General features: G+C 40.2%; 2 protein-coding genes across 3 annotated transcripts; one reads left to right on the top strand and one right to left on the bottom strand.

The window, feature by feature from the left end:
* Positions 1-41807: 41807 nt before the first annotated feature.
* Positions 41808-85511, top strand: LOC117460200 (VPS10 domain-containing receptor SorCS1-like). The gene is made up of 27 exons (XM_034101476.1): positions 41808-42683; positions 55712-55779; positions 56890-56989; positions 57219-57377; positions 58772-58845; positions 62586-62650; positions 63164-63282; positions 63624-63713; positions 64523-64702; positions 66480-66626; positions 67693-67795; positions 68086-68162; positions 68705-68796; positions 68941-69048; positions 69331-69448; positions 69590-69723; positions 70698-70811; positions 71474-71645; positions 71915-72101; positions 72917-73050; positions 73166-73289; positions 74370-74482; positions 75326-75460; positions 78233-78332; positions 79119-79227; positions 80293-80447; positions 83477-85511. Exons 1-27 carry the CDS (start codon positions 41967-41969, stop codon positions 83533-83535), a joined length of 3753 nt encoding a protein of 1250 aa, XP_033957367.1. The 5' UTR covers positions 41808-41966; the 3' UTR covers positions 83536-85511.
* A 1183-nt stretch (positions 85512-86694) lies between these two features.
* On the bottom strand, positions 86695-136112 carry sorcs3b (sortilin related VPS10 domain containing receptor 3b). 2 transcript variants are annotated; one of them, XM_034101346.1, is made up of 28 exons: positions 135280-136112; positions 122688-122755; positions 107202-107301; positions 106888-107046; positions 106635-106708; positions 105791-105855; positions 105006-105124; positions 103237-103326; positions 102836-103015; positions 101801-101947; positions 100814-100916; positions 100372-100448; positions 100192-100283; positions 99281-99388; positions 98941-99058; positions 98629-98762; positions 97043-97156; positions 96293-96464; positions 95304-95490; positions 94877-95010; positions 94422-94545; positions 94005-94117; positions 93200-93334; positions 92670-92769; positions 91696-91801; positions 91426-91586; positions 88246-88324; positions 86695-87485 (listed from the first exon to the last, which is right to left on the bottom strand). In XM_034101346.1, exons 1-27 carry the CDS (start codon positions 135967-135969, stop codon positions 88260-88262), a joined length of 3735 nt encoding a protein of 1244 aa, XP_033957237.1. In that variant the 5' UTR covers positions 135970-136112; the 3' UTR covers positions 86695-87485; positions 88246-88259. The 2 variants fall into 2 exon arrangements, with proteins under 2 accessions (XP_033957237.1, XP_033957236.1); XM_034101345.1 differs by having other exon boundaries at positions 86695-88324.
* Positions 136113-144179: the final 8067 nt, after the last annotated feature.

The following is a 144179-nucleotide window of genomic DNA, read 5'->3' as shown; positions in this document are numbered from 1 at the left end:
TCTCATCATTATTAAAAGCAGCCACAAGGAGAGGATAGGCCTTTTTTCATCACTGGCAGTACAGAATAAAGCAGCATACACTGAAATTGTCTCCCCAATGCTTAATGTGTCTCTAATGAGTAAGGGAATGGTAGGCTTTTAACCAAGGGTAAATATTTTTACCTGCTAGTGGTTTAAAACCTCAGGGGAGATAATAAAACAACTCTACGTGTTTTGACTGCTTGTTACATTAGCACTTCTCTAAGATTAGTAGGCTAATGATGAATTTTTTTGCACAACAGGCAGTTTGGAATGCAAATCTACTCTTATGCTACCAATCATAGCCTGGTAGCAATATCATAAAATATTCATTTTCACAGGAACTCTATTCTGTGGTAGCGCAAAAATCCTCTGCCTCTGATGGAGAAGTACAAAGATAGACTCCCATACCCTACAGTGTTCCTGTGCCATATTCGTGTCTGTCAGGGAAAATACAAAGACTTGTGAGTTTGCGTCAGATTTCAAACGCCTAACCTTTCTGTCTTTAAGTTTGTGTTTCTCTGGCAGCGCTAAATATATGAGATGCCCTCTAGTATCGTACAAGCTTCGTGTTTTGATCTACGAGGTTGTGATATAAGCTACGGTTAATAATTTATGTCGGAAAGGATGTCTCTCTCCAGCTCCTTCATAGGACTCAGAAAATGACATTCCTGAAAAATAAGAGGGGTCTTCTGCAAGATGAAATATTTCACTTTGAGAATTACTGATGCACCGTGTGGGAGTTCCCACTCCACCCTCGCTCCCTCGTTATTGTGCACATTTATTTTATTTGCCATGGCCTTTAAGACTAGTAGAGAAAGGCTATACTGACCTCATTAGTGGTAACATGGCTAGCCTGTGAAGTTAGTTATCTGTGTCTTAAAGTTTCTTTCTTTATGTAAAAAACTAAAATGACCTATGTGTCGATGACTAATTAAGTTAGATAATATGAGAACAGCATGTTGCGGCTAAAGCTTAGCTGCTACCAAAGGTTGTGTAAACCAAGTTTAGAGGCATAATGGGTGTCCACATAGACAATAAACTGGACTGGAGTAAAAACACTGACGCCCTATATAAGAAGGGCCAGAGTCGCCTGTATTTCCTCAGGAGACTCAGGTCCTTCAACGTCTGCAGCACTATGTTGCAGATGTTTTATGACTCGGTGGTCTCCAGTGTGATCTTCTTTGCTGTGGTGTGTTGGGGCAGCGGGGTGAAGACAGCTGATGCCAACAGACTCAACAAGCTCATCAGGAGAGCAGGCTCTGTCCTGGGAGTGGACCAGGAGTCGTTGGCAGTGGTGTCGGAGGGGAGAATGCTGAGGAAACTCCTCGGCATTCTGGACAATGGGTCTCACCCCCTGCATGCCACACTGGTTTCCTACCGGAGCACTTTCAGCCACAGACTGAGATCACCGATAACCACCACACAGCGCCACAGGAGGTCTTTCCTCCCAGTGGCCATCAAACTTTTTAACTCTTCACCCCTAAGTAAAGGGCACTGAGAACTTCCACACCAACACTATGTGCAATATATCAATATAATTACCATCATTGCAATTACACTCGCTGCTATACATAACTATGTGCAATATTATATTATATTATATTATTATTATTATTAGTATTAGTATTATTATTAATAATGCTATGATAATGTGCAATTACGTAACTGCCACTACGTTTTAATTTTTGCACTACTAACTACTTGAAAACTACTGAATACTGCTAATAATGATTGCATTGATTGTGTGACCATCTATGTTTCTATGTTTCATGTTGTCGGTGGACGTTTGATTGCTCTTTTTCTGCTGTGTTTATTGTGTTTGTTGTATTTTGTTACTGTTACTGTTACTCTGGCACAACAATTTCCTTCGGGATGAATAAAGTCTTATCTTATCTTATCTTATCTTATCTTATAAGACGTCATTACGACAGTCAATGTTGTTTGTTATTAAATCAACTCATAACCTTAACAATGAGGTTATTATGATTACCATGCAGGCCCGGTTCTACGGGGGTGCATTGCACCCTCAGTTGAGTCGTTATGCACCCTCATTTGAAAAACGAAAAGTGAAAAAAATAAAAATTAAAAGTAAAAAAATAAATATATATAAAGTGAAAAATATTACATATATAATAACAATAAGAATAATTGTAGTAATAATAACAATAAGAATAAGAATATAGTCAATGATGGACATCAGAAAATGGTTAAAACAACCAGCTATTATCTACTGCAGGTAATAACAGTTCAGATCATGGGGACATTACGTTACCCGTGGCCACTGTCGTGGACACTAACGTCCTCCCGCCCGACTCGCCGGCTTTGCCCGCCTCGCCCACGGAGGCGGAGCAGCCGCAGCCGTACTCGTTGCCCCAAACACCACCACCCGTTGGCGGCCCGCAAGTGCCAGAGGACCTCGGCGAAACAGACCCTGCACAGGTATATAAAAAAAGTACCCAACTCGCCTGTACAGTGGGGCAAGGCGCTCATTTTGCAGCTCATGGTTTAAAACACAGATTGGCTGGAATATTCATGTGAAAAGATGCCATCTTCTGCTATGCATGTAGACATTTCGGTTCAAGTAAGTCAGATACCACAACTGTACCAGAGTACCAACCGCTGTCTCCTGGTACTCATCTGAGTAACTCACTCACTAACAATTAAATACTATATGACAGTAAAACAAGAATACAGTTTAAAAGGGGAGTGATTTGTAAAATATCCATAAAGAAAAAGTAAATCTGTTTACAGTTCTGTTTCATATGGGTGTTGAGATGTATCCATAGATCTCTTCATTTTGCTCTCAAAGTGCACCAGATTGATGCTTTTAACTTCAATATTTGAAAGAAAATCTTCCCAGGGGAGCATGCCCCCGGACCCCCCTAGAGGAGGTGAGGACCCCCCTAGAGGGTGTTAGGTCCACTCCCCACTTATAAAAATAGCACTTTACCCCTGCACCCTCTCTAATCTCAGATGCACCCTGAGTCATTTTGTTCTGGAACCGGGCCTGTTACCATGACAACAAAAGCCACTTAACATTAAAGGTAGGTTAGGTAAGAATGGAGAAACCAGCTCGAGTGCGCTAGAATTTGAAAGTACGCTGCCGAATAAAAAATCGGCCCCGTCCTTCAGACTTCCTTACAGAGTCCCTCCTCCAACACACACGAACGTGCACATGACCAATGAGGGCACAAGATAAATTTGTGCACGAGATTGAAGGCTGACAGGCAGGTAGGTATGGAAGCCTGTTTGCGCCACAGGAAAAAAAATAAAAAATCCTGTAAGTCATTATAATGACTTAGCTCTCTCATTATAATGACTTAGCTATCTCATTATAATGACTTAGCTATCTCATTATATTGACTTAGCTATCTCATTATATTGACTTAGTTATCTCATTATATTGACTTAATATCTCATTATATTGACTTAATATCTCATTATATTGACTTAATATCTCATTATATGACTTAGTTATCTCATTATATTGACTTAGTTATCATTATATTGACTTAATATCTCATTATATTGACTTAGTTATCATTATATTGACTTAATATCTCAAATCAGGCCTCCCTCAGTAGACACACATTTAGGTGGCGCAGCGTATGTTTCGGAGAGATGTGGGATAGGCTTGACGTGTTATTGAGCTCAACATTGTCTTCTAAGAAGGTAACAGTAAAAACGGTGCTTATTCCAGTGGAGCCACGAGGGGTAGAGCGCTGGTTTGTCCTTGCTTCCTTTTTTGTTTTGTTTTGTTTCATTTGAGCCACCGTGCCACATTAGCAAGCCCGCCTTAACCTGCCATCAGGCCCTGGGGCTGATAGGTTTTGTAGGCCCCCTATTTAAACAACAAATCAAAGTCATTTATAGCCTCGGCAGGCTCTGTGATCGCACTTCTCCACTCTGCTCTACGCGCCTGGTCCTCTCCTCCAGACGAGTGACGTATCGGGCCTCCCTCATGTATTTGTCCGGTTGCTGTTGGCTCCCCTCCACGTAGCAAGTCCTCGTCGTCCTCTCCATCTCCTCCAACAGATAATGTCCCTCCTGTCTGTTTACTCCATCGCTATCAGAACCAGACGGCCTACTTGTCTCCGAGGCCCCGCGGCCGGCACCGCTGCCGCTCGGTACAGAACTCATCTGTCCTTCCTCCTCATCCTGGCCTACAGGTTTAAAATAACCTGTAGGCTTCGGCATTTTTTGTAATAGCTGCTGGTCTCGAAACTCCTTTTCCCTCAACAATTTTCTTTTCCGAGCGCCACTCTCAAACTATTTCTCCTAAACATCCTTCATCTGTCACTCAATCAATCACAATTTGTATAAGTCACATGTGAAACATATTCTCATTCTGATTGGCTGTTAAGTGGTGCACACTGACTGTTTCGGAGTCATCATTTTTGAGAAAAATGGAATCCATCGATCTGATTGATTAGCGGAGCAAATGATCAAAATAGTATGGAGGGAAGATATTTTCGTTTGAATTACTGGTCTGGGGGAAGCTCACGAGTGTGTGTGTGTGTGTGTGTGTGTATACGTGTTTGTGTATTTTTGCGTTTGGTGTATTGTGTTTGTTTCCGGGGGAAATACTCACGAGAAACACCGGCTGTTGTTATGCTGCTGTGTGACGTCAAATTACTCCGTTCTCCGCTTGTAATTATGCCGTTACAAGCTTCAAAATTGTATTTATCTTCTGAATTTGCTGAAACAAGTTTAATATTCTGAAAGCCAAGACTTTGTTTATTTGAAATCAGATGAAAACTGTAACGGACCCTGCTGTGTTATCTATGGTTAATATACGCTTACATTAATAATTTCAGCGGAGGGAGGGGAACAGCAGAGTGGCGAGGGAGAGCTGTCTTCTTCCCTTTACTAGCTTCAAAAATGTATTTATCGTGTGATTTTGGAAATAAAAGTTTCATATTCTGAAAGCCAAGACTTTGTTTATTTAAATTTTTTTAAAAAACATCAGAAATAAAAAACTTTTTTTTTTATTGGCTCATGATAGGCCCCCGATCTCCGTAGGCCCCTGGGCTTCAGCCCAGGTCAGCCCGTGCATTAAGGGGGCCCTGCACATTAGACTTCCTCCATTCATGTAACGCAGTAAACAGAGTCGATGTGACCCTCTAAAACATGCAGGCCTAAAGGATATATACATAAAGATACACTATGGTCCACTCGGATAGTTTGCCATCTCCGTTCTCCACGAAATACCTTCAAAAAATGAGCTGATGTAGTTTAGCCAATTGTTGCAAGTGTTTTGATCGAACAGGAACATTTGTACTGTTGTAGATATTTGATAGTGTGTGTGACGTACTATGCAAGAGGAAACAGGCCATCATCAATAGCCATAATGTCCATTATCGCCCACCTCATTAAAATTCGTGGAGTCCTCCCTCTAAAAAGAAATTGCACCATATATTTGATTTCACATTTAGTTTTATGACATTTTAAACTGAGGCGCAGTACAGTGTATGTAAATCAGGAAGTTTGTATATAGAGAATAATGATTGTAACTGTATGATGGTCCGTAGGGCATTATACTGAAACACATTGCTTACCTCAAGACTTGAGACAAATCTCTCTTTTCTCTCTCCTGATGTTTGTTTGGCCTCTCAGTCAGACTCTTTCTTTTTTTACGTTTGCTTGTACCTAGGCCTCTCTCATATTTGGACATGTTTGGACATGACATCTATTGCAAATCACCTGAAGCACTATGGTATAGCAAACACAAAAGCTGGTCAATGTTATGTGTAATCTATTTAAAGAGGCATTTATAGACACTATAGAGGCCCACACGCGCTAGTCTACAGATGATAACATCCTTTTTTAAATGATCTATAATTGGCTGATGTTGAAATAAAGCTGAGTTTCTTGTGGCTTCAGTGACAGTACAGTATACATGTTGCTGTGTTTAAGTGTTTTATGTCCGGATAGATAGATAGATAGATAGATAGATAGATAGATAGATAGATAGATAGACAGACAGACAGACAGACAGACAGACAGATAGATAGATAGATAGATAGATAGATAGATAGATAGATAGACAGATAGACATATACATGTATAGATGGATAGGAAATGGAATTGATGGATTTTCATCCGATAAATATGCATGTTACATCACAATTTCTTTTTAGTATTTTTCAGTTATCCATTGTACCAAAGAGCACAGGGTTTTAAGACTCTTGTCATTTGTAAATTGAAGAAACAGTTTGAATGGGTACATCTATAATTGATAATTACAAGGCTGTGCGTCATGGTTGTGCTGCTGTGGGCTAATGATGAGTTGATATAAAACCGTATCCCCGACAGCGCTGAAAATAGTTTGACACGTCCAGCTGAATATTTTTTAACATGACCAAAGAACATTTTCCAACTGTTTATCCGGGTCCTTTAAACAATTCTAATATTACATAAGATTTCAAGGTTTTCCCTCTCCAGTTGCAAACTGCTATAATAACCTCTGAAGTAAGTCGCTCAAAAGGAAAAATCGACAACACTTTAATGAGGAAACCTTCAGCAGGGTGCTCAGACTTCTGTCACTACCACACAGCCTTTAAGTGGACACGATGGATTTCTGAAAGTTTGAATTACAAGCTACTTGCGCAGAACTTTGGCCCGCTGTGCCAATATCTCTCTCAGATATTAAATAGCATTTCTCTAACAGGTTGACATTTATTTTCATTTTTGCACTCTCTGGGTTTCCTCTGACCTCTAAAGGCATCTGTCAGGAATCACATTTCCTAATCAAATGAAAGGATAAATCACCTTGCCATCATTTCCCAAGGTGTCCATTTTTATAAATAACAATAGAAATAGGGCAATTTTCTGCAAAACTTTAGGTTATATTATGTTCAGACTCAAAATATCTGAAACAAAAGCTATTCACTTCCGTCATTGGATTTATTAGCTGTCTGCTCCTGGTCATTTGCTTGACAACAGACAGCACCAAAGTATTAATGTTTGATGGGTGGAGGACTCACTCCTAAAAAGGCTGTTGCAAATATAGTGTTATTACCATCTGCAGCACCATAATACCGACCAAAATAGCCCCTTTCTTTAAACAATTATGCCTCTGTCATCCTAAACAATACCAATGAACTCAGACAGGTTCACTCAGGAGGACATGAGGCACTTTTTCCCTATACTCTGGCTTACTGTGTCGTTGAGTTACGCTTTACACTGCGACACGGATTACAAAAGCAAGCTAGTTTGAGGAGCCACAGTATCTCCGGAGATGACTCCGAGCCTTAATTACCCCAGGAACAGAGGCATTGACGGATATCCAAGACAGCATCTCAGTGAGTACTGCGCTGCCTTAGAATCCCTGTGAGGCAATTACTACTTCTGCAAAGAGTCACGAGGCAGCGCAAAAGAATGGAAAGCAAACTTCTTAAAAATAAAAAACGAAGCCTAACCCCTCCTTTGATCATCATTTTCTTGTCCCGAAGTTCTTTAAACCTGGATGAAGGATGGAGGCATCACACTTCAAACTGGGAGAGACTCAGACCTCAAAGCTCCGCCAAAACCTGCCCTCAACTATCATTCTTTTTTGTCATTTATACTTAAACTGGTAAAATAAAAGGCATGCAAACAAACCCTCAGCATTTGGAATCAAGCCTCTATCTGCCTTAAATCCATATGGGTTAAAAACAATAACTATCTAATGGTAAAACTCCCAGATCTGGAGCTCTACCAAAATGTAATCAACTGTCTCTGGCGCTATGCCTGCCTGTAGAAATAATACAACCAAAATATTCGGCAGTACATATAACTAAGAGGAAAATACCTAACCTTGTTAGTACACTGTAGATATAAGAGAGCTTCATTGAGATACATATTTAACACACGCTGAGAAACTTTCTATGTTTTCTAGGTCAGTGAATTGTTTCTGACATTGGGTTTTAAAACATAATTATTTTTCTTGCTATTTCTAGAATAACAAGGGAACATGTCATTAAAAAGCACTTTCACTGACTTTTAATGACTGAGATCATGATGTGGACGATCACTCCTCTGAGGGCTGTTATACTTTGATATGCCATAAGTTAGCTGTAAGAGTGATACAAGAACTTTATTATGTAAAAACAATGTTGAGAGAGAATTTAATGCCAGAATGTGTCAAGCAGGTTTTTCTCACAGACAGCACATTTTTAAAAACCTTTTATTGTCCCCAGAGTGCTTACTTATTTGTTTGATCTTCCTGGGCGCTATCAAAGGAACAAAAGTATTCATGATCTGAAATACCACGCTGAGTTTTTCACATTACCCACCTGGTTATTTGGATTCATCTCTGGGAGAAGATCAAAAACTATTTCTGACGCTTCAGCTGAAAGAAAAAGGAATATTTTAGAGTTGTTTGCAGCACAGTATCCTCTAAACATCAGCATTTTAAATAAAATGTCTCTTCTTTAGATCAGATGTTCCTGTGGAGGCAATTACAAGAAAAACTTAAGTGCATTTGTATTGAGGTTATTTTCTCTCCAAGAGCCTTGAGGAGAGGATTCAGACTATTCAGCTACAATGCTCAGCAGCAGCACATGTCCAACACTGAACTTGATCCCCGGGTGGCACTTGAAGTGATTATCTTTGAATACTTGAGGGTTTTCATTGTGCAAGAAAACATTACAGTAGCAAAACCATTTATCTCTAGGTTGCATTAAGTAAGGGAGGACGGGCGGACATAAAAGTAACCTTAATTCAATGCTGTGTGTTTTGTCCCGCTTCATCAGGCTGGTACTTGTTCAAAGAGACATGGTTATAGCAACATGTATTATTGTTAAGTGAGGATAACTGTTGTGAAATAATATTAAGTCTAAAGAAGTCGACTTTCATTTATAATAGTGTCCCTCTTAAATGTTTTGGATGTAACAAGCCTACAAATCTACAATCATGGTAGAAGCTTGAGGCTACCTATACTAAGGCTAACATCAACATGTTAGCATGTTGATGTTTGACAGGTTCATTTGTAATGAGGTTTACATCTAAGTTTAGTGTGTTAGCATCTGCTTATTAGCACTGAGGCCATAAAGCAGCTGATGCTAAGAAATGTATTGTAATAATTGTGCCGCACACTGTTTACCAATCTATCCCGAAGGGGACAATTAATAGCTGTTTTTTTTACATTTATTCATTTACAGATGAATCCATCTGTTCCATCTGAGATATTTTTAATAAAAACAAAGTGATTCACTTCACTTTTTAATGGCCAAGGTACAGGCGAACATAATTAATTACTGAGGAACACCAATGAAGGTCACATGTTGTCCCAATCCCTCTTGTAGATGTTGAGATATTGTACAGGAAAAGTGAACATTTTGACCGTACCGATATATGAAAGGTCAGGGGATTAAGGGTTTATCCTCTGGAGCACATGAATGTCCGTACAACACCGACATGGCAATTGATCTGAACCCTCTTATATATATATATATATATATATATTAAGTCGGGACTGAAGTAGTGGACTGACTAACATTCCATTTTCCTTTCTTATTATTACATGTGTTTGTTGCAACACAAAAATAAAAATCATTTTGATAAAGGTTTCTGTATTCCCCTTCAGGTGCTTAATTCTGACATAAGAGACCCACTGGAAGCAGGCTCTGTTATCAAATTGAGTCTTACTTGTGTACTGCTGTAGCGATGCAACATTAACGATGAAAGCAGAGAAGGAGTCTGTTACGGTTGCTGTTTGTCCTGCTCATTAATCTGCCTGTGAGTGCTTTCAGCTGTGTGTGTGTTTATGTAAATGAGCTGTGTTGTTGCTCCAACATCATTGGCTGCCCATCTCCTGGTCCGCCTCGGAAGATGGTGATTGGATTGACGTCGTCCAATCGCAGCGCACAGCCCGCGCACAGCCGGCGCACACCTGCTGGGGGAGGAGTACAAAGGCCGCGGACTATCACCACTCTGGAGGTTCTGTTGAGGAACAGACGCCTCTCGCTACTTGCTCTTAGAGAATTCTGTTAACTGTGGTAAACTCGTGTGTAGTGTGTAGAGTAGCTTAGTTAGCATTTAGAGTATAGTTTCTGATGTTGTTACTGTTGCCCTTAGTTTAGCTGTGTTGTGTATAGAAAAATGTGGTTAGTTGTACCACTGTTACAGTGAGGTTTTGTTTCGTTCTTTATTTAGTATATTAGTATTTATTTTCCCTGTATGCCTTTAGACTCCTTTTGAGTCCTCCCTTTGTTTACTTATAAACTTGTGTGCCCTTTTGGCTCGTTTGTTTGTTTCAGGCTGCCTGCCTGCCATTTTGTTTACCGCTGCTACTTAAAATAAATCACTTATAATTATACCAATACCAATCTGGTTGTGTTTCTTCCCTTTAGTTCCCCTAGCCTAATAGGGAACGTAACAGAGTCACATAGTTTTCTAAGGATGGGAAATAGGACCATCAATGCAGAATGTGGTAAACAAAGTCTCCTGAGTTGAAACTTCACTTAACTTCGGCCACAGCTGACAGTTTAGATTCCCAGATATAATTCACCTTAACAACAGAGTGTTGCACACATTCAAGGAGAACTGAAAGAATAGGCTCAATGATTTTTTCTAATGTTGAAAGGGTGGTTAAACCAAGCGTGAAACCATTAAATATCAATTGTCTTGAGGTTTTCTTTTTCACAGTAATTATTGATGCAGTTAAATTGTTCACAAAGTTGAAGAACTGCTTTTTGTTGGAGGAAAAAGAGCTGGACATGAGGTAATTATTACAGTGACAAAAGTGAATACTGGGGTATTTTTTCAATAAACACAAAACGTGATTTGTAAGATGTGTTACCAGATGATGCTCAATCTTCTTTCAGAAAACCTTAATGCCGCCTGGGAAAGCAAAATAAGATTTATCATTTTTCAGCATTTCAACATACAGTACAACAAAATCCTGTCACAGCTGTATGCACTGCTGGTAAAGTCGGGCCATGGGTGCATGACTATGATGGATATTTATCTGTATTTTGACAGGTCCAACCTATATTTTACAAATAGGTATTGCTGTTCATTCTACCTGTATTTATCAATGTACAGTATTCAGGTAGTGGATAAAAACTACAAACTATACATCGGATAGTTTTTCAGAATCAAAAGCACACACTGTAGCCTTGCACAAGGGCCATATCTATATTTAAAAGGCTGCACTCCAAACAATACAGCAGATCTCTCGCGTTCTCAGACCTTTGCACTCGCTTCCTTTTGTAATTTATTTCTATATATCTTTTTTTCTTCCTTTCATAATCTCTTTATTGTATATGATCACCAATCAGCAATGGATGAACACACTGAGTATCATACCCGCATACTCCCAAGTGAACTAAAAAAAAGAAGTATTGATTTTGTAAAGCATTGGATGGTTTGGCCACTACATGTCTGATGTGCAGCCTTGTTATGAATGTCCAAACCTCTCAGGTTGTCAGGGGCAGGTTTTCTTTCATCCACAAGCACTCAAAACACTAGACAAAAAGCCATACCGGTATCATCATTGTCACATTGTTAAAAAGTATAATCTGTTCAGCTGGGAAAATCTCATAGTTTACAAAAACATCTGCTTAGTTTATAAGATCACTCGTGGGTTGGCTCCACCTCAACCAGGGTTACTAGAGGTGCGGCTAGGGGAGACTGCACCATCCCATTTAGGAAAAGCGCATTCAGCCAGGCTGTCTTTTCATTCCACGCATCCCATCAATGGAATTCAATACCACAACCAATAAGAGAATCCTCATACTACTACACATTCAAGCACAGTATTACAAAGTGGCTCATTGAAACCAACAGTGTCAGCACTGATGTGTGGGTGTAGGTGTGTGTATGAGTGTGTATTGTAAACATTTTATTTATTTATTTATTATCATGACTTGCTCTTATCTGTATCAGTGTATGTTATCTATTGTAAATATCTACAATGGTATAACAATGTTGTGGTATTTTTATTATTTCTTTTAGGATGTCTATCACCATCTGGCAAAGGGACTATCGATGAAAACTATCCTTTTGGCTAATTCGAGTACTTTTACATGTTTTTAATATGTTGATTAATGTACACTGTCCCTTGTTTTAAATAAATCAATTCAATTCAATACATATCTGTAAATGTAAGGTCTGCTCCAACATGTAGTTATTTTCATTCAAAGCTTAAACCATTTCTGTTTGCAGCTGCCTTTCCAGGGCAAACCATCTAGGGATGGCAGTGTCCTTCAGTTAGTTTAGTGGGAATGCTGACACAGCATTCCAACTATCTGTTATGCTACGCACAAAATTCTTTATTATTCCGCCGGGTTATTTTGCGCTGCTTCTTCTCCCACATTGAACATCGCAGAAACTCCGTTCAAACATCAAAACGTTCAGCTCGGTCGGGAATCAATGGCTATTACTTTTATCATTCATAACTTTCATAATTCCAGAGATACATCCCATAATACATCCCATTTTTAACATGGACGTCAATGGAGAACTCTTCAGACTTCAACAATCTTCATGCAACTTCAACTGCTAATTGCTCCTTCTTCAACTGCTAACTGCTTCATACTTTCACTCAGAAATGTCATTCCAACTTTAAAATGTCATCTAACATCTAACATCTTTCTGACATTATTCGTGTAACACAACTTTTAAATTTGATTCTTGGTTTTACAGATATTAAACATTGTTCAGACCTTGGTAAAGAGGCCTTCTTCAGATTTTAGAGTGTGTGATGTCACAGCTAGAGTGGAGGACAGATTTAATTTTGCTTTCATATTTTCTTTTAAAACCTGCCATAATTCCCAAACCCTACATTCCTGAGACATAATTTTTCATGACAAACGTAGGAAAACATCTCGTTACTTGAAGGATAAACCTTCACGTGTGCTAACAGTACAGCCGTGAAGACATCTACTTGACACTTTTGACATTTCTTCAAATGCTGTTGCCATGGCAACACAATGCTCCCTATGAAACATGGTTTTCTCATATCTTCAGTGAAAATGCTCCAAACAGCCCAAAACTTCACAGGTTTGGTAACGATGCAGCCATCAAAACATCTAAGCGTATTATGGGGTGTCATCAAATACCATTGCCATGGCGACAGATCATTAGTCATCAAGTTAGTTCAATAATTTGCAGTTCAAATATTCTGCTGCTTTTCCAAGCTTTTTTACTTTATTTTCTTCTCTTATCACACATTCAAGCCCCTAGTGTTCATGTATCATTTTAATCTAAATTCTTGACTTTCTTCTTACACATTACATTTCTGAATAGCAATTCAGTGTCAGCATAAAGCATTCCCACTAGCAATTTCTTCAGGAATTGCATTCTCTAGTTAACACTTGGTCCACACTGACAAATTGCAATGACATTTTGTACAAACATAAATGGTCCCCAAAGAAGGACTTTTGGTGAATAAGGTGATGCTGTGACTTTTACCTCAAAATATCTCAGCAACTACTGAATACATTGTCTCAACATTTGGGAAAGGTACCCATGGTGCCCAGCTGAAGGTTTCCATAATGATTGTTTTTCCCACCTCTTATTTTAAAGCCCTCGGAATAGAGAGGCGAAGTCCCTCCCCTTCCGGGGGAGCTCCGACCTTATTTAGGAAAAAGTATGTATTGAAGTGAAATTACACATATGATGTTTGTCAATTTGAAAAATAATTTTGCAAGTCAAAAAAATAAAAATGTGTTGTAAAACTGTGAAGTAACACACTTTTTTGTGTGAAACCGCTCAATGAACTACATCTCCCGTCTCACACCACACACCAAGACGGCCGTCACGTTGGCACATTTCACTTCTTTCTTTCAGAATGAAGTGAAAAGTATTAAAAGAGGTGAAAATCACTCCAAGTCTGGGCATGTTGAGAGCTGTACATACACACAAGGGGAGTTAGTCGGTTCCGTAAGAGCCAGCATGCGGGACCGGGATTCTGGGGTTTGTAGTCTTTCTAGTTGCGTATTTTCCATAGTCTTATATTTCAACAGTTTTACGACAAACTGTGACTTTTTTGACATGGAAATGATTTGTTAAGATTGGCAAACATCATATGTGTAATTCATGGCACAATTCAAACGGGATCGAGAGATAATCTTTCTCTCTCCATTGACTTCAAAACATACTTTTTCCGAAATAAGGTCCCATGGGTCGGAAGTAGATGGGCGGGACTTCGCCTCTCTATTGGCTTTTTTAAAAATGTGATACAAAGGAACTGAACTTGCCTTTCCTCGATGCTTGCAAAAACTATAACCAATACAAAAAATGTCAGGTATTTAATTTCAAAGCTGTGTCAAAGAGCGGGAATCTTATTCATGCGGCTGTGGTCCACTTAACAACAACAACAACGAAAAAAAACATTCAGGTGATTAATTAAAAGCTGTGTATCTAAAAAAAATTACCGTCATTTTTGCAAGCTTATTTATATTCACTTATATAAATGCCTATTTGGAAGACTGCCTTATATTTTGTCATTATGTGTTTGACATTATTAGTTAGTCTCTTGGGTCATGGTCAGGGTTAACTATTCCTCAGTCCAATTCTGTTTTTACATATTTTTTGTATTGTTAATATTTTTAAGTGTTGGAATATTTCTATCATCAAATGTATTTGAACGCTGGGCTGCAGACCAACTCTCCTTAGGAAATTATGATAAAGCTGAAAAATCAATAGCTGTGGTGTGGTTGTCTTTCCTATTGATTTTGTGTTGGTCTGAATGTGATTTATTTGTATCGACATCTGAAAGGCTATTTCAATTTCTATTGTTGTTGTGCGCTGCTCTGTAGAATGTCTGCCTTTCTTTTCATTGACGTATAATGCCCATTCTATAAAGATGATGTGGAATTGAATTGATCCTTAAATCAACCTAACAACACACAACACACACAAAGTCTCTATTATGAATTCCTTTTTTGTAGAAATAGGGACATTTTCCCAAAACCCTAAAGGATCTTTAGCTATAATTGACAACAATCATTTTGATAGATGTTAATAGAAGCTATTTTGGTTTGTGAACTATAGCCGATGGTTGGGTGCTTTACCTGGTGCCCTTTGTGTCATTGTCATTATCAAAGAGCAACACAGTTAAATGACGGAATTAAGGTCATGACTTCAGTATCTTGGCTGTGATTTATGTTAGCCAGCTGTCCTCGGATTTGAACTGCAGCCTTTTGAAGACCAACTTCAATCATTTTAATTAATTTGTCATAGCGCTGCTGACTGAGATGGCCCTGATGCCACTGCAGTGTCCACACTTAACGTATTCCATTGTTGTATCTATTGATTTCCTTCCCTCTGATACATTCATTTTTAATGAGCCATGTATTTTTGTTGCTCCTCAGAGGCAATCAAAAACATACAGTAGGGTCCCAGCGGTGCTCAAACACTGCACAGCTCTATAGGTTAGATGGAGAAGATCCCTGAAAATATGCCAAAATAAGAACGGCACTGCACACAATGAACCCTAGTATCACTCCCACAGTGCTCTGTCATCCTAGGTGGAGTTTTACCAAAGCTACACCCACACACAGTGTCATTTATTTTAAAATGTCAACACCTTTCTCCGAATGTAGTCTTCTTTTTTGTTTTGCTAAATACAAATCAGTTTTCCTGTCGCCTGATTCAAGTCACTGCCAATTTTTCAAATATTTAATCAAGACTATGGCTTTCCATGAGCTTAACTGAGTGCTTTGCATTCCTAAACTCGTCTCCAGCTATACTCACGGCTCTGTGAGATATTAGAGAGTAGTGCTTTGGACTACAAGCTAACGCATGATATTTTGCTCACAATGAAAATGCAAAAATACAACACGTAATATCACCATGTTCCCATGTTAATTTGGACTATAATAACATTTGCTAATAAGCACCAAACACAAGGTTTATATAAAGAGGCTGAGGTGATTTTGCAAGTACATAGTCGTCAATCAAAGACATCTAAATGTTGACCTAATGAGGCACTAGAGGAAAGGTCATAAAGGCTATTTATAATTCATTCTAAATCTGGAAATGTATTGTCTATTGATTTGATGGCATACCCATTCCAAAAGTTGTGAAGACATTTCACACACAAAAATAACCTCAATCTTATGATTCAACAACAGTTGTTGAGACAATTAAATCATGGATCAAATTGTATGACCTAGGAGCATTACCATATTGAACCATGCTCTGCCATTAGTGTGACTAAAGTAAATATAAGGGAGGCACTAAGACAGTCACACCTTGCATGGTGAATTGGTGCAATAAGTGTGCGACCGTGCAAGTGTCATTGTTTGATTGCATTTACCACGGAGAGATCCGTCTGCTGCTGATTATATATTTTTATATATTCATATATTTTCAGGGCCCCACATATTACCCAAACAATACAATCATAAAAGGTATAATTTAGGTGAACAGACCAATCACTATCACATAATAAATAAAATGTAGAAAATATATAAACAAATCAGTGTTATCGATATTACCCATGCAGAAGTCACACACAGAGCAAACTCACTTTGATGTGACAGCATCAAACGGCATTCAGTACGGTGTAAGCCTCAGTATTGTCTGTCATGACTTACACTGTTTGACAGCTGCTGTGACTGATAGTCTATACCTTTATGAGCAGTATTAATGTGTTACCCATCTTTAAATGACTATCAAAGCCTCCCTGAGCCTGGAATCTAACAAACAAATGAATCAAATTTGACTGCATTACAATGCAATTAAACCATCGTTAGGGATCTCGTTAGCAAAAATAATGAGATCAGAACTTGAAGAAACCTCACTTCTGATTGATTTCTTAAATACAAGGCAATACACTCTCAGACACTTTAATTGTCGAAAAACTTACTTGAAAGTGACATTGATTTTGTTTGTCTTTTCCTTCACAAAAGATCACTTTGGCATCATTCTAGACAACCGAGACATTTCCTTTTGGTGCTTAAGCACACCCATGAACTTCTTATTTTATTTATAACGTCTGAAAAGTGTGCCGCAGAGAAGGCTCGGCTTCTTACATCAGGCTAAAAAAACTGGAGGACGGGAAGGATGGTGCTCATAAAAGTTTCAGCTCCTTTTAGAATGGAGAGTTTAGAAATCTTTTCTATAATTATTTCATTACAGATTAAAAGTTTGAAAAGATCTCTCAATATACAAAAATTGAAATATTTCTAGTTGCACCATGAGGGATCGACCTTCCATCTCGATTCATAAATCATATGAGAAAAGTCTGCATGTCTCTAGTAACAATATCTAACAAGCCTGTCTCTGAGATTGTATTCTTGTTTTGCTTTACTAGATGTAAGTTTACTTATAACTTTTAAAACTTCTTTCACAGTGCACATTTTCTAACTGTAGGGGCAGATGGCTAGTTCAAAGTCACACGAAGGCAACCCTCTTCGCCAACAAACTAATGGATGCCTGGATTTCAGAAGAGATCAGAATTCTTTGATTTAAGAACCAATTTGAAATTAGATCTTTATATAATTTTCATTTAGAGAAACATGTCACATGAGCATCTGTATACAGTAGCTCTATTGTCCGCAAATCAGTGGACCTTGACATTTGTAAAAACACTAAAGTTCGTCATTAGCAAGATTTCCCCCAAAATGTGAGCTTTGATGCCAGCAATATTTCCAATGCTGTCACACCAAAAATGTTCTGAGAAGCCACTGAACTCTGATAGTCTCCCAAGTGAGATGCTTGTACCTCATTTGTGACATGTTTTTTTATTTCAGTCTTGCACAACAAAGTATAAGGAGTGAAGTTGGATAATGATGAGGTCATGCAGTTGAATGAAGTGTCAGTGTTATCACCCTGACACCGAATACTGATCCTTCCATAAATAGATGCTATTAACGTCACTACAAGACTCATCACAGAGATTAATTCGAACCTACATAAGGTTTGTGAATACATTTCTGATGGCCTTGACAACTCTCTTTTCTCTCACACCTCCGATAAAATTCAACAGAGGAGTCGGCAAGCCTTTGTGTTTGCTTTTCACAGAGGCAAATCTCAGCGGAGCAGCACTACGTCGTGCTATGACAGTCGAGCCTGGGACATCGGAGTCTCGCACTTTTCTTCTTTTCTTTATCTTTCTTTTCTTCCCTTTCTTGGCTACTAGGCTGAGTCTTCCAATTAGCCGTTTTCTGAAGAGGTGTTGTGACAGTCAGGGAATACAATTTACAGTTGTTAAAGCCTATCTAAAGTTGTTGTCGGCGTCTAAGAAAGATAATATTAAGCTTGATAATAATCGAAAAAGCTATGAAGTAGAGTACTGTGATGATTGATTGTACATGGTTGGATCAAAGGTGGTCTAAGCCTTACAGCGCATCTGTCCAAGCCGCTTAAACACCGTTCCTGAAACTGCAGTCTGCTGCCAGATAATGTAGACCAGAAGCAAATCACACCTGCCTGCTGTAATCTGGTGGGAGACCTGCAGAGCTTAGCTGAAAGGAGGAAGAACGTTTACAATGTGAGAGTAAGATAAGAAATGTAAGATTCATGCTGTTGTCTCCTAGTGACGTGGCTCCATTTATTATTATGTGACAGAGACAATGAGAAATATGTGGATGAAAAAATGGAATCGAGCTTCACTAGAACAATGTTGATTATGCTTGTTTTTACTTTACTAACAAACAAGCCAAAGTTTTGTCATTTTGGACGTTCTGACACTCGCAATCCTCTCCGATTTAAAAGTAAGTCATAAGCAGGATGCTAGCGATAGTTTAATATCTAGCTAACGTATACTCATGAGAGTGCCTCTGTCATCTCTTCTAATTCTCTGCCAGACCATTTCCCAAAACGTTGAACTTCGTCTTTTAATATATATTACACACCTCTGCCTTATCTACCACTCACACCACGTCTGAATCATGAAGGTGATCTCATCCTACCTCCTGGGCCACACTGTAAGGGAGGCACTATGCTATCTTCTCAGTGGCATTAAAATCGGAAAAGCATTGATTTGAAATGGCAGTTTTAGTCTTAAATGATGGCCCTCTGTGAGCGCATTGTGTGAAATGAATTCCATTGATTAATTTTTTTCTTTTGAAATGGCAGCCATGGGTTCGGAAAGTATGTTCTTTTATACTGAAACAGGGAGTCAATAAGTGGCTTCATTGTTCTCTGTTTTCTCAGTCAATTTTTTCCAACACAGCTCAGCATGTCTCGAAAATGACGTAGCCAAGATAAAACAGGTCCGTCAATAGAATCAACACTGACATGCTCTCAATAGAGGCATGCCCTCTCCCTTGCTGTGGAATAGATTTATTTCAATTTCTCTTTATTCTATGCGGTTTTTCAGAGATTTATAATGCCAAAGCATTGTAGGTATGAGCACACACAGTTCTAGCCACAGTTTGGTAAAGCATGCTGCAGTGCGGATCGCTCGCTGTATAATTGAGAACCGGGAATAGCAGTAAAGGGACTGACTGACCTATATGAAAGTAGATATATTCCTATATGCATTTTAGACCTTCAAGCCACTAAATTAAAACCTTCATAAGCGGAGATTGACAGAGGCACTGTTACTTTTTGTGCTTGGGGATTCTTGGGAAAGTGCTTCCAATTGCTGCACCTGCGTCCCTGAGCAGAGCTGTAGTGCAGGGTCAGCGCTGGAGGTGGCCACCTCAGCTGGGTGTAAAATGGCCAGTAAATCACAAGCGATACAGACCAGTGCTTGTGTGGAGGTGTGTGTGTGTGCACGGGGGCAGAATTGTGCGTTCAATCTTTTATATTACAATGCTGTTCATCCTCAGAGCTCTGTCTACACAATGCATGCATGTTTAGCCAGGAGATTATGCATTCAGGTATCCCGGTGCTCTTTGTATGCTGGTGAATATTTATGTTCCCTTCTCTGCCATAATTTGCATGTGCATGTGTGCGTCTGTGTGGCGTGAGGTCACCCTGAGCTGCCGACCAGATGTGCAGGGGTCGCGATTGTGCGGGAGTGATGAGTGGCTCCCTAGCTGACTCTGCAGACTTGGAACAATGCACACAGGTCTCTCCAACTAATGAGCTCTCTATATAGAGAGCATCCCACCAGCCTACAGTTTCATTCAGGACCTCCATATCAGGGGAGCCAAGCTTTTTATGCTTGTGCTGGCGTAGGACCAAAGAACTTGATACAAAATGCAATCAGCATCGAGTACCTGTGATGTTCCAGTTTTGTTGTGTCACAAGTGTGAGAGTGACAGGTTTTCTGGATCAGGATGGAGTAGGGCTTGGGAATGCAAAGGCAGCGAGGCTATTTTTGCTTTAGAACTTTCTAACAAATACGAATGCATAGGCGTTGTTTCTCCCGGTTTCTGTTACAAAGCACTTTCTATATTTGCAACGGCACCCAAACTCATATAAAAATATATTTAAGAAAAACTTCAGAAGTATGTTTCCATGGTAAAACATACGTATATCACATTTACGCATACAAGCACAGGGACAGAGATGAATCATCTGTTTTTAATGTTGCAAACTCGCTGTATTGGAAAGCTCATCTCCCCGCTGGGCTGTTAAAACTAACTCAAACAAATATAGGTTACAGGGCTGAGGGGTGACGCAGCCCCCCCTTGAGGCAAGTGTCCAGACTTTTTACTGTGAACGACTCTACTTATTCATTTACCTCTAATGTCTTTTGTTTTCCAAAGCGCCTAAAACCGAGCAGATCTGCTGGTAAACTCTGAGATGCCTAATTACCCAATAGGAAGCTGCCAAGAGATGAGATAAAAAATTCTAAAATTACATTTTTTTTTCAGCTGAAAATATACTATAAGGGGCGCCTTATGGCAACTATATCTCATCATTATTAAAAGCAGCCACAAGGAGAGGATAGGCCTTTTTTCATCACTGGCAGTACAGAATAAGCAGCATACACTGAAATTGGTCTCCCCAATGCTTAATGTTGTCCTCTAATGAGTAAGGGAATGGTAGGCTTTTAACCAAGGGTAAAATATTTTTACCTGCTAGTGGTTTAAAAACCTCAGGGGAGATAATAAAACAACTCTACGTGTTTTGACTGCTTGTTACATTAGCCACTTCTCTAAGATTAGTAGGCTAATGATGAATTTTTTTGCACAACAGGCAGTTTGGAATGCAATCTACTCTTATGCTACCAATCATAGCCTGGTAGCAATATCATAAAATATTCATTTTCACAGGAACTCTATTCTGTGGTAGCGCAAAAATCCTCTGCCTCTGATGGAGAAGTACAAAGATAGACTCCCATAACCCTACAGTGTTCCTGTGCCATATTCGTGTCTGTCAGGGAAAATACAAAGACTTGTGAGTTTGCGTCAGATTTCAAACGCCTAACCTTTCTGTCTTTAAGTTTGTGTTTCTCTGGCAGCGCTAAATATATGAGATGCCCTCTAGTATCGTACAAGCTTCGTGTTTTGAATCTACGAGGTTGTGATATAAGCTACGGTTAATAATTTATGTCGGAAAGGATGTCTCTCTCCAGCTCCTTCATAGGACCTCAGAAAATGACATTCCTGAAAAATAAGAGGGGTCTTCTGCAAGATGAAATATTTCACTTTGAGAATTACTGATGCACCGTGTGGGAGTTCCCACTCCACCCTCGCTCCCTCGTTATTGTGCACATTTATTTTATTTGCCATGGCCTTTAAGACTAGTAGAGAAAGGCTATACTGACCTCATTAGTGGTAACATGGCTAGCCTGTGAAGTTAGTTATCTGTGTCTTAAAGTTTCTTTCTTTATGTAAAAAACTAAATGACCTATGTGTCGATGACTAATTAAGTTAGATAATATGAGAACAGCATGTTGCGGCTAAAGCTTAGCTGCTACCAAAGGTTGTGTAAACCAAGTTTAGAGGCATAATGGGTGTACACATAGACAATAAACTGGACTGGAGTAAAAACCTGACGCCCTATATACGAAGGCCAGAGTCGCCTGTATTTCCTCAGGAGACTCAGGTCCTTCAACGTCTGCAGCACTATGTTGCAGATGTTTTATGACTCGTGTGGGTTCACAGTGTGATCTTCTTTGCTGTGGTGTGTTGGGGCAGCGGGGTGAAGACAAGCTGATGCCAACAGACTCAACAAGCTCATCAGGAGAGCAGGGCTCTGTCCTGGGAGTGGACCAGGAGTCGTTGGCAGTGGGTTCGAGGGGAGAATGCTGAGGAAACTCCTCGGCATTCTGGACAATGGGTCTCACCCCCTGCATGCCACACGGGTTTCCTACGGAGCACTTTCAGCCACAGCCGACTGAGATCACCGATAACCACCCACAGCCGCCACAGGAGGTCTTTCCTCCAGTGGCAATCAAACTTTTTAACTCTTCACCCCTAGTAAAGGGGCACTGAGAACTTCCACACCAACACTATGTGCAATATATCAATATAATTACCATCATTGGCAATTACACTCGCTGCTTACATAACTATGTGCAATATTATATTATATTAATTATTATTATTATTAGTATTAGTATATTATTAATAATGCTATGATAATGTGCAATTACGTAACTGCCCACTACGTTTTTAATTTTTGCACTACTAACTACTTGAAAACTACTGAATACTGCTAAATAATGATTGCATTGATTGTGTGACCATCTATGTTTCTATGTTTCATGTTGTCGGTGGACGTTTGATTGCTCTTTTTCTGCTGTGTTTATTGTGTTTGTTGTATTTTGTTAATGTTACTGTTACTGCTGGCACAACAATTTCTTCGGGATGAATAAAGTCTTATCTATCTTATCTTATCTATCTTATAAGACGTCATTACGACAGTCAATGTTGGTTTGTTATTAAATCAACTCATAACCTTAACAATGAGGTATTATGATTACATGCAGGCCGTTCTACGGGGGTGCATTGCACCCTCAGTTGAGTCGTTATGCACCCTCATTTGAAAAACGAAAAGTGAAAAAATAAAAATTAAAAGTAAAAAATAACTATATATAAGTGAAAAATATTACATATATAATAACAATAAGAATAATTGTAGTAATAATAACAATAAGAATAAGAATATAGTCAATGATGGACATCCGAAAATGGTTAAAACAACCAGCTATTATCTACTGCAGGTAATAACAGTTCAGATCATGGGGACATTACGTACCCGTGGCCACTGTCGTGGACACTAACGTCCTCCAGCCCCCGACTCGCCGGCTTTGCCCGCCTCGCCCACCGGAGGCGAGCAGCCGGCCGCAGCCGTTACTTCGTTGCCCCAAACACCACCACCCCTCGTTGCGGCCCGCAAGTGCCAGAGGACCTCGGCAAAACAGAGTCTGCCAAGGTATATTAAAAAAAGTACACCACTCGCCTGTACAGTGGGGTAAGGCGCTCATTTTGCAGCTCATAGTTTAAAAACAGAGATTGGCTGGAATATTCATGTAAAAAAGATGCCATCTTCTGCTATGCATGTAGACATTTCGGTTCAAGTAGCTACATCAGATGCCTTCACCACAACTGTACCAGAGTACCAACCGCTGTCTCCTGGTACTCATCTGAGTAACACAACTCACTAAAATGAAATACTATATGACAGTAAAACAAGAATACAGTTTAAAAGGGGAGTGATTTGTAAAATATCCATAAAGAAAAAGTAAATCTGATTACAGTTCCTGTTTCATCTGGGTGTTGAGGATGTATCCATAGATCTCTTCATTTTGCTCTCAAAGTGCACCAGATTGATGCTTTTAACTTCAATATTAAAAAAAATCTTCCCGGGGGAGCATGTCCCCGGACTCCTAGAGGAGGTGAGGACCCCCCTAGAGGAGGTGAGGACCCCCTAGAGGGTGTTAGGTCCACTCCCCACTTATAAAAATAGCACTTTACCCCTGCACCCTCTCTAATCTCAGATGCACCCTGAGTCATTTTGTTCTGGAACCGGGCCTGTTACCATGACAACAAAAGCCACTTAACATTAAAGGTAGGTTAGGTAAGAATGGAGAAACCAGCTCGAGTGCGCTAGAATTTGAAAGTACGCTGCCGAATAAAAAATCGGCCCCGTCCTTCAGACTTCCTTACAGAGTCCCTCCTCCAACACACACGAACGTGCACATGACCAATGAGGGCACAAGATAAATTTGTGCACGAGATTGAAGGCTGACAGGCAGGTAGGTATGGAAGCCTGTTTGCGCCACAGGAAAAAAAATAAAAAATCCTGTAAGTCATTATAATGACTTAGCTCTCTCATTATAATGACTTAGCTATCTCATTATAATGACTTAGCTATCTCATTATATTGACTTAGCTATCTCATTATATTGACTTAGTTATCTCATTATATTGACTTAATATCTCATTATATTGACTTAATATCTCATTATATTGACTTAATATCTCATTATATTGACTTAGTTATCTCATTATATTGACTTAGTTATCATTATATTGACTTAATATCTCATTATATTGACTTAGTTATCATTATATTGACTTAATATCTCAAATCAGGCCTCCCTCAGTAGACACACATTTAGGTGGCGCAGCGTATGTTTCGGAGAGATGTGGGATAGGCTTGACGTGTTATTGAGCTCAACATTGTCTTCTAAGAAGGTAACAGTAAAAACGGTGCTTATTCCAGTGGAGCCACGAGGGGTAGAGCGCTGGTTTGTCCTTGCTTCCTTTTTGTTTTGTTTTGTTTCATTTGAGCCACCGTGCCACATTAGCAAGCCCGCCTTAACCTGCCATCAGGCCCTGGGGCTGATAGGTTTTGTAGGCCCCCTATTTAAACAACAAATCAAAGTCATTTATAGCCTCGGCAGGCTCTGTGATCGCACTTCTCCACTCTGCTCTACGCGCCTGGTCCTCTCCTCCAGACGAGTGACGTATCGGGCCTCCCTCATGTATTTGTCCGGTTGCTGTTGGCTCCCCTCCACGTAGCAAGTCCTCGTCGTCCTCTCCATCTCCTCCAACAGATAATGTCCCTCCTGTCTGTTTTACTCCATCGCTATCAGAACCAGACGGCCTACTTGTCTCCGAGGCCCCGCGGCCGGCACCGCTGCCGCTCGGTACAGAACTCATCTGTCCTTCCTCCTCATCCTGGCCTACAGGTTTAAAATAACCTGTAGGCTTCGGCATTTTTTGTAATAGCTGCTGGTCTCGAAACTCCTTTTCCCTCAACAATTTTCTTTTCCGAGCGCCACTCTCAAACTATTTCTCCTAAACATCCTTCATCTGTCACTCAATCAATCACAATTTGTATAAGTCACATGTGAAACATATTCTCATTCTGATTGGCTGTTAAGTGGTGCACACTGACTGTTTCGGAGTCATCATTTTTGAGAAAAATGGAATCCATCGATCTGATTGATTAGCGGAGCAAATGATCAAAATAGTATGGAGGGAAGATATTTTCGTTTGAATTACTGGTCTGGGGGAAGCTCACGAGTGTGTGTGTGTGTGTGTGTGTGTGTATACGTGTTTGTGTATTTTTGCGTTTGTGTGTATTGTGTTTGTTTCCCGGGGGAAATACTCACGAGAAACACCGGCTGTTGTTATGCCTGCTGTGACGTCAAATTACTCCGTTCTCCGCTTGTAATTATGCCGTTACAAGCTTCAAAATTGTATTTATCTTCTGAATTTGCTGAAACAAGTTTAATATTCTGAAAGCCAAGACTTTGTTTATTTGAAATCAGATGAAAACTGTAACGGACCCTGCTGTGTTATCTATGGTTAATATACGCTTACATTAATAATTTCAGCGGAGGGAGGGGAACAGCAGAGTGCGAGAGAGGAGAGCTGTCTTCCCTTTACTAGCTTCAAAAATGTATTTATCGTGTGATTTTGGAAATAAAAGTTTCATATTCTGAAAGCCAAGACTTTGTTTATTTAAATTTTTTTAAAAACATCAGAAATAAAAAACTTTTTTTTTTATTGGCTCATGATAGGCCCCCGATCTCCGTAGGCCCCTGGGCTTCAGCCCAGGTCAGCCCGTGCATTAAGGGGGCCCTGCACATTAGACTTCCTCCATTCATGTAACGCAGTAAACAGAGTCGATGTGACCCTCTAAAACATGCAGGCCTAAAGGATATATACATAAAGATACACTATGGTCCACTCGGATAGTTTGCCATCTCCGTTCTCCACGAAATACCTTCAAAAAATGAGCTGATGTAGTTTAGCCAATTGTTTGCAAGTGTTTTGATCGAACAGGAACATTTGTACTGTTGTAGATATTTGATAGTGTGTGTGACGTACTATGCAAGAGGAAACAGGCCATCATCAATAGCCATAATGTCCATTATCGCCCACCTCATTAAAATTCGTGGAGTCCTCCCTCTAAAAAGAAATTGCACCATATATTTGATTTCACATTTAGTTTTATGACATTTTTAAACTGAGGCGCAGTACAGTGTATGTAAATCAGGAAGTTTGTATATAGAGAATTAATGATTGTAACTGTATGATGGTCCGTAGGGCATTATACTGAAACACATTGCTTACCTCAAGACTTGAGACAAATCTCTCTTTTCTCTCTCCTGATGTTTGTTTGGCCTCTCAGTCAGACTCTTTCTTTTTTTTACGTTTGCTTGTACCTAGGCCTTCTCTCATATTTGGACATGTTTGGACATGACATATATTGCATAATCACCTGAAGCACTATGGTATAGCAAACACAAAAGCTGGTCAATGTTATGTGTAATCTATTTAAAGAGGCATTTATAGACACTATAGAGGCCCACACGCGCTAGTCTACAGATGATAACATCCTTTTTTAAATGATCTATAATTGGCTGATGTTTGAAATAAAGCTGAGTTTCTTGTGGCTTCAGTGACAGTACAGTATACATGTTGCTGTGTTTAAGTGTTTTATGTCCGGATAGATAGATAGATAGATAGATAGATAGATAGATAGATAGATAGATAGACAGACAGACAGACAGACAGACAGACAGATAGATAGATAGATAGATAGATAGATAGATAGATAGATAGACAGATAGACATATACATGTATAGATGGATAGGAAATGGAATTGATGGATTTTCATCCGATAAATATGCATGTTACATCACAATTTCTTTTTAGTATTTTTCAGTTATCCATTGTACCAAAGAGCACAGGGTTTTAAGACTCTTGTCATTTGTAAATTGAAGAAACAGTTTGAATGGGTACATCTATAATTGATAATTACAAGGCTGTGCGTCATGGTTGTGCTGCTGTGGGCTAATGATGAGTTGATATAAAACCGTATCCCCGACAGCGCTGAAAATAGTTTGACACGTCCAGCTGAATATTTTTAACATGACCAAAGAACATTTTCCAACTGTTTATCCGGGTCCTTTAAACAATTCTAATATTACATAAGATTTCAAGGTTTTCCCTCTCCAGTTGCAAACTGCTATAATAACCTCTGAAGTAAGTCGCTCAAAAGGAAAATCGACAACACTTTAATGAGGAAACCTTCAGCAGGGTGCTCAGACTTCTGTCACTACCACACAGCCTTTAAGTGGACACGATGGATTTCTGAAAGTTTGAATTACAAGCTACTTGCGCAGAACTTTGGCCCGCTGTGCCAATATCTCTCTCAGATATTAAATAGCATTTCTCTAACAGGTTGACATTTATTTTCATTTTTGCACTCTCTGGGTTTCCTCTGACCTCTAAAGGCATCTGTCAGGAATCACATTTCCTAATCAAATGAAAGGATAAATCACCTTGCCATCATTTCCCAAGGTGTCCATTTTTATAAATAACAATAGAAATAGGGCAATTTTCTGCAAAACTTTACCTCGAGTCTAGAAGCATCTCCTGACAAATTATTTTCTAGCTTTTATTTGGGGCACCAAATAATTCAGTTTGTAGAACAACAAAGTTCACTCACACAGAGAAAGCTATCAGTATAAGCACTCTATCCGACTCTGTTGTACAGGGCCACAAAAAAGAATCTCAAAAGCATTGACATATTGAAACAACATATTAGGATAAGACACATTGAAAGGAAAGATACATGTGTGCAGATGAGTGGGATATTAGTTATAGAGATGGGCTTTTGTATTTAAATGGAAGGAACAGATGGGCTCAAACACAAATTATGGTTGTATGTATTTCATTCAAGCCTAGTGGCTTTAAGAATATAATTTCCAAGAGAGCAGAATTAATGATATTTAGTGGAATAAGTTCACATTATGAATAAATATCAAAGAAGTCATTTTCTGGGGTGGGGACTAATGAATATGAAATCTACTCCAGAGCACTTTATTGTAGTTTATTTTACTTAACAAGCTTTTCATTTTATTCTCTGCATACATAATGTTGCACAACATACTTTTCATCCACATATGCACTACCAAACGATCCATTATACCATGTTTTATAATTGAGAATATTGACTCAGCACCCCACTGACCCGGTTATCTAACACTGCCTTGACAGTCTATCAGAAAACGTGTGCCTGCTGTATAGCTTGGGTTAATGGATTTGAGCTTGTTGGCAGTGCTATCAAAAGTGAATGTAAACGCATTTTCAATATCCAAGTACTGTTGCTGTGAATAATGAATACCTTTGTGCTTTTTAGTGTCCACATTTCAGAGCATTTATTTTGGTTATCAAACCAGAATAAATGTGTTATACTCTTTTGTTGGATTTGAAAACATTATCTAAAAACCAAGAATCTATTATCTCTAAAATGATCATCACAGTATGTTAATCAGTTGAGATTGCGTTTTATCGCTGTGTAGTTTTAATACTACACTGTTTTACTGTAAATATGTATACAGGAACCATTTAAGACCAATTTAACAACCATAAGCACTTTCAGCAAAATTCTAAATACATATTGGGCTAGATTTTAGCAAATATTCTGCTAATATTGAAACAAATTGATTCCTCGTGCCCTAAACTCTACTTTAATTTATTCTAATCTCACAAACAAGTCATGTTGATTATTCTCTCAGAACCATCACACCAATTTGTAATTCAGCTAAGGTTGGAGAGAAATAAGGAAACATGTAAACCCTGTAGCTGAACAAAATTATTTCTTATACATTCCTCAAATTGTTTGAGGAATTAGCTTTTTAAAATGTGAATTAATGTAAAGCTGTGTGATTTATATAAGACTGCTGTTGCTGTTCTCGTGTACTGCAAAGAGGCACATTCTGAAGGTTAAAGGTGGGGTATGTAATTTATTTCAGAAACACTTTTTGTTATATTCCATGGAATGCTCTTAACATCCTGATAGCAATGAATACATTAAATGCTTTGACAATAAATACATAAAAAAATGTCATCTGTGGAAGCCGTAGTACTGTAAAAAGCACGACCAATCATCTGAGCCGGCCCGGCTAAAATAACTGGATGGCCTACCTGCCTGTCAGCCTTCCATCTGTGCACAAACTTATCCCGTGACCTCATTGGTCATGTGCACGTTCGTGTGTGTTGGAGGAGGGGCTCTGTAAGGAAGTGGCAGTTCTCATTCATAACACTCCGTTCGATGTCTCACTATGGGATGCGCCTCAACGCGTATGTAAATCTCATTACGCCAATCCTGATTGGCTGGTGATCTTGACGTCAACGTCAGGGAATCCACCCACCCTTTAAGTAGCTTGCGCTACGACGCAGCGTCATTCAAACACCTCTTCCCGCTTCAGAGCACATCTCGATTTATCAGTAACCGGGCTAGCTTAACGGTCCACAGACTGAACCCAAGCTAACATTCGGTCGACGGGCGCTTGCCGGCTAATTTTTTTGCTTTGCAAGAAGACTGAACAATATTAACACACCAGTTAATATTGTAATCTGCCTCGACGTCTCTTTCTGTCGAGATAACGGTAAGGTTTGATTTTTTCTTCAAGCTAGTAACATACCTGTTGCTAGTTTGTTCTTCCCTCCACACCGACACCACGGTAAAGAGGACGTTCTCTTTTCTCTCTCACACCAGAGGAGACAGAGATAAAAAAAGAAGGTATTAAGACACCAGTTAATATTCTTTAAAGAATAAAATCTACACCGTCGCCTTTTTTCCTTTCGGACTAACGGCAAGGTTGGATTTTTTTCTCAGTAACGTACCTGTTACTAGCGTGTCCACTCCACGCCGACACCCCGGCGATCGAAGATGGACCCTTCTCTCCCTCACACCAGAGGAGTCAGGGACTCAGAGGCTCGGCTATGCGGCTTCGGGTTTAAGATTTCAGGCACAGACTCACACCAGGTCTGCTCGTCCTGCCTCGGGCTGGAACACGCCCGGGAGGCTATCGATAACCCCGGCCTGTGCGGGCATTGTACCCGCTTCACCATTAAGAGCCTCTGCCGACGGTTAGCACGCCAAGCTAGCTTGTCGGGACAGGACCCCCTCATGTCCGCTGATTCGCCGGCCGGCAATCAAGACATGGTGGCGTCCGCCGCAGAGATTGAGCCCCGCGCTGTGTCAGACTGGGGCTCAACAAAAGCGACAGCCGCTGAACTGGAGCCCCACGCCATTTCAGGCGGAGCACCGCGCTGTGTCAAGCCGGGGCTCCCAATTGGACCTCACCATGGTTCCACCTGCGGAGGATGTCCTGGAGTTGGACTACATGGAGGACGAAGAGGATACCTCTGAGTTCTTCCTGTCTGACTCGGATGAGGATGACATCTTCGTTTCATCGGCTCAGGCTGCAAAGCCGGGAGCGATGTCCGCTCCCCCGGGCGAGAGCACACCAGCTTCGCCCGTCCTAAGCATGGACTTGCAGGCCGTGTGTCAACGCGCTGCGTCCAGGCTGGACATCCCATGGCCTGAAGTGGCCAAGGAGAACTCCAGATCTCGTTACGAGGGGAAGAACTTGCCCCAAGCAGCGAGGACGAAGAGGCAGCTCCTTCCAGTCTTTCCGGAGATGCTGGACGAGGTGTCGGTCTCGTGGAGAGACCGTCCCTTTAGGTGGCAGCCCACCTCCAACCGAGGCTGGCTTCGACACCGAGCAGGAACCCCATGCTACCGGCAAAGGCAGACCGGTTCCAGTCAGCGATGACCGAACGGACCTATAAAGCCGCAGCTTTGTCCGCCAGGGCACTCAACGTCTCCTCGCTGCTGACCGCTTACCAGGCGGAGCTCTGCGAAGACATGTCGAGCAGACCTGAGCCTGCCGTGTGGGACGAGATCGCAGCAATCACGGACATTTGCCTCCGTGTGCAGCGCTGTGCAGTCCAAGCCACGGGCAAAGCACTGGGAATGATGGTGGTACAGGAGAGAGCCAGGTGGCTCAACCTGACCAACCTTCCAGACCGGGAAAAAGAGGATGTTCTGGACATGCCTATTGTTCACGAGGGCATATTTGGCTCCGCTCTAGCTTCAATGCAGCTGAGGTGCGAGTCAAAAAGGAAGGGAGACGAGGCTCTCCAGCTCTGTCTCCCCCGAAGGGTCCAGCCGCCACCTCCAATGGTCCCGCGGCAGGCCTTCACTCAAGCTGTCTCACGTCCTTCCCGGTTCAAAATACCGAAGCAGCAGAGACCGCAGCCCGTCCCGGGTCCCCAGCCCAGGCACGAGGCGAGGGGGAGCTGGCCAAGAAAATCTCCGGTTCCGGCAGCTGCCGCTCAGGCACAGCCGACCCAGGTTTTCAGCCACCAGGCGAGGAAGAAGAAGCGGGCGGCCTGACAGCCTCCTCTCCTCTCCTTGATGAAGGAGCTGGAAGTTCCCTGTTCCCCAGCTCCGGAGCACGTTCCAGTGTTGGATGCTCATGTATTTTCGGGGTGCCACCATCTTCCTGCCGCCTCGAGTGATGCCAGAACGTCATCCTCAAGTTCGTGCCATCAGGGAAATGGACTTAACATCAAAGACAGCAAGTTCCGCTGCCTGTTTAAGTCACACACACACATGTCATCATTGTTGTTTCAAAATAAATCATTTTCCACTGTCGTTTCCAGGCTTGAAGCCAAGGGCGCAGTCAATAAAAATGAAAAGAAAAACAATAAAAACAATAAACAGTCTGTCGTCTGCCCCTCTTTTGAGAGCGGCTACGGCCTCTCTCAAAAGGCGGACAATAGACGGGATTGTGAAGGCACCACCACCACGCGCATGCGCAGTGTCGGCCGGGGTTGTCAACCTGGGGTACCACCGTGTTCAGACACTAGAGGGCCCCATAACACAACAAATAGAGACACTGAGGGCAGACGACAGAGCTGTGACATCTCCGCTCGCTTTGAGAAGCGAAAAGTGGAGGATGCTCACAGATTCTGCTTGGGTTTTCAAGACAGTAACACGGGCTACAGGCTCCAATTCGCTGTCACCCCCCCTCACTTCTCGGGCATTCTGTATTCACAGGCCCGGGGAGAGTCGGCCCATATTCTAGAGCAAGAGATTTTCTCGCTACTAGAAAAGAAGGCTATATCGATAATACCCTCCGAACAGAGTCAGAGCGGCTTTTATTCCAAGTATTTCCTCGTTCCCAAACGGGGAGGGAACGGAATTCGGCCTATACTAGATTTGAGAGCTCTGAACAAATATCTCAAAAGATACAAATTCAGAATGCTCACTCACACATCTCTGTTGCGTCTCGTGCGCCAAAACGACTGGTTCACATCAGTCGACCTGAAAGATGCGTATTTCCACATCCCAGTATATTACCCACACAGGAAATATCTGAGGTTCGCCTTTCAGGGTGTCTATTACGAGTACAGAGTACTTCCCTTCGGTCTGTCTCTCAGCCCGTGAGTGTTTATACGGTGTACGGAAGCCGCGATAGCCCCGTTAAGACAACAGGGTATTCGCCTGGCAACTTATCTGGACGATTGGCTCCTTCTCGCACAGTCGGAGCAAGAGGCTATTACGCAGACGAATGTCCTCGTAAAACACCTGCTCGACCTGGGTTTTGTAATAAACACAGAAAAGAGCATGTTGTCTCCAGCCCAGACTGTACTCTTCCTGGGCCTACGCCTGAATTCGGTGCCATTTACAGCCCGCTTGTCAGCAGAGAGAGTGAAAGCCTTCAGGGCTTGCCTCGCATATTTCCAGCCACGCAAATATGTTCTCTTCAGGTCATGTCTGCGGTTGCTGGGGCTCATGGCGTCAGCCATTCTGGTGGTACGACTGGGACGCTTACACATGAGGGAGTTTCAGCGCTGGGTAGCTGCCCTCAGATTGGACCCATCTATATACAATATATAACATGTCCATTGGCAGAGTTGGGTGTAACGCGTTACTTTGTAACGCGTTACTGTAATAATATTACTTTGTCGGTAACGGAGTAGTGTAACGCGCTACTTTTATAATCCAGTAATCACACTACAGTTACTAACATTGCCCCGACACGCGTTACTTCGTTACTTTCTAAAATCAGTCATAATCAAACCTCAACAAACACCTGCAAAGAACACGTGCTAAGGTGAAGCTAACGCACATAGCTGTTGTTTATTTATATCACACACACGTAGTTCTTCTTCTCTGTTTTCCGGTTGTTGCTTGTTTTGAATGACGAATACACACTACCGCTGCCTGCTGGTAAGGAGAGTTATTGCCACTCACGCATGCGCAGTTCGTACGTGCTCGGCTGAAGTCTGGCTCCAGTGCAACACATGGCCAACACGCAGGAGAACACGCTGACGCAACAGCGTGAGCAGAGATAGACTGCGCAAAATATACAGATAGCAGGAGACAGAGGACAGCCACGGTCAGATAGCAGGAGACAGAGGACAGCCACGGTCAGATAGCAGGAGACAGAGGACAGCCATGGTCAGATAGGAAAACATTCAGGAGCTATCTGGATCAGTCTTATGCGACAATGGAAACTGAACTAAAGAGAACATTTGAAACTTTAGCAGTCTGCGTGATCTGCCTGTAGGGAGGGGCGGGCCGGCCCTGCGAGTAAAGTAACGAGTAAAGTAACGAGTAAAGTAACGAATTACTTTATGTAGATAGTAACGAAGTAGTGTAATATATTACTTTTTTTTAAAGTAATATGTAATATGTAATATATTACTTTTTTTTAGTAACGACCCCATCTCTGTCCATTGGACCATCACTCTCCGCGCGTCATGGCCCGCGGAGAGTGATGGTCACTATGAAATGCGTAATGGCTCTGCGCCACTGGCTACACCCGACTTTTCTAGTACGGGGCGTGCCTATGGGTGCTGTCCTATCGCGGAAGGTGGTCACCACAGACGCATGTCTGACGGGCTGGGGGGGTATATACGAAGGTCGACCTGTGAGGTCTCTGGAGCAGAGACCTCCAACGGTCACACATAAATTATCTGGAGCTTTTAGCGGTGTTCCTCACCCTGAAACGCTTTCTGCCTTTTCTCAGAGGACATCATGTCCTCGTGAGGACAGACAACACGACCAGAATATCGTATATAAACCGCCAAGGGGGTTTGCGTTCTCTCCAGTTACACATGCTGGCACACAAACTGATCTTATGGAGCTGCGGACGTCTCCTCTCTCTGAGAGCGACGCACGTACCAGGAGTCAGGCCCGGACTGGCCATCGTGAGCACCGGGAGGTTTCCCGATGGCCTGGCCTGCTAAGTGGCCTGCTGGCCTGAGGATTTTTGCTATGTATGTATTGTGAACGCAACGCTGGGCAAATGTGGGTCTGACTCTGCCTCACAGAGGGTGACTGGCTGTCTACATGATGTGGCCTGTCCACATGGCCACTTTCATACAGACCATACACTAATGCCCTCGATTGGTATCTGTGTGTCATTCAAGCTCGGGAGGGTGTGTGTGTATGTGTGGCACAAGTGAGCAAGAGAGAGACAGCGCGCGCATCGGTTACGTGTAGGCTATTGTTGTTTTTAGCATCTGGTGCTAGCTAGCTGCGCTAACGGATATAAGGAGCTGTTTCAACAACAAGGTGGAGGAGAGTCCTCTCCTGTCAGACTGAGAGGCTGATAACTACAGCTCAGGTGAGGTAAAGGGCTCTGCTGAGTGTTTAGATAGTTAACTTAGTTCTCAGTGGGTCTCACGGTTTGGTCACCATTCATGTAAACACATATTTCCATTTGAAGGGAGAGTGATTAGTAAAATATGCATGAATAATAATAAAAAAACGTTAACTAGGTGAAAAAATGTAAGATAAACTTTAAAAACTTGTTGAGAGCTAAAACTAGTCTTTGCTGCTGCCTCAAAGAGGAGAAGGGGGGAGACAGGTGAGGCTGGTTCAGGAGCCCAGACACACTCACAACTATAAATGAACCAAAAACAAATAAATAAACAAGTTTCAATGTTTTATCATATTGGATATGGTATGTTATTGGTTATGGCCATGTTATTATGATTTTATGATTATTTAAATGTATACAGTTCTGTTTCATGTGGGTGTAGTCTCTCTCTTTATTTCCCCCTCAAAGTGAACCAGATTGATGCATTTAAAGGTGGGGTAGGTACGTTTGAGAAACCGGCTCAAGATACACTTTTTGTTATATTCCATGGAATGCTCTTACGATCCCGATAGCAATGAATATCTTAAGTGCTTTGACAACAAATCCATTAAAAAACATCATCTGTGGAAGCCGTGGAGCTGTAAAAAGCACGACCAATCATCTGAGCCGGCCCGGCTAAAGTAACTGGATGGCCTACCTGCCTGTCAGCCTTCCATCTGTGCACACACTTATCTCGTGCCCTCATTGGTCATGTGAGCGTTCGTGTGTGTTGGAGGAGGGGCTCTGTGAGGAAGTGGCAGATTTGTTCCGGTTGTGTATTTTCAAATTCTAGTGCACTCCAGCTGGTTTCTCCAAAATGACCTACCCCAACTTTAAGTCCAACATTTAAAAAAAAAAAATCTTAACGGGGGAGAATGCCCCCGGACCCCCCTATAGGATTTGAGGTCCACTCCCACTTAAAATATGTTCACATGAATAGGTTCCTAAATAGATTTGCACATTTGTTTAAATAGGAACCCATCTCCATGTTTATTTTTTGGAAGTAGATTTAGAGGGCTATCACTACGGGCAGCAACACTGTAAATATTGACAAATAAATCCAGCAAAATGGCACAAAAAACTGGTAGTGGCCTGGCTGGGTGTATAATTCCCGGCCTGACTTATTGTCCCAGTCCGGCCCTGCCAGGAGTGATGAACCTCGGGGCGGATCTGCTGTCCAGAGGTGCACCACTATATGCAGACTGGCCGTGGCAGCTCCCACTACGCAGGGACATACTGTCTCATCTGAATACAGAGGGACTCCCTCAGAAGGTGATAAACACTATTCAGAGCGCGAGAGCTTCCTCCACCAGGTCTCTCTATGACTGTAAGTGGAGGGTGTTTGAGGAGTGGTGCCTTCAAGAAGGACACATCTCTTTTCGATGTCCTGTCGGGGTGATTTTATCATTTCTACAGGACTTAATTGATAAACACAGAGCTTTCTCTACGATCAAAGTATACCTGGCTGCTATTGCTGCATGCCATGTGGGCTTTGAGGGAAAGACGGCTAGCCAACATCCTTTGGTCTGCCGTTTTATGAAAGGGGCTCGCAGGCTCCTCCCTGTTTCCAGGTCACCGGTGCCCTTATGGGACCTGGCAGTGGTTTTAGATGGGCTCACTCAACCTCCATTTGAACCCCTGGAAGAAGCTGACATGAAACACATGTCACTGAAGACAGTGCTGTTACTGGCTCTAGCATCTGCCAAGCGAGTCAGTGACATTCATGCGCTCTCTGTACATCCTTCATGCACTCAGTTTGCCCCGGGGCAAACGAGAGTGTTGCTGAAGCCCAACCCTGCCTTTATACCTAAGGCGGTTGGCTCATGTACCCCCATTGACATTGTTGCATTTCCTCCGCCGCTGTGTTCCTCTGAGGAACAGCGGCCGAATTTGCTGTGTCCAGTTCGTGCTTTATGCATCTATATGGACAGGTCAAAAGAGTTTCCTTGTAATGACCAACTCTTTGTATCCTGGGCTAACCCTCAGAAGGGCAAGCCCGTTACCAGGCAACGGCTCTCCCAATGGATTGTGGAAGCGATTGCTCTGGCTTATACGAGTCAGGGTTTGCAGGCACCAACGGGCCTGCGTGCTCATTCTACTCGTGGACTGGCTACATCCTGGGCTTTGTTCAAAGGTGTTTCCATCCAAGAAATGTGTGCAGCAGCGAGCTGGTCCTCACTGCTCACTTTTGTCCGCTTTTACAGGCTAGATGTCTCTGCTCCAAGTGTGGCCCGCGCAGTGCTGGGTCCCGTGTTGAGACAGAGTTCTACCTGTTCTGGTTGTTTTTGGTGATTTTTGAGATAAGCATGTCTAGCAATACGGGAGTTTCAATATCCCATAGTGAGACATCGAACGGAGTGTTATGAATGAGAACTATTAGGTTACAGATTTTTTTTTTTTTTATATTTATCATTGCATTTATTTTAGATTTTGACATCAGGAGATGTTATACAGTTCTGTATTGCCTTTTATTGATTGTGATTCAAACACTTTCTTATTATTTATTTTAATATGTTCAAGACATTCTTTTTAGTTGTACAGCTTATTTAACCTTTTTGTTTGACATCAGCCATTATAAATAATATGGCCATCTGAGTGTGTGTGGTACTGTTTGTGGTTTGTTTTTAACTGTGTAATACAGTTAATGATTCCAAATGTTAGAGTTCCTTATTTTCATACCAAAACCTGCACTACTGTTAAAAATAAATAACAGCAAAACAAATTATGCATTTGGGACTTTTTTTTGCTTTTCCTTGTTGTACCGAAACCGTACCGAACCGTGACCCCCAAACCGAGGTATGAACCGAACCGTGACTTCTGTGAACCGTTACACCCCTAATAGTGAGACATCTCACTTCATGTTACTCTGAAGCCTGGGGTTACGTAAGTAACCTATAGATTTTTTCCGGCTGTGTATTTTCAAATTCTAGCGCAAAATTACCTACCCCACCTTTAAGCAAAAACTATTAAAGAAAGAAGATTAACATAATGGTAAGGAGGTACTTTAATTGGAAAGTCCACCTCACCAATTACTAAATCTGTGCTGAATAAATGATGGTTATGAATCAGACTTTATACGCAAGAGCTGTAGGTAAATGAATTAAAGCTGCATCTACTGTATAATAATAAACTATAAAGTTTGTATCACATAATCAAAAGAAAATCTGAAGGATCTGTGGTTTCAAAAAGATACATCCCGTAGCTTTTTACTGGGGTCAGAGCACTTAACCTGCTGCCTGTATTGCATTTCTCAATATTTCTCAATAATGTAATTGAAATCATTATTTGAAAAGGAGCTTTTCTCTCCTCGTGCCCCCAGAGGTGTGTTCAGCACTAATTGTCTCGGGTATCTAAAGATACCTCAACACCTTCTAGCTTAGCACGTGTTTCTGTAACACGTCTTAATGAAGGCAAAAACTTGTAGACACTTCACACTTATTTCCATTTCCTTGTTAGAGAGGAGGATTAGGTGAACATTATTATTGAATGTTTAAAAGAGAGACCAATTTTCCATGGCAACCGTGTGTGTCTTTTGTCACACATTGCTGCTTATACACTCTGTGCAACACTGCAGATGTTAGCTTTTTAGTTGGAGCGGAAGGGTGAGACAATGTTCTGTGCATGACTAATGTCCTGAGTGTCTTTACTCCATTTTGTTGCTGTTATGAACATCAGATTCATTAGAATAGTTCAAAAAAAGGAGACATCGGTGGAAAAGTTCTGATTTCAGAGATGGGCTTTACAGTGCTCTTTTCTTCTTCCACTAAATTCTATTTAATTAAAAAAGTATTAAGAATAATCCAACAACACAGAATGCTGCCGTCTTGTTCCTTTGTGTGCTTTTCACACTGTTTGCTGTTTCCATCGTATAAGTATGAGCTCAGGGAGCATGATGCAGTTTGTATTCAGTCCGTGTGACAGGCAGCAAAGCAGCAATCTTGTCTGTCGAAAGACAATGATTCCACTCAGCTGCCATGTTGTGCACACAAATGTGCTATAAGCCATCAGTCCTGAAGTCTGTCGCCCTGCACAGGGACATTTAAAGTCAGTAAACAAGTCAAAAAGATCCTCTGTGGAGGGTTAGTTTTAAAGAAGAACCTCCCAAACTCTACTTGACTTCATTTGCCTACACATTTGCTTTGAACGTGATATCTACATTTTAGTTATTGAAAATGCATGCTTTTTTGTACCCTAATCACTTTAGTTATTGAAAAATATTAGGGATGCACGATATTGGTTTTTTGAAACCGATACCGATAACTTCCTGCTTCTCAAGACCGATACCGATAACCGATAATAATATAATATATATATATATATTAAATGTACCTGTAGTTTTTGCACACCTGGTGCTAAAAAAAAGACTAGTAGTGAGCAAATGACATTCATTACTACTATGAACAAAACAAAGCCAGGAACAGTTTTGACTCTTCAAAGTGACCATATTTATTTTCCCAAATAAAGTTCTTGCCTTTTTCAAAAGCCTCGTCGATAGGTAAAAGCCCCGGTGCCTTTGCAGCTGGCTTTGGATTCGCCGCTAGTTTAGCAGCGCAGGCGTCTTCGTACGCTTTTAACACACCATCGTAGCGATGGCGATGTTTCAGGTGACTAATCAGTTTGGAAGTATTATAGCTCGTTGCCTTTTTCCCTCCTCGTGGAACTTCTGCATTGCATTTGGTAATACAAATAGCAAGCGAACTATCTAACTCTAAAACTTTGAAATAGTCCCATACGACCGACGACATGTTTGTTTACTGTCCTGGCTTCACGGCCGCACACCATTTACGTCACAGCCAGGCATGAGAAGGGAGCGCTGGATTTGTGAAGAACTCCCCTCTTCCTAAACCACTAATACCACAGTACTGGCAAAACGGGAGGAGCCGAGTGAAAAACAAGCGCTCCTCATCCCAATCCACCCACACCGCAGTATTTTTTCTTTTTTTTTACCCAAAAAATAAATGGTATATTATCGGGGCTATTAATACTTTTATCGGGTTTATCGGGATGACGTCATAATTCCTAATATCGGATCGATAATTATCGGGCCGATAATTATCGGGCCGATAATTATCCTGCGCCACTACAAAATATATTATTGATTTTTGCATAATATGACATTTACATAGCTGCACCCTCCCAGTGTGCCTTCAAATAAAGTATATTAGAAACAAAAAATAGGAGCATAATATGGTAACTGCATGGTTACAGCGAGGGTCGGCGTCATGGGGGGTCATTCGCGGGCCATGCCCCCCCAAATGAGTCACTGTGCCCCCCCAACGCAGGGTGGGAAAGCCTTGCCATTTTAATAGTCAAATCATTGTTTCAATATTTTTAAGGCGCACATATGTAAACATGCTTTAGTTCCAGTTAAAACAATTTTACAATGTTCTGCTGTTCACTCATTTAGATAATTGTAAATTCAACATCTTTGGGTTGTGGGCTGTTTTCCAATCGAGCAAATCATTTCAAAATGTCACAGTATTCTCTGGGAAATTGAGATGGGTCTTTTTCATTTATTTCTGACATTTAAACAATTAATTGGTTGATTGAGAACAAAAATCACTAGATTAATCAATATTCATCCAACCTGTAGTTGCGCCCATCTCTACTTTTCACACAGAAGTATTAGAAGCAAAACATGACCAAATGTCAAAAAACGAGGCATACACAAACCCAACATGTGCACAAAACCATCCGTTACTAAACTCAGCAGACAGGTTAGGCAAGAATCCATAATGATCACCTCACAATGTCGTTGCAGATGTATCCCAGACAAACAGCAAGCCACAAATACATAGAAACAGTCGCTCAAGTCCCCCACACTCACAGGCACTACTTTCTGAGACGTCGTCTGAATTGTAATAGTTTGACTGTGCATTAGGTTTGCATTACACTGAAGACTTGAGCTTTTTAGTCAATGTGTATACATGATTGAAATTCTCAGTCAGCCATCAATCTGCATTATAGACTGGTTTCCCCTTGTCTGGTGGGAGCTAACTGAAACAGATTGAGACAGCTCTTGCTCACTGCATCACTAATGGCTGCCAATGAAAGACGTCTCTGTGCAGTTGACCCGTGTGTGGAACAGGATCACGTCGCAGCTCAGAGCGATGTGGAGAACACAGCTCAATATAGGGAGTCTCTTCGGCATCAGTCACCAGTCAACAGCATCCTCATCCTATTGACTAAATGTTGCCTAGAAATAGAATCTAATCACGGGGGTTTGGACAGGCTCTAGTTCTCCTAATGGTTTACCATTAGCTGATGGAACAAAGCCCAAAGTATGAGGAAATATAACATGATATTCCAGGGTGTCTGCGTGGTTACAGTATAATGGGTTCTCGGTTATTGCCATGGATGCTGCATGGTCCTCTGTGCTTAGATACAGACGGGTTGATTAATAATCTCTTCTTTTGTTTGAATGCTTCTCAGTATTCTATGTCAAAACCCCCAATATCAACCTGAGGAAAGGACACAAAAAACAGTACATTTTGGTGGGTATGCATATTCTCAACTCAGCTGTGTTGATTGGATAATACAGGAGTGCAGCCTAAGTGAAACAATTTCGAAGCCATTTTGCAGAGGGGCCACAACAGAGTCATTACCTGCATGGAGTAATTGACAGTGAACACATGGCATCCTGTTAATTGATTACCAAGGCCTGTGCTAATGGAAAATGCAAAGCCTCATTGTATCTCCTGTAGAGCCCCTGTCAAGAGCATTTCTACACAAAGACAGGCAGAGGCACACCCAATAATGTTTCTAGACTTTTCCTCAGGGAGCATTAAAATACCTTTCAGATATTCCAATGCATAATTACCTACAAGATGATGATCCAGTCAAAGATTTCACAGTGGAATATCTGGCACACTGCTGAATAATAATAAACCAGGGGGTAACCGTGCCTCTACCGAAATATAACTGAATTAATGGTACGCCCAGTTGCTGCTTTTTTCATCCAGGTTGAGATGAGGATGCGAGGGTATGGGCCCCTCTCCCCTCTCGTCCAGAATTCAGCCTCCAGCTCCTCCTCTGATGCATCGTTTGCATCAGTACTTGGGAACACTTGTCCGCGCGCTGCTGCACCTCCCCACAGTGCATTCCCGGACTCCACTTTACCAGGTGATGACAGACTCACGCTCAAGAGTGAAAATGACATGTTTTTAACACGCCTGAAGTCGGAATTAACGTATAATGGAGCGTCGTCTCGGTCACTACCTTTTTATCTTTTTCTCTAAGTGGATTTGGCTCTTCACCCTAACTTCCATCCTGGGCGGAACAAAAGGGGAGATAAGGTGCATTCCCTCGTGCCAGCTGCCGCTAATTACAGAATTTCCCCGGGACCTCTCGGAGCTGGATTTCACTAATTTTGGCGAGGCATCAGCGGAAGAATTAGTGGGATTTACGGAGGGGTCACCGGGCGCCAAACCCAACGCCGGCGGGGAGGAAAAGCACACCGTTGCGGAATTAACCGCGAGCGAAGAAAGTTCGTCGAAAGTGCAGCCACGCTCCGAGGGAAATAAATCAAGTTGTCCCCAGAAGGACGCTTTGAACGATCAGCCAAAACTTTCCCACCCGAAAGAGTTCACTGGAAGTGCTTCACCCGCGGCTGCACCTTCCCCCTGTAATGGTAACGTGACCGAAAATAACACCGGAGATGGAAAACATAACGAGGAAAACGATGGGGAGCATGTTGATGTGACAGTTAACGAGGAAAACGATGTGGCCAGTTGGAGACGAACCCGGAGTGCGAGGAGCGCGGAGGCTTGGTCCGGGTTCAGAGCCGAGGACGGGGAGGACGTCTCGTTCTCGGACCTGGAGGAGTTGGAGCTCACAAGTTCGACATTTGCTCTCGCCGGGGACACGGCTCACAACCAGGCGATGGTGCACTGGTCCGGACAAAACAGCAGCGTGAGTAGTTTATGTGCCCCAGATTTACGCACGGACCTGTTTTGACGCAGTGGGGTCAGTGTTGTTCACTCACCAATCCTGCACAGTAATTTAAGTCATTTATATCAGTAGTTTTAGGAGATCAAATATGTGAGTGCTGAGATGCCCTGGCGAGTCAGAGGGATTCAATCTTGCCTTGCCCCCCCCCTCTCTCTTTCTCCGTCTCTCCTCTCCATATGCCATTGTTTATTGATTAGCTGACTTGGCAGGTAGGCTGACGTTTAAAGTAATACAATAATTCATATAAGTGTAATGTTCTGCCCAGAGTTGTGCTGTTTTTTTTATTAATCGAATCACTGATTTTGGCTTTAGGCATAATCTATGATTTCCTGTGGATGTGATAGATTTCTATGTACCTGTCTTATTGTCCTATCTGCCTTTCTCAAACATAGAGATGGGTGTTGTTTCTAAAGGTTAGGTATGCAGCTCAATGAGCACAGATACTGGAGGGTAAAAGTGAAAGTCATTATACACCAGATAGGTTGAAATAATAATTTCACTTTTATAACCTCCTTTATGTTACTTAATGTTACTTAAAGTGCAACAAAAAAAGAACCGTGAGAAACAAAATGAAGTACAAAATAGCATTAAAGTATTATTGTCAAATACTAAATATAGGTACAGGGAGAGATTAAAGACAAGTTGAAAAACAACATCGACTGATGTGTTTAACCTCCAGCTAACCCAGATTGTGAACCTCCGATTTTCTTATCTATGATTCTGAACATCTAACAACCCACAGTGGAGGGTGGTGGATCTGAAGGCTTCAAAACCATAGGGGTCTTCGATGTAAGCCATTTAAAGCTTCACTGTATACAGAAGCAAAGAGACATACATACAATCTTAACATCCAAGATTCTTGAAGCCACATACAGTTCAGACAAAAGCCAAGCTTTCTTTTTCTTGTTTTGATCAGGAGTAAAGCAGCAGAGTTTAAATCATTTATAGTCCCTAAATAGACTTAAGACCAGTGAGATGTGTTGTAGTCAAGCCTGCTTGAGATGTAAGCACAAATGAGCTTTTTGAAATGTTGTTGCTTTAAATTGCACTCTAGAAATATTTCCGAGCTGAAAGAAGCTGATTTGGAGGTGTGATTTATTGATGTGGGGAAACCAGAGATCCAAGATGTTTACGAGGGTGCATTTCTTTTGGCCTTGGGGCTTAGCAAAAGTATTTATGTCTTTCTTGTATTTCCTTTAGTCTTAGATAATAATTACGAATGTATAAAGTGCAGACAGGCTGTGAGCCAGTTTATCACATTTCAATCATTTGGTTCTACATACTGTAGGTTCATTGTCTTTCTTTGGCATAGCTGTGCAAATTGATGTTATGATGACATCATCTGAAGGTAGCATGTACTGTAGAAGACCTCTGATGTATTAATGATTTAAAACAGGGTCAGCAGGACCAACCCATTTCACAAGGACAGCAATGCTGCAGTCAACTGCCTCCATTGCATCCAACCACAACTAAACCTGGAATCTAAAAACATTCTTATATCCTTTTCAAACTATTACCTTATTTAAAGGAATAGTTTAGCATCAGGGGTCATGCACTTATTAGATTTTAGCTTCTCATGTTCCGTAGGCGATTTGAGGGGGGGAAGCCATGCCCCTTGTTAGCAACATCAACTAAATGCATCACTCTTGTTAACCTATACTATCTCCATTTTCAGTGCTCTTAGCAGCAATGAGAGTGCAGGGCAGAGGGGTTGTTTAGTTGAATATGTGAGTCTATTCTGTTTGACTCACTGGTCCGTTATCTGACTGGGGTTTGTTCACGTTAGAAGCCTCAACTGGTTGCAGCTGCACCGCGTCTAACGGAGCTGATCGCTGCCACACGGCTTATGATTCCAGTAGACGCTCAGCAGAGCATTTCAAAAGCAGCTCTTGCTGTGCTGAGTATTGATAAATCCATGCTATCTGTGGTGCTGAAGTAGATGAAGGGAGGGGGGTTCTCCTCCCCTGTTGAAAAAGGATAGTGCTCATGACTGTACGTACGTTGAATATGAGTATGTAAGGAGGGAAGGAAGGGTGTTGTTGGAAAGTAGGCTAACCCGTCTGCCATCCTTTATATGTGCAAGTATGGTGAGAAATAAAATACTTAGAATAACAGATGGTTAAAATCGAAAGCTCCTTTTGATCGATTTTGGATTGTTTTTTCTTGTAGCAATATTATCCCCAGGATTTGGCATCATTATTTTTCCCGTTTCCCGTTTTCTCGTTACACATTACACGTTATAGTCCTTCTTAATTCACACCTAATGTCACAGAGTCCAACCCCACACTTCTAATAATTGTTTAATGTGTGTGTGTTCCAACTTCTGCAACATGTGACAGCCCCCTTTCTCTGTGTCGGTGCAGGCCAGGTGATCACAAAGAAGCTCACAGATTTTCCAGCTGGTTTCCAAAGTGGCCAATTTGCTTAAACGTCTTTGTTTAACTTGTCAGAGTCCAGTTATAATGGCTCAACCACTTTCCCTAGGTGTATGAGGATATTTGAAAGGGGTTTACCGCATTAATAGGCAACCTTATCTTACAGGCTTAATAATAAGAAGCAGGCAATTTGTAAAATATTTAAGTAGATCAATTGGAGAAAGAGAAGAAAGGGTTTTGGGGCTGATTCAATAGAAGTATTCAGTATTCAATAGACGTAATATCTCCTTTTGTTAATGTGACTGTCTCTGTGAGAAAGTGCTGCCTTGTTGTTTACACACTGCAGGCGGCTTCACACGTTGCCAACAAATCACATATCTTAATAGCGCAGCTTACTGTGATTTTTTTCTTTACAAATTGTGAAATGTGAGCAGTCGTTGAGTTGTGGGCTTCTTTGTCTAATCCTAATAATGACTGTGAAGTTTACTTTTTTCTGTCCAATTCAAGACTTTATTTTTCCATTCATTTTCTGTTGAATAGGTTTGATTTTTATAATATGTGCCTTTATCACAAAAACTTAGCTGCAGTTTCATTTAGCTTTTTAGTCAACATGAAAATCAAGGACAATATTGCTTTTAAGGCGGTGATTCATGTGGTTTTTGTATGTCACTATAGCCTAGATTCTAGGCTAAGAAAATGAGAATTTGACCTTCTAGGCCCTAGAAGGTCAAATTCTCATTTTCTAGGCAATTAAGCCTGACTGAAAAGATAAGTTTATGTATTTGCTTCATTCAGAACTCTAACGTAGCACACACAGCCATGGCCTATAACACCTTATCTACAGGAGCCAGTACGGTTAGATAAATAAGTGATATCATATTGTGTTGCAGAGGATGTTAATCATAGACTCATTTGGCCTTTTATTAGCAATCAGCCAACAAGACATCATGTTTATCTAAAGAAAATGTAAGTGAAGGTTAGTGTGCAGGGAGTCATGTCTGATTTTGATTCGTGCATCTTGCTCCAGGTGGGCGTTGGTAAAATGCTCTATCTGTCTACTGCTGACCTACTGCATGCCCCGTTGCCTTATCTCTACACAAGGCTGATGTTATGTTCCCAACGCAAGATAAAGAAAACTTGCAAGAAAGCCATAATGATACCAAACCTTCTCAGACATTATCTGAAGAATCACCTCTTTGGATCCATGCATTCAATTTTAATTCAAAAGCATTCTGACTTTGTAAAATGCAACTGCGTTAAAGTGGGAAGACACTGTCTGTTTGGTTGATCTAGTGCTTTGTTAACTCTTATATAGGCCTTCATATCCCATAGTCTGCATGGCCAATACGTCATGTAAAGTCATTCCATGGGGGCCCATATTGAACATAATATATAACAGTCAAGAACATTATTTTTCGAAAACCCTAGAAAATCACCCAATTGTCAAACAGGTGATGCAAGGCTGTTCTAACTGAATGTCTAACAGCAACTAGTTTGTCAAACATGTTAGGGCCCTCTACACCTGTACATTTGAGCTTGACGCATTATGCAACTTCTCTTCTGTTTATTGCCAGAACAGCAACTTGAACATCAAGAAGCTACCCAATATACGCATAAACAAATATTCAAATCCAGCCAATATTTGATGATCAGGAGATTTGATTTGGTAAGAATATTTTGGTTATACTGAGGTGCTCTACAGTAGTTTCATCTCGCAGTCAAAGCACATGCAAGTAAGGTGAATCAGAAAGCGTACTAATTTACCTTTATGTGCGAATGTGTTTGTCATTCTGCGTTAGACCTATCAAACTGTCCTGGGTGTTGCCTAGTGCTTGCTGGTATAAGCTTCAGCCCCTCATGAACACATCTGTCCTTTTCTGTTTCGCCTCAATCCAGCTGTTAAAGATGCTATGTGTTTAATTTGAGTAACAGTAACATTTGTAAAATAAGTAAAACAGGCAGCAAATTGTGTTATTTATTGCATAAACCATCAGGATGAGTAAAAGGGTACTTGTGTCCTTATTGTGTTTGAAGAAGACACCATGTTATCTCTAATTTCTCTTCTTCTGGAAACATCCAGGACATTCTTAAGAGTTTGTGTCCCAAAAATGCAAGCTGTTGATCGACAGCCTGTGTCCGCAATGCACTGCCTTGAGCTTAAGTATTTAATTATTCATTTATTTATTTAGTTTGACACACTTTCAGACTCCATTTCTTGGCAAAAAGGGACTTCATGTTTTGTGTCTCAGCTGAGGTGAATTTCTGCTCCTGTGTACCACAAACCTTCTCTTTGAAGCATTTGTTACGTTTTTTCCATCTTTGGCAAAGGTCTTTCATGCTTGAGAAAATATCTTTCCTCAGCCTTAAGCAACCACGAGGAGCCACTTAACTAGCAGCTTATTCTTAAAATGCCTCTTCCATCTTACAGAATGTTTATACCCTGCTCAGGGGCCCTCAAATCCATGTTTTATTGTATTTTCAGCTCTTAGGTTTGTGTGTCAATATGGCTTAGCAATTGGTTGAAGGTCAAACAGAGCGAGGGTTATTTCAAGGTGGAGGGAAGTTTGATTCCAGCTCATTGTGAGATGTGAATAACATTGTTTTAGTTACAAGGATTTAACTGGACTCTGAACATGCCTGCATAAAAGCAACACAAGTATACATTGCAGTGTCCGTATGTTCTGCAGTCCATGTGCAGCACGGCCTAATGGATGTCAGACACTCGTCATTTATGGCAACATTAAAGGTGGGGTAGGTAAGTTTGAGAAACCGGCTCGAGATAGCTAGAATTTGAAAATACACAACCGCAGAAAATCTGCCACTTCCTTATAGAGCCCCTCCTCCAACACACACGAACGCGCACATGACCAATGAGGGCACAAGATAAGTTTGTGCCCTGATGGAAGGCTGACAGGCAGGTAGGCCATCCAATCCCGGCCGGCTAAATGGATTGGTTGTACTTTTTACAGTATTACGGCTTCTACATTTTTTTTATGGATTTTTTGTCAAAGCACTTCAGATATTCATTGCTATCGGGATGTTAAGAGCATTCCATGGAATATAACAAAAAGTGTATCTCGAGCCGGTTTCTGAAACTTACCTACCCCACCTTTAAAGTGAAATGTGACCTTCTGCAGAAAATACCAATGTGATTTATATCAAGATTAATGCCAAACTAGATTTTTTCAAGCATGATTAATGTGTAAATGAGTACCATGAACAAGAAACTACTGAGAAAAATACATTTGCCATGTCTTCTCCCATGTCTCCCCCAAATATATACATCCAAATTTCAAAACTGCACAATATTTTATAATGTAACTGTTCAATACACACAGTATTCAGTTTTCAATGAAGTCAAAGTCAACTTTATTGTCAATCTTTCAGTTTGTGTGTAGGTACAGACAGAGAGATCGAAATACAGTTTCCCACAATCCCGAAGACAAAAAATACAAATATGTATAACAATATATAATACCTATATATATATATATACACACAATCAACATACATATTTATACATATGCACACATTAAGACATATATAAAAGCACAACAATCAATATATACAAAATAACAGTCACTTCAATATCTTTGGGGGAAAATACTATAATTAAGAAAGTAGGACAATTCATACAAAAATTGCAGCTTGCCCAACTACAAACATCAACACCGGGGCCTCTTTTGTCAGCAATCATACGTGTTCCCCCCGGCTGTCAATGTTGCACCTTGAGGAGACCTGATGTTCTCAATGGTTAAATAAGGTTACTCCTGAACACCTATTTTACAATTTATTGTCGCCTACCTCCCCAACATTGATTCTGCCTCCTCAGCATTCCATCCCAAACAGCTGGTGCTGAACACTGTGGTGCATGCAGCCTCTTGCAGCTTGTTGACATGCTCGGACAACCCTTAGGCTGCTGCTGTCAGTACGGATGCCCCCCCCCCCCCTGGGCGGCCGTGACGGGCAGGCTGCTGAGGGTGGAGAAGTTGCTATAGTGTTGTTTAAGGGAGTGAACATCATGTATTCTGCTGAAGAAAAACATAAATTCATGAAATACATATTAATAACAACACCACGACCAAAACCAAAGACAAAGAATGTGCTTTTCCTCCACAAATTCCAGGATGTGGCATTGCCTACGTAGCATGGATAAACAGATCGGCTGGTTTTTAAAGCTCAGCACTGCATACAAACTACTGGCAGCTGAGCTCCGCCAAGCCACCTAGCCTTCCTGTGGTGAGCATCTCTTACGTCTTGAAATCCTGCAGTGTCTTTCATAGACCAGCTGTGCCACTCCCCCTCCCCCCGCTTTATTTTCTTCTCCACCGTGTGCTGTCTAATGGAGCAGAAATGATATGAAAATCAGCCAATGATTTGATATGAGACCATGGATAAAATGTATTTGGCTGTAACATTGGTATTGAGACCTTACCTTACATTACTAACTCTATTTATTTGTTATGTTGCAGACATGTGTTTTCACTTAAGACATACTTATGTTGCATTTCAATAGTTATATACCCAGATAACAAAGACACACAGGGCCGGATCTGGGCCGCACCTAGCAGACGATCTGGCCCGGATCCGCCAAACGGACTCGGTCCGTTGTCCAAACGCACATCGGCCCGAAACTGGATCGGATCCGCAAAACGGATCTGCGGCAGATATGGGCCAGCACTGGTCCAGCTCCGTTTCAATATGGTTCTCCGCGTTCCAGATCCGGTACGGACCCGCGTTCCAGATGCGATACGGCTCTGTTTACCAGACTACTGCCAACTTCAATTTTTGCCTTATCTTCGGCATTTAAACACATTAAACCTTGCTAATATTGGCTATATTTAAGTCTTCGTGGAAGTGTCGCCATTTCACTTTTCATATAAAGTTAGTGGACCAGTCAAATTAAGGAAATACATTCATAAACATTAAGTAGGCTTACTTTTCAATAGCTTAGAGCTAGGCAAGCGAAATTAAGGAGGAACTGTGTAAATGATGAATAACATGTCATGGTGTTTAACACGTCTGCAGTTTACCAAGTAAATTCTCAGATTATGTTTGGCAGTAGGTAATGTGCTGTGACCATAGCAAACAAATTAACTATCATACGTGGTGGTATTTACTTCAGACACTGTTACTTTACTCAAGGTATCAGAAACATAAAATAACAATATACAAGTCGAGATGTTTGCTGTATACGTGAACATGAAACTTTATTAAAACATGAACTGTAAACTTAAAAACAAAAACAAAAACGATAAAATAATTAATATTGTCGATCGGGGACAGGCAATGTATCCTGGCTTTGACGTCTCCTCTCCTGTCTCTCCTGGCGACCCCCTTCCCTGTCGCTTGCCAGGTTAAACCAGCGAATGGTATGCTGGGATATGTCTGCATCCATCGCTGCACTCGTTATAGCGCATTTGTGCACTGCACCTATTGTAAAACAAACACACAAAATAAGTTCTTACACTGTTCTAATACTGCTAGACTGTAGTGCCATCTACAAAGAAAGGTGATTTAGCAATGGCCAACAGAGACCAGTGACAGCCAGTGGGTGAATGTAACGTTAAGACATGCTGCACATGCAATGGGGACAGAGACCATAGAGGTGGCATTCAGAGTGGGCGTCAGTGGCGGACAGTCAGGGGCCTGCTAAACCAGAATTAAGAAAAACACATCCTATTGTTACCACCCCTTTTGCCTATTGTCATGCATACAAACACACACCTTTACACAATCCTACACACACACAATCCTAAACACACACGCACACACACACACACACACACACACACACACACACACACACACACACACACACACACACACACACACACACACACACACACACACACACACACACACACACACACACACACACACACACACACACACACACACACACACACACACACACACACACACACACACACACACACACACACACACACACACACACACACACACACACACACACACACACACACACACACACACACACACACACATACACACACGCACACACGCACACACACACTTGACCTCCATGCCAAATTTCAAATTGGCAACCAAGGCAACAACTGTGGCTGCCAAGGAGTGTCTGATTTTTCTGGGACCGACCGACCAACCACAAAACGACAAGCGCTGCTGGACGGTTATTCACTGCTGTATTTTATTAAATGTATTTTCAAGTCTTTAGCTGATTAGTGAGTTTTAAAGTTGAACCAACACCGTCAGCACCTTAGTGTTTCATGAATCAGAAACACCTGTTGCTGCCGTTGTTGTCAATATACTGTTTTTGGCCATTGCTCAGTCACCCCTTCATTTGGTGAAGAGAAGTCTCCTATTTAATGCTGACTACCTGCATTACTCATCCACACAGCATGAGTTACACCATCTGGCTGCAGTAAGAAAAGCCTCACATTCAAAGCCCAAACTTTGATTTACACTGGACTTTCTTCTTTGGATTTATAGTGATGCAAAAACAGGAGGTTTCAAACACTTTTAGTTCGCCCGGCTGAAAGAAATCCTTCCCAAGCATTTTTTATCAAAATCAGCTGTTGTTATTTATGACTGGAAAAAACGCAATTTATTAAAGAGTCCAGGGAGCTTTTAGTTTGTTACATGCAACTAAATCTGCTGCCCTCGCACTCAGCACTTTCAGACACAATTCTGAAGACTTACAAGTAGTTTGGAAAAACATCCTTGCAAACTGGATGCAAACCTTTTGGTTGGGTTGAAAAACCTAGCCTCCAGCTTTCTAATCTCGCCTGCATTGATCAGCCCCCTTGTCATGCACACGCAAACTTCCAAGCTCAGCGGGCCGCTGTAGCTTAGCTGCTGAACCAGCCTTGACTCTCATTTATGTGAAGAAGCAAATGGTGCGAGAGTAGAAGACCGTAGAAAAGCCGTTTCAGATGACTTGAGAACCAAGCTGCTATTTACACACAGGGCCGGCGTCTCGACACGACGAGTCCAATAAAGTCAGACACTTTCTGTTCTGCTTGAAAGCTGTAACACGGAGTATCTGTTCTCTGTCCATTTAAAATGCCCGTTATTTGATGTTCACAGATCAGTGGTATTACCATCTGCCGAGGTAACAGTATGCTGCTATCAGTGTCAATGCGGCTGAACTTTACTACGTCAAGGAACACGGTTTTCAAAACTTCCAGTCATATTAATTTAATACCCTTCAAGGGCTTAAAGCAGTGAGCGAAGATGTTTTGTTCACTTTGCTTTTATTCCTCCTTGTATAGGAAACATCAGGTTTTATTTGAACAACAATAGTTTATTTGAAGTAGCTTTATAATTCGTGACCTGCCATCCATGTGAGAGCCAAACGCTCTGACTTCAAACAACCTAGCTTCAGCACAACATCTGGCCCATGAGGAAATGTTGCCTTTGTTAATGAATTGATATAAATTGATGTGGCAGACAAAAGCCTCTGTACATTGCGTTTCTCACTGAGGTGGTATTGAAGTATACGAGGATGAGATTTACTGCAGGCTATGCTTGCTGCAGAGTCGCAGGGCCATCAACAATGTAATAGAAAAAGACAGTTCTTTTATTATTAAAAGTGCTAAATGATGCTGTTTATAGTATAGGGATTTGATCATCTGGCGTTTCATACTTGCTATACTGGCATCTAAGCTGTGTTTTTCTACTGAAGGCGTTCCTTGTCACATTGTTAACACTTCGTGGGTGTTAATATCTTGACGGCAGGTGTTCTCACCCTTCTCCTTTCAAATGATATATCTTAGTTATAACCTTTAAAGTCACCAGTAACCAAGGAAGTGAAACTATCATTAAGAAATCTTCTTTGTCCTTTGAAAATATGACCTTAAAATCTTTATCAATAAAGCCGCTATTATTTTGTGTCAACAATCTTTCGTATGACTATATGGCAACTTACCACTACATTTGGAGAAATAAAACCTTTTAAATGTATTAAAAGTAAAGCATTAGAACTTATCCCAAAAAGAAAAACATGTCAATGTTTTAATTTCAATTGCTTGATCCTATTCAGCACTAAAGATGAGCTTGATCCATCCCATCATGCATTAGGCAAAAGCCTTCGAAACACAACAGACATGTGACCATTTTTTGATGTGTCTTATTTGTCTTCATTGTTAATATTCCAGTCAGTAACTCTTGTAACAATTGATTTTATGGAATCATCCATCTGTTTAATTGCAGTGGCTGAATGTGATGACAGTATTATTGATGGGGCAACTTATATCCAACAGCTGATAAGTCTGTCTCTCCAGGATGGTGAGAGTGGGAATGAATCGTAATGTGTATTCTGTCGCTCCTTTCATTTGTCTCAGGTGTCCACCCTTCAATAACAGAATCCCCCCCTTCTCCTCTTTAGACCACACCTTCATTTCTTAACAGTAATCTCTTCACCCTAAGCCCTTTAAATCCCCATTAATGATCAAATTCATCCCAGTCCATTTACCTTCAAGGTTTAAGATTTACAAAGGATTAGAGGTTGAAAAATCAATTTGCATGCTCTTGGATGTCAAGTAATCCAGTTTGGAGGTATGTAGGTGCCTCTGCTGTGTTAATGGGCTGTGCACTACATGGTTGCTGGCATCAAATGTGATACATCTGTTGAAATGTATAGGGGAATTATTACTTGCATAAGGCATTATTACTCATCCATGGGGGATTTCTGCCTTTATCCGGTATACTGTATGGTGTGAGCAATTAAAGAAGTAGCCTTCGTCCAGTGATTTCAAAAAGCAATATAATGTCTTATGTGATATGCTGAACTTCAAACGGCCGTTTCACACAGACATATCTACAAAGTGAATATTATAGCACTGTATTGACGCGTTGAGCCATGGGGCTTCACCTTTCACCTTCAACGTCCCTCAGAACAGAGTAAGCAGGCGAAGTTGGATGCAAATGACATCAGACTGTAATGCTGGATACTAATCAAGCGAATGCATAAAGTTAATTGCCAGACAGAATGGGGGATATATTTTATCCTAATTTCCAGACTGCGGCATGTTGTTTTATTGCTTATGACGGTGTCCATGAGGGTAAGACTGTTGGAAGGTATAGGCCATTTTATTTGAAGCCATTCATCTCTGCTACCAATTCTGGACACTTGGTACTGTAGTTACAAAAAGCTACATGGATTATCTCTGAACTAGCGCTCATATATACTGTAAAGGATTTTCATACGTCAGCTTATCTACAAAGGGGGCAAGTTATAACAAATAAAGCAAAACTAGTTCAGTTTAAATGCATTGCATTATTGTAAAGATGTTATTTTGGAACTTATTTTGCATTATTTAATTGAGATATCATGAAGGTAAAGACAGAAGCCATACATTTATGATAAAAAACACAAATAACATATATATAAATGTGCAGGACATGTATGACTTTTTAGGACAATTCATATACTGAATTGTTTATGATGGAGCTAAGATAATTAATAGTTTAATAAATAAATAGATCAACAGAAAACATGTTGGATACTTGCTTCTCTTTGATGCTTTACTGTGTTTTATTTCCTAACGTTTTGGGCTTTTGTTCAAATATTGGATAGTGAGTGGTCCATATTTAGGATGGAGTCGCTGTTGGTTGATGTTTTGTACTCATAAGTCAGAGTTACTGTTATTGTGGTTTTGTTGTTGTTGCACCAGTTGGTAGGAAGTTGTTATTTATACAGCTCAAAAAATCAAAGATACTATCATTTTTGGACCTTGGGGTTTCATATGTGTGCACAATGTGTGTTTGTCACAATTATTTTTTGAAGAAGTCAGCGCTTGAGTGTTTTGAATTTCTACGAGCAAGGTTTTAAAAAGTTCAGATTCGTTGTTTACATGATGGAGTGTTTCCTTGTTATAGAGAATGTTACCCCAAACAGTCATAACACTCGATAATTAGAAGATAGCGTTGAAAAGAGAGAGACCTCCCCAGGCAGACTTTACGATAGCACAGTGCAGGCAGGGCACACCACACATTGTGTAAAGGGTGAAGGGCACAATATAAAGGGCTGTTTTTCTGTAAAGGGCTGTTGAGATTTTATCAAGAGAATAAAATGCATTCTTTTGGACATAAGTTGTTGTAATAATTGTGGTTTTGTCTGGGGCTTTACTCATTAGTGATTCCATGCATATACCAACACATATATTGAGTAATTTACTAGACATCTTCAAATATACAGCCTTTTTGTATGTATATCAAGTAAAGGCACTTTATGATCCTCTTCAAAAAAGTTGTCAATGATATTTACGAGGTCTGTCGCTCTGTGCCTGAAATGAATTATAGCTTTGACTTATTTATTCATTTAGTCATGGTTTACTAGTGGAAGCATTGGCTGGTAGTCTACATGGTCTTAAAAGCCATTACATTATGCATATGTGGTCAGCTTCCCCACAGAAAATACGCGCGAGGTTTATAGCATTACAACTAGCCGAGGGATGAGTTGACATGCCATCACAGTGTTCGGTTTTTAATAAAGACATGTCTGTCATGGAGCTTAAAAAGCCTGCATGGACGACTCTCTTCTTTTGTTTCACCCTGTGACACCTACAGTAGCTGCTGCTGATGATAGCTCTCCTCTGAAGCTAGTTATCTGTGTGATCTGTTTTGTAGGTGATCCTCATGTTGACAAAGTACTACGACTTCAACTCTGGCAGAGTAACGGAGAGTTCATTATGGAGGTAAGATCTTCTGTCTGTTATAACAAATCATTTCAAACTGATTAGTTTCGCTACAGAAAATGATACATTACCTTTGTTCGGTGTTGTCCTATCTAAGTTTATATATAAGATCTATAATAGTAAACCTCTTTGATGTCTTATGAATATATAGTTAGTACCCACTACTGTGTGTTAACACTACTAAGTTAACACTACTGTGGGACAGGTAGCATACATACAATGCTCAAATTATGGAGATTATTAGACTAGATCTTCACACAACTCCAAAAATGTTTATCTCTAACTGCTGGATTTGTAAATAATCAACTATCTTCTGACAAGGTCACAATATTAACTCAAAAAAAGATTATACGTCAGTGCTGTGAAAGAAAGCTTTCCGCTGCAGCAAAATACAGTATTTGCAAGGTCAAATACAGTGTATTCCTAAGTGAAGAAAGGAACTTGAAGAGATTACATTGGGGTTTATCAAGGTCATGACAAAAGTAACATTTTCAGAAGGAAAACCATGTGGTATATTTATTATAATTATGTACAAAAATGCTACATTTTGGTTAATATCCAATGTGGTCGTTGCAAATTGTTTAAATAATGAATAATGAATACTTATTTGCCATTTAACACACTCAACTGTTTCTGAAAGGCCACCAAACAACTGAGTACAGCATCATATATTTATTGATTACAATTTATCCAAAGAAGTGATCTAAAGTTTGTTTGTTGATTGTTTTTATCTGGTTCTGAAAGTTCCAAAAACATTTTAATGCTTTATGTTAAGTCATCTGGCAATTATGTCCTCTAATCCTCAATATGATTTATTAAACATGAAAATCCAAAGCTTTAGATTTATGTTTTTTTACCCCAAAGCAGCAATACTATTAAAAGTAGTACTAATGTTTCATCCCCTCACCACACAGGATATTCTTGTTTATTTGGATAATTAAAATAATCTCCACTCATCTAGCAAATTGCTTCAAGACTTCTGCTGTTGCAATGTTATGCTTGCCTGATATGCTTAATGATACCATCAGCATCCTAACTAGAAGGTGAACCTTCTTTCTGCTTTTCTCTCAGCACAACCTGTTTTACTTTATCCTTCTAATTAAACTTTAGGTCAACGGACTATGGGTCGACATATGAGAAGCTTAATGAGAAAGTCGGGCTAAAAACCATCCTGAGCTACTTGTACGTGAGTCCGAACAATAAAAGAAAGGTAAGTGTGCACATGCATCTTATTAAAAATCACAACTCTGAATTGAATAAATCGGTCATTATCTTTGCTGTGTGAGGTTTATTTTAGCATCTTCACTACAAAGCAACCCTACAGGAGTCTGCACGATGTGTCTGTTCTAAACAGCGCACAAGTACACATAAGCCCTGAGGATTGGATGCTGTCGACGTGGGCCGCTGATTCCCCCGTCTCCTTTCTTGTCTCGTCTCAGATCATGTTACTTACCGACCCGGAGGTGGAGAGCAGCCTGCTCATTAGCCTTGACGAGGGGGCGACCTATCAGAAACACAGCTTAGCCTTTGATATCCTCAGCCTGCTGTTTCACCCCGAGCAGGAGGACTGGATCCTGGCTTACAGCCACGACCAAAAGGTAACGTGTAGCTGTCAGGTGCCATCAAAATAACTGGAATCAAGAATGAAATGAAAATGTGACAGGAAAGAAATCTCTGGCTGTTGAATAGGTGTGTAGGATTTTCTTGCTGCTTATCATGCACGACTTAGCTCAATGTGAGATTTCTGCCAGATTCTTCTTGCCATTATATATTATATCCTGCTAAATTGATGTCTTCCTACAATTATATGAAACATAGGTTGTTGTCACGCTCCAAACATTAATTTTGATAATAGCGGCCAGCTTTCAGGACATGGTGTTCATAAGCGGAGACATTTGCCACTGAAGCCAGGCTGCCGGTGCCAAAAGAGAGGCAGCCCATCACCTGCTCCCTTTATCAAGTCATAATGTCTGAAGCTGAATCCAACTCTGAATTATGTCCCACAAAACACACAGGGAAGTTAACAAGGAAGACACATCTAAACACACAGTAGGATGCATAAACACACACACTTTTTCATTACTCTTCCCAAGAACCCTGCTTTACTCAAAACCACAGTCATCAAACTGGGCCTTCCCAGCCTGCTCTTGGAAGAGTTGATTTTCCGAGAGAAAAACAGTCAAGGTCTGAGAAGTGAGATAAATGGTGCAGGGAGGAAGATGAAAGCTTACTCGAGAACCATCAACGGGTCAAAAAGACGCTCTCAAGAAGTTTGCCTTAAGGTCATTCAGTACGTCTCTGTAAATCGCAATTTAATCTTCTTCTTTTCCTTTTAAACTGCGAAAATTAATCATACAGTGTAGCTTGGTTTCATTCTACATGTATTGATTGTCTGTCATGTCTTTCTAAAGTGTAAAGCTCTTGGATAAGTCTAAATAATGTTGTTTATCCTTGTAAAGCTCCGAGCTTTAGATGCTTGCAGCTCGATCATTACGACAAGATGACAGGCTTTCTAAAAGCTTCAACACAAGTCCAGTAAAAAGAGGACTAATGGCTTTATCGAATAAAAGGACTACAATGACACTTAAATTAGTGATTTTATAACACCAATCAAGCAAAAATCCTGCCGAGTTACTTTAGCAAATAGACATTTTAAATTAATACAGAGGCCAATTAGTCTGTCCTCGCCTACCCTCTTTTCTAAAGAAACAGATTGACTAGTGTTATTACAATTTCCCTTTTTTCTGAATATCACTGTATCTGTACAGGAACTGATGGATGTTCTCATCACTGATGCAGTTTCACAAAATACACACGCAGTAGTGCATTATTCAAGACAACATCAACACATTGACGCCATAAAATCTACACATCTTGACAGCTTCTTGATAATGCAGTTAGACATATATCAGGGAATAATTCTCTTGGATATTCTGAACATTATTCTTTATACTGTAACTCATGTGGTTAATGCATTCCTCTCATCTTTCAGCTCTACGTCTCTGTTGAATTTGGGAGGAGATGGCAGCTCGTGCATGACAGCGTCGTCCCCAACAGATTCTACTGGTGAGATAAACCATCAGCCTCTTTCAGAGGGATGTACTGTTGGCAGAAATGCTAGCATATTTTGATTTACTCTGGAAACATGATAAATAATAAACAAGCACAGGACAATTAATTATACATTAATTAATGAAAATGAATCTAACTTAGCATTGAGTTCACAGCAGCAGTACAGAGCCTTTACTGTACACTGTGTTCTCTGGGAAGTAGTAGAAACACGGAGAAAACACGAGTCCTGACCCCTGACATCAATATTAATGCACATTTCTGATTAGTCAGCAGCTCATTTCAAGTCATATCTGCAAATATGTTACATATTATTTAGTGGGATCTGAACATGAATAAAAAAAGAGTTATTACAGGTATACATGTAATGAATTTATATAAAGTGGATTTATTTTTTATATCGGTGGTGGAAGGACTCTGCTTACTTGCACACGCACTAATACACAAACTTGTAAATACTTGATAACAAGTACATTTTCTGTATTGAAATATGTACATTAGTATCATCAGAGAAATATGCTTAAAGTATTAGAAGTACCTATTTCACTGATAAAATATCAATATCAATGCATCAAATCTGTATAAGTGAAGTAGAATAATAAAGTAGCATCAAATGAAAGTACTGTAGTATATTACACATAGACATAAGTGAGACTTGTTCAGTATCCAAGCAACTACTATAAATCACTGATAAACATGCAAATATAACCAAAACAATAAGTATTATTTGTTTGATGGACTGATGTTAGGATATCACAGTATTACAAATCAAGTTATATCCAAATATTATCACTTTATTCTCACTTTAGTATGAGACCCTATGTATATTGTACATAATTGGCTCTATAGTGGCAGAGCAAGTGTTTTAGCGATATTAGCTGTTGGGTGCTGATACAGGGGTTATGGCCCAGGATAAATGTTTAATTTATAAAGTTTTTATAGTTGTTGGCTACAGAATCCCTTTTCACACATATAGCTAAAGAAGCAGAACCACTGAATAATCAAAGAAGGTTAGAGTGACCTGCAGTACTTGTTCCTGCAGCTTTTGCACATTAACAACAATATTAAAGTTAATACGAGGAAAAAGGAGCTGACAAAGTACACAAAACATAGACACATTTTAGTTTAATGAGGCCGATGTTTTTATCCTCAAAGGAAAGTTGGATACATGACACTAATTTGTTGCGAGGGGTTGAAGAGAGGGAGGTGTGTGGCGCAGTGGGTTAGTGCGTTGGTGTTCAGATCAGGGGAGCACAGGTTCTTACCCCACTGCAGTCAGCATGTCGCTGCTCCTGTGGCGATCACATTGAGTATGTAAATGGATTTGGATAATGAAGAGAAATCTATATCCTTCACAAGAGTTAGTGACTTGTGTGTGGTTGGTAAGGTTATTTATTGTGTCTTGCACACACAAATTCCCATTCCATGTGGACTTATAGGACGCCAAAAGATACAGTTCTTTATTATCATCCATCCAGAGAAACTCATCAGAAACAAAAGATAGATTAATAAGAAGTATAGGCCCTAAATCATCACATAATGGCCAATAAAACATGATCAGTCATCTCCAGTCTCTCCTAAATCACATAACTAACGACGCCTTTTCTCTTCGGGGAAACAATTAAATCTTTTCTCTGTAGCTAATGGTAATGTACCTGAGCTCATCTGTCACACAGAGATCTTTGACTCTTAGCTCAGTTCTGCTTCACATAAAGCTTTACACTGGTCCTTCTCCATGAGAGCATATGTTCTTAATTTAGGTTTGGAGCAGACATCTAGAGACCCTTTCTACTCATTCATCAGGGATCCTTTGCTCGGAGCTTCTTGCATATAACACTGCACTGCTTTGTAAAATGGAGAATTAAGGATACCAAATTAAGATTTCTCCTCACTACACAGGAAAGTCCATGAAAGAATATTCATCTCTAATAATGAAGTGCTGTAAGGGCATATTCATGTCAGATGTTTCTACTATAAAATAACAGTTTCACAGTGTCTTAAATTAAAATATACCATTTATATATTTAATTAAGATTCTAATTAAGGTCTATGGTGTTTGATATTTCTTTAGCATCGTCCTGAGGCTGCAGTGTTTGAAGATGATCTATCAAAAACCCTAATTTTTTATATTCACATATGCACTCCCTTATATCTTTGGAGGAATACATCAACGAAAACATGACAGGAAACAACACAACACGCTGCCCACACCGTTAGAAATCAAGTTTGATAAAACATCTGTCATCACAACCTGCTCTGCTCAAATTAACTGCTAAATTCTGACAAACATGATTTGCCAAAACATGCTAACAGCCGCCCTTGCTAGACAGACATAGTGGTATGTGTTATATGGAGAACACTATGTAACACTGCAGGGGTTTATTTAAGAGCAAGTGCCACTGTTCACTGATAGAATTGGATGAAGTATTTGACAGAAAGTCCATTAAAAGAGATGGAGCTGTGAGGCAATTAAAAAGTGCTGAGGGAAGCAGGACGGGGGGCTTTTTACATTACAGTTCAGACACAGTATGGAAAATGAGACGAAAGCCATCTACTGTCACAACAGCTGCTATTAATACAACAAGTGGTCACTCCTGTCGTCCTGCCGTCATGAAGTATCTCTATTGAAAGTGAATGAAATGGCTAAGTGCACCTTACCCATAAAGTGCATTGCGGTTCAAATGTCCGTCAGGCCGGTATTTATAAAGTTGTTGTATTAAAGACCCTGAAAGAAAAGTTAAGATCACAGCTGAAACTCATATTCCCATCCCACATACAACTTTAACATTAAATATAATGTAAACTCAAAATACTGCATTTCTGATAACAGAAAAACAGTCTGTTGCTGAGAGTTAAATGCATTTAATGTGTGAACTGTTTACATTTTCGATGTATTTTTTGTATAGAATAATGCATTTGGTCATCAGCCTTTTCGGTATTTAGCCACTTGATGTTAAAAAAAAATACAAAATCGTTAAAATCTCAAGTTAAATGGTTTGTACCAAAGTTTAGAACCTAGCACTCACAGATATAACATTAGGATAAAAGGCAGAGGAAAGAAAAACATCATTTTCTAATAATACAAAATAGGACACATTTTCTCTAATTATACTTTCTTTTGTGAATTACCGGATACTTTAACCCCTTCAGAACTTGTAACAGCTATTCATAAATCCATCTCTCAATTTGTGTGTAGATGTGGTTATATCTTTACATTTTAATGGTATACTGTACAGCAAATATGTTAGTAAGCTAATATTAGTATTGCCAGTTAATTAAGTAAGATACAATTAAAGCTGGCAGTTAACTACGGTGTGTCAATTATTTAGTAACAGCTAATCTCTACACAAAAAAGTGTGTCCCATTTTAATTAAAAAGCACTTATCTCTGCTTGCATTATAACTAGGCTAAGTCAGACCCTACAAAGAGCTGATGCAGTCATCTCCTTGAGGTAGAGACTGTTTCAGAGGCCTTGTAAAAAATATAAAAAACTACCCAAGAGGGAAACTCAGTCTTTGGCTTAAAAATGTATGTACACGTTTAGTTTTGAATGGGCAATTTGCTGTAATGAAGCTAAAATAACAGGGTTGGGAACCAATTACTGTGACAATGACTTAAATGTGGGCATATGATGTACATATTGAGTCACACAATGTCATATTAATGTCAGTATTAATGAATGAAGGCTCTCCTTTAAGCAGAAATGTAATGTTTCCTTCATGTTTGTCACGGTGCAGGTCCAGGCTGGGCTTAGACAAAGAGCAAGGGATGATTCACCTGGAGATCATCATCTCTGACGGACGTGAGTCATAAAATTATGTTGCCTTGGCAACGCAGAACAGTAGACTAGTGACATTTTGAAAGAGATTTTGCATGAAAATATTCACCTTTATTATAATTCCTGAACCTTAACTTAACAAGTGAGAGCTTTTTTTATGCTGTACTAAAACCTGCATTCCTATCTGAATTGGCTGCATGGAGACTCTTCATACGATTAAGCTAATTCATCTTTCAACGGCCAGGCTGTGACTTGGCTCTTTTTATTGGCCACAGTGCAGAGAAGGAACTTCCATAAGGCCTCGTGTGTTAATGCCCCGTCCCCGGGGGGACCGCCTCATTTGGCTGACGCTAACACACTGGGACAGCTCTCTCTCTACTTGATCTATTAGTGAGAATAAGGTTTGGCCTTCAAAATGTTGCCTCTATGGCTCACTTAAAACCATCAGCATAAGCTAAACCTTGATTGTGGACTGCAGACCGTTGTTTGTTTTTCTCTCTGTCATATTTTTAGCACTCATTTCTTGCTTACCCACAGGGTCACAGTACATAACTTGTAAACTTCAGAATTGCTCTGATGGAAACAAGGGCAAGCCTTTCCCTGGATTTATCATCCCTAATTCCCTGGTGGTTCAGGATGAATACGTTTTCATCCAGGTGGGTTTTTTATTGCAAGGTCTGGCTTCATTAAAGAGCAATTAAAAGCTGTAAAACCACTGCATTCAATTGTAACTTAATGTACAGTCATATTTTTCATTAACTAGAAAGGGGCCATTATCCTGGGAAAGGATGGCATGAAATGTAAATCACTTTGTGTATTGTACTCTAACATCATTCTGCCATAATGCACAACATCCTAATTAGGAGCAAACCCAGAGTTTTGGTGCTGGCTTAAATGCTTTGATACATGCTGTTAGCAATCAGTGTGCACAGTGAGTTTTAGTAATATTTACCTGAAAAGTGATTTAACTGCTAATTTCACTATATTGCCTTTCCAGGTGCCAGTAGGTGGTCAGTCTGTCCATTATGTGTCCTATAAAAGAAATGCTTTCTACCCAATGAAGCTTCCCAAGTATACTCTGCCAAAGGTAAGACTGCTGGAAGGGATGCAGTGTTCGGTGAGTTTCAGAAGAACAAGTGCGGCATTCATTTTACTGTGAAACACTCCATCTATTCCCGCAGGCTGTTTTGTGGTATCATGATGACTTAGCGAGGGTTGCTTAGCTGTTCCCGGTTAGTCATATTGTTTGCTGACAAACCCATTAAATTGTTTCCCACATTATTATCCTCCTAAAAATTGATTTTGTTATGCATGATTACATTTTTAGATGTTGTGTTTATGTAGGACCAATGGATCGTCTTTTAATCAGTCTGTATCAACAGATACAGATCATGTGAATGGATGCAGAGCTGCACATTTCCCCCATAACTCCAAAGGAAGTTTTTGAAGCAGAGAAGTAAATGCGCTTTTGCACAGAAACAGTGTTTTGCTCTCAACCCCTTTTGCTCAATGCCCAGCCGGGTGGCTTAGTGGTTTTAGAGAGAATGGTGGTTATAGTCACAACAAGGAGAGATGTATTGCCTGCAGTGTTGTTTCCATCCGTCCATCCATCCACCTATCCATCTATCGTGTCAACATTTCCTCGAGATGGACACACATCCCCTCCCTCACCTCACTCTGGAAAAGGTATTCAGTAAAATTAAATGGAGCCTGTCTCCATCTTTGAACAGGCTGCTGATCATGGCTGAATGATGTCATAAGTGACAAATCGCTTGCTCGCTGCTTGAACTCTGAAGCCAATATGCGAACACTTATATGCAGATTTATTTTAACTCCTTTGGATGAATGCCTACTCCTCGATGGCATGTACAGTACTCATGGATTTCATACATTTAGGACCTGCAGATAATCAGCACAGATGACAACCAGGTGGTGACAGCGATTCAGGACTGGCACCAGAACGACTCCTACAACCTGTACATGTCTGAGTCCAGAGGGCTGTTCTTCACCCTGATGCTGGAGAACGTTGTGAGCAGTGGAGGACCGGAGGGAAACATCATGATAGACCTGTATGAGGTAGGCAGTGGCGGTGGAAAACCCATGTTGTCTGAAGTGCACCAGCTGTATGAGCAAGGCACTAGAACGCAAAACGTCTCCTAGCGTGAAGGGCTGCCTGGAGGGCACTGCAACATGTTTTCTTAATTTTAAGGTCACCTTAGGGGGCACTTGTTTTCTCCATGTAAGGACACCCTACAAAGCACTTTATCATGTTTTCTCCACTGGAAGGGCACAGGAGAGGGCACTTTATCATGTTCTATCTACCAAAGTAGTATCCAAGATGGTACTTAAGCTGTGTGTTTTCACATTATGTCCACCAGTTGTTTGGTGGTGCTGTCATCCTTTACAAGTTTTCATCTTATTCAGGCATTTCAATCTCAATTGCAATGCCTGACCTGGGTTCATAAGTGCTGCTGTTTATAGAACAATGTGTCAAAATCAGTAAATATTGACAATTAAACCAATCTATTGTCCTCTCTTCTTTTGATTAAAGGTGGCATTTGCCCGTTGTTATCTCCTGTAGCTGATTGTGATGACAGCAGATGCCTTGTTTATCACACCAAAACATTTTTTTCAGCTGTCCAAAACCATGCATTTACTAATGTTAAGAGAAATACAAAGATGCATTTCAAATTATAGAAGAGAGAATCTTTGCTTGAAAAATGACTCAAATTATTAACTGATTATCAAAGTCAACATAATATTGCAGGAGTAAACAATTGAAGAAACTTCAACAGCTCAAATTGTGTTCTTATGATGACATGTTTTGACTTTTTATACACATAGTTATCGATAATGAAAATAAAACGTAGCTGTACTTTAGTAAAGTACCTCTTAGATGTATCCATCAATCAACTCACACTTACATCCGAATTCCGAATCTTCAACCCACTTACTCTTTATGTCTTTTACAACGAGAAGAAACATTGTATCTTAGAGCACCATGCATATCTAAATCGCTTGTTTGGGAGCTTTAAAGAGATCAAGGTATTCTGACAAGTAAAGTAACAACAGACTTGATTTTCCGCCGTGCTTTTCTTAAGTGTACCCTGTGCTCAGATCTCTTTGGTGTCTCGACAACAATGGAACAGATGTTGGTACATTGCATTCTGCAACTGAAAGACTTTCTCTTTCATATCCACTTCCTGTCGGCTTTTATTATCTGTGACATTGTAACATGTAAAACATTTAGTAGGTGCAGTCTTCAGGTAACGTACCAACTATACAGTACATTAGTCACTTCAAACACATACAGGGTAAAAAACCAGCTTTAACTTGTAAACGTTATATCTGCGTTGACAGATGTGCTTTGAGGTTCCCAGTGACTGCACATGTATGTATCACTTATCCTCATCTGCAGCCAGCAGTAAAAGCCTCCTAGTTTACGAATGCACACCGCAGATAGCCATCAGCATTGGTTATTCTTACTGCTCACTGACCTCCACACATAGTGTATGCCTAGAAATATTTAGCTGCAATGACCAAGAGCAGATATGTAATGGAAGAGGAATGTGTGCTGAAGAAATAGTTGCATGTGAGAGTATGCGTCTCTGTGAACACAAGTACAAAGAAGAAGGAATAGCTCAGTGATGCGCCATATGTTGTTTTGATTCTGCAGAGTCCTACAGATGGTCAAAAGTAGTGCTCCCTGTCAGAAAAACTATCACATGCAGACATCTTTTCCTCTCTGAACCAGGCCTGCAGCCTTACTTAAGTCTGAATAATTTAAGGTTTCTTTTCCTCCTTCTCTTTTTTTTTTTTTTCCCCCACCGCTCTCCATCTCTCATGTTTGCAGGTTGCCGGGATTAAAGGGGTGTTCCTGTCAAATAAAGTTGAAGAGAACCAAGTAAAAACTTATATCACATACAACAAAGGCAGAGACTGGAGGCTTCTTCAGGCTCCAACCACTGATCTCCAGGGAAACAAGGTCTATTGTGAACAAGTAAGTGGACCACTGACAAGAGATACATATTTGGATTACCATTGTGTGCCTAAAAAATACTACAACTGGACGATGCCATGCTGTGGTCAAAGGGACAATAAATGTAATTACATTTAAACAGCTTGGACACGACACCACTGTCACTCACTATTGTGTCAAGTTTTAATATCATAAGTTATTTCAGCATAAATGTCTTTAAAATACAACATGAAGTCATTAAATTAACCTTATGTTATTGTTTTGAGTATAAATAGTATAAGTAGCTGTGGTAGTAGTATGTATGTGAATAGCTTATTGGGGATTTTATCATAATATATCATATGCTGAATTACATTTTCTATCATAAGTATGAAAATGTGTTTTGAATGCAGTGTAATAGCATTTTTTTAAACAAATTATATAATATATAATTTAATAAATCAAGTTAGAAGGACTATAACCGTTCATTATTCATTACACGAGCTAATTACAGCTTCAGTCAAAACTGTTTTAGTTTTTTTGTTCACTGTTCAAGATAAGTTCGGGTGCATGGCAGCAAGTTAAACACTTTAGTTTATCACATGCTCACAGGGTGAGACCAGGTACTAAAGGAAACAGTGCAGATAGTAGGAAAATGCATAATAATGCAGGAGCACACACATCGGTAGACCCATTCGACAAATAAAATGTAAATGACTATAACCCTATCCAGAGGCCATACATCATTTCTAAACAGGAACTTTTTATGAGCCCAATAAAGGTCTCGTGAAAAATTGCATCATCATACATTAGATGTTAAGCTGCAATATCGCCAACCATAATACGTGAATGTACACATTGTTATTCTTCTATATCGAGCTACCAGCAAACATTACAGTATATTTCTAGCAGGAGACTTGATGGGGTATAATAATAGCTATGTAGTATTTTATGTATGTGAACATTTTCGAACATCATTTTTTCCTTAGGAAGGAAGAGTCATAATCATGTCAGAAGTTATTATGACACCTACAACAAAAACCAGGTCTGTATCAAACCTTTGGATTTCACACTCAGAAAAGCAATCTCACTGTGTTTGTGTTTGCAGCCTTATTGTTCGCTGCATCTCCACCTCCACGTGTCAGAGAATCCCTACACCTCGGGAAACATCGTCAGCAAAGATTCAGCTCCAGGAATAATCATAGCGTCAGGTGAGGGGATTATTGGATTTGAACATCCATACTCATGTTTCATAATGGTCCTTCCGTTCTGATCCCTAAGCCCTCCCAGTCATATACGTTCTTAAACCCAGTTCCTAGTGCAGTACTTCTGTATGTAGCCGACACCAGTTTACAAAATAATATGAAATTAATCCTTTCTGTAAATCTGTTACATGTTAATACTGTGGAAATAATAATCCCCCAAATGTGTCTGTATAAATACTCAAATAACAATAGAGTAACTATACTGAACATAGTGCTTTTCTACCTTTTGTATTCAGGTGTTGTCGGACCAGAGCTGACCAGTAATAATGTCAGTATTTTCATCACATCGGATGCTGGAAACAGCTGGAGAGAGGTACAGCTTTCTTCGCCAATACTTTTTGGATACATTTATTTTCTCAATTGCTTAAAATGATTTGCCTCAGTATGATGCAGACACAAATATGACCTTGTCAGGCATGAACCAAACAAAGAATATGAGTGTGACTGAGATTTCAGAGCAAACACTCGCTTCTCAGTTCTCAGTGAAACAGCCACAATTGCAAAGACATAAAGAATTGAGGTTTGACGCCGAGTGAAGACATGTGCATCTCTGATCTGTGGAACAAATAAACCAGAAATAAACTTTGACAGATTTTTATTTTGCCATCGGCTGAAGACAACAAAAATCAACAAAGAAAGCAAGACTTTGTTTACTTTTGTTTATCACACAACTGGGATTCTTGTGCAAAGAACGGTTGTGGTTTGCACTTGTCTGGTGTGTAGTTGTTAGTAGACATGTTCCTTATGTTGCCATAGGTGCTCACTTTCTGTAGACTTGAATTCTTCTCTGCTGTGATGAAGTGAAGCTGGTCCTGTCTGCAGATTTATGACTTCTTTTATTTGTTATACTCATAGGTTTTTCAGGAAGATTACAGCTTGTTTTTCCTGAATCAAGGGGGATCTCTGGTGGCTATCCGGCACACACCGCTGCCAATTAGACACATTTGGTAAGTCTCTCCAAGGGCGTACCGCATTCTTTTTAGAGACTGTACTAAATCTTCAAAACAAGGAGTTCGACTGCTTTCCTGCAGAGATTTTCTTACTGTTTGTGGCTGGTCTGTCTGTGATCCAACCATTGTTCTTTCCCTCAGGCTGAGTTTTGATGAGGGCAGAAGCTGGGACAAATATAGCTTCACCTCCTCTCCGCTGTATGTTGACGGGGTGCTGGGGGAGCCTGGGGAGGACACCCTCATAATGACGTAAGATAAGAAGAAACCACAGAGAACTGACGTGTTTCTGGTTTAATTATTCCACTGGGTAATAACATATTACCACAATGAAGACTTAGGAGTGTACGTAAATATTATATTCTAGAGTCTATTTAATGTGGTTTTGAAAGGGTTTCATATGCCCAAATTGCGAAGGAGTTTCTCTACCCACAGAGGAATATGGATTAAAGCTGTTGCCTTCAAATTACCCATAGAGGTTGTTTTTTTTCTACCAAATGTTTTTGATATTGTATATTTTGCTTGTTTGTGCAGAATCTTTGGTCATTTTAGCCATCGATCTGAGTGGCAACTTGTCAAAATTGACTTCCAGTCCGTTTTCCAACACCGCTGCACATCTGAAGATTACATGACATGGCAGTTACACAATGAGGTAAGAGGGTCTTGCTGTTACTGGCTGATCAAACCCAAGTGAATCTCTTTGATTCACTCACACAATAAAAGCAAGATGGTACAAGACAAAAAAAAGGCGAAAGGAGCCTCTGAAATGTTTATAATGCATTATTTATGACAGGGCGAAGTGTGCATCATGGGAATGAAGAGAATCTTCCAAAAACTGAAAGCAAACGTTCGATGTGTCAAGACCAGAAATCAGTATATTTCCCAGATGTCAGACTCCTGCCCGTGCACACAGGCAGATTTTGAGTGGTGAGTTTCCTACTCTGTAGCTGCACTACTCCTTTCACTTCATTACATCCAACGCACATCACATGATCAATCTCCAGAGGCAGAGTCTGTGAAGCTCTCTAGGCACAACAAGAGGAGTGTTTGAAGAGATATATTTTAGGATTTACAACTTTTTATCTTATTTCTGTTATCTTTCTGTCCATTTAGGATTGCAAGTGTGTAATATGATTTAAGAAACATGCAATCAGTTGTCTGCTAGGCATGGATAATGTTTATATACCATTATGGTTGCAATCAATATGTCAAAACAGATTTGATTTTGAATGTAATATTCATCCCAATATGGATTAAATAATCAAACTGATGTTTTTAATGCTGTGTACTGTGTAATCATATCGTCAATGGCAGAAGTTGACTGGAAGTATTACAGCTCAGCATTAACAGTCAAGTATGTGATAGCAGTACATTTCTGCATCGTTCAAGTTCTCTTATATATCCATAATGAATACAACTATTGCCTGACGCTCAAGTCTATTATTATATGTCTAACAAGTGTCACTTCCAGTCAGTACTTCTTGTAATCCCACACCCTTGACTCTGTCTCGTACTTTCTTTCATTGGAAAATGAACTGCAGCTTCTAGGCTTAACAAGGCTGAACACCACTTTAATACTAAAAGCCTAATTTCAGCTTTCCAACTCGTTCTCCTGCTCCTGAGACCGTTTCCCTGATCAACATGACAGATCCATTTGATTTTTCTCAAAGTATAATTATAGTTTTTGTAAACACGCAATATTCTTTCTCTGCTTCAGAACTTTGATACATAAAACAAATACTCTGAGCGGCTGTGAAAAGTTTGACTCGATCTTTGAACACCTTTATTCTCAGTAGGGATGCAGTTATTTTGTTATTTAGAGTAATTCTATTTGATATTTGAAATGAATGATAACTACTCCCGATAACTCCTCGGTGTATCTTTTTCTGTACTCGAAACAGCGACTACGGGTTTGAGAGGCAGATTGACGGGCGCTGCACTCCGGCGTTCTGGTTCGTTCCTTCAGCAACATCTAGAGACTGCATCAGGGGGGAGAGCTTCCTCAACACCACAGGGTACACTTTATTCCTTCGTACTGACACGAGCAAGGGGAGTAGCGATGTCAAATTGTCCTTGGTTACTTTCAAATTCAACCTGCTATTTTGTATTTTAAAGGTCACCTATTATGCAAAATCTTGTTTGTGTCTTTTACAGTATACATAAGCATGTGCCCCCCCCCCAAAGACCCCCTCTCTTTATGTCCTGATCCATTTATATAAAAACCTGTCTGAACATGAGCTGATCAGATTGCGGCCACTTTGTGATGTCATAATGTTTTTTTGGGTTGTGTAACCATTAGCCAATAACCAACCAAGGTAACCCCCCCCCCCACCATTTAAAAAAAACAACCAAATATCTCTCAGAGGGGCGTGGGGAGTGGCTCCTTATTTTCATCTAAAGTAACAGACACAGAAGCAGCACTTTTGAAACAGGGTAATAGTGTTGTGTTAACTAACATCTGTTCCAAATTGACACGGTTTTAACTGATGGCTGGTGTTAATAAAAGCTAATTGAGCTCATCTGATGGAGCGTAGGGGGAATGGTAGACTAAAGAGGTGGTGGTTTCTCTCTTTTGAATGTCTCCCTTGTATATATCTGCTTTTACACACATCCACGCACAGTTATATATTTTTGTGTCGCTTATTTGTGTCCTTTGTGGGTCTTTAATGAATTGTAGATACCGCCGGGGTTTGTCTAACAACTGCACAGAGGGGACGCTGTTGAAGTACAGCCCCAGGCGACAGAAGTGTCCCAGCCATGCCCCCCGGGGCCTCCAGCTGTTCACCAGCGAGGGAACACTGGTAGCAGCGCTGGAGAGGAATGTCACTTTCTTGGTCTTTCTGGAAGAGGTGCTGACTTTACTTTATCGAAGCAACAGTAGTGTGTGTATTACAGTTCAAGGCTGCATGCTTTTTCTTCAGTCTTTTATCTTTATATCACGATGCTGTCAGAGACATACTGCAGAGGCTGGAGCTCCAGCGACATGATTAACCGCTTGACCTCGTTTTTGTATATATTCTTGTATATATTATGGAAAATGCACTCTGCTACTGTATGTGTCACTGTGGCTACACTGAGGCTAACGTGTGAGTGACAGTATTTTGTTTTCTTTTTGAAGGGTCTCGGCTCCATGACAAGTATAACGGTGGACTTTGGCGACGGGACAGCTATATCATATGTTAACATCAGCTCCATCGATGACGGGGTCAAACACATCTACAGCAGAGTTGGCATCTACCACATTTCTGCTACAGCAAGCAACTCTCTGGGCTTTGACAGGGTCCTACTCTTCCTCCATGTCACCTGTAAGTCAAATCACTGGTAACTGGTTCCAATGATTTTTGAATGTAAATCCTTGCCCTTTTCCATCCAGAATACTCTTTGAGTTAATGTCTATCTGAATGTATTCACTTGCATAGCACCCTTTTAATTTACCTCATCACATGATAAGGTGAACTTGTTAAGAAATAACCTAATTTTACTCATGACTACACCATAAACTAAGTCTCAATCATTTCTCATGACTTATCATGAACTATAAGATACTTCACTGTGTACTTCAGTTGTACTGTGAATTGTGTCCTGTGTACTGTACTGTAAAGCACTTTGTACATCCGTGTTGAGAAGGGTGCTATATAAATAAAGTTGTACTTACTTACTTACTTCAAATAGGTACAACTTCTAGACTTGTGTGCCTTTTTCAAAGCAAAAATAATTTTAACACCTGAGCCAACATGCTCTTGACTCTTGTAACTTCAAATTGGCTCGTTAAAGGAAACTACATCCAATATCTGTACACAAAGTTTGGAGTGTCACTCACCCCGTGTAGGCGTGAAAGACGGCTGTTTGTTGTCTCCTGGTTGAAAGAGAGGAGCAGCTGTGGTCAGTTTGAATTCTGCTCATTATAATGGATTCCAAGGGTGACATTTTCAAGGACGTTAAGCATTGAAAGCCTCCACAGACACTTGTCAAATACTCCTGCCTTAAATCAGAAAGAGTCCACTCAGTGTGTTGCAGGCCATCATTATTGTGGCAAAATCCATGGCTTCTGTTGCAACTTTGTTTAGCCATATTTAATCAAAAGATGTTGATCCATAGTGTTTTTGTTTTCTCTCTTAAGGTCAACTCGAACAGATTCAGCTCTTGGCTCCTTCAGTGGTCGTCAAGAACAAAGCGATAAACCTCACGACGGTGTTACGGCCCAGCAATGTGGGAACAGTCAGCTATTACTGGTGGTTTAATAACAAAACTGAGGTAAGCCTTTATCTTTCATATACCACGCAGCCTATTTCCTGAATGACATGATAGATTCTCAAGTCGCAGTACATCTTCCTCTCTCTCTGACTCTCTCTGACTCTCTGTCTTTCAGCCTGTTGTGACTCTGGATGGAACGATGTCCTTCACTTTCTCCAAGGAGGGAAGTCACACTGTCACCGTTCAGGCTTCAGTCGGCAATACTGTTCGACAGGACCAAATGACTGTGGCCGTTTATGGTAAACTCAATACAAGTACACATCCTCTTAATATAATTACAAAGTGAAAACTATGAAGTCAATGACGCATTCATCCATTGAGAGTGGATTGAAAAATGGTTTTCAATCTTCAAAGCCTTTTGACGTGGAAAAAAAGAAGCCTTTCACAAGGTCTGCTTACTGATTTTCCCGAGCTTTCGTGGCCTTCATCAGCGGTTTAATTATTATCACACGAGCTAAAACTATGGAATTTGACCTCATCATATCAGCTGGTTGTACTGTATGTGGATTTAATTAACTCAAAATCGCTGATAAAGGCCATGACACGTTAAAAAGCAATTTGGTAGACCTTCTAAAATGAATGATTTTTAATAAGAAGCTGATTCCAATTGTAAGCATAGACCAAGGTTACAGGCTTACGTTCATGCATTTGTTACTTTCTTTTACATTCTAAACATTATTTTACTTTCCGTGTCTATTATATATGTATATATATGTCTTACATATGGAGCTATTATATCTGTAGTAGTGAATTACGTCTACAGTACATTGAACATTCAAAATAAAAAAAATTTCAACAAATTGAAATTGGTTAAAATCGTTGAGGCTTCTCTTATATGCTTAAGAAGACGTTGGATATCAAGTAGATCTCCATTGAAAACAATGCATTTTCTATAGTTATAAATGAATATGTTTTATTATAGGAACCTAACTGTCTTGTCTTGTGGTGCCTATTAAACAAAGTTATTGAATTAGTGATGGATAATGATGCATTGCGTGCACATAAATAAAAACCACAAACCAAATCTTTTTGCTTCTTACCACGTCAAGATAAATGTCATCATACATCTCATGCACCTTTCAGGGGTATAATATGTAAAACCCTATAAACATTTCTGAACTTTGAGACAGAAATAAGTTCAGTTCTCTTCGTCAATTTGCAGTTTGGCAATCACATTACCATTTAAGCCTAGCCTAAATAATTTGTAAGGAATATACGGAGTCAGTACCGTACTCAGTAGTCATTTGAAGTGGCTGAAGTGGATTAGTTCAACAGAAGATTTACATTGTTCTTCATCTCAAATTCTTTCTCACTTTCAGATTATTTCCGGTCCCACATTTTGGGCTTTTCTTCTTATTTGGACGAGCTGAACCCCGGGGTGTCAGAGTGGAGAGAGGACATCAGCCGAGTGGTGAAGAACTCCATGGTCCAGGTCAGATCTTGAGCTGCTAGCTTTTATTATATTATTTATTAAGACTGTAATTCAGTCAGGACTTAACCCTTCATTCGAGAAATACTTAAGTCTTGTCATGTGAGCCAATGACCTTTCCTTTCTCGGCTATGCTGCATTTGTATTGCATCCCAGCACTGGAGTTATTTCAATGTCTTTAACCTCACTTTCCGTGTAATTAGTTGTTAACCTCTCCTCGCTGGCATGCCACATCACCTGAAAGGATTATTAGCAGTGCAAGCTTTCAACTGAACCCGTCAAATAACTAAAGGGCAGTTAAAGCACCATTGTGACAGTGACCATTTGTTCTCTAAAGAGCTGAATGCCATTGCCTGGAGAGAACACCAAAACCTCAAGTTCAAATAGCCTAACTGCGGTTAGAGAGTCTGGTTTCCCCTTCTCAGACACTGTCAGGACGTCAAAAGGCAGCAAGTTATGTAAAAGACCTGGATACTGAGCTCTATATATATATATATATATATATACACATCCTACAGTAGCCCTCAGTATGAAACATTCACTTTGACCTTCTGTCTTGTCAGATATTACCATGGTTTACACCAGGAAGCTGACAGCAGACCTCTGGTTATGGCATACATGCACTAAAAGCCCTGGCCTTTACCAAAGACTGTCAAATTAAACTTGCATGTTTCGTTTGATCCGTGCATTACATCTTGACAGTGACTGGTACTTAGGCAAATGATATATGAAGCTGAGAGCTAGCCGTTTTGACTCAATGACACAGGGCACACAAACATAGAATATCACCTCAAACACTGTCAATTAAAAAACCTTTTTAAGGAGGTTTTGTGTTTTGTATTAAAGGTCACGGGAATCAACGAGGAACAGCTCCTGGTCACAGTGCTTCCTGGTTTACCAACAACAGCAGAGATTTTCATCCTGCCCGAGAAGAGGCCAAGAGTCGGAGGCATGGCTGAAAAGTGGGCTCATCTGGATCAGGTACCGTGTTATTAAACCATTCAAACAGCTGCTGGCGTATGCTCACTACAATATACATCTGCAATAGACAAAATAAAATATATCTCAACTGAATGTAACGTCTTGCGTGGGTTAATATGTGCAGCACAATATGTACAGAAGCACATGACCTATGTAAAAGGTTACACCATATAGCCATAAATACATACATCACAGTATTTTGCATATTTGTTCACAACGTGGGCTTGAAACCAAAGTCAATTTCTACTTCATTTCATCAGCACTTGTAGTCCAGTTTTCCTTTGTTGGAGGTTTTGCCTGCAGCCAATTTGTGTGATAGCTTTGCTTGTAGCCAAAAGTATCCTGTGCCATAATTTCATCCAGAATTTCATCCTGGTATAATGCAACAAAAGAGCCATCATCCTCTATTCATCATCTCCGTTGCAATCTCTTGCCAATGTAAAAAAGTTGATTTCAGTTGTGTCTTTCCTTCTTATTACTGCAATCATCCTCAATCTATCTCCAATTTCTGTTTGACATTGACGGTAAAGTAGTTTGGGGAGTTTTGTGTTCCATCATATACTTGTATTTTTTAAATTAGTTGTTGTGTTGTTTTAAATCTTATATGCTTCGATGAATACGTTCAAATTAGATCCACTGTCCTTGGTGGATACTTGAATTCTTTTTCCTCTCAGGCAGCCATTGGTTTTCTATACATTTGAGCCTTCAACAAAAATCAACTTGTAGAGACTTAACATTTGATTTAGGTGAGGTAATATATCACAATGAGCATCATGTCTGCATTTATCTTTGTCAAAGTTACATTATCGTTGCATTCTAACACAGTTTTAAGTGCAGCTTTATTTGGAAAGTCTGCACTCTGTCCCCGCGTAACAATAAGGTGACGTTTGACAAAATAAATGCAGACATGATGGATTATTGAAGTCAGCCAAGTTTAAAGTCTCTGCAAATGTATTTTCATACCAGGGGGAAATGATTGGACACCGCTGGCTGCATGGTAGGTAGGGGAAACACTATGTTATTCCTCGGAAAAGGTCAGCGGTAATGAAGAGTGTACATTTTTTGTAGTAATTGGGGTAAAAGATGTGGAAAAACTCTGGTGTGGTTCATTAAGGGAACACACGCAGAGAAGAAGAGGAATACTTTTCTATAGATGGCACATAAAACCCGTTTCATCTCATATTTCTCCATAGGACATAATTAGGTTTAAGATTAAAACCCTTTTGATTTCCTGCAGAATTATTCACTTAAAGTACTTCCTCTCAAGCACTGCATTTGTGTTTTTATATTGCAACACAAATCAGATTTATATAATTTAAATATTTTGTATTGCCCATTACTACTTCACTAATTGAATCACAGAAAATCAATGTTTTAATGTTCCCACACATTATGTTTTCAATTCCTAATAAAGGGGTAATACATAATTTCAACACTAGAGGGCAATGTCTTCCCGTGTAAAAGCAATGAAACAGCATCCAGCACTGAAATGAAGCTCACTAAGCATCTCCAAACATGCTGTAACTCCACTGCCACCATTTAGAAGTTTGGAACTTGCTCAAACCTTTAGACAATAACAATCCCATAATTATTTCAATCCCTCTAATGGCTCTAATTATTGTCTTACGACAAAAACATATTATTTAAAAACTAATCTCTCTCATGTTATGGATAGCTATTAAATACGTGACAAAACAATAAAACCGTGCTGTTTTTAAAGCTTCAGCTGAACCAAAACTAATTTATTCCTCATAACAGAGAGGACCTCAATGTTTCAAAAATAAACATACATTTGCTGGCTAACGGTCTTCAACTAAGTTAATAGGTATTTAATTACATTGATGCATCATATAATTGGCAGCTTTGAGAAAGGAAACAAACTGGGGCAGGCGGCCTGGATTTGGAATTAAAGAGATGTATTTATCTAAAGCCTGTCTGATTACCTGGCAGAACGTCACAGACAATAGGGTAATAAATCTTCAGTTCACCGCTCTCCTCTCCAGTGAATGACTTGCAATGTGGATGCATTAAGTCAGTGTGCCCACACATACACACATGCATGTGGTGAGTGTATGTGTGGAGCAGCTTATTCAAATGTGTAATAGATTTACTGACCCTGATATGCCACTAGAACAAAAAGTAATTATTCATACTGTGTAGTGCAGTCTAATTTTAACCAGTGGAAAGATTTTAGAAAGAGCGAGATGGAATTAGTGAGGCATGGCTAAGGACTCAAATGGGCTCCGGGAAGGCAGTTTGGTCCCCTGTTAAATGACTGCTTCATCTAGGTGTGAAAAGCAGCGGGAACTTAAGGCACTTCAGGGAAAATAATTAAAACAGTTATTTTATGATATAAGAACATACTTTGCTTTCCAATGGCTTTGCCTACGTGAACTTTAAAATCATTAAATCCTTTCACCCTGAAAACAGGTTTACTAAAAAAAAAACAGATGAGAAATTCCATTTCGATCAAAAAAGCACAAGATTTTACTCATTTTTTCTTTTTAAATGTCACTGTCACACCGTAAGCGGGCTGTCCTTTTACCTGATAGGGTTTCCATCGCCATTAACAGAGTGCCGTGTTTTGCTGCAGCAGGTTTGGTTTTCTTGTGTCATTTCAACGTTTGCTCTTCTTTTAAAAGGAAGCAAAAATTGTGATTCATAATTCAGGGTGTTAGATGAAATTACTGTTTGAAATATTGATGACTGTAGAATATTGCTGTGTAGCCGCTGCTAACCGAGTCTTCTCTGCTCCATCACTCCTCCTCATAGCTTTCTCAGGTTCTGCTAAGTGCTCTGAACCAAGACCTCATCCAGTTCACACTCAAGCCGGGGGTGCAGGTGAACGTGTATGCCACACAGCTGTCTCCAGGTGAGGCATAATTAGCCACACACCTACTGAACAAATCCAGTCCTTTTTTGGGAGAGAAGTGCAGTTCAGGTGCTTGTCTCTCGGTAATGTAAGGCCAGACCTGACAATTTGGAGGTGAAGATGACTTGTAAGTCTAGCAATAATTAAACAAATGGTGAATTGGTAAAAAGATGATAACTTAAATACATTAAAAGTGGAAGAGTCTTGTAAATGAAAAATGAAAAGAGAAACCATGAGAATTAGAAATCAAGTTGATATATTTCATGCTAGATGGTAAAAATTGTTGAGATATCAATTACAAAACATTATTAATGACCCTCCGGTTGGATATGAGAATTAATGTATGGAAGAGTATTAATGATACATCCCTTATCTGTTATATTCTATAAATTATTATTCATCTTTTATTTTGTGTTTTAATACATTGTAATGTATCATTCTGTTATGTATACCCTAACCTGTGTACAATTTCTTAAAATGCAAATGTATAAAATAAATCTACTCGGGAACAAACTAAACTTATTGGTGTATTACTTGTTTTTAATATATCCATGGAGAGCAGTGTTAATAGTGAGTAGATTATTCTTGATAAAGTATATGTAACTATCAATGAAAAAAGGAAGTGTGTATTGGACATATCTCTGAGTCCCTATAGTCTCCCACATGGTCAGCATTACAACTGAGCTCTGATACTCCATTGTTGTATTATTTGTATTCCTATGAGATTAGAAATGAGATCAGTTGGCCTTCATGTGCACTCAATTTCTCTTTTCATCTCCTTGAAAGCTCCTCTTGTGGACAGCAGTGATAGCGGCCATAGCAGCACTGCAGTCATCATGCTGGTGTCAGTCGTTCTGATGGGCCTGGCTGTCTTTCTTATATATAAATTTAAAAGGTACAGTATACGGGATATCATATATTGTAACCATATAAAAGGCACTGGAAAACTGTGTGAGAAAATGTGTGCAGATCCATTCTCAGGTTTGCAGACTCGCATCATTACAGAGATATCTACGTTAAGATAGATGTTATTGTTTGGTGTGTGTGTGCGTGTGTGTTTGCATAACGACCCTTTTTCAGAGACGGCCTCATTACCCACAAACAAACACCTCGCTGCTGAACTCCTAAAAGTTTCCAGAAGTATTCCCACTCCATATATCACAGAGTTATGGACACGGGCGTCACAATAATGGCTCTAGGAATAAGACAATTCCCCTCTGTCTCAATCTGCGGAGTATTACAGGGAATGACAGTCTAATCAATTCTCCCAGAGTGCTGAATGGGTGTCAGAGTCCTGCAGTTATCAATATTCATCTATCTGACAATGTGAGGGTTGACCTTTCGGGAAATGCTAAACACAGCCATGCAAGGTGAGGGACAGTCTGCAGAATGGCAGGAAAGGTTGAGGAGATAAGCCCTGAGACAACGTACATTATACAGTGAGGGACGTACAGTAAATAGCATCCTCTGCAGCAACTAATCCCGTGCCAATCACAGGGCTCATTGTAGAAGTTGAAGAATTGTCCTCATTATAAATTAAAACATTACTTGACTCTAACTTTCAAGATCCTTATTACAAAATTAAGGAAATCAACTTTTACTTTCTAAAGCTGCCTGAAATGTCACAGCTGCAGCAGGGAATCACGAGGGGCGCCTGTGAAATTAGAAAGGCAAGATGTTAGTTTTAAGCAGAATTGGGGGTGCATCTGAGGGGGATGAAAAATTGATTGAAAATGGAGGTGAACAATATGAAAGTGAGGGAGCAATGCCCAGTGGAATGTGAAATGCCCTAGTTTCCAGCTTTTAAGCAATCCTCTCCCATCCTTAACAGTTAAAAATAGTGTGCGACACATTATGCTTAGTGCGAGCATGAGAGAAACAGACCTGGTGGCTGGTTTCCATTTGCTTGCCTCTTATATATATCTCTCTTTCTTTGTTCTTACCATGGCATGACCTACAGGAAGATCCCGGGCATCAACACTTACACAGCGGAGCAGCCTGACAAAGAACAAGAGGTCATCCCCACGGTAACCTCCATCGCCATCCCAAACCCTGAGGGGGACCAGCTGACCTCCCTGGATCGGGTGGATGTACAGCTGGATTCAAAAGGCAGAGGTATTCGTTGGTCTTCCTTTAAGCTACAGTCATCTCTCAAGAATATTTAGCGTTTATCACACAGTTATTTTCAGATTCTCATGTTGGCAAATAAGCGGTCTTTTATTCTATCACTTGATACATTAATTTGATGATATGTCTGTGGTATAACTCCAGTTAAAGAGGGCTGGTAATCACCAGCAGAATGTTCATTGATGCAGCTTCCAAATGTTGGTTTGTTGTTCATATCAAAAGCAGAATAAACTAAATGGTAAAATTGTCCATAAGAAAAAAAACACTTGGTTTTTATATGCAAAACTTTTGAGATATCCAACTATTTCTCAAGTATTAAATTGTTCCTATAAAAGAATTAATTACAACAATTATGAAGAGCAAAGCACTAAAGGTACGGTACAGTTATATACTGTATTACACACCCTAAAAGCACAGTTATATATTACACTTGAACGACTGCATCACTTCATTTGAAGCCCAATGTGCATGTGAGGAAAAGAAGAAAACCCTTCCTGACCATTTCTTTAATGTGGAGTCATTATTCTTGTTAATTAGCACAGAAGACTTAAGTTCAAAATACAAAACATTTAAGCGTGCCAGTTTCTAAAGACAGCCTTGGAGACAGAGAGACGGTAACCAGGATAAACTTTAAATCTTTTATAATTTCTTTACTTTTCACTGTGATCATGTGTATAGCTTTTCTGCAGTTTAACACATACACATGTTATTTAAGAGTACATATCATGTTATAACTCACGTTTCCCTTTTTTTTGTGTGTATGATTTATCCAGAAGTGTGATATGTTCAAAAGTTGGCAGTGTCTTCTAATTCCATATGGGATAGGCAACATGGTTGGCATGGCATAGAAATAAAAACAAACTACCTGGCAATGTGCAATCAGCATTTTCTGTTCAAATGAACTCTATCAACTTGAGCATTGCTCTCATAAACCTCTCACAGTTTGATGATTACTCAGAAAATGCTCATTACCAAACCAAAATGGTGACACTGCCTCCTTGTTTAGGGCGGCTAATGTGACCATACTTAACCTGGGAATAGTTTCTGAATAGAGTTGTTGCTGTTGCATTTTTAAAATGTAATTATTTTGCGCAATAAGCCCCACAAACATTTAACTCACATCGTTGCTTGAGGTTTTAATCACAGAAACGGATATCCCACAACCTCATTGCATAGAACTATAATCTAGTTATACATACAAGGAAGGCACATAACACAAGGGTTAACAGGAAACAGGTTTATTGTGAAATGATTCTTTTTATAGCATTAAAGATTTCACCAAAGTTGTGTTTCAAAATTTCATTTAATTTCAGACCTTTAATTACCCAGGTGTATCCCATTGAGATCATTGATCTCTTTTTCAAGGGAGACCTGCTCAAGTAGGTTCCACATGAAACATAAAAACATAAACAGAACAACAAAAAGGACATCTTACAGCATCATTACAGGGATTTACAATTTACAATAACTATCCACATGAGCAGGTACCAATACTGTAGCTTCCGATTGAGTAGCATCCAACCGAGCTTTAAAAACATTTAGTGGCACCAGATTGTTCAGTTTCCATTTAATTTGCAGACTATTCCAAGACAGAGGAGCTGCGCATCTAAAAGCCATCTTCCCTAAGACAGTCCGAGCAGTTGGCACATTTAATAAAAACACAGCATGCGATCTCAGGCAGTAGCCACTTACAATTCTCCGTGAGATCAGGGAGCAGATGTAGGATGGAAGTTTCCCTAACATGGCTTTGTATATAAAAATGTACCAGTGACTGAGCCTCCGTACAGTTAGTGAAAGCAAACCTGCCCTTGCATACAGGGTACAGTGATGGGTTAATGCTTTACAGTTTGTCACAAATCTCAGTGCGCTGTGATACGCAGCATCTAACTTGACCAGGCAATTGGCAGGTGCATTCATATAGACCAGATCCCCATAGTCCAGCACAGGTAAAAAGGTCACAGTGACTAGCCTTTTCCTGGCCTCAAGCGAGAAGCAGGACTTGTTCTTGAAGAAGAACCCTAGCCTAACCCTCAGTGCTTTAAGCAGGTTATTGACATGAAGTTTAAAAGAGAGACAATCATCAAGCCAGATACCAAGGTATTTGTAACAGGCAACCACTTCAAGTTTTATTCCTTGCGTAGTTACAATATCTACAACAGGCTCTGGTGTCTTTTTAGCTTTTGAAAAGAGCATTACCTTGGTTTTATCCACATTTAAAAGAAGCTTTAGTTCAGAGAGCTGAGTCTGAATAGTGTTAAAAACTGCTTGCAATTCAACAACAGCCTCCTTAATGGAGGAACCTGCACAGTACATCACGGTATCGTCCGCATAAAAATGTAAGGTTGCTCCATCGACATTTTCACCTAAACTATTGATGTAGATGGAGAATAAAAGTGGACCTAAAACAGAACCTTGAGGAACACCATTAGAAATGTTTAACCACTCAGAAGACAGCCCATCAAAATGAACACATTGGGACCTTTCAGAGAGGTAGTTCACAAACCACTCTACTGCATGGCTGGACATGCCTATACTGAGTAGCCTCTGCTTTAAGATGCGATGATCGACGGTAAAATGCAGTGACACGAAAGAGATACTTGATATTCACCCATTGTACTGTAAGTGCTGATGCTACACCCCCTCCCTTTATTATCATAAAGGAGGTGCCAAGATAGTTGTTGTTATTATTATGTGCGGTATATTTATGTATTTGCCAACCTGAGTTTGTCACAGCAAGGTATTAGTATTCACAGGTAAGTGAAGCATAATCAATTGCGAGCTAAAGTGATGAGAATGTCTAGGTGAATTATTTGACCCAATAAAATAATTAGTGCATCAGGAAAGTAGTGGAGTGTTGAAAGCATTTTCATCAAGAAATGTCTACGAGGTTCCAGTTGATTTACTTCTAAACAATCGACCCATCCAAGATAAATGTGTTTGCCTGCAAAAATACAGCCGTATGCAAATGGGAAAACATAAAATTCCACCTGTCTCTTTCCTTTCTTCTCCCTTGTCAGGCTACCTGCCATCTCACACAGACATCAAGCTCTCTGATGAAGCGCCCCATGTGTTTTAATGTTGAGAGTCTATGACCAACTCGAAAGCAATACATCTTCCTTGGCAGTTACTTCCAGCAAGCTATGAAACCACGGTCACAATGAATGGTCTCGAGTGTTTTGCTACCCATGCATGGATGGACCAATTCACACTGTGCTGCCTAATCCCTCCGAGGAAACTGTACAGATTTATACTTGCTTCTTGAAAAGGGACACTTTTTGACTGAAAATACTTGTATTTTTGCAAGGACATTGATCTTTTTATGTAAATAATGTACATCCATAATGAAATAGTAAAAACTATTTGTCTCAGCTGATTACAGCTGCATCTGCTCAAATATGAAAAAACGGCGGGACAGAAGTGATGTATAATAATAATATGTGAAAAAAATGATCCTATGTCTGTTCTCTGGGCTTGTGTTTGTGAAGTTTACTTTGTTTGACTATGTGGAAACAGCTTATCTGAGTAAGACAGTGAGGGAAGCAGGTTCATTAAGCTCTGTACAATCAGTACATCTTATCACCAGATTGTCATCAAATGAAAGCTTGCAATATCCAGGAGATGGAGGGCTCCAAGTCCCAGATCTGTGTATTCCATCAAGCCTGTCTCTTTGCAGCTCAACATGTTTTATATGTCATAACAAAAATAAGAACAGAAGATTAAAGTGGATAAACTAGATAGGTATATACAGTAGGTGGGGAACTAAGCAATGCCTCTTGTTTAGGAGACTCGCATACGTCATTTTAGTGACACTGGAATGAATGCTAACATGATAAATGTGGAACCTACTTAAAACCTGATTATACACAGATCTGTCTAAATGCTCATGGTTATTGTTGCAGCTGCATCCTATACGTGATTGTTTTACTGTCAATTTGGCTGTAAATCAGTGCGATGACTTTTAAACTTGTGATTCCTACTTATTCGTTGCCCAGAGCTTTTCTTGTACATTCTGGTTTCCATAGAAAACTAAATGTAAATGTTCTGAATAATTCCCATGTTAACAAAGAAGCTAAAGTACAGCAGACAACACATGCTGCAATGCAGTAAGGAAGATGCTAAATCTGAATTTTCTTGAGTAATTAGTCAATGATGTATTAGCTATTTGTTTGTGTTTGGTTTGAGTTAAAACAAAACATGTTCTCCTTGACACAGTTACAAAATGGTTCCCATGTTTGTGTTGTTCCTTTGAACTGATCCCAGTGTGAAGGTTGTGGTGCCTTCTCACAGTCAACTCTAAAACAACACCGGTTCAATGGAGAAATATCCTCTCATCTTTACACCTTTTTATTTATTCTGGACTGTTTATCTACCACACTGATACCAGCATCCACACTTGGCATTTCCTCGGTTAACAGGAACGCAGAGGAGCCTGCAGTCTGTTCTAGGTTTACCCCCAAGGACTCAGCGGACAAAGGCTGCAGATTCGTTCATTTTCTTTGCTGCGAGGGACACAGAGATAGAGAAGACTTATCTCCTGTCGACAAGGCTCAGCCTACGCACAGAGCTTTGGTCAGCCGCTGTCTCTTTGGGATACGTACTGAAGTTCTTCTTCATCAAACTTTTATTTTCAAGTGTTGTCAGCATCATATGTCAGTAAGACAAATTGACTAGAGGCTTCTCCATACTTCTTCCCTCCCACCCTGCGATTGAGCCTGAAGCATAAATAAACTAACCCGTCATTGGGCGAACGCTGTCTCTCCACACCATCAGTTTTTCATAATAATTTAACAAACCTTTTGTACAGTCCAAATTATCAAACTGTGAATACGATTGTAAACAGAATTGCATGATGTTTTTTTTGTTTTCCTCCAAGATATTTCAAATGTGTTTTAATTAGGCAGAAAACTGACTTGTTAGGAATGTGAACTGCAGTGTGTTTTCCGTTTCTCAAAGGCTAGACAACTCATTCAAGTGACTTGATTATCCAGTGGGTTGTTACTGTGTTTTTCATTTGATCTTGCAGAAGTAACCATGGTTACGAAATAAAGCAGAAACAGCATTAATGCGGCGTGGCTGTCTAGTAAACTCATTTCTAAAAGCAATAACTGCTTTATGTTTTTCTGCTGTCGTCAATCTATAGATCCATGTTGTTCACTGCAGGAGTTTGACCTTTGATTTAATCAATCAAGACTTCATGAAGTGCGAAACTATGACTCATGTTGGTAATTTTGATCGCCAGGCACACTTTCTTTGTTTCTTTTCTGCCTTTTTCCTCTAACAAATGATGCTTAGCATGCCCGAAGTTTCAGCGCAGTCATTTGCATTACACAATGAGTCCGAGCGGCAGGACAATGAAAAGCACCAAGTAGCCTGGAGAGATTCTAATGGGCTGCTTCCTTGGCTCTCCCACCGTGCAACAAATTAATTATCCCCTCTCCAGGAAATCGACACACACACACAATCGTGGCAGATTTGTCCCAGACTGGGTAGCACCTTGAATGAAAAATGTCCCACAACAATAACCCACAGCAATATTGTGTTAGCCACAGTGTGAAATTGATGAGCATGTTTCCTTTCATTGAGTGCTACATTAGTGTCTGGCTGCAGCGAATCATCCATTAGGGATTGTCACCGTTCAATTTGATTTTGCACCGCCGAACATCCCAGGGCAGTTAGAGAAAGGCCTTGGTGTTAATTCAGACTGAGAGCATGAGCAAGAATAAGACTCTAGGGGCGTTGGTGGCTGTTGAAGTGATGAAGATTGGTGTGCGATTTAAAAAAAAAAAATGCAAAACAGAGGAACAAGGGCCTTGTTGCTGCATCTTTGTGTGAAAAGAATCATTTCTACTAATCAGCCACACCGTCCAAGCTTTTATTTTTCTCCTTCTGAATCTGAAGATGGAGAATAAGCAGTACTAACGCCAGCAGTTCTTCTTTACAAAATCTCATCACACGACTACATCCTCAGTAATTGTTTAATTAAATAGAACCCATCTGTAACTGGCAACTTGAGTGATGGCGCCATGGAGGTAAAATGAAGCTCAGTCAAAATGTCAGATGGTAATCTTCACATGGGTGTTATCACACTTCTGCTCATTAAAAGTGACTTCAGAGCCTCTGAGGGATCATTAAACGTGTGACACTGGCTGCAGCAAGGCACCTGAGTTTTAGATAACTGAATAAGAGATGTTGATATGTGAATATATATAAAAAAAAAAAATCACAAAAAACATAATTCCATATAAAAATACATTTATTTTGAACAATTTTAAAATGGCAATTTGTTCACAGTAAGAAATATGATTCAAAACAAGACAATATATATATATATTAGACAAAAATTAACAATATCATATATCATGCACAACTTTTGGCAATTGCACAACTAGACTATAAGACAAGGTGTTTAATAATTTGTTTAATGTGTAAACTTTAAACCAACCGTGGTATATACACAGTACTCGCTCACCCTAATGTATTAATTTATCTTTTATCACAGATAATTAGGGCATGCTACTGTACAAAAGAAATAAAAAAGAGGACAAACACCTTGTTGATAGACTGAGGGTCGTAGACACACTGCCTGTTCAGTGAGAGGGCTTTACAATAAAGTAGGACGACGTAGCCTTTACATTCCTTCTTCTTTTATGTACAAGTTTACATTATTTCCACCTCTAAGGCCAGACCGTTCATACAACACATTTTAGTTTTGAACGACGTTCTGAGAGAGTCATTGAAAGCACCGTGTTATCTTACAGAGCCTTCTACATATTTCCTAAAACCACCACAACAGTCAGATTTTGACATTTTTATATAAATATTCATAAGTGTATATTTACAACTCAAAGACCTCTAGTTAAAGGGCGGGAAATGTTCATGTTTACCCAGAGCTTAAAGTTAAATGGTTTATTTAACATTAAAAAATAATGATTTAAATGTTGTATTAATTATATTTGAAATGGTGGTATGAAGGCAGGGCACGATGTGTTCTTCCTTAAACAGACAACTTTTGTTTTTGTGGGTTGTCTATTAGGGATATAAAGAAAAGATTAAATTATAGAAAGAAAATAAAAATGTAACACTTGACACATTTTATAGCCGGTTGGTTCATTTTGTGTGTTAGAGGGAATCATTTGTATAACATTAAAATAGTGTATCATTTGTATCCCTGTATTATAATGTTCCTCAAGGGGCTTAATGTCCTCATAGTAGGTCATTATCATCCTCTGTCATTAAATGCTGAATTCAACACAACTCAACTATCCGACTTTTACACAGTAAAGCCAATACATCCTTTCTCTTGTACTGACCCATTAAATTAAATGGTACTTTTCTCATTTGATTGTTTATCTAATAGCTTTTTGGTTCGGTTTTCCTACCCTTTGTTTCACGTAATTAAGAAAAACGATGATTTGTCACAAGCAGTACAGAATTCATCAAAAGTACACAATGGCAGCTGATTATTCATAAAGTACTCTCATTAGCAATACATCCACAGTTTGACTTAAAGCTAGTCAATCTGGATGCTAATTGGAAATGTTTTGCCCGATAACATTATAATCCAATTTCTTTAATTCCCCGCTCCCAAACTAGAGGACCTTCAGTCTTACTCCGTGGATTGATCTTCATCAAGTATTATAGACACTTACTCTACCCATGTGGGTGACAAACATGACTAAAGGATAGCAGCTATAAGCGTGAGTTGAATTGTAAAAAACTAAACTAAAATCAATGCTAACAAAGCAAACAATTTCAGCACAATTGTAACACAACAATCTGTACTCACTCAGCAACAAAGTCTTAGACATTAGTACAATTTGGAAATTCCCTCGTGACAATTCTCTCCATATTTCTTCCAATTCCGCCTGAAAAACATGTGCAGAGAAACAAAAAGAGAATAAATACAGGGACAGGTTTTTGCCTTGACATCACATGCACATCGCAAGTTGCTTGTTTTAAGGATTTCGAAATGAAAGACAAACAACTTCTGTTATATTCATGCTTCATCTGCATGACATTGATTGCAGGGTGAAGAAATAACTGTCTACAACAACAACAAAAAAACTCAAGGTTCATTCTCGCTTCCTCTCTAGTCTTTCTACTGGAAGATCAAATGGCTTCTAAAAGCTTTTAAACTTAATTATGAATTCCTCGGCAGTGCATCTTGGTTGGAAAGCCCCCCGTTGCCTCAGAGGAACATGGCCTCTCCACACAGCGCTGAGCTGGTGATGGAGGGCGGATAAGATCGCCGTGACAAGTGGGGTCGTTCAGATTGTGCAAACACGGGTCTATTCAAAAGGTGTCACTTTTATCTCTCAACTGTGTCAGTAGTTTGAATTCAGGGATTTGTCTAAAGCTGCGTGAAGCCAATTTTCCTGTTCGCCCAAATAACTAATAACCTCGCAGTAAATTCATCAAGGAAGAGATCCTGCTGTCAGCCCAAATTTGCTGAAGAAAATATGATTTATCAGATTTAAATTGCTTTAAGGCTGAGAATATATACAAATTAAATGCACGTAGTCTGTAGCACAATTTGTAATGTACAGGATAAGACTGGGGTAAGTGTTTGATACCACTTAAACTTAAGAAGGTTAAATCTAATATTTGAATACAAATTACTGGTACGATCCACACAGAGCTGAAAGGAGTGACCTGGGGACAGATGTATGAAGTGTTCAAATGTATGAATACAAAATAAAAAGGTGAAAAAAATAAGCTATTTATCAGAATAATTAGAAAATGCTAATTTTAATAAACCGCCTGATGAATTCAAGTTCAACATCCCCTCTTTCTTCTCTGCTTTTGTGTCCCTACCATCTCCTGCTGGCTTCAGCTGCTAAATGCTCCACTCTGTTTACAGCTATAGTCGCTAACTGTGCCTTTCTGTCCTTTATGCTCAGCAGGTGGCACACACTGGGTCTTAAGTGCTTTTCCAATACAGCCGGCTGCTGTGACGCTTTTACAGTAAAACAAGCACATTCAAACAATGAGCTAACACGTGTTACACAAATATCTATTATAGCTGCGTTAGGGATAAACAAAAAATAAATGATACACTACAACTGTTGTGAATAACATCAATAAGTAAAATGTTAATATTTTTCAAAGAACAACAATGAAGCTGATGTTGGTTGTCTCTGATTGGCTGTTAAGACGTGATTTATTGTGAGGTGCTCTAAAAGATTATTCTCCCACACTTCAATTGTGTAGGAGTCAGTCGATGGTTGATAAATGTGTTTTATTCTTGAAGCTCATTTGTCTTTTAAAGCTTTAGTTGGAATTTCAACTGAACTGCACGTTTCTACTTACTTATTATGAAACATGAGGCCATGAGAACTGTCATGTTCATCATTCACAGCCAATTTGTATCAACATTAATCAATACATCACGTTTTTTTTATTTTAATCTATCAAGTTCCGTTTAACATATTTAAATCTTCATTTCAACCTTCACGAATTTTTATTTCACATCATGGCCCCTGCTGTGCTGTGAAAACCATCAAGGAATAGCATATTCTCCCTCTTCTTAGAGCTTGTAAAGCCATTTGGACTCAAATTAGAACACATAAAATCACTGAACCCAGACATTAATTAAATTAAAACTGGTTAATGTTCCTCCTCTGGTAGGGGACATGTTTTCCACCAGCTGGAGCAAGGCCTGGCTTACAGGCAATGAAACATCTGTACTTTATAACATATACGTCAGAGGCATATTCTCTTTATACTTGGCACATTTAAAATATAATTAAACTACAAAATCAGAAAAACTCGCAATTCAATAGTGGAGGAAGAAGGCAATGTTCTTAATGTATGAATGATTACCGGACGATGGCCTGCTCTAGCTGATGATATTATTATATGCTTGTAAAGTGAATACCAGTGAAAATCAAACTGCATGTGAATCAAACCGAGCTTCAGAATATTAATGAAAAATTCAATTAATTTCATCTAGCCCTAAGTGAAAAGGTCCCACGCTGCCCTGCCCTTTTATAAATAAACTCTTCTGATGCCACAAAAAAGGAGTTCATTTGTTTCAGATCAGCAAGGACTTGGAAAGTAGAAACAACTGAGAAATGAAGAATAGCCAAAGTGCTGAGCGACCAGAAAACGGCCTGCAGGCCACATGTCAGGAGCACTGCAGTGCTGCAGTGCTACTTTTGTCAAATAATCCAGTGTCTGCAGGGACTGCTCTCATCTAAAAGACATCAGGGTGGATGTCAACCAGAGCAATCATAAAGTTAACTTGTCATCGTGATATCTGGTTACTGGGCTGCAGTTGAGTTTGTGGCGTGCAATTTGCAAAAAATATGACACATTTCATAGAGAGAGACGTTCCAGCAGCTCAGATATGAGCTGCACTTCAAGGTACACTCAGTATTTTGTGTCAACACAAGGATACAGCTACAGTATATTCAAAACAGATGGGCAGGGAAGCGTTTTAAGGGCAATAAAATGTTAATCAGAATCAGTCTCTTAAAGTGACAGTCATCCTTTAAATCCGGTATTAGCGTGTCTAAGCAGTACGCATGTATTCATATTCTGTATTTAATTAAGTCTAAAACACAACTGTCATACATTATACTGTAGTTTCCTAAATTAAAAAAAACATCCACTTTTGTTTTTGGGAATTACCAAAGTAATTTAGATAGATATGACTTTATATCTATTTTGTACGTGTTTGCATTTGGTGTATTCAGTTGATAGCTACTTTTGTCATACAAATGTTATTTGAATTTGTCTGCATCAATAATAATTCAAAAGTAAAATATATTTCATGATAGAATAAAGAAATAGCCTGCATTTTGAGTTCTTTACTACATTTCCTTAAAACTACGGTTTTGAATGCAGGATTTTTACTTGATCCAGTTTCACTTGTAAATGGTGGTATAGCTAAAGATATCTTAACACCCCTCCCACCTCTGCTTTAAATGCTGTATATTTATTTAACAACTTGCAGCTAACGTACCACTGCTCCTGGCCTCCAGCTCCTTTTCCATGAGCTCTTTCGGAGAGGGAAACTCGCTGAGCTTGACCTTGGACATGTTGTCGTTCTGCCCGACTGTACTGATCACCTCCGGGTCCTTCTCCCTACTGTCCTCAGTCTGAACATGAATCCAAGGGATTTTCCTTATAAAAAGACGATAGCAGAGCAACTGTGTAAGACTTTTTGAAACAACAAATATACACTGTGTCTGTAAGTTCAACACATTTGACTTTTTAATCAAAGTGAACACACCTTTTAAACTTGTAGATGAAGAAGGCCCCTAAACCAACCAACACCACGGTGAGTAGCAGCAGCATGGCCGACCCACTGTGGATGGAGTTTGAATCCACAAGGGGAGCTGAAAGACAAACGGATCCCAAGAGTGACATATTCTGACCGAGACAATTGCTCTCTTTTTGTTCCTTAACCATGTCTCATTACCAGGAGATTACTTCCATCACCCCATGTCATGTAAATGCTGCTTGAAGAGCTGCTCTCTGCATGTTATCCCCACAGGGTTTTTAAATGAACCTTAGGAGGTGTACTTCCTCTCCCTGAGCTCCATTGTGCAGGTAGCTTATGCATAGTCATGCCTTTTTAAATGCTGAGATGCAATATTCAAAGTATTGCCACTCGCCTCCCATCTTTCTCTCCTTCAGAGAGAGGACTATGAAGTCTATGACCTTTCTGGATCATTTTAAAAGGCAACGCAGAACTTTGTATGAAGACAGATCCGTTGGTAGATGAAAAGGGTAAAGCTATGCAGGGTTGATCGACACATTTTTGCGATATGCTAATGACCCGGTGACCCTGCCGATTTCCTCAGTGCATACCAAATGCTTTCTTTGTCAATCAAGTCATTGATTGGCTGATTACAAAAGAGAACTACTGTCTCATAGCCTCAGGCAGAAATCTTATGCACTGTGAAATCTAATGAAATGATGTGATATACAGTCCCATATAAATCTCACTCAGGGAATAGTTTTGTCTTCTTTTTTCAGGGTTTGGGAACTCAATCTCAAATCATCCTAAAAAAGACATACAGCTTATCTGTTTCACAGCTTCAAGCAGAACAAACACTGTAGACATGCTGCACTATACCGGCATAGATTAACACTGACGTTTATGCTTTTTTATGTACTGTACATCCAAAATAGTTTTAAATGCAGCAATTACATTGGAACAAGTGTAAGGATATGATAGGCAATTGTTACAAACAAACTTACCCAACGTTTGTTGAGTCATGTAGACAACTATGCGAATATCTGCTTTCAGCTCAAATTGGATCAGGCCTTGGTTCAGGGCAGTGACAAACATGTCCAATATCTGTTCAGGTATAAAACAGAGAATTGTACATAATGCTAGACTAAATATAAATACAATTAAGTTCACCTAATCATATTATGAAGTATAACTTTAAAAAATAGTACACTTTCATAGGAGTAAACCACCACTCATGTCTGTTACACATTGATTATCTTATATAACCCAGAAAGCTAATAGCGTAGCTTAGCATAATGACTGTAGGGTAGACAGGTAGCCCGGCTCCCTCTCTAATAAAAAAAATCACCAACAAATCCCAAAACTTGACAAATTGGATTGTCATTGTCTAAAGCATCTGAACACAAGAACATGTCATTTTTAAATGTTTACTGTATACAGGAAAAACAAACTAATGTGCCATAACAGTTGAAGTAAAACAGCTTTTATTGATAAAAGTGTACTATTTTATTATAATATTTATCTAATATCCTACCCTATCTAGAGCCTCTTCCCCCCCTTTCCTGTTCTCAGTAGATGTGTGTTCATCAGGCAGGATGAAGAGCTCTGCTGTAGAAGGGAGTCCAGGATACAAAGACACCAGCAGCTGATCCTCAGAAACTCCAGACACCTGCAGCCAGAGGACAACACAACGAGCGGCGGTCAGCACTACCATCAGTTATAGAGTTTCATCTTATTTTTAATCATGTCGTGTAGTGTGTAATGTTAAACAATGGCTTTTTGAGAACCAACAACCGCAACAAGATGCTATTTATACCAACCTTTATCATACATTTAGCAGATTGTGTATCATCCGATATGGATTTTGTCCAACTGTAGTGTCAATGGATTTTAAAACAATGTATTACGCTTTTTACAAAAAATATTTTGTAATCATTATTTGTGGATGCCTGCACAGCATCATGCCAAGGAGCTGCGAAAAAAAACACTTAAGCCAACTGCGGTACATTAATATTTGTTTGAATGTTTGAATGTTGATGTATAAATAAAAACTTGAATGGAGGTTTACAATTGAACTGTTATGTCTAAACTTTGGATGATAAAGTCCAAATTGCCAAAAGTCCACAGCTTCAGATCAGGTTCAATTACAGTTCACACTAGATAACCGTGTCTGGTGGCTGTTGTCAAATGTAAAAACAACAACTCTCACACATGGACCATAAAACATCATGAATACAGTATCAATACTGCATACAGTCATACAATAATAATGACTGAGAGCCACTGGTGGCTGATGTTGCCTCCAGGAGAGGCCTTAGAGCATTATGGGCTGCATGTACCTGTGACAGAGCTGTCTGCACCACACGTCCGATGTCCTCCCTCCACTCTGGGATGTCAGGGTTGTGCTCATCAAGAGCCGGCGAGAATGACAACAGCAGCGACCTGAAGAACTCTGCAAAAGTGATGTGTGTTGCAATATGAATGTTACTTCTGGTTTCGTTCTGATTAATCTGATGTGCAGTTTTGTCTTTTCTCATTTAGCATCATACGCCTTGAAGTTAATTGCTCCTCAAGATTTCGTGTTTGCACACCGTGACATTTTATTCATTAGATAAGTCCACATTGACATCAACATGGCGTTGCTTGCAGCATGGACCGAGAGAGGCATCGTACTTTCCCAGAGAAAGCATATTGCATATTCATGTAACGTGCATCGCACCAATTAAAGTGCTTTGAAGACAGTCTTGCCCACTCACCTTTAACAGTTAACACTTTTGAATCTTGCAATATGATGCTCCCAGAAGCAACCTGGACCGTGACCTTGTTATTTCCTCCTTTCTGAAACGTGTATGAGACGCTTCCCTCCAAGGTTATAATGGGCTGGATTTCAAAAGGAAGCACAGAGAATTTCACAGAAAACCCTGCATCCTCTCAGCTGAATATAGAATACGCCGTACATGCAGCCCTTGACACACTGTATAATAAGGAGCTGCCGCCGTGAAAACAATCAACGTGATAAATAAACAGGACTAGCCATCCTAGCTGGCTACCGCAGAAACGCAGTCACGTGCAGTCACATTTTACATGATTTGTGTGAAGGCTTTGTGGATTTACTCAACAAGATAAGAGAAGATGGAAAATACTGTGGTAAACAGGACAGCAAGTGTTTGTGTGGGGAACAATAGTGGGAGTGGGCGGAGAAGCTTCTCACCTCGGAGCTGTTGTGAAACCACCAGAAGAAGGTCAATGTTCTGGTGTGACTCGGCCAAACCACCGCAGTGAGATTAACCTCCTTCCCCCTGATGGCTACGATAGGAGCGGAGAGATATACCCGCTCCACTGGACCTGCACACATCGTACATACATACATTATAAACATGGCATACAAATAAATGCAAGTACACGTAAAACACACACAAATTCATCAAACATTGAGTCCTACTGCATTTACAGCTCATGTACATTTAGCTCCAGGTGTGTGTTTTTCCGTATACCAAGGCTAAAATGCATGCAAAAGAATGCAGCCATGACTGAAATGGAATTCAGCAGAGTGGGGACGTGACTATCCATGAAAGAGAAGAGATTCGTGCTATATGCACTGCCACAGGACTGAGTAATGATGTTTCTTATTCACATACTGGTGATGTGTAAGAACAGTATGCTGCTGTCAGATCCCTGGCTGTTTTCAGCCATAGCTGTCACTCGGTAAATCCCAGTCGCTCGGTAGATGTGGCCGATGCCATCATCCGTCCTGCTCAAGTTAGAGTATATGATCTTGATGCCGTCTCCGAAGTCTAGCTGGATGCTGGTATTCAGCGAGTCTCCCTGTGGACAGACGTTAAGACATGACATCTGTCAACACGGCTTAGGATAGGATGCTTCAATTAGAAGGAATACAAGTGAAGTCCACCACGAAAGTGCCTGTGCTGAGACGTACTATCAGCTGTGTCACAAACACTTTGCAGGTGAATATAAATGTTCAGAGACAGAAATTCAACAGAGAAAAGAAGAGGAAAAGTAAAAACAGAACTTCAGAGGTCATAAAAAAAAGTACCAAGGATTAGTTGATCTTCACTAGCCTAGTTCCTTTGTCTTTCCTTTGACAACAGCCTTTAAAACGTACTAATCTTCTATGCGGAACAAACCCACACCCTCAGCCTGAGCTATAGATGAAGATGTCATCAAAATGTGGCAAAACATGTAATTGTAAAGTATTCTATAAAAATCGATAAAAAATCCATAGTATAGGATGTCAGAAAAAAGTCATACTACTTATACCATGAAATCATCATAACAAAGTAAAGAAATACATTTCTCTTAATATGTCATAGTAGTATGCCATGACATTTTGTAAATAAAATTGGCATAATTAAGTATGTTACAAAAAAATAAACAGAAAATATTCATAAGAAATCCTAGACTAGTATGCAATAAAACCTTAAAAACATTCAAAAGGTGCCAAAACATTTTCATGTTTTGAATGCAAAGAAATTGTCATACTATAGCAGGCTTTTACAGAATATTCTGGACCCGTAACGGGTGATTTGAGACCTTTTTGGATAGTAATTGATCATTTGTATTGGGTGCTACATTAGCACTACAAGATCTTTTAGGCGATAAGTCTCACGTCGTCGAGGTAGAGCATGAAGGTGACGTTGCTTCCCACAGTGGAGCTGAGCTCTCCATGACTGGTGGACAGCCGCAGGCCTCGGGGGGGTCGGGGACGACACGCCTGCCTCTTGGGAGAGTACACATTCCTCCCTGCCTCTTTACAGTTGTTGGACAAAACCTTCCGATACCTTTGAGACAGAGTGAATACAAATAATGCTTTTATATGCTTTATACTTATTCTCATTGTATACAGCCTGTACCGAAGTCTTCATTCATTGAAGTACATATATGTAAATCAATCATAAGGAATCTAGAATAATCTACTGCTGACTAAACTCTATAAAAAGAAAGCAGCACGTTTTACCAAAGATTGAACACTTCAGAAATAATTCTGGAGCTGTTTTACCACGATCCAATATGAATTCAATGATCAGTTCTGATCACTGAATTCAAATAAGTTCTGCAACTCTTCTTCTTCAAAGTGGAGATCAAGAGCACACAGATTTAAAGAAATATGTATACTGGCCTATTTTGTCACTTTTTGGATGTGAACATGCTTCATTCCCAGAAAAGGCTCGCCATCATTATGTATAATGAAATTGGGACACAGTCTACAGCAGGTTACTTTATTCAGCTCTACTCTGAGCCTTTCATCCAAACCACTGAGGAAGTGAACCATTATTTTGTTTGTGCGAGACAACGTGACTAACAAGCAGGAGTGGAATAATATTGTTTTGTGATGGATTGAACATTGGTGGCCACTTACCCTGTGCTGTTAAGAAAGCTTTGGCTGGTGCTGCAGCTTTTAGCTACCCCGTTTGGATTGAACCAAAAAGCTGGTGAGCACATCCCGTTCGTCTGGCGCTCCCAGCCATAGTCACTGCCAAAAAAGACATGACACTTCATACAATGATAAACACTGCACCATAACATAATCTAGCCTCTACAAGCATTTGTAGTGGGGCAATAGCTTTGCAGTTGGCGCTTCATGGCATATTTTAAGACCATAACTAGAGACATGATTGTCAGACAAGAAGGATCAAACAGAATTTCAGACAGATGGAAAAAATATATTTAAAATTAATTTAGGCATTCATTATTTATTGAATTCTAATAAATTACTTGACATTATGCAAATTACAGTAGCACGATGAAAAGTTCCAAACTCACAACTACAATTTTTAAACTATAATTAGATTTGAGGAATATAGTCATATTGTTTTTCAAGTAAATGTGCAATATATGATGGATATTAAAGCATATGAAGTTCTGCAAACTGATACAGCCGTTTTTCATAACAAATGTCTCCAAGCATCCGTAATTAAGTACAAGTGAATTAGATGTTCAAAGGAGAGGAGCTGTTTGATAAACACGTAAGGGAAGAAATTAAGGATCACTGAGGATAAAAGTCTCAGTTACCGTATAGTCCCACTCTTAACCTGACAACATCGGCACCTCTGTTGTTTCCCCGACCCAGACTGCAAGGAATCTGGGTGTGATCCTAGATAACAACCTGTCCTTCACTGCAAACATCGCTGCTACAACCCGTTGCTGCAGATACACGCTTTACAACATCAGGAGGATGCGTCCCCAGCTGACCCAGAAAGCAACGCAGGTTCTGGTCCAGGCTCTCGTCACCTCACGCCTAGACGACTGCAACTCCCTCCTGGCTGGTCTACCTGCATGTGCCATCCGACCTCTGCAGCTCATCCAGAATGCAGCGGCTCGTCTGGTCTTCAACCTTCCTAAATTTTTCCACACCACGCCGCTCCTCCGCTCCCTTCACTGGCTTCCTGTAACTGCTAGAATCCACTTCAAGACACTGGTACTTGCGTACCATGCTGCGAATGGATCTGGCCCTTCCTACATCCAGGACATGGTTAAACTGTACACCCCAGCGCGTGCACTACGCTCTGCATCAGCCAAACGACTCGCTGCACCCTCGCTGCGAGGGGGACCCAAGTTCCCATCAGCAAAAACACGTGGGTTTGCTATCCTGGCTCCAAAATGGTGGAATGAGCTCCCCATTGACACCAGGACGGCAGAAAGCTTACACACCTTCCGGCGCAGACTGAAAACTCATCTCTTTCGACTCCACCTCGAGCGATAGAATTACTAACAAAGAACTGCTAACAGAGCACTTATATACTAATAAAGGGCTGGCTTATCTATAGCCAGTTGAGTGGCACTTGAAATACTTGGCTCTATGAAACCTGATGTACTTTATGATTCTGTTTTCTTCAAGGTTGTGTCTTCCTGGTCGAATGTACTTATTGTAAGTCGCTTTGGATAAAAGCGTCAGCTAAATGCAATGTAATGTAATGTGATGTAGCTGAGAGAAGAAGTCATTACCATTCGAAATCATACGCTGTGCAGAGGCATGGCTCTGAGGAATAGATCCTCGAATAGTCCTGGGCCAGCATGCAACGGTTGCCTGGCCTGCGCTTCATATAGATCTGCTTCTCGCCCATCACACACAGCTCCCCCTATCAAACAGAGACAAATATGATTTTCACAAGAAACTCTGTAAAGAGAAGCTGGACAGAAATACGTGTTTTTGTTCTTGTGTAAAGCGAGTGTGCTGTGTTTAAAGTCATGACGCATGGACAAACATGCATCTGCTTAAGCGATCATTGAATCAATAATGTTTAATATTCCTCTTACCTTGTTGTGTAGTTGCCATGTTTGATAATCTCCGTCCATGCATCTCCTGCTAAACAGGCCCTTGTAGTCAATCTTGATCAGCTGCCACTCTGAGCGATGACTGAAGTGTCCAAAGAAACTGGAAGATGTTTCATAAATGCTCATTTCAGATAAGACCATCTTATCTTAACATATACAAACTTCTGATATGATCATATAAGAATAGCAACTGCAGATCTGAAGTCTGTCTTTATGCTGACAGACAAGATAGGAAAAGGTGGATGTTTGTTTTCCTTCACAGAAGAGCTAGTTCTCTAATATTATTGCTTTTACCCGTGCTGAACTGGACTTGTTCGCTTACGTGATAATGTGATTGTCAGATTCTGGCTCCATTAAAACTCCGTCCACATACAGCGGTGCCAAGGAGAAACTGTGACGATCCCATTTTTTTCCTTCGTCTAGACTGATCCTTGAGGAAAGAAAACAACAACAGCTGTCAACACATGATCACATCAGTCATTGTGTCCATCCAGCCATGTTTATCTTCTCGGAGTGGCTAAATATATTGTTTTTTTGTTGGCATACAGCTTGAAACATCACAAGCACAGAGGTTAAGCAGTGAAAAACAAGGTACAAAAAGAAATATTATACACGACTTCAGGTGATTTAGCTTTTGCCACAGTTGAAAAATGAGGTAGCTCAGATTTCCCACATTGTCAAAAATAATCGAGTCGAACAACAGAACAACTGTTCCTCGACCGAGAGAAAATGTGAAGGTGATGAAACAGAAGAGAGAGATATGACTCAGATTGTAGCATTATAAATAGATTTGGGCTGTTTCAAATCACCTTTCCTGGAGCTTAATCACTTTTGACAGGGCCGTAATGTTCAGGGACATCAAAGTAGATAGTGTTACAAAGCGCCCACAATATGAGGGGCTTATGAGGGCATTTTCAGTCTCATATTTCCACCCTGCTCCACTTTTCATTTACATAAAAGCACTCAAACCATCATATCCAGCCCAGAGTACAAAGCCACAACAGACTCCCCTCTGTTGAAAATTATTCTGACAGTTTTGAAGCCGCAGTGACGATACAATAATCATGCAGTTAGCCCATCAGCATTTCAAAACATTGAATGTAATCATGTTGCATTAAACCCAGTAACAAACGAAATTATACCCAGGTAATTGTCCACTACTCTTCCAACACCTACAGCTTCCACCTAAAGTAATTAGGATATCATGTGGTGTTGAAGAGCAGCTATACCTACCATAAGTGTCGAATAGGCGTCGGAGAATGTAAGACCGCCAGCAGAGCCCCTCCATTGTCAAGAAACCACACGTTGTGCTCTTCGTCGAAAACCTGTTTTAGTGCACATTAAAATCACTCATTTGCTTCACTCACGAATACACGTTCTGTTTAAGTTAAAGGAATCAATGTGTGTACCCACCTGTCTCCAACTATTCCCTGCGTCAGATGTTATAAACATCCCAAGGTTAGTGGAGGATAGTTCTGTTCCGATGTTCCCTGAGGACAAAAACATGAATAATTTCACTCAAGTTTGTATTTACATAGCAAAGGAACTTCATAACACACCTTTATCGACAACCAACTCGTAAAATCGGTAAGAGTTATATTGTGAAACCTGTGCATGTCCCTATTTTCCACTGAAGGACACATTTATGACTGCAACCTAATCATCTCCCCCCCCAAAATATAAGATGTAAGAGTTTTAGTATCAGATTTCAATGACAGAAAGAGGGCACTGTGTTATTAGTTTGTCTGTTTTAGTGGTTGCACTGCTACAATGCATTTATCTGAGATGATACCTTCGGTTTAATCTGATCAGTTACATCTACGACATCAAATGCCCTTCCTTTATGTAACTCTACCTGTAGCCACGATGATTCCTGGCACAGACTTTTTGCTGGTGATGGGTCCGGACGTGTATGGATTCTCCGACATCTCCAGATGCAGATGCAGCGAACAAAATGGCTGTCAATAAAAAGGATTTCCATTGTAGAACATGTTGAGACAATACGCATCAGGCAGATCTACTCAATTATAATTAGCTTTGCCTTCAAAGTATGCTTGCCGTTGAGAGGAAAGTGCTAACATACTCAGATAGCATTTATAAAACAAAGATACTTTGTTTCTTTCAACTCCTCTGCCTGGATAAAAAGAGAGAAAATGGCTGAGATGACACAGAGGGCATTTGAATTGTTTCATTCTAAAGCAAACAAGGCATGTAATTAAAATTCCGCAAGATTCGGTGATAAAACTGGAAAAATTGATTCAAATCATTTCCACTCATCTCTCAGATTAAAGCACATTGAAAAACATCAATACATGAAAACAGCAGAGGTTGGAAGGGGGTCAGAAGCAGAAGAGAGTATGACGGTCATCTGTATGTCAAAGAGACACCCTGAAACACGCCATTAACAATTCACATCACTTCCAATAGACTCTAAAGAACATACTAACTGGATTAGATTAATAACATGTCTGCTGAATAACAACACAGCCCCATAATGTAATTCATTGTAATCTAACATTCATTAGTCCAGTGTGACTACAGGTAGTACATTGAAATCACAGAGGTTAATGGAAAGTCTGGACCCCTGGAACGACACACAAAGACACTCTGTGCTTCACACCGATAATAAGAACATTCCTGCCGAGCATCTCCTCGAACATTTAGGAGGCTGATGGTGAAGCTGGCGCATCGCCCTGTGCAAGAAATGGCTCTGAATCAAAGAACATCCAATGTACAGCTGATGAGGTTGAAACAGTTGATGAATGATGGATGTCATAAACTTCATTTCACATGAAAAACAGCATACATTCACTCCAGCATACAGGCTCAAGCTCAAGCTCACCAGAATGCAATGAAGGTTATTTCCAGCCACATCAGCAGCAGGAGCTGGCAGCAGGGCCCATGTTTGTCCCTTGTTGTATGTGATGAAAGTCTTGACAAGACTGTCCAGCAGTTTGTTGGCAAGATACATCCCGTTTATCCCCTCAACCTAGGAAGGACAACAGCAAAGATGCATTCATTATCTATAGTATTTTCCCGGAGAAACAGTTATATTCATGATGCTTTAGAGCTGAAATGATTAGTTGAACAAACATAAAAGTATTAAATGAATGTGAGTTGACAGTGTTAATATTGTTTTAATCTTTGTTAATTATTATTGATGAATTAAAAAGCAGTACTTGCCACACGTTGAGTAGGGGCTCATTTGATATGCTTTGCTTTTTAATTATATTTTAGGAATCTACTATTTCGTTTGATTTTGTTCAGTTTCAATTCAATAAAAAAAGGCTTGCCTGGAGAGTCCAGTCCCAAAGTTATACACACCTGATGGAGATCTGAACTCTACTGAGTGCACTTTTTAATCGTTTATTTTTGTAAAAATGCATTATATTTTATAGAATCATGTTATGTTTTATAAGTAAAATCTGCAACATTTTCAACAATAACTGTTAAGTTAATGTAGTGGCATTAACAGTACAATAATGACCTCTCAAAAGTAGAGTAGAGGTATTGTAGTATAACATGGAAATACTAAAGTAAAGAACCTCCTTTTTGTACTGTGTTTTAGCTTAACTGAGGATTTGCTGTTGTACTACTTTATGTATCTTTATGTAAGTGAATTTCTTTGGATTTTATAAGGTTGATCAGATAAAACAAACAATTTAAATATGTCCTCTCAGGATCATAAACACAAAGTAATAAAACATGTTATAGACAAAACCAACAAATGAAGTAAAAAAATAAATAATTGATACTAAAACATTGGTAGCTGCTGCCCCTCTATAATCACAATCATAGTTTGGTAGTGCTTTCTACTACTATGTGAAGTAACTGAAAGGGGCATTAGTGGCGCAGAGACAGCGGAGTAATTACGCACCTTGTAAAAGTCGACCAGCAGGTTACCGGCGGGTCCTCTGCTGGTTCTCAGGTTCTCTAATGAAAGGGTAAAGTAGACCCCCGGGGAGTCTGAGATGTAAAGGCTGTAAGTGTTGTTCTGGTTCCACTCCTGAACCGCAGCAAAGACCTGCTTTTCATCTGTGCTGATAATGTGCATGTCCTGGAGGTGTGAAAGAGAGACAGATGAACCCAGAGAATGAGTGAGAAAGACAGGTGGAGACATAAGAGCATTTAAATAGAGATCATGAGCTTCTGTAAGAGTGACATTTCTTACTGTTCTGCGACTTGTAGTCTATAAAACAAAACAATAATCATGTTTTTCTATGATAATACATCTGTTATTATCTGACAGTCATGGTTGCTGGTTTCTTTCTTGCTTACCTTCGGTAGACAGTATTTCGGTAATTTCATCCGCTTGAAGGACTCTCTCATGTAGGAGACAAAGTAGCTGGCTCGTCCTGACTTGGTTACCTTTGCAATGAAGTCAAAGAAGCGTTGTCATGTTTTAAAGAGACACACATATGCATATTTTAGTGTTGCTTCACTTAACATCTTGTTTTTCTTCCTTTGAGGTCAGCCACTCTGTTATTTGCATTTTGATTGATGCCATGAGTTTTCTTACATAGACGGACTATGTAGACTGTCTTGCAAATGAGAAAACAAAATAGGATGGGAGTTCTTCTACAAACAGAGCCACATCCCAAATGTGAAATGAGGACATGAAAGATAAAATATCTCCTGAAGGAGGTGTATTCATTTTAATCGCGTAACTGACTTGATAAAACCCCTTGCAATTTCAATCGACAGTGTCAAAAGCAGACTAAAATTACAAGCACAACAGAAATGATCATCATTATCACAATTAGTCTCTACTGTAGCTTAGAGGCACTGAAAATTGTGTTGGCTTTATCTGCGTGTCTTGGACATCTTAATGCACTACCACTTTCCTGTCCACTTACAGACCAGGCAACACTTCTTGATTGCTTATTTTCTAATCAACTAGAAGGATGGTGTTTGTCCCCCAACACACTACATTAGGGCACTAATGGAATAATCTATCGAATATCAATGAGCTGCATTTTCCCAGGCCAGATTTTTGAGGATGTTGCACTTGGCTGTTCCTTCGCTCCCAAGAGACTTTGGAGGTGTTGAAGACTGCTTATTTCGTTGTAGCCCAATCGATAACCTCATTACTCTTTGTCAAGTTAAATCCAACTGCCCAGAGCAATGAAAGTCACCGGAAAGTCATCCGTGCCACCACAGCGCCGCGCAGACACTATCTGTGTCCAGTTATTCTCACCAGACATCTTCCTTGTGTCTGCCTCTGCCTTGACGGTGAATCTCATCTCAGCTTAATGCAATTGGGGCATTTTATTGAATCACAATTTCTGAATCACGCTGTGATGTATTTTTTTCATACATTTTCATTCTTACATCGCAGACATTCCAATCAAGACTGTGGATTAAATGTGTTGGAAGTGAAACTGGGTCACCACTAAAGTATTGCTGCTGCGACATCATATCATATCAAAAGATTAAATCTCTGGATAAATACATGGAAATACCAACAGCAAACATATAAGGGTTTTTATTCCAAATGGAAAAGTGATTTACTCCACACACTGAGCTCTAGAAAGCTACTGTCTTTTTGTCTTCTTCTGAAACCTAGCGGGAGTCCAACAAGAATGATCAGATGCATCAATCTGACCAGCAGAGAGAAAATGACTTAGCTATGGATAGAAATCAATGACAGCAGAGGGCATTTGAAAATTAAATTTCTAATAATGACCCTGAATGCTGCTGTCTAATTGGAGTCAAAGTCGGAGTGAACGGTAATAAGGACACCAACCTGTCTATTCACAGTTCCTTTGCCTTGTGATGTCAGCTAGCATATACATTTTTCAGGCAGGGAGTATGTCTGTGCGGAAACTCAAACACAGAGTGTGCCTTCACATGAACGAGACAAAACATAATCAAAACACACATTGGGCAAGTGGGGAACAGGTGTGTGGGGGGAAAGCCATTATGTGGGCTTTGATGGAAAAGCATGAACTGGATGCACAAAAAAACAACAAGAAAATCAAATTTCAGAAACATGTGCGTGAAAAGATGGCGTTTTAGCAAGAAAAGTAATCTATCACTAATCAAACCTGTGTGAAAACATATTCATCCTGCACAACCATAGAGTTGGTGTCTACATATCCAGGGAAAAGGTACAGTTTGTTGCCTTCTGTGCATCGTTGGGCTCTGCACTTCACGTACTGGGCACCTGTGGAGAGGCGAAAGAAAATCAATCAGAAGTAAATTACAACCATTTACACCTTCAAAATGCACTTTGTATTCACTGGAGCTGCTATATATTATATATATATATATATGCTAAACAGACTCTAAGTTTACAGTCCTGGAACAATTTCAAGCTTGGGTAACTGTAGAAATAATAAAGAAAATATTCAATAACTACTTTTACAGTGGATATTTGCCCGTTTTGAGATCCAAATTAGCTGAGATTCAACGCAGTAATGCATTGCAGTACTTGCATTGTGTCAGAGTACAAAATAAGTTAGTTTTTTCACGAGATAGTAGTTTGTATGCTAATTCAGAGACAGATTTTCTCACCACAGGAGGAATTTAAGTATGAGTATAGAACAGGAAACCCCTTATAATTGGTTTGACAGAATCTATCATGCTGTTTAGATGGGAAGGAGGTGAGTTTTTTCTATGAGACACAGGGGATAGATTAAAGAAGAGAAACATCCATCAACCCGCTAAAACTCTCCGTTTTTGTCAGGAGACACCTATTATGCTTTACTAGACTTTAGGGACCAATCTCGACAACAGAACGGGTCTCGTCTTCCCCGTGACCTTGCTCTAAATGAGAGGCAAGGGGTCCTGAGGGTCTTGCGGCTGTGGCGGACTGGAGTGCAGCACTCACGGCCTTTTGCGATGCGCGCCTCGATGTGGACCACATCTGATTCTCTGTCCAGCCCCATTACCGCCCTTGAAAGAGCACGAGGAGGAGACGTTAGAGAGGAGCAGACAGAAGTGTAAATGGGGAAGAAAAGGGAACATTAGATAAGAGATGGGAGGACATGCTGAGTGTCACAGCTGTAGATGGACATCTCTATTCTGTTAAACCTATAGAAAGATGTTTTTATCCCCTGAAAAGTGAAAGTCACCAGCTGCAATTCATCTCAATTCAAAACAGGACACAACAGAAATAAGCTATTATCAGAGACATCAACCATAGCAAATGTATTGTAGGTGGCTGCAACACCATTTAGAAAAATAACTCTCTGACAATGTGCATGAAGGAACGGTTTCAAGAGCATTGTTTCGGGTGCCGCTGTACCCGCTGCGTTGTTCTTATTTATCTAACGCCTCGCTGTTCAAGCATGTGGAGAGGACGTCCTCCAACAAATGCCCGTTCTTTCATGGCTTAAAAACACTCTTGGGTTTGACACGTAGCATGACAAAGAGGGATAAACGGCCTCACATCAATATTCACCGCTTTGTGCCCGAGCAGTCGAGATTACTTAATGACAGCGACAACAAAAACAGCATGTCATGTTTGTGCTATGAAAAAGAAGCATACCATTACTTCAGGTCTACGGTACGTGACATGGATATAATGGGTTTTGTGCTCGACTGCCATGGGGAGGAGATCTGTTTTTGACAAGAGATCACGGGATCCTTCTGGCAGCTTTGGGTCATGAACACTATCATTATGCAAATTAACTGTAGTCAACTGTACAAAAATAGGGTCTACATAATCATACCAGTAGAATCGGCCTGGCATCACGTTGTCGTGCACAAGCTGCCATTTCCTCCCGAAGTCTATTGAACTGTACAGCTGCAAGACAAAAAATGAGGCCGATCTTCATCACTCTTAAAGTTTTAGGAGGAAGTTAATGTTAATGAGGAGCTAAGCTATAATCACATCGAAAGAAGAAACACATTTATTTGAAAAAGAAATTTAAACTGTTTTCAGCATCATATATTATCTTCATTGTGGATTCACTCAGAATCTACCTTGCCGTCATGACTGTACGCCAGTATCCAGTTCTCCTGTGCAGGGTGGAAGAGCAGGCTCAGGATATTGAAGTTAATGGGATACTTCTCAAAGCTTGCCCCTTCATCTGAACTGATGAGAACAGCGCTCTCTACCTCTGGGTCGCTAAGCATCATTATCTAAAGTACAGAGGGTCAGACGAGGGATATGGCATTAGAAGAGGGAGAGAAGGACAGAGGTACCGTCATTTTGCAGCAATTTAAAGAAAAAAAATCTGTAATTTGATGGCGAGACTGTGAGGGATCAGAGATAAAAGCAACAGAGAAATGCTGACCTTCTGTTTGTTGGTAGGGCAGACGTACAGGTAACTCAAAACTGTCCTTGAGCCCACTTTGTCGTTGAGTTTGCTATAGGTGCTTCCATAGTCAGAGGATCTGCACAAAAACAGAAACATCATATTGTATGTTTGATGAAAGAAATTCATTAGAGACATGTCTGCTTTTAGAGCACCGTACCAGTGATGTGGCTTGTTTTAGCCCATTACCTACAAATTAGTTTTCATTTGCGTTCATAAAGCATAGCACATGTTTTTCAAATTTTTCAGAAAACCTTTTTGCTTTAAGGAAACAAAATAGAGACTAACTTCCTGTAATGTTTTATCTTTGTTTGTGTCGCTCTTACAGTATAAAACACTTTGATGTAATCCTGCAAGAAATGTGCTCTACTAAAAGTGTGCTGTCATTACTCCACCAGCTCAAATTATTATTGAGGACCAAATGGGGAAAATAACACATGGAAAAACACATTCACTAATGGAGGGGTCTGCTCTTTATTCAACCACAATGTTTCAGCACAGGGTGGCGTTTGAATAAAAAGCAGAGCTCTCAGGAAGTCAGAACTGTAAATAAAGATTGCAAAGATTATATTTTACAGAAAGTTGCTGTAAAAACAGACAAATTGAATAAATACTTGTTTAATGAACCCTGTGGAGTTTTGACAAAAAGTGAGAAATGTTTTGATGAGATTGTACAATTTTGTTTTGTTGTGTGTACACAGAGCAATGTTGCCAATAATGTTCAATATAATCATAGCCTGCGAATAAAACAGCTGGATGACAGTATGTAACAAACAACTGTGACATCATTACACAAGTGTTAACAGAAATACAAGGAAAAAAAATCCGGCTACATTTAAGAGATGCTGAATAATTTTGAAGCTAATCTTATCAATATGAACAGACATAAAATGAGCACCTGCCGAATACAGGGAAAATTCTGTCTGTTGGGGGTACAAAATTCAGGTCATCTGCCAACAAGGAAGATGCATCCTTATCTAACTCTTATTTTAAAAGCTTTATCTGAGAGTGTTGTACAAAGATCATGGCTAGAGAGGCCCAGACGCTGTGATTAACTCACTCTTGTAGACTTGTAGAAAAAATAATTAGACCAGATCAGTGATGGTTTGTTTTAGGCACCTTTATATTTAAGTTGGTAAACTCTTAAAGTTTATGGTCTGTCAAGTCACTAGATGTTGCAGAGGAGGACAATGTCAACTGGTTAAGGTAAAGCAGCAGACAACGCAAATAAAAAACATTGATTGATGATTAGCCATGTCTACCAAATGAAATTGCCAACAATTGCTGGCAAAAAATGTAGCAATGCAACGGTAATTACAGGAAGCAGAAGACGGCTAACTAATACAAACAATGCAGGTTTTAAAACATCCAAACAAATAAACATTGGACATGTATTGAACAGGTTTGTTAGGATTCAAAGATACAAACAATGAACATCACTCAAAGTCAACATGACAGTCTTTACATTCCATATCAACAGGGGAACATCTTAGCATATTATTTGTTTTGAAAAAGCGCCCAGGAAATAATCTGTAATCTCCTCTTCACAACTGCATGACAAGAAAGCAATAAGTACAAATATTTATATACAGAAAGGCATACTGCAAGTTTGGTAGCATTCTGCATTAAACAAGGTTGACATATTCATTAGGCATGTCATACACACATCAACAACACAGTTCAAAACAATGCAGCTTTGACAAACCAACCCAGTCTCATGGCATTTCGTGTTCACCAACACGATTTTTAATCTATTGATTCGTGTTTACCAACACGATTTCCCCCTTTTTTTTGTGTTGCACAGCACGATTTTAAAAGCAATGTATTTCTACTGGTAATGTATTTCATGCCTGCAGCACGTCTTTTTCTCCGGTCGGGTCGTGGAAGACCGGAAGCTGTGTGGTTCATAAAAACATGTTCTTACTCAATATCAAGCCACAACTATTGCTTTTATTTTAAATCGTATAATTTCGGACTTTTGTTGCCGTCTGTGAGGAAAATAAATGGGGCTCAGAGCCTCAGAATACTGAAATCTGTATTTTTTAAATCTTTTTTTCCTTCTAATTTGTTATTCTTTTCAAAATAACACACTGTTATTTACTCACCAATAACACACAATTATCCTTGCTTTTATTTATTGGTTTAATTCCATAATCTCGGGCTGTTGTGGCGTCCGTCAGGAACTGAATTTCAAAATAAAAATAACCGAAAACAGACGTAGGCCTCTAGGAGTTTAGGATGGCCGAAGACACTACACTACCCATAATCCCCAGCTATCGTTTAGGACTACAGTCCCCGTGATTAATCTTCAGGCTCTGGGATTGGATGTTGGAGTGGCAGTGCGCCAAGTTTACGCCGAGCGTCAAACAGCTGCTTGAAATGGAACGAAACCACGGCAGACTATCCAAAACTGGAATCGAACGCCCCCCCCAGAACTACACATGCTGGCTATTGTGTTTCGCAAAATGTTCTATGGGACATCTCTACTGAACGTTTTCGTTTTTCACACAATTAGAAGTTGCCAGTATTAAACACATTGGTGTTATCAAATGTAAAACATATAATTAATAAATCTGTGAAAATCGCTTGTGTCCATAATGCGCAGCATTATATAACCACATGACAGCTCATTGTAACTTTGTAATTCTACTCCACTACAATTCAGAGGGTTAACCTGGTATTTTTACTCCACTACATTTATTTGAGTTACTTTGCAGATTCTGATTAATGATGTGAAATATAAACAACCCTTAAATCAGACTTTAGTTACACCTGAGTAGAATTCAGGGAAGGTGATTGTCAAGTGCCAACAAACAGGAGAGATATTTGATAGTTGGTGCTTGAGAAGACTAAACATGTATCTGCAATTGACATGAATGGAAACGAGTAATAAAGTATATTCATTACTCGTTATTCTCTACTAATAGTTAATTAAAGACTGTATATAATTGTTATTTTGCACATCCCTTTCAAGATTTCAAGATTTTCAAAGGTTTATTGACATATCATATACACAACTACGGTATAGTTATGCAATGAATGAAAATCTTGGGTCACAGGTTCCTCAACAGTGCATTACAAGACATCTATTAATATGTGTGTACCTCCACCATTAAACTGTCATATTCTGCACATTTCTTATACTATCTACATACATAAGAGTATAATTAATGTGTATAATATCAGTTAAAATAAGTGCTTCAACATAGTTAACATTGCAGGAAAGCAATATATTAGACGTTAAGTACTTTGTCAGGCTTAATATTTATCTGTAGATAGATACCCCCAAGGTTTTTTGTTATTTAAAATAAGACCTTAATCTAAAGTATTATTTAATGTTTAAATAAAGGTTTATTCGTTTTTCTGTTTTGCACCTCCTCCTATTAATATCTTTGTACATCCTGCACTAAACTGTTTTATTGTAGAGATCACTTATAGTATCTTCTTGATTTTTTTAATTTTATATTTCTATCATTGACCTTCTACTTTCCCCTATGAAAGTATGTACTAATCAAATATAACACATAAAAACAATAATTCAATAACGCGCTTTAACCACTAGGCGGTGCACAAAAGGTACACACAGCCATAATAACTTTGTATTATTAGTGTAGGACACTTATGTATGTACAACATCTGAATATGTGTAGTTTTATTCATGCTTTCACATAATTTTACAGCATATTGCTATACTATTTCAGACTCAGTATTTACATTCTTATATTCAAAGAAAATCAGTAATATCTTTAAAAACTATAAGTCCCTTTCTATCAGCTGTGCACCGTTATGGTGTAAATATAACCTATCTATGAATTAGATCAAATGTAAAAGTCAGCCGAATTAGTGTTGATACTGCAAGCAGACGTAGTGTGTAAGAGAAATTGAAGATGTTGTTTAATTGTTGAATTGTTGTCCACGTCAAGTATTCAGTTTCGGCGGCATTTCTTCCAGTTTTTCCAAAGGTCTTCTCATCAGGGCTCTATAAATAAAGAACTACGGCAGATCTGTAATATGTAATGCAGCCGAACCGTGTATTACAATGCCGTTATGTGATGACTTTCAAAGAGAAAAGCAAGAACACTCGGAATTAAGTATTATTTTATTCTTTTAAAATGTTTATCCGATTTCATATCATATAAACACCAAATCCCAGCTTGCATTGCGGCTAAAACATCCAATCAGCGAGCTTAAACCATAGCTGAGGACAGGGCCGGCCCTAGACTTTTGGGGGCCCTAAACGAGTTTAGGATTGGGGGCCCCCCTCACTCTAGCGCATTCTCACTACACACAACACGGAACCAACTTTTGTCTTATGATGTTAGCATAAGCACTAGGGGTGTAACGGTATCCGTATTCGTCCCGTACCGTCACGGTTCTGACGTCACGGTTCGGCACATGCAGTCACACGGCGAATACGCCTTTTTTTACGAGTGGGAAAAAAGTCTGTCACTCAGGGCAGTATTACACTATATATAATCCAGGTGGCGGTATTGCGCCTAAAAGCCAGCCGCCCGTAAATAACAAATGAAGAACAAGAACAAAACACAACAAAACGAACACAATACATGAAGAAGAACAGTTAGTAGCTAATATGGCGAGTTCACACAACACACAGGAGATAGAACCCACCTGCTTCTTTTAAATCAGCTGTGTGGGAACATTTTGGGTTTGACTCTCCCCGGGCCTGTGAATACAGAATGCCCGAGAAGTGAGTGGGGGTGACAGCGAATTGGAGCCTGTAGCCCCGTGTTACTGTCTTGAAAACCCAAGCAGAATCTGTGAGCATCCTCCACTTTTCGCTTCTCAAAGCGAGCGGAGATGTCACAGCTCTGTCGTCTGCCCTCAGTGTCTCTATTTGTTGTGTTATGGGGCCCTCTAGTGTCTGAACACGGTGGTACCCCGGGTTGACAACCCCGGCCGACACTGCGCATGCGCGTGGCGGTGGTGCCTTCACAATCTCGTCTATTGTCCGCCTTTTGAGAGAGGCCGTAGCCGCTCTCAAAAGAGGGGCAGACGACAGACTGTTTATTGTTTTTCTTTTCATTTTTGAATGCGCCCTTGGCTTCAAGCCTGGAAACGACAGTGGAAAATGATTTATTTTGAAAACAACAATGATGACATGTGTTTGTGTGACTTAAACAGGCAGCGGAACTTGCTGTCTTTGACGTTAAGTCCATTTCCCTGTTGGCGCGAACTTGAGGATGATGTTCTGGCATCACTCGAGGTGGCGGAAAGATAGGGGCATGGTGGCACCCCGAAAACACATGAGCATCCAACACTGGAACGTGCTCTGGAGCTGGGGAACAGGGAACTTCCAGCTCCTTCATCGAGGAGAGGAGAGGAGGCTGTCAGGCCGCCCGCTTCTTCTTCCTCGCCTGGTGGCTGAAAACCTGGGTCGGCTGCGCCTGAGCGGCAGTTGCCGGGACCGGAGATATTCTTGGCCAGCTCCCTCTTGCCTCGTGCCCGGGCTGGGGACCCAGGATGGGCTGCGGTCTCTGCTGCTTCGGTATTTTGAACCGGGCAGGACGTGAGACAGCTTGAGTGAAGGCCTGCCGCGGGACCATTGGGGGTGGCGGCTGGACAGAGCTGGAGAGCCTCGTCTCCCTTCCTTTTTGACTCGCACCTCAGCTGCATTGAAGCTAGAGCGGAGCCAAATATGCCCTCGGGAACAATAGGCATGTCCAGAACATCCTCTTTTTCCCGGTCTGGAAGGTTGGTCAGGTTGAGCCACATGGCTCTCTCCTGTACCACCATCATTCCCAGTGCTTTGCCCGTGGCTTGGACTGCACAGCGCTGCACACGGAGGCAAATGTCCGTGATCAATGCGATCTCGTCCCACACGGCAGGCTCAGGTCTGCTCGACATGTCTTCGCAAAGCTCCGCCTGGTAGGCGGTCAGCAGCGAGTAAATGTTGAGTGCCCTGGCGGACAAAGCTGCGGCTTTATAGGCCCGTTCGGTCATCGCTGACTGGAACCGGTCTGCCTTTGCCGGTAGCATGGGGTTCCTGCTTGGTGTCGAAGCCAGCCTCGGTTGGAGGTGGGCTGCCACCAGCGGTTCCATGGGCGGCATGCGGAGCAGGCCGCGCCTCTTCATACCGTCACAGTCCAGGGAGGAGGCACCCTGGATTGGGGCCTTGTTGCTGAAGGGACGGTCTCTCCACGAGACCGACACCTCGTCCAGCATCTCCGGAAAGACTGGAAGGAGCTGCCTCTTCGTCATCGCAGCTTGGGGCAAGTTCTTCCCCTCGTAGCGAGATCTGGAGGTCTCCTTGGCCACTTCAGGCCATGGGATGTCCAGCCTGGACGCAGCGCGTTGACACACGGCCTGCAAGTCCATGCTTAGGACGGGCGAAGCTGGTGTGCTCTCACCCGGGGGAGCGGACATCGCTCCCGGCTTTGCAGCCTGAGCCGATGAAACGAAGATGTCATCCCCACCCGTGTCAGACAGGAGGAACTCAGAGGTATCCTCTTCGTCCTCCATGTAGTCCAACTCCAGGACATCCTCCGCGGGTGGAACCATGGTGAGGTCCAATTGGGAGCCCCAGCTTGACACAGCGCGGGGCTCCGCTCTAGCGGCTCTTGCCGCCACCGAGTCCCAGCCTGAAACGGCGTGGGGCTCCGGTTCAGCGGTTGTCGCTGTTGAGCCCCAGTCTGACACAGCGCGGGGCTCAATCTCTGCGGCGGACGCCACCATGTCTTGATTGCCGGATGGCGAATCAGCGGACATGAGGGGGTCCTGTCCCGACAAGCTAGCTTGGCATGCTAACCGTCGGCGGAGGCTCTTCATGGTGAAGCGGGTACAATGCCCGCACGAGCCGGGGTTATCGATAGCCTCCCGGGCGTGTTCCAGCTCGAGGCAGGACGAGCAGACCTGGTGTGAGTCTGTGCCTGAAATCTTAAACCCGCAGCCGCATAGCCGAGCCTCCGAGTCCCTGACTCCTCTGGTGTGAGGGAGAGAAGGGTCCATCTTCGATCGCCGGGGTGTCGGCGTGTAGTGGACGCGCTAGTAACAGGTACGTTACTGAGAAAAAATCCAACCTTGCCGTTAGTCCGAAAGGAAAAAGGCGACGGTGTAGATTTTATTCTTTAAAGAATATTAACTGGTGTGTTAATACCCTTTTTATCTCCGTCTCCTCTGGTGTGAGAGAGAAAAGACAACGTCCTCTTTACCGTGGTGTCGGTGTGGAGGGAAGAACAAACTAGCAACAGGTATGTTACTAGCTTGAAGAAAAAATCAAACCTTACCGTTATTTCGACAGAAAGAATGGCGAGGCAGATTACAATATTAACTGGTGTGTTAATATTGCTCAGTCTTCTTGCAAAGCAAAAAAGTAACCGGCAAGCGCCCGTCGACCGAATGTTAGCTTTGGGTTCAGTCTGTGGACCGTTAAGCTAGCCCGGTTACTGATAATTCGAGATGTGCTCTGAAGCGAGAAGAGGTGTTTGAATGACGCTGCGTCGTAGCGCAAGCTACTTAAAGGGTGGGTGGATTCCCTGACGTTGACGTCAAGATCACCAGCCAATCAGGATTGGCGTAATGAGATTGATGCTTCTGTTTGCATACGCGTTGAGGCGCATCCCATAGTGAGACATCGAACGGAGTGTTATGAATGAGAACTTGGAAGTTTACTGACATTTACATAACTTGTTTACCTGGCTCCATGGCCGTATCCACCATTGAGGTCACCGAGGTCCGCACCTCGGTAATATTTTCCGAGCTGTGTAACAAAACGTGTGAAATAATTGCACTAAAAGGGGTTATTTGTAGTACTTCCATTTACTGACGATGAGGGCGCTGCATAACTACGTAGCCTCTGTTAAAGCAAACAGAAGAAGACGACATGTATCAACAAACCACCGCAGCCCGGACTTGTATCGGAGCAGCGGAGGAGTGATGAGGTATCTAGAGATCTGACTCCAGCGGGCTGCTTGTGTTCCTGTTCATAAGGACATCTTATGACCAGCAGATCCTGTGTGAACGCTCTACGTTAGTCAGTGGACGTCCGACAACATGCACACTAACTTATATTGCAGCTATAGGCTATACTTTGGTTTATATTGCGTGAATAAACCAACCCTGTCTCCTAAAAATTACGTTCCCACAGAACTAAACTGCATTCTCAATTACGTTTAGCAAGAAATGTATTTTCTCCTACGTTACGTTCGTTATGAACGTATCTCAAATACGTTTATTTTCTACATATCTTCTAGAAGCATATTTTCTCCCAACGTTACGTTTGTTATGAACGTATCTTAAATACGTTTATTTTCTACATATCTTTGCCATTTATTGTCTTGCTTATAATAATGATAATAGTCATTTATAAATATCATTTTAGAGCACACATTTGAAATCAGTAGGCGAGGCTGTAATTTCGCCAGCTGTTACTCTCATGAGCGAGGCAGAAAATAATATTTTAAAATGCCGAAAAGCTGCTGTGTTTTTTATTGCACCTCAAACATTAAAACAAATCCAGAGATACGTGTTTCTGTACTTCCTCTAAGAAGAAAGGACAGTAACAGAAGATCTCTGTGGCTTCAGGCTTGATCGCCGTTCAAATGACAGCGTTGGTTTCCCCAAAAGTGGGCGGGCTGTAAAGTGTAGATTTTACTCTCATCTATTATTCAAAACCATTCTATTTATTCTAACGTAAATTACATGCCAGTGTTTTATGTTTTTATTTTAAATCGTATAATGTCGGACTTTTTTTCCCGTCGAAAATGGGGCTTCGAGCCTCAAAATACTGAAATCTGTATTTTTGAAAATCTTATTTTCCTTATTTACCCAACAATAACACACAATTATCCTTGTTTTTATTTGTTTAATTATATAATCTTGGGCTTTTTAGCCGTAAATAAAGTCACCGGAAACAGACGTAGGCCTATAAGGGACATTTTGAGGATACACACAAACCCACTGAACAGATTACCCAAGATCCTCAGCTTGATGCTCGTTGATTGGATGTTTAGGCGCAATGCATGTTGGGATATGATGTTAATGCGATATGATATCCGAAAAAATAAATAAATAATAATAATAATACTTTATTCAGAGTGTTCTTGCTTTTCTCTTTGGAAGTCATCACATAACGGCATTGTAATACACAGTTCGGCTGCATTAAATATTACACATCTGCTGTAGTTCTTTATTTATAGAGCCCTGATGAGAAGACTTCTGGACAAACAGGAGAACTGCCGCCAAAACTGAATATGTGACGTGGATCATATATATATAAACAATTAAACAACACCTTGCATTTCTTTTCACAAAATACGTCTCCTTGCAGTATCAACACTAATTTGGCTGTCTTTTATATTTGATCCAATTGGTAGATCAAATATCTCTCCTGATTGTTGGCACTTGACAATCACCTTTCCCTGAATTTTACTCAGGTGTAACTAAAGTCTGCTTTAAAGGTTGTTTATATTTCACATCATTAATCAGAATCTGCAGAGTTACTAAAGTAAATGTAGTGGAGTAAAAATACCAGGTTAACCTCTGAATTGTAGTGGAGTAGAATATATATTAATGCTGCCCATTATGGATACAAGCAATTTTCACCCATGTAGTAATTACATGTTTTAAATGTGTACACACCAATGTGTTTCCTATCGCCTAAACCTCCAGGGCTGTACACAGTTTAATACTGTCAACTTCTAATTTTTGGAAAAACGAAAACGTCTTTTAAAACTACAATTCCCAGTAGAGATGTGCCATAGAGAACATGTTGCGAAACCCAATAGCCAGCATGTGTAGTTCTCGGGGGGCGTTCAAGTCCAGTTTTGAATAGTCTGACGTGGTTTCGTTCTATTTCAAAGAGCTTGACGCTCGGCGTAACCTTGGCGCACTGCCACTCCAACAACCAATCACAGAGCTTGAAGATTAATCACGGGGTTTGTCAACGGGACTGTAGTCCCAAACGATAGCTGGGGATTATGGGTAGTGTAGTGTCTTCGGCCACCCTAAACTGAATTTTTTTTCGGATATCATATCGCATTAACAACACCACATCTGGCGTCACAGAGATCTTCTGTTACAGTCCTTTCTTCTTAGAGGAAGTACAGAAACACGTAACTGGATTTGTTTTAATGTTTGAGGTGCAATAAACGACAGAGCAGCTTTTTGGCATGTTAAAACTATTATTTTCTGCCTCGCTCATGAGAGTAACAGCGTCCAAAATTACAGCCTCGCCTACTGATTTCAAATGTGTGCTCTAAAATGATATTTATAAATGACTATTATCATTATTATAAGCAAGACAATAAATAGCAAAGATATGTAGAAAATAAACGTATTTAAAGGTCACATGTCATGGCCATTTCCACTGATCATAATTCCATTGTTGAGGTCTACTAGAATAGATTTATACTGTGCAATTTTCCAAACTCACATTGGTTTCGCATACAGCATCTCTGTAAAGTATGTGTATTCACTCTCTCCACTAAACGGCTCGCTGCAGCTCTTGCCCCCCCCCCTCCCTGTGAGCCCAGTGTGCTCCGATTGGTCGGGACCAGTCGGGACGTTGTGAATCGCGCTGAGCTCCGTGGAGGTGTGATTTCCTTGTTTAGCGATACACAGCGAAACACAGCCAAACTCACCCTGAGCACACACAAAGTCACAGCCGAAGTAAAAACAATAAGTGTGGCTTGATATTGAGTAAGAAAAAGGTTGATAAACTCTGTGAGAATGTGAGAATTTCGCCACGATCCCAACTGTCTGTTATCAGCCTGCAGCCAGGGAGGAGAAATCAGCAGAACTGCATGCACTGAGTGTGTGAGGAAGTCCGTGGATTGGTCAATTTGGACCAATCAGCGGGGGCTTAACGTAACGGCTCCGCGGACGTAACGTAACGGCGCCACGGATTGGTCCATTTCGTTCCGGTGACGACATGACATCATGATGTACCCGGAAGAATCAAATGGACAGTGACGTATCTCCAACGAGGCGTTTTGGGGAGGTATTTTCTGTTTTAGAGTTTTACTCCCTACATGGTGTACTTTGAGGGTTTTGACTCTGCAGACCGTTTACATGCATAAAAACCTTCATAAGACACAAGGGGACGGGCAATAACCGGAAAAGCATGACATGTCACCTTTAAGATACGTTCATAACAAACGTAACGTGGGAGAAAATATGTTTCTAGAAGATATGTAGAAAATAAACGTATTTGAGATACGTTCATAACGAACGTAACGTGGGAGAAAATACGTTTCTTGCTAAACGTAATTGAGAATGCAGTTTAGTTCTGTGGGAACGTAATTTTTAGGAGACAGGGTTGAATAAACGAGCTAGAGAGCTAAAGTTAATTACATTCATCCAATGTCAGAAGGATTACCTTTTAACAAACGTTGTAATGCTTTTCTTTCATTTCAATTTGAGTAAAACATTGAAAATATAACATTGTATTGTTTTCTTTTTACACTGACTCAGATATAATGAAAAGACTACGTCAGTTGAAGCTCAGCGTTGGTAAGGAAGAGACAGGACAGGCAGAGAGAAAGAGAACGAGAGAAAGTGAGGGGAGGAACTGCAGGTACAGTCACACAAAAAGAATGTAGGCTTAATAACCCCATCTATCTATCTGTTTATCTATAACAATAGGCATAATTTTAAAACAACATACATCTATTGCAGTTATGTCATAATAACATACAATTGTATACAACACCGTTTGCTTACATCTTTGCTCTCTTTTGAGAATCAAACAAAACAGATTTAAATAAAAAAAAATAATGCAAACAAACAAGTGAAATGAACTAAATGGCTGAATTGCTTTTAATTCACTGGCAGGAGCGACAAGTGAGGAGGAGCAAAAAGTGAACAACGAGGGAGAGATTGAACAAAGAGAAAGGGTAGAGGACAGAGAGAGTAATGAACAGGAAGAAGACAGAGAGACTAAAGAAGGTGGAAGAGAGGCTGTAGGTTACGGAAAGGAGAGAGACATAGAAAGTGAATGTTGACAATGTGTTGTGATCATTTTAGCCTCTTCTGCATGTCCAGATCGTAACAATCAACTGATTCTTATGTATTACACTTTCAAAAATAATGTATGCTGACATTGTCAGCCCACTGACATGGTTTGAAATCAATATATTATCCAATTTGTGACCCCCCACAGGACTTAAAAAGCACCTAAGTAGATCATGAAAATCCCAAAAATCTCGGGGGGTATCCCCCGAACCCCCCTAACATGTTTGGACCTCTGTATTTAGGAAATCCTGGATACGGCCCTACCTGGCTCAAGTGGTGGCTCTGGGGTTGTTGTGTGAGCCACCACTTGAGAATTGTCGTATTTTTTAAGAAAATGTTTTCTGGTGTCCATCTTCAAAAACTCTGAGTCCGACTGACAGTTTATTTTAAACATTGTCACAGCTCACAGAATAGGTACCTGTCAGCCAATAAGACAGATGTTTATTTCCATTCAACTCTCTGGTTGGTCTGGTGTCTTGCCTCTGTTGCATTCACTGAACACGGGAAATTACAATCCTGCCGTTCTCTCTTGTGTCATGATGAGGTTCAGGTAAAGCACGGTTAATGTATTATATTATTGACTCAATAATATAATACATGACTTTGAGAGTAGGCAATCTAGGCATATTAACACAATTAGTTAAACATACTTATCACGGCGACTGTGTACTGAGATTATTTATTTGTTTAAATAAAAAAAATAAAAAAACATTTAATTAATTTGTTTTTGTTGCTAGGGGGCCCCTAGTGGCTGCGGGGCCCTAAGCGGCCGCTTATGTCGCTTAATGGGTCGTGCCGGCTCTAGCTGAGGATCTTGGGTAATCGCTCGAAATGCCTACGTCTGTTTCCGGTTATTTTTATTTTGAAATTCAGTTCCTGACGGACGCCAAAAAAGCCAGAGATTATGGAATTAAACCAATAAATAAAAGCAAGGATAATTGTGTGTTATTGGTGAGTAAATAACAGTGTGTTATGAGCCCCATTTATTTTCCTCACAGACAGCAACAAAAGTCAGAAATTATACGATTTAAGATAAAAGCAATAATTGTGGCTTGATATTGAGTAAGAACATGTTTTTATGAACCACACAGCTTCCGGTCTTCCACAACCCGACCGGAGAAAAAGACGTGCTGCAGACACGAAACACATTACCAGTAGAAATACATTGCTTTTAAAATCGTGCTGTGCAACACGAAAAAAAGGGGAAAATCGTGTTGGTGAACACGAAATGACATGAGACTGAGTTTGACAAACACATAATAAAGATTTAAAGGTGGGGTAGGTGATTCACTTCAGAAACACTTTTTGTTATATTCCATGGAATGCTTTTAACATCCCGATAGCAATGAATATATTAAATGCTTTGCTGTAAAAAGCACGACCAATCATTTTAGCCGGCCCTGCTAAAATAATTGGATGGCCTACCTGCCTGTCAGCATTCCATCTGTGCACAAACTTGTGCCCTCATTGGTCATGTGCGCGTGTCTGTGTGTGTTGGAGGAGGGGCTCTGTAAGGAAGTCTGAAGGAAGAGGCAGATTTTTTCCAATTGTATACTTTCAAATTCTAGCGCACTCGAGCTGGTTTCTCCATTCTTACCTACCCTACCTTTAACATTCACTTTACACATGTCAAGAAAGTCTTTGTCAGCTGAATGTTATGCTACACTGACATGTAATGAAACCAGCATCTGCCAGCGAGTTAGGAAATTAATTTCTGAACCTCAGGTATGGTTAAGAATATGGTCAACGGTAATGTAAATAATACTGAATCCTTACCAGAGCAGAGACAAAACTCTTTAATTAGAGGCTTCTTTTAACAACTTAGTTTTATACTTGTCTTCGGTTTTCTTTTCATCTGCAGGGGATGCCAATTTATGTTACTGTGGTGCAAAACAATAACCTTCAAAACTATCAAACACAGGTTTAAGTAGTCTTTTAAAGCAGATCAAAACAAAAGAAAGGAATGACAATAAGTCACACATTTGTCGATTAGCTAAATGGCCTGGCTTTACACTTGATTTAGACAATTAGGTCTGCATCGTGTTCACATTATCACGCTTCATACAACTGCCTGCCTGTTCCTTCCATGCATCCCATGACAAGATTAGATGTGTTTGTCATCTTGATCTTCATATTTCTCCTCGCCACAAACAGCCACTCCACGCTCACAGTTCTACCTGAGTGCCTCTAAATGTAATTTCACTGCATAATTGGATAGATACCGAGTGTCTGCAGCCATTGTCTGTGCATTAATCTGAATCGTCCCATTTTGTGTTGACATTGCTTACAAAGACTTACCACTCAACACATTTTTGTTAGTACTTATATCGCTTATCTTTGATTGAGGCTGTGGGAAAAAAAGCCTCTTAAATGATGTCATTATATCGTGAAGTTTCTTAAGCACAAAGGGTAGCCTTTTAAATACACAAAGGGACTCCATGTGTGTTCAGATTGTGCAAGTCACCCATTGATCTGCATATTGCGTTCAGCCACCAACAGTGGCCCGGAGCTGTAGTCATAAATCATTTATTTTGTTATCACAGAAATCATTTACTCGTGTTTCTTTTCATAACATCCAAATCTCTGCTTTCCTAATACTCATACTAAGAGCGTTTGTTCACCCCCTGAGGTGCACTCTAATTTACTCGTGGTGCTATTGTTAAGCAGACACCTTGATGATGGAAGACCTCCTGTACACAATATGGGATATCAAAACGTGTCAACTCGGATGTAAATCTTAGCGGCGCCTCTGGTGAAACAGATATTAATTTGAAACTCTATGCTTGGCAGTCTGATGGTCTCTTTTTCACGTGTATTTCAGAATGAAATGAGTTCTCTGCAGGATGAGAGAGGTGAGAAAAAAGCCGCTCAGAATCAGAGGGCTGGATTGGCCTCTGTGGTATAATACTTAATGAATTCAATTCTTATTTATGATCTGACAGGGCACTGTAACTCACCTCTCAGTACATACTGAATAGAATTACTACGGCTATACAGAAGCAATTGCATGTCAATTGCTTCTGGAACAAAAGGTTATGGATAACAATCAATCAGAAAACTCCATCAGGAAGTTTCTAGGTCAGAGGAAAAGAGACACAAAAGAAAGAATAATAAACTAGTTTTTGGTTTATCATTCATTTCTGCGCTGATGATGGACAGGAAATAAAGTGGGGGGTGGTTGTAAAAGGGTTTTTCTTAGTTGGGTTGTTTATTTTTAGGACTGAAAGAAGCAAAGAAGAGGATGCTTCATTCTGAACTGCTTCATATTGCTTTATTAAAATACTCTATATTGGCTCCAAGTGTAACTCCATTGTTCATATAGTGAGTGAGAACACTATAAATCACACTAACACAATACTGTGCTCTCCATGAATACATTATCCTTATTGTTTTTAGGCCTGTGCTTTTGCATATTTATAAATCCTTGCCACGATGCCATTACCTTTCGATTTAGATGGAAAAGGTAAAAATAGCAATGATCAAACACAAACTTACCTCCACAGTGAGCTCTCAGTAACAGCCCCCAGGTTGAAGTCATACAGCTTAGTCAAGATCAGGATCACCTACAACATAATCAAAACAGACATGCTTAATTACATACCAACGCTTGCACTAAAAAGCTTTTGCATACAGTACAGTAAGTGCCTCCCCAGAATGCACCTGTCTATACCTAATGGCGTGGAATGAATGAACATGTCTGCTACATCCCTTTACTAATAAATACCAGCGTCATACAGCATGTTCTCCCAATGACAAGGGATCCTCATGTTGTCAGGAGATGTCAGTCTGCTATTAGAAGGAACTAAAGAAAACCCATGTGTGCTGTCAGAAATTGTGTCTGTTCTTCATGAGGAATGATACCTACATAACAGCAACATCTTATCATAATTGTGCACTGAACAATACAAAAATAAATGCAGTCAACAGCTGCCGCGAACAAACCTCTCTCCTTCCCTTTTTCATCTGTCTTTCTTTTACCTTCAAATTAGGGAAGTAGCTGCAGGTCTCAAATGTGGTTTTTGGAAGATGTTATGTCACTTATTTTACTCATTGGATGACGTCCAGTTCCTGTTTTGGCTAAATGCTTTTGCGTGTTCTCTGAGGGTGGTTGGAAGATGTGTTTCTGGGAAAACAAAAATTGGCCCATAAAAGTCTGCCAAGGCACAGAGGGCAGAGTGAAATGGTGTGCAAGCGAATTATTGTCACTCCAATGGCATTATAAATGACTTCCCATGGGGATGCTCATAACTCAGGATAAAGAGGGGGGTTGGGGAAGAGAGGGAGGGCAGGGCATGAAGGGAGGGAGAAGGAATGGTAGATTATAACAATCAGGGAGCAGGAACATAGCATAATATGACACATTCTATATAAAGCCTGAAAGATAGGTCAAAAGCTCAATTACAGTGAGTTTAAACACATTAACCTTATGGGATCCATGGAAGAAGTCATTAAGCCGAGAAAAGCCACACAAGACTCGGAGGAACAAAGACGTGCCTCTAAGCCTGCTTTGGAAATGTTAAAAACCCAATTGACCCACAATTTGGCCATCAAATGGCCAATGTGCATGACTGGGACTATCTGCATTACAGGTTAATTAACCAATCACACAGAGAGATAAGCATTTGCATAACTAAATGCACCATGTCTGCAAGGTCCAACGCTGCAGTCTGAATCAATTTAGAGAGCCGACTTAGTTAAGTGGCTGTGATGTTAGACCTAATTGCCTGCTTTGAAAACTAGATACGAGAGAAAAAACTCAGCACAACTGTCGATCGTTTGTTTCTTCACTTCTCTGTTGCTAACAGCAATGACTCTGTGCCATGGGACTGTATAAATAATACAAGGTAAATTGAATCTTGAATTGACTACATCAGTGTCAAACTAGAAGCGCCTCATTCCCAACCAAAGGGATTCAAATACTGCACACTGCAAATTAACTGAGTGAACAACGAATAAATGTTCACAGTTTTATGGGGTTCAATCACTTGCACAAGGATCCAATTTAATCAAATGCTAACTAATTTAACTGAGAACGTAAAACAACGTCCAAAAATAGCCCCGAATGACAGAAGTTGATAACAAAGCCCCTCAGCACCCGAGCTGTAATTGTCATTAGAAGCTCCGTCTTAAATGTTATTAACGTTTTTGTTCAGTCGGCTCATTAACAAAAGCTGACCCGTTGATATGGGTCAGGGAAGATCTACCTCGGGGACCAACAGACTAGTGAGGCAGATGACTGCTTGGCTGATTTGCCTGTAAGTGGATACATCAAGGGTACATCACTGAAAACTGTGCGTCCCCACGTCTTCAAATTATTGATAGCTGTGCATCAGGGCTCAAGTCAATAAGGAGCAATTACTTACATGCAAATGCCGAAGGAGAGCACATGCACATCAGATGCGTGGTTTAAACTATATTAAGGACCCAACAAATATAGAAGAATATTAAAACTCAAATTCTGAGAGTTTGTGGTGCAGCCCTGCACTTATGTAAATGCTGGGAACAAGCAAACACAAAATGGTTTCCAGAATAATTTTTGAGCCTTCTAGGTAAATATACTTTTCCATGCATATCGTCGCTCACTTGCATACATGAAATTAAGTAAGGACCCTGGAAGGCCAAAAGCAGTGCATTTATTCATGTTTATGTTTTATTGATGTGAGCAAAGAGAGCTTTGCCCCGGGAAAGTCAACCAATCATTTTTCGGATTGGCGCTCCCCCTCCGAGGAGTTGGGTTAGTCATCCTTTTATCATAAAGTTTCATTCTTGCTGCTTTCTTTCCCTCTTTTGCTTTATTCATTTTTACTTTCTTTCTATCATTCTTTCAATCTCTCTGTCTTTTTTCCTTTCTTAGTTTTAAAAACAGGCTCTGCAGGTATACTGTTTTCTGCTGTTTATATATTTCATAAGGAACTGCACTTAGAAAAAGAGGAAAACAAACATTAAAGGCGAAGTCACAAGCTGTTTGGCCATGGAAAGGTATCAACTCTTAAAGATGGCTGCATAGACTGCCTCCATGGCAACAAAGCATTACATCCATGATGTAATTGTGATATAATGCATCGGCTTGACACACGTCTCATCCACACACAGACCTACACGCTACACAAGCATGAAGCACATTCACACACACAGATTGCTGGAGCAAATCAAATATTTAGAAATTACATATCCATCTGTTTTTTTTTTTTAAAGAGAAATTCTCAAATGTTTAAAGTGCTTCAGTGGGACGTGAGAGGCATTTCAACCCCATGTTGGTGGGCAGAGGTTTTTCTACACAGCTCGCAATTTAGGCATGAATCCTCTCTATGAACTGCAATATGGCGATTAAGAAATATGAAAAAGACTGTTGCTTCACATCAGTGCAGTTTTACTGTACTCGCCAACAGCACGCTCCGAATGAAATCTGTAGCCCTCACTAAAGCATCATCAAGATGGCAGCTTTCAAGAACATGTCAGCTTAATTGGGTAGTCAAGGGAAAAAAAGAGACCCTTACTCTAATAATCACACCTCTAGATTGCTGTTTCTTTCCTTCTTAGGAGTTACACACAAGGGGAAGTAGTAGCAATCTTCAGAAATACCGCCACTTTCATGTAGCTCTGGCACTGTTTTTGAACCGAGCCGGAGGGGCCAAATGAAGGATCCAAATTAATTTCCAAGGGACCCCCAAAGTTGAGAACAGTGAGTGATGTGAAGTTCTTTGTAATAAAAGGAAAAAAAGCATTGGCACATTCTTCTATTTCCTTTACCTTTAGCACACAGTGAAAAGTTCACAGCTGAAATGATACACATTTACATTCTCATGAATACACATAAGCTTCTATATATTGTACTGTGGGGTAAACACATTCATACACAGAGCCATCTCCCGGGAGTAACCCTTGTCTATTTACCTCCTCTGAGTATAACCACCACATCAAAACGCCTGACAATTCGCTGAAATGTGTCGACACTAATTAAATCATGTCTTAAATATAAGCTTTCATAAGCTGGCTTTCACCCAAATATGCCATCGCTCCTTGTCAGCTGTCTGTGGGTCAGTGTTTGTCACCTTATTAGATTTTATAAACAAAGTTAAAAGGTGTGTATCGAATCTGTCAAAAGATTTAATTGAAACTTAGCCTTGAGTGCAGGTGCTCTTTTATTTACCGGGAGTGGCTAGATTTAGGTGTATAGTAAGTGGCTTTTTGTCTGTGCCATTTTTGAGTTGTTTTGTTTTCTAGGGAGTTAGACCATGAGGATTATAATACAAATTATATTTTAAAAATGTATAATAATGAGAATAAAAAACAGAAAGTGGCGAAGAAGCAGTACGAAATCGCAAGGCAAGAGTTCGAAAACAGTGGCGGAGGAGGAGCGTCCTCCAGTCCTAAGAAGGAAAGTAAAAAAGCTGAAGTTAAGAAGAAGGATGTTGGGTTGTCGTGGACCCCCTTCTGTGATGCCCCTGTGGGTCCATCAGTAGAGAGGGTGTGGCTGTTCTGTCTGTGCTGCATTGGCTCCAGTAATTGCAGTAACTCGGGGCACCTGGGTCTGGTGTCCTGCAGCTATTTGAAGCCTCTCTGCTCCTCTCTGTTCTCGCTCTGCTTTCTCCTGCAGGCACCCGGCTCTGATGAGTATACCCAATACTTCATTTGACTTGTTTGTGCAAATAAACACCTTTTTCTACCCGTTGACTTGTTGTGTCTCCTTTTTGTTGCTGAGCCAGGTCGCAACAGCTTCACTGAGACAAGTTAGCATGTTAAATAAACAACACACTCAAGTTATGTGTAACAAAGACTAGTGTGGACTGATTGGGGCTCATTACATATTTGGTGTATATGTAGACCAGTAAGTAAATGAAATGGTAGTACAAAAATGTACAATGTTGTGTCAAATTTAAAGAAACCTATCAACAATAAAGATCAAATTAAAAGAAAATGTAAATCTGATTAAATATCAGCAGTGCTTACCATTACAAATAACAAATCAAAGAAAATAAAAACAATATAATTCAATAATTAAGACATCATCCTTACATCACTGATGATCACATCCTAAAATGCGTACAGAATAAAAAACTCTATTTTTGAGGGCAAATTAAGTCTGTAATGGGCCGGATTGGGGTGTTGCCCAGCTTTTACATAATTTTGTGATGTGTCCCAGCGTAAATTACCCTAAATTGACTCTCTGCCATTACGACTTTGAATAAGAAGCGGAAGAAGTGGTTTGGAAGAGGAAGCGGGGTGAAAAAGGTAGTGGGAAGAGCCAAGTGAACTAATGCAGATCCACGGGGCCCCTAATGCATCCGGGCCATTATCAGACACCAAAAGCTGGCATATCAATGTGAGAGGAGCTAACTGGGACTCCATTGTTCACCTCACTACTCTGAATTTCACTGGCCTGAAAGCAGACGCAATTCTGAGGACACAAACATAAAACCTGTTTCATTTGTTGTTAAGCTCATTACATCCTCAACTTCATTAACAGAATAAAGACAGAAGCCGAGGGCAAGAAATGAAAGGCTGTTTGAATCTTTAAATCAACAAGCTAATTAACGTCCCAGATCTTCTACACCCACTGACAACATGTGAGGTTTGAATTGGTCTATTACTTTTATGTTTTATATCTTGTTAATAATGAGGAAAAGCTCCCAAGCCAAACAAAAGAAAAAATATTGGTTTATGTCCTTTGTTAGGCCAAAAACCCACTTAATAGTGGAGAAAGTCATCTGTGTATAAAGTGAGTGTATGTGTCACAACACACCCAACACAGTGATATAAATGTTCTCTCTCATAAGATTAATATATTCATGCATCCATTACAAATTATCAGATGCAAACACCTGCGGAGAAAAGAAATACAGTATTGGTTGCGCATTTGCATAAATGTCTTTAAGGCTTGTCAGCGATGAGGGCAAAATCAAGGTGCACTGCAAGTAGGCGAGGGGATAAAAACACAACATGTGGCTCTGCGAAGACGCCTCTAAAGTAAAGCACTTAGCAGAAAAGACAAACGTCATTCAAAAGAAATGATGCGGTCGAAGAGAGGCCTAACTCTGTCCGCATCTTATCTGAGGTCCAATTGATTGCCTGTACTTGTGTGGGTGAAAACATACTCTGGGGAGGCTGCTTTCATCAAGTAAAACCCAGCGAAATGTCCCCGGTGCATTAGTCTGCTGTCTGCTGTTTACTTATCCTCCTGACTCCTGAGCTTTGGTCATATTGCCCTAATGCGGGTTTCAGCAATCAATTCAGGCCATTATGGGGGGGGGGACTTAATTAAATGGGCTGAATAGAGGAGGGTTTCACTTCAAACACATTGAGAGGAGATGTTATGTCTCTGCTGCTAACAACAATACACATTAAATGTGCTGTTTGCCATTAGTGGGATAAAAGATTGTGATTGCTTAATTTCTTTAAAGAAAGCTTGGGGTAAGAAGTAAATGAAAAATGTTTAATGGAGTATGTATAGATATATACACGGTTTGTGTTTATATGTTGACATCACAGCACACTGTTTTGTACAAAAGGCACGCATCTAAGGACAAATCTGATGGCAAATTCAGAACTAATTTGAATGTTTTGACACATTTGGCAAAGTTTCAGTCACATCCCGTGCAATTTCCAATTAATTTGCTGCATTGTAAGTGGTGTGGAGAGACAACAATCAAACATTAGCATTTTTGTTTTACTATTGTTTTTACTTTTCGAGGCCACTATTGTTTGCTCATACTTAGCGTTCCAGGTACTTACTTATTTACTTTTGTTAATCTGTGTAGCCCTGTTACTCATTAAGGCATGGACGACTACAGAGATTGGAAATGTAGCAGGGTGAAATATGATAATGTCACATCTTTGCAAAAGGAACAGGTTTTTGATTAATTTGAACTATAGTTAGCATTTCGGAGTACTTTGAGCAGAACACCACTCAGACATTTCTCTCGTCTCATTTATTCCTTCACAGCTTTGGCTCCTAATGGCTCGGCTTTTGCCCGCGGGGGTCTGAGCTGGAGCCAAAGGCAACAGTGGGTCCAAATTGAGAATTTGAAAAGAAAGAGCCCTCTAGCTAAAACGACCCCCTATACGAATAATGCTGCGAGATCACTACAAACATCTGTCCACACCCCCCAACATCAGTGATATGAGTTGATATTGATCCTACAAATTACAGTTTAATACGTTTCCGTGCAACAAAGAACAATATTCTTGCAGTGATTTGAAGCCTAGGAAGGTGTGAAAGTTGGAGGGTGTCAGTGTTGCAACACTGGTAGGTCTTCCAGCCAATTGGAAAGGTTACATTTTGTTTTTGTCCCATTTGAAAAGAGTCCACTGATAAAAGGTTGGTCAAATGTTCCAGTGAATCTGACAAAGGTTATCTTATCGCCATTGTTGTTTTTTATACCTTGTTCTTATTAATGTACTGTTATTAAGATATTTTTTATGTGTATTAATTGTGATACCTTCAACACTGTTCAATGTAAACATTTGCAAGTAGGGGCTTCAAATAAGTGGTTTTCTGTGGCCTCTTCCTGCACTGGATTTTATTGACTATCTTTGTTATGTTCTGTGTTAAAAACACAGCAAAAAAACTCAAACCAAACAAAGTGAATGCAAAGTTATGTGAAAGCAGTCGGTATATGTTCATTACTTTAACCATGGTGTTGGGTTCAACTAGTAGAAAACAAAAAAACAACACTTTATTTTTCATCTTGCATTCTTGGTCAGCCACAAAACATAAGAGTTCAGAGAGGCCAAAGTGCTTCCCTCCACAGGGAAAAATCTAATGATGTCTCTTATGGATCTGAATGTTATATCTGGCAGCAGTGGGGTGTTCAATGCACAATTGAATGTGGTTAGGTTGAGGAAACAAAAGCACTTTGTTTTTGGATTGGGAATCATGTGGTTCTGATTAATGTTAATAAAGTTAAAACACAGAGTTTCAAGAAAAGTATAACTCTATCTAACCAGCAAGGCCACCGCCAGTTAGTATTTTGACTGCAAAACATTACCATAAAAAGGCTCTGGTGGTTGCTATTGTGGGAAAACCAATTAAAAATGTTGCCTTACACCTCAGTTGTGAATAAAGTCACATTTCGAGGTTTTTAGTCGTTTAAACTTTGAGATTGCAATTTGACAACATATTCATGTATTTGTCACACCTAATTGAATTGTTCTGTTGTACACAGCGGCAGCAGGTCATACACACTTTTTAAAGAGTTACTCTAACATCTCCATATCAGAAATAAACGTGTTTGGGTAAAGAAAGGCAACAGAAGCACCCTATTATAACTAGAATTATAATTTCAATTTGATCATCTGTGTGTGGAAAATTGTGCCATTTTAAGAAATAAAAAGAGTGTACACCAAAACAAGGTAGAAATGCTAGGAAATATAATCAAAAAAGGTTCTTTTAAAAATAACCAGTCTTTATGATTTAGTAATATAATATTCATACAGAGTTATGCCAAGTAATTTTAATAATTTCCTTATCAATTCAAATCCAATACAATAATGACGTTTTTTTAAGTGATGATTATAGTTACTGTCAAGTCTTTTCTTTACTGATGATTATTTTGTCATCATTTCTAAATTGCTGACTATTCAGTTTATTTCCTTTTTTCCATTTATATAGCTTCAGATTTTGACAATCACTCAATATCTTTAGCTTTTGTTTTGCTCAAAGCAAAAACCATCATACATTTTAGAGGGTTTGTTCCAGGAAACCATTGAGTGAGTATATTGTTTTCAAAATGTGTCATTTTTGTGTTTGGAAGTTTTCAATCATCTCCATTGATTGCTCGGTCTGTCGGTGTGTGTGGTGCTTTAAGTTTGGCCCTTTCTATCCCACTAGATAGGAAAAACCATTTCCCCCTGCAACTAATACTTTCCTGTCTCTGAACTGCCAAGTCAACCCATTATTTAAGCCGACTGCCACCTGCGCAATCCCCGTCATCTTTAAACATGATAGTAACTGCTGTGTTGCTTCAGGCAAAAAGCTGCTTCAAGACCCTGCGAGTGTCAAGGCATTATGTCACCAAACCGGGAAGATTTGGTTCGAGTAATGAACTGAACAAACGACCTTTAGCCATAACAACTTCTTTCATAAAGTGTCGCAGTTTGTTAACGATTTATCCGTGATGATTAATAAAGAGACTGTCTCCCAATTTGAATTTTCTGATTTTCACAATCAGAAAGTGCATATATTTGTTTTCATAACCTAATCACAGGTGTAGTATGTGACTACCACACTGCGACAGTTATTAAACTAATTAATCACATGCAAAACTGTCAAATATGATTCTGCACCCGCTTTATCACTTTGATTAAAATTGAAATAAGTATGCGTGTGTGTGTTTGTGTGTGTGTGTGTTAAACAGCGAGAGAGGGAATGATAGAGAGGCAGATAGAAATCAAGCAATGACAGTGAGCTTCAACACACGACTGGCGGCAGGCCTTTATTTGGTGCTTAAAATGCACTTTGTGAGCCAAAACTACCATCTAAGTGCAGAGGAAGTGCTGAGAGCCGCTGTTGATGCGATGCATTATGGTCCCAGAGCGCAAATGATTCATGAAAAAAAAAAAGGCACACATGCATGGAGTAAAAACTGGGATTTCTCTGAATTATTACTATAGAGAGAGAGAAACTTGTATGCTGTGTGCCATGAAAAAACCGTTAGCAAATGATGTATTTCTCTCTGCAAATGTTAATATCTCGCCCAAACAAGTTTCTCAAAATAGTTTCTGCTGTTGTTACCAGCAGTATACCTCTTACAAAGCACGCAGGATTTCGGCCGTATCTATCAGCATCTTACAATCACATCAGTGGACAGTGCACCCCTAAAGGCTTGAGACGGGCACGATTAATGAACAGACTTATGGTGCTGACACCCCAAGGGAAAAGCAGCTAGAGGACAAAAATGGCTGGTACAAAGAAATAACTTTTTCCATTGACTACAGCTCTAAAATCTATGTTTAGGGAAATATCAGAAACTTTCCTCACAATCAGTCGAAGCCGATGATGTATTAACAATGATATATTTAAAACCTCTAGAAAAGGCTTACAATGGCTAAATGCTGAGGTGCTGCAGCTATATACAAAATCTATCACAGAGAAGAAACAATTTGTACTGAATTCTTCCACCGTGAACCACTTTTTCATCCAATACCCTTAGCTAGCAAGCAGGGGGACAGATGCTGATGAAAAGTGCAAGAATAAAAGGTTTTGAAAGGTCACATTCTGGCCCCCTTTGACTCAACATTATTTGACTTTTACCTCCAACAACAAGGGGTCGGTCTGAGGTCTGCACTCACCCAGTTTATTAATGCAACATTATCCCAAACTATAAACACTAAACCACGTTGAAACTTTTTCCCTTTGTTGAATTTGAACACCTCAACCGAAGCAGCTTTTTAGTACATTGTTCATCATCCTGCATCACCCTCAAACTCCGGTCAAATGCCTTTGTAAATTGGGAACCAATTCCATTTGATTTTATGGATCAAGGAGTTCACATGCAACCGGCTCTGGCATGTTAAATGGAATGGACGTCTATCTAATGAACCGATTTTAAACACAAGTGTCCCCTAGGGCCATGCCATTTCCTCTTTTTTATTGTCTATTTATACCGATGATATTATGTACAACAATAACCGCTTCATTCTGATTAAGCATGCAGACAACATGGCCCAGGAGGCATGTCTGATTCCCAGTCAGTCGCAGCAGACAAAGACGACATAGCAGAGCTGACAGATCCGTTTGACTCTCGAATCCTCGGACAAAAGAAACTACGAGATTCACTCTTTAGCCAGGAAGAACAGCTGGCCTCATCAATGCCAGAGTTTAATAGAAGGCCAATAAAGATGATCCATACTCTCACGGTAGGCAGACCTTAGTTACAACAACAGAGGAGCATTTCTGCAGCAGAAGCTCGGGGGACGTGATGTCAATAAAGACGCTCATTAACTGTCCTCAGCTTCAACATAGCGTCCTAGTTTGTGAGCTGTTCGTGAGGAGCTTGGTCAATCAGGAGCCTAAAATCATTTGGCTGCCAATAACACTGACCACCAGCTGGCTCGCACACTAAGACTGTTTGCCTTCAGGAGGGTAGCAGGGGGGACTATGCATCCCTTGAGTGCTGGATGTGCTGCGATGACTGCTTATAAAGATAACCAACATGGTATCACAGCTTGAACACTCATGTGAGGCAAAAAGACTGAAATATGGATTTACTTTAAAAGGACATCACCAGCCAAGTGTATTTATTTATTAGTATTTTTAATTAGTTTATTTTCTGCTCATATTTGTGGAAAAACATCATTATAAATCATTAATCTTTATATCTGCTTCCCCATTCACATTCAGGGCAGATTTAAGATGTGGAAAACATGCAGTCAATCAATACATGTAGTTAAGAAGCATGCATTTAAAAAAAAAAAATATGCGCAGTCCAATCAAGGACTTCAGACAATCATAGAAATCATGGCACGTCCACCATCACCTTCTACATTTTTCTCATTTAACTCCACATGGGATTTTACATCCTGGACAGATCACATGAAACGTCTTGAAGTGAATATTTGATAGAGCTGCCCCACACCACAGGAACGAAGTCATTTTCCTTCAAATGGTCCTCTTCGATTGGATTTATTATCAGTAATTTACATCTAGTATAGACTGAGGTCTAACATCCAGTCGTGAAATGCCATCAATTTAAACCTGGCAGTTCCTTCATTCTTTTGGGAGAGGGGTTCAGACTGTATAAATCTCTGATGTTGACTGGCTGCAGTGACAAGCCCATCAGTAATGATCCAGTGAACAGTGTCCTGCAGAGCTAAAGGCCATCATTGGTGAAGACGTCTCAAAAGATATTTCACAATATAGAATTGATTATCTGCATTTCTTGTGTATTTCCATAGAGACTATCCACAGCAATACATCAAAACAGCCAATGTCTGACAAATGTTATGACATGCATGTGCATAGGTTACCAAACAGAAAATGTACCAGATAAGAAAATGGAGGATGAATTAAATAAGACATCCAGATAGATATCTGTTTTTGGATAATGTATGAATATTCACAGTGTTTCTGGGACACAACAACCTTCTGATGTGTTCCCAGATTCATTTTGCTGCCACACACCCTTTTGCCCAGAACTGAGGTGATCTGAATTACCTGCAGTAAAAAGGCAGAGCAGATCCTTTCTTTTGTACAAGGCTGTTAGTAGTTGTAAGATCTGTGTACCTGATAAATGCTGGAGCTACCAACACGTTGTCATGCTTTATATGTAAAGTAGGAGATAACATCGCCATGGCTTTGTCTTTGTGATGGTACAATGGCGTGTATGTGTGTCTGTCTATGTGTAAGAGGGAGGGGCGGAGGGGTTATCTGGGTGGTTGCTGCAATGTCTTGTTAGCCATTAAAGTTCTGCACATTCCTATCAACACATTTGGAAGTTCAAAGGTTGGCAGCATTTTAAAAACAAACATTTATCCAGGCAATTAAACGACTATCAACAAAGTGTGAGTCAAATGTCAATGACAAAAGCCTGGTGCATTTGGCAAAAGGTCAGGCTGTGTCTCATCAGCGTCAAAGGGTGGACACAATCCATATTAATTGTAGCTACAGCACCTTCCTGAGAGACACCACTTGATTATTTCATAAATAATTAATGCCCTATGATTGCTGCCTAAATGCCTTCACCTTCCCAGTTCAGTGTCATATAAATGCACCTGCAGGGTAAACTGTTCATTCAAAGTTCAGGCGACAAATGTTGAAATAAAGCACAGTCATATCCACCAGGCGTCCACACAAACAGGTGGGGAATCCGCTTACAAACCTCTATGCAATTACAAAAAATACACAAGGTGAAAAGAGAAAATACATTGCTGAATTCAAAACTATGTAGGACTGAAATAACTAGTTTGGGAATCCCCATCATACGCGCAGGAAAAGCTGTGCGTAAAAATGGGAGTTTCATGTGTCTGTTTTATGTTTTAAATCTGCATTTAGGACAGATAAAATAGCGTTGTATACAGTGTGTGAGGAAATTACTTGTTTTCTTAAATCTTTCATGGTATAAATTGTTTTTGTAAAACTGAAACTCACGCTGCTGTTGTGTCCGGACCAGTGCACCATCGCCTGGTTGTGCGCAGAGTCCCCCGATAGAGCAAAAGTGGACGTGTCCAGGTGCGGCTCACTTTGCCTCGGGTTAGACCCTCTGCCTTCGTCCCCAGTGCGCCGGTACTCGGGTCGGGAGCTGGAAACACCCTGGACAGTCTCCACAAACCTCTCTGTGGACTGCGCTTCTCCATGAATACTCCCATCCACATTTTCGGCGTATGGTGTACTTAAACCCCTTTTTACTCTTTTTCTCGTGTCGGGAAATGAGTTTTCTATCACTATATTCGCTGTAGGTCGTCCTTGGTTGTCCTCGGAAATGTTATTACACTTTTTTCCAGGTATTGTGGGACTGGTCAGACAGTTTAGTGCCGTTTTGTTGCCGATCAGTGCCTCGTTTTCAAGTCCTCTCTGTGTTTCTTTCTCCACTTGCTTGCCATCGTTCGCTTTCAAAGCAACGACTTCTCTCGATTGAAAAGCGCTCAAAACTTTAGTACTACTGTCGACTTTGACCTCCGTTGATTCTCGGGTTACAAGTGCCTCCAGCTGATTAACCTCCAGGCGATAACATCTGTCGTTTGTTTTCAGAGAACTTATTTCCGCTTGAGCCACAAACTTAGAGTGAAAGGGGTTCAGAAATACGCAGGCAAAAAGGGAAACGCTCCAAAATGACCACATTGTGTTCTTCCAAACTGACACACTCTAACAGAGGAGAGAAACAATATGTGGCAACTTCGACAACATTCAGGGTATCATTTTTACGACCAAGAAGCCATCCAGCAGACCCGCTCACGTCCAGGAATTTGTCAAAGTGAGGGACCAGTTGGGGAGGCGCTGCGCATCAGGCAAACGCGCCGACGGAGAGTGACTGCAGGAACGATTTGAGCTCATTGTTCATGAGGACGTTTGGGGGAAGATGATTTTAAAATGCTGAAATCATTTAATGAAAATCCACGATATTGTTTCCCTTTTTTTCGGTATTGTTTTTATTCAGCAACTTCGTAGAGGCTATTATTTTTGGAAAAGTTATCCAAAATACAACAATCTACCGCGACTGGTTGACAGCAAAAGATGGCTAATTTGTCGTTTGCAGAGCAGTGTATTGTTGACGCTGTGGCAACATTTCTGCCTCTGGAACGACAGAAACTACATCATTTACTTCCATAAATCAACTCCAGATTCACCTGTCAACTGTGTGCATGCTCATGTGAGAGTACCTTTCGGGGAAATTCAGTTGGACTTCCTCATAAGATCCAAACATGCTACTGATATCGTTTGATGTGCAGGGTTTTTCTACTGTGCGAGTATTTCTCCTGACACTCGAAGACTTTTTTTAATTAGGGCACTAATACAACGCACTCCAGGTCCTATTCTGCACAACAGCCCAGGAAACGAAGAGGTGCTTTGAAGTCATGATATGTTTGCTGTCATCTCCATGACTTGTGGTGCCACACAGCCAATAATCCTTTTCCAACTCTTTTTTACTGTTGGCACTTTTACATTTAGTATTATTCATTCCTTTTGGCTGTGCACATTGGAAAAAATTTACTTTCTCTGAATCAATATGCTATTTGAAAGGTATTAGTTTCAATTAGTGGAGCCAAATGAATCCTGAAAGGCCATTTCTATTTCCTGCTGACAGAGCTCTCTCTCAGTTGTTACAAAAATTAGTCTTTGTGATTTAAAAAAATAACCTTTTTTTACTCACAAAATGTATCATAATGCTTGGTAAAATAGTGCTAAAACACACGATAGATATGTTGGCTTCAGATTCCAGACAGCTGCCCGAGGGAGATCCATCAAGAGAAGGATTTCCATATTCTTTAAGAACAACAAACACATTTTTCAATCAAAGGAACAGGACAAAACATGTATGATATGTCCTTGTAATGCGAGGGCAGACTTTTTATACATTTTAAGGTAAAGTGAGAGCAATTTCTTCTTTTTGTCAAGGTTAATACACTTCCACACTTGCATGAACATGTCAAGTAGTCCTGACTTGAGAGAAACCGTTAAAGTGAAGAGGGGACTATTACTGCCCTGCTCTGCTCCTCTACATGAGTGCACAGTGAACACAATGTCTGAAACCTGGTAGTACTTACATTTTCAGAATGTATATTTAGGACTGCAGCTTCTTTGCAGTAGGCCTACTGTGGATGAACTCTTGGCAGCAAAATCATGCATCCACTGAGCTGTAAAACCTGCTGTAGTGTGGGGGACAAGACATGTCCCCCATCCTACTAAGCACAAAATAACCCACTGGAAGGACTGACATTGACATGAGTTCATTGCTGAGAGCAGCACCTTCTGATCTTGCACACATCCTCAGACAGTGCAGTGAAAACAGCAATCAGAAGGCTAGCCAGCTGCCATCCTCCTCAGAGGGCTAACGTCTTGGTAGCTGTTTTTTGGCACGGCTGTACAAACAAATTGAGATTCATACAAGTGAGGGCTGCGGGTAGCAGGTGCTACTGTTACAACTACGCTGCACATCAGACAGCTCACTCTCTCTACCGGCCATCCCCGGCAGAACGCCTCTGCAATGAGGGGGTAATTGGACTGATCACACTCTGTTTACCCATTATGCTGGTGGTAAAATGAAGTGGGTTGTTCCCAAACACACTGACAGTCTGGGGAGGAAGGAGAAGCCTCCTCCATCAATGACACGTCTTTAATCTGTACTAACCTTGGCCTGAAAGACCATTGTGGGGATTTCAGTGTATTTAGGAGTGTGTGTGTGTGTGTGTGTGTGTGTGTGTGTGTGTGTGTGTGTGTGTGTGTGTGTGTGTGTGTGTGTGTGTGTGTGTGTGTGTTGTGTGTGTGTGTGTGTGTGTGTGTGTGTGTGTGTGTGTGTGTGTGTGTGTGTGTGTGTGTGTTTGTGGGAGATAGAAGATATGCGTGTTTATTTGCTTAGAAATATCTGGGGGGGAGATTTTGAATGTCTTAGTTTGGGTGTCTATACCCCCACAAGCTGTGTGTACTTAAACTATGACAAGGAATATTGCATATCTTCCTGGGTGGAGAAAATCTCACATTCTGCATACATTTGAAGAGGGTGAAAGAGAATAAGAGAATAAGAGAGATGAGAGGGTGAGACTGAAAGCTGTGTACAACGGTGTTGCTCATTCAATTTGATGTGCTATCCTCCCCAGTGTAGATCATTAGCAAGATTATCAGATGTAATCATCTCATTCTGGTGGCGCATAATTCAGACAGTCCCTGCAAACGACCCTATCCTCTCTCCTGTTTCTACTGAAGACAGGGAGCAAACTCTAAAGCTTTCAGGACAAAATCCCATTTGTGCATCCGCTGTCTGCATCCCAAGCTTGTTAGTTCCAACACTTCAGTGATCCTGGCGGAGCAGACGCATAGGCAGCAGCAGGAACCATAATGGCCATCACCCAGACAGCTCACACTCGCATGCAGGAGATGAACAGCAAGGTGCACTCCCGCCCGGCTCTATCCATGCCATTACAAAGGGAGAAACTTTCTTTTATTGCAGATGGCAAAACACTTATTTTGTACCTCCTTCATCGTCTAGATGAGAGAAAGGCATTTTAAAATCACAGTGGGAGGAGTAGTTAGGACAGCTTGCCACTGCAATAAACTGGCCCTGTCACAGAAAATACAACTCTCCTCATTGGCGAGTCACTGGATTACTATTATCTCTTTGATGTCTGTGTTCTGGAGCCTTTTCACCGTACATGATGAACACAGGGACGAGCCTGACGAGATATCAATACAATTTACGAGATCTCCCTCGGCTGCGGCTCATCTTTCACACACAACCGTAATGCAACAGCTTGCAGGATTTGCTCAGACGTGCTGGGTCAATTATACGTCTTGTTCCCTTGTCATCAATATTCTTTAACATTATCCATATGTTTCCAGTACAACTTGGATTGTCCTAATTTGGCCATTGTGTCTGTCAGTTGTGATTCAATTGGACTTAAAGTTACTGCTGTAACCATGAAGACATTCCTACAAGATGTATGGAATTACAAGCAGAAAGACATTCAGAGATAATGCCAATCGTTTGGGTATATTGTTATTAGGTTGATTGTTCTTTTGAAGTAAAATAATAATTAAGCACACCCTAGAACATCCTTGATTGCAATCCTGGCTCCTGGAACTTACATTTATACACACCTAATTAAGAAACAGCAAAAAGGTTTATGAAGGAAAGTGATCTTACCAGAATTAGGTTTTCTAACAACATAATGAGACAATTATGTTAATGAATGTATCTGCAAAGTCGCCAAATGGTGATAGTGAGCATATCACTAAAATGTTCACTGGCAAGGAATTGCATTGTAATTCCCTACAGTGCAATCCCCACTCTTGCAATACAATATACGCCATTAGCAAATATGCATGATAAAACGTTTTTTATGGTTATGTTAGGCACTCACAGCATTCGATTAAGCTTAGGGAGGACTCTGATCTCGGTTAAAGGTTCTCTATAAAGAATTCCGAGGACATCTTTGATTCAGGGACTGCTTCTACGGCTTTCAAAGCAACAAGGAATGAGCTAGCCGATAGCAGCTAACAGCTAACTGCATGTTTACCAGGGAACAGTAACACTTTGCATGCTAGAAAAAACCGCTGCCAGCCTTATTGCTGCTACTTGCACTGTCCAATTTAGCAAGCATCTTGCATTCAGTAATCTGTATTTGACAATGATGTTATATAACGTTCCCAGTTCATTAAATAAACTGATTTTTTTGGTTTAAATGTATCTACAATCCACTAAAATTAGACACGAGGTGGCAACAGTTGGGACAAAATAAGAAAACGTGCAGGTTAGCACGTCTACATCTATGACAAAGTCAGCCTACATTATTGTTACATTATTCAAGTGCTGTGGATATAGCATACATATTAGTTTCAATCTGCTATCTTTTGTGTAGCTATTGGAAGGAATGAGTAATGCCAGGATAAATGAGTACAGTCAGCCATCTAAATCTTCCTCTAGACGTAAGCTAAAGAAATATCACTGTGTGGCGATTTAGCTTCTCCTGTCAAGCTAAGCCCAGACAATGAACAGTAGTTTAGTGAACGAGTCCAGACTCTGTATGGAGAGTACATGTAGCGTAGGTAATGATAGATGAACACAAACAATAGCATGAGAGAAAGCTACTGTTCAAACAGCCCGTTATACTGGGGAGAGCAACAGTGTGTGTGTGTGTGTGTGTGTGTGTGTGTGTGTGTGTGTGTGTGTGTGTGTGTGTGTGTGTGTGTGTGTGTGTGTGTGTGTGTGTGTGTGTGTGTGTGTGTGTGTGTGTGTGTGTGTGTGTGTGTGTGTGAACAACTAAACAGTGCCTTTCCACTCACCTAAAATGTATTGAGAGAAGAGGATGACACCCTAACCAGGGTAGAAGCACACAATGAAGATGGCAACAGCTGTAGCTGAAAATGCTCATCAGACATCTATTAAAAATGCATGACCAAATGGGGCTAAAAGTTCCCTGAGGAAAACTATCAAATATATCCTTAGATTTTGTCTAAACAAACACATTTTACTATTTCAAAAGCAGGTGCTCCAATGAACATTGCAAATTATGTTATTGGCAATACAAATTACTACTATATTTAAAGCACATCATTTCATTCCTATTCATTTTCCCTGCACAAAATAAACATAGAAACCCCCCACCCTAAATCCCACATCTTGTCAACCGGCCTTGATTGTGAAATGAATGCACTCCGTCATGCATCGGACACAGATCTTTACTGTACAACACAACTCCAAAATCATACCATAACAAGAACATGACTGCACATAACAGTTACATACTTATTTTCATGCATATAAGACTCTAAACATTAATGATGCAACTCCCCATAGCTCTGACTGATGTAAGATTGCCACATAATGTAAACTATGAACTCCTTCTCCGTATACATACATTACATTACATTACATGTTACTTGTTGGACGCTTTTATCCAAAGCGACGTACATACTCAATACTGTGGACAATCTCCACAGGAGCAATTTGGGGTGAAGTGTCTTGCCCAGGGACACAACGACATGCTGACTGACGTGGGGTTTGAGAATGGTTGCCCTCTTTGTATCTCAGCAGCACATTCTTGGATTCTCAACCTCTGAACATAATCCGTCTGCCTATCATAATACTAGTTTGACCCAATTTATAATGCATTTTTGTCCTCCTATTAGACTGATCCATCACCTATAACAAAGATCCAGGGGCCGAGGGGAGTTTGGGTTATAAACATCATTTTTAACAGACAGGGTTGCTTATTGCACAAGAAATTGTGGTCTCAGGTCCCAACCATTTTGTTCCCGTTTGTTTATCTCTTCCATATAATATTTGTCAACCTTGAGGTTGGTTTTCAGACCTGATCATCTGACAGCTCATGTTTCCGATTGTTGGACCTATTTTTAGCAATGTCAATGTGTCTGATTGCTCTCAGCAAAAACTACAAAAACAAGGTTCACATTGACCCAAAACAAACTAATCATTACGAGCGGTGTCTCAGTGAATAGCAGTGTCTCTTTTTTCAGATTGGAAGTTTGTGAGTTTGCAAGTTCTCTCAATACTTAAACATGCAAGCTGGGTGAAATTCAGACTCAAGATTGACATACCTGGACAGGAATATGTGTGACTGTCTGTCTTTGTCCACCATATGATGGACTGACAACCTTTGCAGGCTGGTTATACTTGTTGTCTGCCAAATGAAGAAGAGGAAGGCAACAAACCTAGAATTGGGTTATTTTCATAAGGAAAAATGATTGAAGGAAGTATAACTTCTTTTTGATCACCTCAGAGAAAACGGGCATGCACATATGGCTCTGAATATTTTTGAATATATTACACTCAAATATATCAGAATATGACCAACAGATGTATTAATACAAAAGCTGCTCTGCTCTTCTAATGAACATGTTTGTTTATTGCCGCTGGAGAGCAAACACCATCTGTTATCAAGAAGAAATGATTTGACCCACTTTATACCAAATCTGTAGGAGATACCAGCAATGCTATGCCGAAGAGTAGTTTGAATTGCTTAAATTAACATTTCAACTCTTTTGAACCCAGTTGTTAGCATATGCCACCAACTGTAGGAGTATTTTCCTCCCATGGGCGACACCCATGCTGTTTACATTTCATCTTCCGAATGGAGCCTATTTTTAAAGACAAACGAAGAGTGAAGCACTTCAAATCTGGAAAGCCATACTTGTGTATAATGAGGCCTTCCATGGACAGTGAAGCCTGCATAATAGCATTACAGTTTGTGAAAGAGTGAAATTAAGAAAGAACCGGTGAGGAGGAGGAAGGTATGCTCATTTGCCGCCACCTCCTGCAGTTTTAGCGCGATATTTCTGTCTAAGAACATTTGTGCAGCTCATTTCCATTTGATATTTTTTCTAGTATTTTATGTTAAAGTTACTGCGAACCAGTCCCTGAATCTACAAAGTGACCCCTGTTTCCACTGGAGCAGTATCAGTAAGTCATCTTATTGACACAATCTTGATATTCTGGTTTCTAGCTTCAGGACTTCTTTACTGCCCAGAATGTCAGACATTATTGTGGGAGGAATATATGAATGCTTCAAAAAAATCGAGAGGTATTCTTATTAAGTTTAGTTCCAGTAGGAGCGGATGGCAAACAACAACAAGAATAGATTAGATTAGAGAAGAGATAAAAACCTGCATGATACGAGTTCATCCAAATCCCCTCTCTCCTTGTTAGCATTAGTATGATGCTGGGGCAGATTTATAGCAGTATAACATGGCAAATTAAAAAGGAACCAGTACGTGTTTGGAATGACAACTGATAGGAAATATTCCTTGCTCCAACATCATAAACAAGTAATGCTTGTATCAGTTTACTGTCGTTATATTTTATGCTGACAAGAGAGAAGCCAGAGGTAAGAAATGTCTTCCCCTGTTATGGATTTTGTCCCACATTTACACATTGGTTGTGTGAGCTAACTCTGACTATCAGTGGGTTTCCTTAGGCTTTCCTCACAAACTGAAAGAAAAGTCGATACAGCCTAAAATGCTCAGCAAGTTTCCAAGATTTTTTTAAATGAGCACTTTAGAACTTGACCAAAGGTGCACTGTTCTCTGCCCCTTACTTTTGGGGTCTATTGGCAGGCAATTGCTTACCAACAACACACACACACACACACACACACACACACACACACACACACACACACACACACACACACACACACACACACACACACACACACACACACACACACACACACACACACACACACACACACACACACACACACACACACACACACTTTTGGTCTCCCCATCTTTCTTGGTCTTCCTTTCAAGTACATTCCCACCACCCCTACCCCACCCTCTCTCTGTCTGTGTGCCTCCATTTGCACTTCCTCGCTTCTTTCCCATCTCAAACCCTTTTGAAGTCAGAGACAGCTCGAAATCCAACGTGGTTCTTTTTTTGGACGGCCGAGGGGAAATGGCTCAGAAAGAGGGGCTCAAGTTCGATTACAGCTGTTAATCAAAAATCTACACTGCCCAGCATGGCGTGATGTGAGAAATGATTTTCGTTTTTCAATCTGTCAAAGCCACTATATGTAACATGCACAGGCCTATATGAAGATATATTCTACAGTAAATCTGCACACACTACCCTGGGCAGAATTAGAAAAATGAAAACTCGCTAGGACTATACAAAATACACACGCGTGAAGATATGCTAGAGAGGACAAATGAAACTGAAAACAGAATAAAAACGCCACCAAATATCCATGCTCAAGCTACTGTATCTTCCCCGGCTCAGTGCAACTCATCCACCACCCAGATATAATACCATTCTGCAAACCCTGGATTGTGTTCTGTGGCAATGCTTTTTGAACATTTCGTTTTTTTTACTTATG

The sequence above is a fragment of the Pseudochaenichthys georgianus genome, chromosome 15, assembly GCF_902827115.2.
Source record: "Pseudochaenichthys georgianus chromosome 15, fPseGeo1.2, whole genome shotgun sequence".
Lineage (NCBI taxonomy): Eukaryota > Metazoa > Chordata > Actinopteri > Perciformes > Channichthyidae > Pseudochaenichthys > Pseudochaenichthys georgianus.
This window is presented reverse-complemented; position numbering and strand designations above follow the sequence as displayed.

Bases quoted from the DNA above. Each gene is read 5' to 3' on its own strand.
- LOC117460200 (XM_034101476.1), top strand. From the start codon at position 41,967: ATGGAGCGTCGTCTCGGTCACTACCTTTTTATCTTTTTCTCTAAGTGG. The intron at 57,378-58,771 runs GTAACGTGTAGC...CTCATCTTTCAG, and splicing joins CTTACAGCCACGACCAAAAG to CTCTACGTCTCTGTTGAATT. The intron at 68,163-68,704 runs GTACAGCTTTCT...TTATACTCATAG, and splicing joins CTGGAAACAGCTGGAGAGAG to GTTTTTCAGGAAGATTACAG.
- sorcs3b (XM_034101345.1), bottom strand. From the start codon at position 135,969: ATGTGGTCATTTTGGAGCGTTTCCCTTTTTGCCTGCGTATTTCTGAAC. The intron at 103,016-103,236 runs GTAAGCAAGAAA...TCACACCTCCAG, and splicing joins CGAAATACTGTCTACCGAAG to GACATGCACATTATCAGCAC. The intron at 100,284-100,371 runs GTGGGTACACAC...GCACTAAAACAG, and splicing joins CAGGGAATAGTTGGAGACAG to GTTTTCGACGAAGAGCACAA.